Here is a 121896-nt window from a genome sequence, read left to right on the forward strand (position 1 = left end):
GGCAGTTCGTTCTCCACCAGAGTTTTCAGTTCTGCTTTGCTGAGAGTCTTCTTGGAGCCTTCTGTCCCCGCATACTTGCCAAAGACGCTAATGATCGTAGCCATTGCAATTTCAAGTTGAGACATCTTTGCAGCTAGATCACTTCTTTCCTCTCTGAGTACAAAACAGCTGCCAGTTCTTGATAAAGTGTAGAAACCAAACAGAACCTGTTGTGCTTTTATACCTCTACCATATCTCAGTTCTGTGCAAAGATCAGGTTGTATTATCAGTAAACACATAGCCAAGCCTCATGTTTTACCAAGCTGGGTGCAGCTGAGAAACAAATACTTTCATGCCAGAATATTATGCCTTATTCAAGAGTTATAGGTAGGATCCCATTGTCCATTTAGTCCAGGCTCCTTAAAGTAACAGAATGGCTCACTGTCAATAAACTGGTATTAAACACCAATAAATCTGAAACTCTCTTTTTGCCAATCGCCTGGGCTTACAGTAGTGGCACCTATTCAACTCTGGTCCACCCCTGTCCTTTCAGTCCAATCTGTGAAAATATTAGGGGTCCTTCTTGATTCTTCACTCACGTTCATTCCACAAATCTCAGCCTTGGTTCAGCATTCATTCTACAAGCTCTGTCTAATTCGCCCCATCAAAACTCTACTGCATTCGTCAGCCCTTAATATCCTCATACACTCCCTGGTTATTAGTCAGCTTGACCACTGTCACACCCTCTATACTGGCCTTCAAGTTAAGGATCTACATCATTTGCAATTAGTCCAAAATACTGCAATCAAACTCATCACAGGTCACTGTAAATTTGATCACGTTACCCCTCTTCTAAAAGCAGCACACTGGCTCCCGATCATCCACCGTATTACTTATAAGATCCTACTCCTTGTCTATAACATTCACTTGACTACTTACCCAACTTTCTTACTCCATATTGTCCATCCAGAACACTCAGGTCTTCTCAGCAGACTGCTGGTCACACCTCTCTCTATACAGCACTTAGGGAGTAGAAATCCATGGGAGACGTATATGTTAGGCGGTGAGAGTCTAATATGTACAGATGGGGAGAGGGATCTTGGGGTGATAGTATCTGAGGATCTGAAGGCGACGAAACAGTGTGACAAGGTGGTGGCCGTAGCTAGAAGGTTGTTAGGCTGTATAGAGAGAGGTGTGACCAGCAGAAGATAAGGGGTGTTGATGCCCCTGTATAAGTCATTGGTGAGGCCCCACTTGGAGTACTGTGTTCAGTTTTGGAGGCCGTATCTTGCTAAGGATGTAAAAAGAATTGAAGCGGTGCAAAGAAAAGCTACAAAAATGGTATGGGATTTGCGTTACAAGACATATGAGGAGAGACTTGCTGACCTGAACATGTATACCCTGGAGGAAAGGAGAAACAGGGGTGATATGATACAGATGTTCAAATATTTGAAAAGTATTAATCCGCAAACAAACCTTTTCCGTAGATGGGAAGGCAGTAGAACTAAAGGACTTGAAATGAGATTGAAGGGGGGCAGACTCAAGAAAAATGTCAGGAAGTATTTTTTCATGGAGAGAGTGGTGGATACTTGGAATGCCCTCCCACGGGAGGTGGTGGAGATGAAAATGGTAACAGAATTCAAAAATGCGTGGGATAAAGGAATCCTGTTCAGAAGGAATGGATCCTCAGAAGCTTAGCAGAGATTGGGTGGCAGAGCCGGTGGTGGGAGGCGGGCTAGTGCTGGGCAGACTTCTACGGTCATTTCAGCAGCTACAACAGCCATACTGGGTTTCTTCTGCAGATGGATTCTCTTACATTTAGCTGTGCAATTATCTTCAGACATTGCCAGAAGAGTCCTTGGCAGAAAACGCGCTTGAGATGTTGGAGGAGACCTTTTTGTTAACTAGTGATACACCTCATCGCGTTTCCTTCTATTATAAACTGTTGCGGGTGGACTTACCCCAGTTGAACTTTCAAAAGGGGGGTGCAGCCTGAATAGCAGATCTGGGTATCACAATAGAGGAGGGTGTCTTGAGGAAACTGATTTGTAAACCTTTAGTTAAGCTCACCTCTGTGGTACATTGTGAACAACAATATAAATTTTTGTATCAGGCATATATTTCACCAAAACAAGCTTTTCGGATGGGTATTACTCTCCACAGTTCTTGCCCTAAGTGCTCTGCCTCCGATGCCACTCTTGGCCATATGTTTTGGTCCTGTCGGCCTGTTGTGTATTTTTGGACCCAAGTTCAGTTGCAGTGCATTTTTTGGTTTTGTCTTCCTTTGTGACCTCAGGTCTACTTGTTTGATCACCCAACGCTGGCCTTGCCATTAAGCCTAACAAAACGAAACTGATATTGTTACATTTTTTATTTCTGCTAGCTTGTCTTGTGATTCTTCTGCAATGGTTGACACTAACTCCACCTAATATGACTCAATAGCTGGAATTGATCTATGCTTTTATGATTTTGGAACATCATAAAGCAGGCTGAGCCCACTCTGGTCGCTGGAGGCAGTTCTAATCCATCTGGGAACTGTTTTGGTCTATTATGCCTTGTAGAATGCATAGTTGGGTCTTGAATTGTTGACTGTTTTCTTTCATCTCATTGTTCTTTCCATTTGTTGACCAGGCCTAGATAAGAGTACACCAGGTCTGGTTTGTATTGATTGTGGGTGGGGTGGTAGGTTGGTTGGGGGCAGGGGAAGGGGAACAAGGGTGAGGGTGTTGGGCTTGTTATTTTTTTAAAATGTTTGTTCTGTTTCTTCTCCTGTGTGGTTTCTCAATAAAAATGATGTTAAAAAAAGTATGCCAATAAACAACAGAAAACAATTTTTTTAAATTAAAGAAATCTATTTTGCATTTTATAGCCCTAACTGGATCCAGTTTACAAAACTAACAGATCAAGGGATATTTTAGATAAGGATAAATTTCAGTTTCATTACTGAACAACTCTATAAACATTACATTTTCCCTTCCTCTATTGAGAAAGTCATTTTTTTGTGTGAACCTTTATTTTGCAGGTGCCACAACAACTAAGGAATCCAGGTATGTGTTTCTTTTATTTTTTTTCCTGTTTCTCTACTGTCTTTTTTTTCCAATTCTCATCCTCATTTATCTGTCTCTTCTATTTTTAAATTAGGTCACTTAGGGGGCCTTTTACAAAGCCATACGTTTACCGTCAGCAGATTTTTACCGTGAGTTAAAAACGCTTGTATGACTTTGTTAGAAGACCCCCTTAGCTTGTAGTCTCTTCTCCTTTCTTGTAAACATTTGCTCTTCTGTGTTGTGTGGGAACCAGAGATCTTCTTACTCGCTGTTCTCCATTTCTTCTTGACACCTACTCCCTAACTTTAACAAGTCAACAAGAGAGCCTGTTTCCCTATATTTATGCATTAGTCAAATATCACTTTCAAGGAAAATTGAATTTATTTTTCCCTATCTATCCAACCCCAGCATTTTAGTTGACCCCACATTCAATGCACTTCCTGTCATACTTTAGACCAAAATACTTGTTAATATTTTAAATTTAGACAACTGACAAAGAATAGGGTAACTTGCTTTATCATTCTTTTTCAGCACCACTACTTGTCATGTTGTATTGTGGCAGCTGGAATGAACAAGTATCAGTTGCTAACTAATCACCTCTAACTATCTTTTCTTTTCTGGTAAACATCTCATAAATATGAGTTTGGCACTATTAAAATGAAGCAACAGTTTTCACTGTATATATTCAATTAATTACTCTTAGCTTCCATCTAAGAGGTATGTCTATATCCAGATAGGTTCTGCATCACATTAATTAATAAATCAGACTCAGTGATAACTGCTTTTGGTGTCCATTAAAATGCTATACAGTTTGACTATTAGGTCACTGAGTTTAAATCTCTTCTCCACCCCTGCCAGTTTTATTCAGCACTGATGGCTTTGTCAGAAAGTTGCCACAAATTGAAATATATTTCTGGTCTGACTCACTGAGCTAAATAAAACTGACAGTTATTAGCCAGCCTTAAGCAGCTGTCAGAATAAGTAGCTTTAAAATTGTGGAACACATTACCAAAAGCCTTGAAACTGACGCACGACCACCTAAACTTCCGGAAATCACTAAAAACAAACCTATTCAAAAAGGCATACCCTGCCGATCCAACCGATCCAGCCTGATCTCTGTGACACAACAAAACTAAAGTACGTAATGGACATAACTCAACTCTTCCGTTGTACGATTCCCTAAACTTTATCCTACCACAACATCACTGTGTATTTGTTCTCACCGGAGCCGGCAAACGCCTCTCCGGTACTATGTAAGCCACATTGAGCCTACAAATATGTGGGATACAAATGTAACAAATAAAATAAATAAAAAGTAAAATTCCACCACATACAATACCTACTCAAACTATGAGCCAACTATCTTCTGCAGGGCTCAACATTTTACCTACTCATTTACTCACACATCCCAGTAAATTTTGTCAAGCCTTTGATTTCAATTTCACTCACAGACCAAATTGACAGACACCACACCATGAATGTTTGTCTTCTTCAAGAAAACCATCCCAAGGGCTAACTACAGCAGTTTAGAATGTTTCCTCAAGAACAAAAGTGTGACAGCATGACATGAGCTGTCCTTGACAGCCAGCAACACCCACACACTCCACTCTGCCCTGCCTACAGCTTTTCAACAAATACAATCTAAATCTTAAATAAACTCCCCTTTTTTCCCACCTGTTCCATATCTTGCTAGGGCTCCAGATTCATTTCTTCCTCTTTAATCCACTTTTTGTCTTTTCTAAGTTGGCATGCTTCCCTGCATTGCTCTGCAATCATGAGCCAGCCCCCCCACCCCACCCCACCCCCACCCCCACCCCCACACACATTCACATACATAAGGCCAGCAGTACCCCTGTGCCCAGGCACACCTAAACCAGACTTCCAAGTCATAGGTGTTTTCATTAGAAGAAAATAAAAACTCCACCCAAACCTCCCAGGCTTCCCCATTGTCCCCTTTCACCTCCCATGGCCTAGTTCCACTCTTTCCAGACCCAACCCGACACTCAAATTTAGGCTCTGGCTGTATTGATCTCTGAAGTCCTCCTGTGCATATGCAAAACCTGGCGCATGCCCAAAAGCGCTCCGGTTAGGCCCAACACAGTCTGACTTTCCTTACTCTGGTTGAACCAGCACTGCTCCTGTAGTACACCCATGCATGCTCACTCACGCTGACCCACTGCCCTGGCACCTGTTTGCCCTAACTCCCAGCATGGCCCTGATGCTAGCACCAATGCGCGTCTATACACACACACCAGGGGCGTAGCCAGACTTCGGCGGGAGGGGGGTCCAAAGCCCAAGGTGAGGGGGCACATTTTAACCCCCCCTGGTGCTGCCGACCCCCCCGCGCCATTGCCGACACCCCCCACCGCTGCCACCAACAACTTTGACCCTCCCTGCCGACGACCCTCTCGACCCCCCTCCCACTGCCAACCCTCCCCCGCCGTCGCTGTCACCTACCTTTGCTGGCGGGGGACCCCAACCCCCGCCAGCCGAGGTCCTCTTCTTCCTTCATTCTGTTTCTGAGTCTGACGTCTTGCACGTTGTACGTGCAGGACGTCAGATTCAGAAACAGAACGAAGGAAGAAGAGGACCTCGGCTTGAGGGGGTTGGGGTCCCCCGCCAGCAAAGGTAGGCAACGACGGGTTGGCGGCGGGAGGGGGGGTCGAGAGGGTCGTTGGCAGGGGGGTCCAGGGCCAAATCTACGAGGGCTCAGGCCCCCGTGGCCCCACATAGCTACGCCCCTGACACACACACATACACACCAGTGACCCTAGCCTGAAGCCACTTCAAACCCAGAGCTAACCTGGCCAACAACAGCCCACCAATCTCCTAAGCCCTCCCTCCCCCCCCCCCCAAAATGGCAGCCTCCAACCCCCAGGTAAATAAAATATTTTAACCCTCAGGGTTAAATCTAAATACAGGAAACCAGCTGACAGATGCAGCTATCTTCACAATTCCAGCTTCCACCCTTCACAAACAAAAAAAGTCCATTGTACACAGCCAACCCATGTGATAATTTAAGTGTGACTGGCAGTTGGCTGCAGGAATTCACAGACACACGCAGCTTGCAGTGCAAAATCAAAGGAAACTTTATTGGTAGAAAATAATTGAAGCAATACAGTCTGTTCCCCTGTCACAGACTCTTTCCAATAAAGTTCACAAAAAATGAAGGCACTCCAGTGGCGTACCAAGGGGGGGGGGGCGGTGGGTGCGGTCCGCCCCGGGTGCACGCCGCTGGGGGGGGGTGCCGCGCGCCTGTCCGCTACGTTCGTTCTGTGCTCCCTCTGCCCCGGAACGGTTATTTCCTGTTCGGGACAGAGGGAGCATGGAAACAAACGAAGCGGACAGGCACGCGGCACCCCCCCCCCCCAGCGGCATGCACCTGGGGGGGTGTCCTTTTGCCGGGGGGGGGGGGTGTTGCGCTGCACCCGGGGGGGGGGCGCATCAGCGATCCGGCCCGGGTGTCAGCCCCTAGGAACGCCACTGAGGCACTCCTTTATCTTTGCAGTCTTCTGTTTCATCTCATGTAAACCTCTGAGCTAGGACCACTCCTTGTTTCCCTGGGACCCCACCCCCAGGTATCGCAGCCCAGCTAACACTTTAGGGAGAATTCCTTCACTTGGAGCCTCCCTCCAGGAAATCTCTGAACTCAGGATCCCTCTCCTGGAGACCTCATACCTCAGGGCCTCTCTGAACTGTTCTGGTTCAGAGAATTTAACCACCTCCTTGCCTGAGCCCCGCCCCTCTGACTTAGCCTCTGACATGACAAGTTTAGTGCCACCTGCCGTAAGGCGGCTAAACTGCAACCTCAGTGAGGGAGTGTTCCTAGGGACACCTGCCGCCATACCATTCATTCCCGCACAGATACCATCTTATTTTATTTATTTATTTATTTATCTTATTTATAGCCCACTTTTATCCAAAGCGGGTAACAGAACTGACATAAACAGTCAAAAAAAAAATCAGACCCTTAACAATCTACTTCATTCTTCAAAAAAGGCCTTTACAAAATGTTCCAGAGATCATTCCAGTCCTGTTCTGATGTTCCAGCATTCCAGCCATGCTTTGGTGTTCCTGTGGCCAAGCCTTGCTTTGGTGTTCTTGCAGCCAAGCCTTGCTCTGGTGTTCCTGCTGCCAAGCCTCATTCTCACTCGTGACTGTCAGCATTCATTGTCTAGGTATGGTCCCGGGTCCAGTCCATAGAGGCAGTGGGTTCTCAATAATGCACAATCCACACGTATTTGGATAGAAAGTGTATTATATTTGCATACATAGGGTCACAGCACTTAGTACAGATAAATATTACAATGCTGTATCTGTGTGTGGGTTTAGATGGGAATCAATGAGAGAGAGGTAAAGATGTGGGTGTGCAGATAAAGATAAAGAGAGCCTTGGGGTAGGGCTGAAGGAGAAGGAGCAGAATAAAGTGCTCTGGGGCTGAAGATGTGGGTGTGCAGAGAAAGAAAAAAAGAGAAAGCTAAGAAAGCAGAGCCATGTGCTCTGAGAGAGAAAGCCCAGCAGGCAGAGCCATGTACTCTGATTTTTATACCTAACAGGAACAGAGAGGGATCAAATAACGTCTTTCCTTCCTAGCCTTCTGCTATCAGCTCTTTCCTTTGCAAACTCCAGTTTAATTTCCTGATGTAAGAAAGGTGAGCATTTTCACAGGTTTTAGTCTTTGACGTCCCTAGTTTTGGAGCCTCTCTGTCTGGCTTTCATTATTCTCAGAGAGCCCTGCTCTCAGATGCCCAGAGAGGACAAAGGTATGTTAATTAGGGGTACTTGCGAAAACAAAGGGCTAGCAGGCAGCTGGGCAACATTTGGTCCACCTGCCATCCTCAGGGCTTCCTGAGGGAGGGGAGAGTTATCAGAAGCTGGTTTCATATTAATCTAAGTATATCCAGCCATCCTGACAGTGACATCATCAGTAAAAGCCTTTATAAAGCACCTAGAAACCTTCCTGCTTTGCCTTTACAACAGAGGTCTTCAGATGAGTTTTCTTCTGTGTGTATCTGTTTCAGTTCCAGCCCTGCTTGCTCCAGTCCTGTAAGTCTTCAGCTTCAGTTCTAGCCCTGCTTGTTCCAACCCTGTCTGTCTTCAGCTTCAGTTCCACCACTGCTTGTTCCAGCCCTGTCTGCTTTCAGCTTCAGTTCCGGTCCTGCTTGTTCCAGTCCTGCTTGTTCCAACCCTGCCTGCCTTCAGCTTCAGTTCCGGTCCTGCTTGTTCCAGTCCTGTAAGTCTTCAGCTTCAGTTCCAGCCCTGCTTGTTTCAGTCCTGTTGGTCCCAGCCCTGCCTGTCTTCCGCTTCAGTTCCGGTCCTGCTTGTTCCAGTCTTGTTGGTCCCAGCTCTGCCTGCCTTCAGCTTCAGTTCCAATCCTAGTCCTGCTTGTTTGAGTCCTGCTGTTCCAGCCCTGCCTGCCTTCAGCTTCAGTTCCAGTCCTGCTTGTTCCATTCCTGCTGTTCCAGCTCTGTCTGCCTTCAGTTTCAGCTCCAGTCCCTGCTTGTTCCTGCCTGCCAGCCTTCAGCTTCAGTTCCAGTCCTGCTTCTTCCAGTCCTGCCTGGCTTCCACTTCAATTCCAGTACTGCTTGTACCAGTCCTGTCTGTTTTCAGCCTTAATCCTTGTTTTCAACCTCAATCCTTGTTTGGGTGGTTCGCCTGCTGTTGCCGGTCATCGGCAGTGGCCCAAGGGCTCACTATTCCTGACTTTTGTGACAATTACAGGAAGTTTATGCCTCACTATAGCACCATAGCCAAGCCCTTAACTGACCTGACTAAAAAGAGACTATTCCAAATAGTTACCTGGTTGCCAGTGTGAAGCGGCCTTCCAAAAATTAAAGACAGCAATAGCTACCGATCCAGTACTGGTTGCACCTGATTACCAACAAAGATTTGTGGTACAGACTAATGCCTTGGCATATGGCATTGAGGCTGTACACAGTCAAGTGAATAGCTGAGGGGAGGAGTACCCCATTGTGTATCTGAGTCACAGGCTCTTTGACAGAGAGGTAGCCTATGCCACTTTCAAAAAATAGTGTCTGGCCTTAGTGTGAGCCCTCAAGAAGTTACAACCATATGTGTATGGGCAAGACTATACTGTCATCAGAGATCACAATCCGTTGGTCTGACTTAAGAGAGTCTCAGGAGAGAATGGGAAACTACTCCGGTGGATCCTGTCCCTACAAATGTACAACTTCACCATACTGAACCGGAAAGGCAGTGGATATGGTAACACTGATGGCCTCTCCAGAAAGGAAGAGCCAGAACCACCCTGAAACTGGACTATCGAGACCCGATCAGCAGTCTGTAGAGGCCGCAGTCCGGCGTCTCTCTCTTGAGGAGGGAGGTGTGGCAGAACAGTGTTTTTTAAGACTGTAAAACTGCCTTAAATAATTCTGAAGTGTATTTCTCTAGTTTGGCCAGCAGGTGGTGCATGTTTATATTTGCAGAACCAAGGCTGTTCTTTTTGTTTAAGCCTTTTGGAAAGGCAGTCTGTAGTATACTTTTAAACTTGTTGCCTGAGCTCTAATTAGCCCAGGAGCTCATTTTCATTTTGACTGTACTGGGTTTTTTCCCCCAGTCTTAGCCAGGAAGAAAAGAGAGAGGGATTTGTTTGCTAAGGCCCTGTAAAACAGTTATATTTGATAACTTGTGAGCAGCTATATGTCCTGATCTTCCCAGGTACTGTTTAGACAGTATACAGAAAATGTTTAGTTAGTTTTCTAATTGATCCATTTTTCAGTTACTTGTTACTGTTTCTGATTGTACATTTTCTGTCCACTGTTCAAGTTCTGAGTATAAATATATTTGTTTGTTCACCCTGCTTGTCTGGACTGATAATTTTGGTGGTTTGTGTATTGGGTCTGTGAGTGCTTTCTGGGAACTGTGGGACCACTAGGAGTGTGGCTCCAGTAACCTAGAAATCACTGGGGATAATTTAAGAGCAGAAGACTTGCCCAGAGGCAGTTGGGACCCAGTTGGTGGGAGGAGGGTGCTAGTGTAGAGCACAAGCGGCAGGTGCCAGTGGACCTGAGCTGTGCTGGGGATAGACCCTCTAAGTGGTAATTAAATTTGCTGATGACACAAAGTTATTCAAAGTCGTTAAATTGCGGGAGGATTGTGAAAATTACAAGAGGACCTTATGAGACTGGGAGACTGGGCGTCTAAATGGCTGATGACATTTAATGTGAGCAAGTGCAAAGTGATGCATGTGGGAAAGAGGAACCCAAATTATAGCTATGTCATGCAAGGTTCCACGTTAGGAGTCACGGACCAAGAAAGGGATCTAGGTGTCGTCGTTGATGATATGTTGAAACCTTCTGCTCAGTGTGCTGCTGCTGCGGCTAAGAAAGCAAATAGAATGTTAGGTATTATTAGGAAAGGACTGGAAAACAAAAATGAGGATGTTATAATGCCTTTGTATCGCACTATGGTGCTTCCACACCTCGAATATTGTGTTCAATTCTGGTCGCTGTATCTCAAAAAAGATATAGTGGAATTACAAAAGGTGCAGAGAAGGGCGACGAAAATGATAAAGGGGATGGGATGACTTCCCTATGAGGAAAGGCTAAAGCGGCTAGGGCTCTTCAGCTTGGAGAAAAGGTGGCTGAAGGGAGATGTGATAGAGGTCTATAAAATAATGAGTGGAGTTGAACGGGTAGATGTGAAGCGTCTGTTCACACTTTCCAAAATACTAGAACTAGGGGGCATGCGATGAAGCTACAATGTAGTAAATTTAAAATGAATCGGAGAAAATTTTTCTTCACTCAATGTGTAATTAAACTCTGGAATTCGTTGCCAGAGAATGTGGTAAAGGTGGTTAGCTTAGCGGAGTTTTAAAAAGGTTTGGACGGCTTCCTAAAGGAAAAGTCCATAGACCATTATTAAATGGACTTGGGGAAAATCCACTATTTCTGGGATAAGCAGTATAAAATGTTTTGTACTTTTTTGGGATCTTGCCAGGTATTTGTGATCTGGATTGGCCACTGTTGGAAACAGGATGCTGGGCTTGATGGACCTTTGGTCTTTCCCAGTATGGCAATACTTATGTAAGTGGCTGCAGGGTAACCCCAGGTGGGTGGCTAAGCATTTCGTGACACTGATCCATACTGATTCTTAGCTCATCCACCACAGAGAGAAGTAAAAACTCCATACTATGATGTGACCTAAAGCCAAACTGATAGTCATCCAATAAATTTCTGTCTTCAACAAATTCCATTAATTGACGTAAAACAGCTTTCTTAATAACCTTTGCAAGAAAAGGCAGAACAGAACATAGTAACATAGTAGATGACGGCAGAAAAAGACTTACACGGTCCATCCAGTCTGCCCAACAAGATAAATTCATATGTGCTATTTTTTATTTGTACCTGTCCTCTTAAGGGCACAGACCGTATAAGTCTGGCCAGCACTATCCCCGCCTCCCAACCACCAGCCCCACCTCCCACCACCAGCTCTGGCACAGACCGTATAAGTCTGCCCAGCACTATCCTCGCCTCCCACCACCAGCTCTGGCACAGACCATATAAGTCTGCCCAGCACTATCTCTGCCTCCCAACCACTAGCCCCGCCTCCCACCACCGGCTCTGCCACCTAAACTCGGCCTAAAATTATTTAGAACTTCCACATTCAATGATGATTTCTTTAAAAGTGGTTTTACTGTAGCCTTTTTAATGGTCCTGTTTACTAAGGTGCGCTAGCGTTTTTAGCACATGCTAAAAATTAGCGTGCACTAACGCTAGAGATACCCATATATTCCTATGGGTATCTGTAATGTTAGCACGCGCTAATTTTTAGCGTGCACTAAAAACATTAGTGCGCCTACACTAGATATCCTTCCTGTAAGGATTTATTCACCAAATTTTTCAAAAAATGCAGAATTATGTCACAAATCAATCGAGGAGCATGGATCTAACAAAGCTTTGGTAGGAGACAAGCCTTTCACAATATGTTCTATGACTCTTTCATCTACTTCAGCAAAATTACTCCAAAAAGCAGCAATTGACACATCGGTTGATGTTAATAACATCAAACTTTCGACTTCAGCATCTTCAACAAACTATCATGCCCTACCTCCAATTTTTATACCCACTTAGCATATATCTGCGAGTCTAACTTATACGCATGATCTTCCTTTCCCCCATTCACCAGAAAATTAACAGTGTGAAATAACTCTTTTGGCTTATTCATAGATGTTTTAATCTTCTCTTTAAAATAATTATTTCTTACTTCCTCACAAAGACCTCTATATTCCATTAATTTAATCCTATACAATTCTATGTCGTTGGGATCTTTTGACTTTTTCACATACGCTCTGATAATCTCAATGCAATTCTAACCTGTCTGAAAGCTGGTGTATACCAGCAACAAGAATCTCTAGAATTTTTTACTTTCATCATCTGCATTGGGGCAACAGATTCCAATGACTCTGATAATTACCCCAATATTCAACCATACATTCTTGATCCATATCACCAGCAATGGCCAATTTTTCTGAAAAAGAACTTTTCAAATCAGCCATTTCAAATTTTGGTCTAATAGATAACATTCCTCCTTCCTTTTTCTTACTAGGCTGATCATTCAGTAGCAAATCAAATGTTTAGTGATCTGACCAAGCAACTTGTTCCACAAAAGGTGATGCCAATAATGACTGAAATAAATTTGGTGAAACAAAGACTAAATCTAACATTGCATAGGTCTTTGAATTACCTGTTTGAATTGAAATTGTTCTAAAATCAGACATTAAAGGCACCTAAAATACAAACTTTTTGGAAGTCAATAGCCAGTCTTAAGTGCTTTGACCCAAGTGACACAGATAAATACCTCAAAATCCTGACTGAATCCTTCAAATAAAACATTTACAACTCCAAAATCATTTCCAGGAAGATTGTCTTTTCACTTAAGTACAAACCTTATAAGAAGCCCTGTAGTATCAATCCAAAGCTGAAAAACTGAGAAACCTCATAAAAGACTACAGCCATTATTGAAAGAGACATTCCCAGCTCTGTCAGTGCTGGCATTCTGACAACTACCTAATCTGAAGAAAAATTTTATGAAAAGCAAATTCCCAATAGCAGCTAAAACACAAGTCCTTGCAAACAGTGCCAGCAAAATATCACAAGACCCCACAGTTACTCACATTGGAAAATCACTCAACGTAAAGAGATCCTATTCTTAATCTTCATCATATATAACAGAAAATGTGAAGGTGGGTGTTACATTAGGAAGAGAGTCCAGATGCTTTAGAAGCCATATTATTCCAAGAAAGTTAACTACATTTCAAGAAGTTAGATTTCCCCCAAAGCATTGACATGTTAAAAGCATATACAGTTACTCCTGAGGCATCAATTGAAAGGTCCACAAGACCCCCACGCCCACCCCCTGTGTTTATAAATCCCTAGTGATCCTAATGGAACCCCAGGACTTCTGCCCTGGAAATAACTCCTGTTAAAAAAAAAAAAAAGGATCAGAACTTCTTTAAGCCATGCTCCCAAATCAGAAGCCCCATTGATAATAAGTTTTACAAAATTGACTCCTTTTTCAAGTTTCTCCCACCTCTTGGATCTCCCCCAAGGCTTACCTTCCAATTCCTGAAATCTATTGTTTGCAGGAGTGATTCCCACTTGTTCCTCACCAACCAATGTCATTTATTAAAATGGTGCCAGGTATTGAAGTCTACAGTAAACTCCTGATGGTAAATTGTCACGGTAATGGGCTGTTTTACCATATTTTAGTACATAGGCCCCAAAGAGATTAATTCACTCAGAAACAAAAACCAGCTTGGGAGAGATTCACTGAGCATCAGAAGTGGTATCCAAACAACCAGAAGTTCAAACAGTCTATGAAGCTGTCATAGGAGAAATAAAATCTTGAAGCTGCACTGGATAATTTAAATCTTATGAATGGGGTGTCCTGCCAAAGACAACCTATGAGTTCTCATCTAAGTTCATTTGTGAGCCTGTCAATGTGACACTTGACCAGTCTTTGACCCATATGTGAGGCTTCCAGGGATGCAGATGAATGAACTTGCAGAACTGGCCATTTTTCTCTTCTTCTTCCCTTTCATTCTTGAGTTTGTTTGGTTTCCAAACTTTGAGCAGTGACATGTCAGTGACTGACACCTGCTAAATGTGCTTTATGGGAAAGGGTCACAATAAAAGAAAGTCATGTTCTGTAGCCTGTCATTGGCATAACAGCTTCTGTGTGGCATATCATGTATTTGAGTGTTCAGCTCCTGTTAATCAAATACCAACAAGTGTATCTCACCCCACTATTAGACCCCACCAACACCCTTATTTTCAGTGACAACAGTAGAAGGGTGCTATACAAAAATAACAATAAAAATGGCACCTATGGAATATTATCTCAAAGCAGCCTTTTTACTAATTTGGAATTGGTGCCCTGCAATAATCTTATTTGAAATACTATGGTGTACATATAAAAAGAGAGAGAGATTTGGAATTTAACTGGCTGTAAAGAACCGCATAAAGATAGGACTGCATTTTATGTGGTCCTATTTATGCAGTTATCGTAACTGGTTAAGTGCAGACTCCACTCCGAAATGCCCCAAAATAGTCGGTTTCAGCTTGGGCACTAACCAGGCATTTTCAGTGGCACTATCCGGTTAAGAGCTGCTGAAAATGCCTGGTTAGTCCCGGTGGTTGGAATTGCTTCAGGGGGGTGGGAGTTGCTTCAGGGGGGAGGGAAGGAGAGCGGCTATCCTTCAGGAGGGTAAGAGGGGGAGTGATGAGTTACGACCTGACTGACAGCTATGCAGGTGCCGGCAGATGTTCAGTGCCAGCACCTGCATAGCTAAGCTACCAAAGTTTGGACTACTATTCACTTGGTCCTATTTGGTTGCTTAGCTATGTGGGCACTGGCACTGAATATTACTGCCAGCTGCTCCCCGACTCCACCCTTGGAATTCTCCTCTCTGGCCCACTTCAAAAATAGCCAGTCAGAACTACTACTACTACTTAACATTTCTAGAGCACTACTAGGGTTACGCAGCGCTGTACAGTTTAACAAAGAAGGACAGTCCCTGCTCGAAGGAGCTTACAATCTAAAGGACGAAATGTCAAGTTGGGGCAGTCAAGATTTCCTGAATAGAGGTGTAGTGGTTAGGTGCCGAAGGCAACATTGAAGAGGTGGGCTTTGAGCAAGGATTTGAAGATGGGCAGGGAGGGGGCTTGGCGTATGGGCTCAGGGAGTTTATTCCAAGCATGGGGTGAGGCGAGGCAGAAAGGGCGGAGCCTGGAGTTGGCGGTGGTGGAGAAGGGTACTGAGAGGAGGGATTTGTCTTGAAAGCGGAGGTTACGGGTAGGAACATAAGGGGAGATGAGGGTAGAGAGGTAAGGAGGGGCTGCAGATCGAGTGCATTTGTAGGTTAGTAGGAGAAGCTTGAACTGTATGCGGTACCTGATCGGAAGCCAGTGAAGTGACTTAAGGAGAGGGGTGATATGAGTATATCGGTCCAGGCGGACCAATATTTAGTGGCACTGCCCACTTAAGTATTGCTGAATATCGGCAATTGGCCTGCTGAGCTCAATTTAAGCAGACAGGAGCCTCTCCTGCCTGCTTAAATTGTTTTGAATATCAACCGGTTTATTTTCATCAGCATGTTTTAATGCCAGGTGCACAGCCTTTTTATTTGGAACTATTTGTATTTGTGTAGACTCCTGAAGCAGGCATGTCTGTGTCAAAACATGGTAACATGTCAAGTCATCATTAAGACGACTCATGAAGACCATGATCCAGTTTCCACTCTTCTTTTTCAGGTGTGTAGCCTTTATCACAACAGTCCCAGTTGTTTTCAAGTGAATAACAACACCTCCTCCCTTGTCTGCAGGCTTAATGACAATTTCACTGTTGGATCTTAGAGATTGTAACGCCTCTTTCTCATTCTTTGTTAAGTTGTAAAAAAGTCTTATATATGTATGCTTGATGAGTCTAAATATTATTTTTAATTCTTGGTTTTATTCATTATATGTTAACAATTTTTAAAAAATATTATTTCTATGTTTTGTATTTTATGTAGACCCCTGACGCAGGTGCTAGTCACCGAAACACGGCCCGTGTCGGGTCAAGGCTCATTCATTAAAGAACTTTGTTCCATTTTAAAGGCCCGTGGTGCTGTTTTTTTGTTTGGACCTTAGTTTGTACTTTGTTCCCTCTCTTTTGTTATACCGTATATACTGCAATAAACATTTCAATTTCATTACATAATATCATAATCCCAGAGACATCAATGAATGAGACCGAAGGCTAGATAGTAAGATATTTCCAGTGATGTGTATGAGGTATAATTTTCCATTCCCTCCCTCCCCCCCCCCCCCCCCCCCCCCCAGCAACAACCCCCTTTGGTTGCAATCAATCTTCCCAAGAAAATCCTTCTCTTTGGTCTCAATTACCCTCGTTGCCAACACTCCATATCCTCCCTCTGGTCTCTATAACTCCTCAACCCTCCAGTAGAGGCAACTCTAGATAAAAGTATTGGGGCACAGGGATGGCTTAAGGGGTGAGTCAATAAGGCAGTGGCTCGGGGTGCCTAAGCTTAGGGGCACTCAAGCCCGCCTCATTGGATCACCCCTTCACAGCAAAGGAAGCATATTCTTCTCTCCTGAAGCTTTACTGATCCTCTTCCTTTGGCTGCCCTACAGATTTAAAATACAAGACAAGGCACTTTCAGTTTCTCACACTAAAAAGGAAAAAGAAGCATGAGGCCTTAGAGCCTGTGTGCATACTGACTGTCTGATGCCTTTCTGTCTTTCTAACTCAAACTTCCTGTTGTGAAGGAATGGAGGTGTGCTGGACCTTTATTGCATGCAATGGCTCAAAGGCCCTGTGCTTCTTTTTACTTTTTAGTGTGAGAAACTGAAAGTGCCTCGTCTTGTATTTCAAATCTGTGGGGCAGCCAAAGGAAGAGGATCAGTAAAGCTTCAGGAGAGAAGAACATGCTTCCTTTGCTGTGAAAGGGTGATCCAATGAGGTGGGCTTGAGTGCCCCTAAGCTTGGACACCCCGAGCCAGTGACTCATTGGCTCGGGGTGCCAGTTAAAGGTCCATAAGGAACGTGCCGGTATCTGATATCAACCCATAATCAAGTTTAGAAGAGTGAAATAAGATGTTATAATTTGTTCTTGTCATTTTGTAGCACTGCATCCCTGAAGAAGCCTGAGGGTGAAACGGGTCCTGTTGGGAACAGATAAGTGTGCTGCGTGCTACACACAAAATTTATGTTGATGATTTTGAATACGTTTTGAATATGTTTATATGACTATGAATTAAAACTACTAATAAAAGTTTTTGAAAGGGTTTTTGGCCGATGATCGGCTGAGGTCTAGTGGATACAGCCTACGCTGAGCTCTAATTGAGCAATATGTGAGCATTCCACGGTCCAGTCCGTAGGGTGCTGTATTGCCATGGACTTCTGAGGCCTTTTCACTTTCTTTTCTTTTTGTAAGGTAATGTAATAGGTGGTTTGGTATTAGCTTTAATATCCATTCCTGTATATGGGTGACATCAGGAGAAGACGTACATTCTCCAGTAATGCTCATCTCACAAAAAACCCCAATAAGTTTTTTCATTTGTGGAATAATCCAAAACCTGCGTGTGGGAGTTTGTTTTACTGAACAAAACAAAGCAAATTCAGAAGCCTTCTCCCCTTTTGGAAGAAAGCAGAAGCCCCCAAAATGATACAAGATGGCCACTCAGCAAATGGCCAAGGAGAGAGTGAAACAGAGATTACATTTACCTTTTTCACATTCTTGGGGCATTGTGCTCATTCTTGGGCCATAGTATGCCCAGGAGCACTGACTGTCATAACATCACATAAACACCTTTGTAGCAGGGGCATAGCCATGGGCGGGCCCAGGCCCAGCCACTTTTGCTCCAGGCCCGCCCACCCTAACTAGCCCCAACCCAACAAGTAGCGTAGCTCCCCCAAGCGAGGCTCCAATCTTTTCCTGCCTCTTCTGCCCGCTCTCCCCGTCCGCGTGGTCTGCTCACTTTTACTGCCCTGAAGCACCATTCTCCCTCCAGCACCAGCGATTCCCATAGCCAGCCTTCTGCCAGCATGCGTCGTCAGGGCCTCTCCTTAGGCGCGTCCCGCCTACTCTGCAACTTCTTGTTTTCCGCAAAGGTGGGACACGCGCCTGAGGAGAGGCCCCGATGACGCACACTGGCAGAAGGCTGGCTATGGGAATCACCGGTGCTGGAGGGAGAATGGCGCTTCAGGGCAGTAAAAATGACCAGACCATGTGGACGAGGAGAGCGGGCAGAAGAGAGGGAGAAATGCAAAACTTGGGAGGGGATGGAGAAGAGAGAAAGCGCTGCCCAAGACCAGAGTGGAAGTGAACCTATCTAGTCTACTGTAAGCAAGGTAAGGAAGCCAATTTGTAATCTGTTTCCACTTTCCACTCCCCCTCCTCCCTCACGCAGCCGTCATTTCAGTTCACTCAAAACAAAGCAGAGAAAATTTTGTGCCCACCTACTTTGGGCTCAGGCCCATCCAAAACTGGTTGTCTGGCTACGCAACTGCTTTGTAGTAACCAATCATTCATCTGCTGCCAAAACCCTTCAACATATATGGATTAATCAGGCCTGTTATTGCTGATACAGTATCTCTATCTGTGAAATTATGACCTTTGCAGGCTCATTACCCAGTGGTAGGCTGAGGGCATTATGTGTACACTCTCCGATATTCTCCTTTGTCCTGATTTTAGGCTAACTTTATTTAAATAACAATGTTTGTTTTAGCAAGTCGCAGCAGTGAATGGGAGTGATTCATGATAAAGAGGGGTAGTGCTAGCTAATAAATGATTTTATCACCGAGAAAAGAAAGCTAAAGGTTAGACTTATGGTGGCATTCCTAGGCGTGGGTAGACCCAGGCTGCTCTGTGTGTGTGAGTCACGGCTTCCTTATTCTGCTCGGGAGGTGGGGGGGGGGGAGGGGAGGTATTTCTTTTCTTTGTTCTTTTCTCCAGGACCTAAGCTTTTTCTGTCTTTCACCTCTTCCACTCAGTATGAAGCACTAGTACCAGGAAAACATTAGTTTAAATAGTTATTCATTATTACCCCTCCCAGATTGTTTTCAAATCTGCTTCTATCATTAGGGGTCTATGTGAGCAAGTGTTTCACTGTACTGATCCTTATCTGAGCCCCATGCAGATGTCACCATAAAGTATGAATAAAAGGTGCATAAAGTTTTATTCCAAAGTATAAAAACATAAAAAAATAAGACTATATCTATATAATCTATATAAATAAAATTCCCCCTCAAACGTTCTGAAGCTAACTCCGTGGCAGTGAAGTACTGAACTCCTGTACTCTGTGTAGGCTAGGCTCACCACTCACCCTCACTCATAGACCCGCCCTCAGCCACGCCCCATCTGCACATAAAAAGCAACCTCAAAGTTCGAAGCTCTGTAACCACTTTTACAAACCATCTAACTCTGCCCCGCCCTCACGTCAAAACATTATGACGTCGGGGGCGGGTCATAATGAACACAACTACACTAACCTAGGAAGCCCATTGCTTGATCTGTCTTTTCACTCCCCAACGCAGCCGTCATTCCCACACACTGTAAATGAAGCACGCATCGCCCCCCCCCAAAATCCAACCCCCCGTCTCTCACAGATGCAAAAACGCCATACCACTCCCATGCCTCCACCCGCCCAACGCCCCTCCGCTCCCCGACATACGCTCCGCCCATCCCCAGTACGTGCACGTCGGCCCCCCCTCCAAAATCGGCAACCTCCCTCTACTACCCTCCCCTCCTCTTACTGGAGTCCCAGCCGCAGAACTGAAGGGCAACGTACTTCGGAGATTCTGCTGCCTTCCGTTCTGATTGGTTGGTCCCGCCCTCATTTCCTGTTTCTGCAAGGGTGGGACCAGCCAATCAGGGCACAGAGCTCATAGCGAACAGAACGGATTAAGGCACCAGAATCTCCGAACTACCTTGCCCTTCACTTCTGCGGCTGGGACTCCGGTAAGAGGAGGGGAGGGTAGTAGAGGGGGTTGCCGATTTTGCAGGGGGGGGCCAACGTGCACGTACCGGGGATGGGCGGGGCCTATGTCGGGGGGGGGGGGGGAGCGGAGTACCTTGCTAGCGCCCGTTTCATTTGTCCCAGAAACGGGCCTTCATTACTAGTTATGACATAAAAGAAAGGAAATCCTAGCTCTAAGACCTCCAACAATGTGTGGTAGTTCATTGGGGGCATAGGTTTGCACATTGTCGCTAAGCATTATGTGGCTTCTTTGGCAGGGGGCGCCCTTAGTAATAGAATGGGGGTCAACCTGAAGGATTTTTTTTCATAGTATATCCATGCAGGTTATCTCCATTTCAGGACTATATAAAGCACTGCAGCAGGTGAAACCAGGGCCAGATTTTGGGGAGTTGAAAGTTAAATGGTCTAGAGATTTGGGCCTCTCTTTAGCTGGGTGGGATGTCTGGGCTGTTATTAGTGGTATTCCTCGATTGATTTCTGGTGCCTGGCTTCAGGAATGTTACTTTAGTGTCATCCATATGGCTTATCTTACACAGCTCCAACTTTCTAAAGTGGGAGATGAGCATTCACCAACCAGTGGCGTAGCCACAGGTGGGCTTGGGTGGGCAAGGCCCACCCATTTATGGCTCAGGCCCACCCAACAGTAGCACATGTTTAGTGGTAACTGGTGGGAATCCCAAGCTCCGCCAGCTGAAGATTTTCCCCTGATGGTAACGAAAACGCTACTCTCCACAACACTGGCACCTGCGCATGCTCAGTTTTCAATGCATTCCTGCTGCCAAGGTGGAAAGAAGCGTTTCCCCAACTGAGATTTTTTTTTTTGGGGGGGGGGTAGAACACTTGGTGCCCACCCAATTCTTGCCTGGGCCCACCCAAAATCTGTTGTGTGGCTACGCCCCTGTCACCAACATGTATTAAATGTGAGGATGGAACTTTTGTGCACTCCTTTTGGGGATGTGTGAAGATTCAGGCTTTTTGGTCCTCTGTTTTGTGCTTTGTGAAGTCCATTTTTGGATGTTCCATTCGTGGCTCGGGGAGCTTCTAAGAAACATGCTTTATTGTTCCGTAAGCTTACATTGGTTGCCCGGAAGTATACAGTGGTGGAAATAAGTATTTGATCCCTTGCTGATTTTGTAAGTTTGCCCACTGACAAAGACATGAGCAGCCCATAATTGAAGGGTAGGTTATTGGTAACAGTGAGAGATAGCACATCACAAATTAAATCCAGAAAATCACATTGTGGAAAGTATATGAATTTATTTGCATTCTGCAGAGGGAAATAAGTATTTAATCCCTCTGGCAAACAAGACCTAATACTTGGTGGCAAAACCCTTGTTGGCAAGCACAGCGGTCAGACGTCTTCTGTAGTTGATGATGAGGTTTGCACACATGTCAGGAGGAATTTTGGTCCACTCCTCTTTGCAGATCATCTCTAAATCATTAAGAGTTCTGGGCTGTCGCTTGGCAACTCGCAGCTTCAGCTCCCTCCATAAGTTTTCAATGGGATTAAGGTCTAGTGACTGGCTAGGCCACTCCATGACCCTAATGTGCTTCTTCCTGAGCCACTCCTTTGTTGCCTTGGCTGTATGTTTTGGGTCATTGTCGTGCTGGAAGACCCAGCCACGACCCATTTTTAAGGCCCTGGCGGAGGGAAGGAGGTTGTCACTCAGAATTGTACGGTACATGGCCCCATCCATTCTCCCATTGATGCGGTGAAGTAGTCCTGTGCCCTTAGCAGAGAAACACCCCCAAAACATAACATTTCCACCTCCATGCTTGACAGTGGGGACGGTGTTCTTTGGGTCATAGGCAGCATTTCTCTTCCTCCAAACACGGCGAGTTGAGTTCATGCCAAAGAGCTCAATTTTTGTCTCATCTGACCACAGCACCTTCTCCCAATCACTCTCGGCATCATCCAGGTGTTCACTGGCAAACTTCAGACGGGCCGTCACATGTGCCTTCCGGAGCAGGGGGACCTTGCGGGCACTGCAGGATTGCAATCCGTTATGTCGTAATGTGTTACCAATGGTTTTCGTGGTGACAGTGGTCCCAGCTGCCTTGAGATCATTGACAAGTTCCCCCCTTGTAGTTGTAGGCTGATTTCTAACCTTCCTCATGATCAAGGATACCCCACGAGGTGAGATTTTGCGTGGAGCCCCAGATCTTTGTCGATTGACAGTCATTTTGTACTTCTTCCATTTTCTTACTATGGCACCAACAGTTGTCTCCTTCTCGCCCAGCGTCTTACTGATGATTTTGTAGCCCATTCCAGCCTTGTGCAGGTGTATGATCTTGTCCCTGACATCCTTAGACAGCTCCTTGCTCTTGGCCATTTTGTAGAGGTTAGAGTCTGACTGATTCACTGAGTCTGTGGACAGGTGTCTTTCATACAGGTGACCATTGCCGACAGCTGTCTGTCATGCAGGTAACGAGTTGATTTGGAGCATCTACCTGGTCTGTAGGGGCCAGATCTCTTACTGGTTGGTGGGGGATCAAATACTTATTTCCCTCTGCAGAATGCAAATAAATTCATATACTTTCCACAATGTGATTTTCCGGATTTAATTTGTGATGTGCTATCTCTCACTGTTACCAATAACCTACCCTTCAATTATGGGCTGCTCATGTCTTTGTCAGTGGGCAAACTTACAAAATCAGCAAGGGATCAAATACTTATTTCCACCACTGTATATTGCAATATTGGGTTTCAGCACTTTCCCTTTCCTTTTGGCATTGGCGGAACCAAGTTCATTTGCTTGTCGCTTGGGAGGCAAGGGAGGTGAGGGGTTCCTTTAAGCAGAAAGTTCACTTTCTAAAAGTGTGGGAGGCTTATTTTGCTATATTGTCGCCTAGGGGCCATGGTCTTTTATTTAATCATTTGTAACGTTTTTTATCCAGCATCACGGATTAAGTACTATAGTGGGGTAGGGATGTAGGGGATGGGTGGACTCATTAGGGTAATGGTGGCATCTGAGAGTCATCAGAGTCCAGACTATCGGATTCTCTTATTCGCTTGTATTGTTTGTACTGGAAATGAGTGTTTTGGGTGAGCAATTGGGATCATCTCTGTTACACCCCCTCCTCCTTTTTTTATGGGTATTAGGAGTTGGTTGTTTTTTTCTTTGTTTTGTTTTGGGGGTTTTTTGGTCTTAGGGAATTGGAAGCATTTATTTCATCTTGGTGTTGATGGTTGGCGTGTATTCCTGGGGCACTTTTTGTTGGTTGTTGGTGCCTGTTTACAGGTAACCTTGCCCTGTAATTGCGGGTGGGGGATGCAGAAGGTGGGGGGATTGGGGGGTGGGATAGACTGACTGTTCGACTGGTTACCTGTTCATATGGTTCTGTCATCAATAAAATTGATGAAACCTTAAAAGAATTTCCATGTAATTGCATTGTAATTTACTATGAGTGTCCCCTGGTCATTGTACTTTTTGAAAGAGTGAAAAATCGATTCACTTTTACCCATTCTACACCACTCAGGATTTGATAGACCTCAATCATATCCCCTCTCAGCCATCTCTTTTCCAAGCTGAAGAGTCCTAACCTCTTTAGCCTTTCCTCATACAATCACCAAGATAAGAACATGAACAGAAGTCAGATGGAATACCACACACCTTACTGGCAGAAGCAACCTAAGAAACTGAAACTCAGCTGGAATAGTGATCACAGAACTTAAATTGTTTATTATACAACTTCAGTCTGTTGGTATTGGGTCTTCTCCTCAGATAGGCAGCTGGTGGCAGGTGCAGACAGTGGTAATCTTCTGTTGTATCAGTGCATACCGTGGTCGTGTGACATTGAGATGTTGGTGTTCTGATGAGTTGATCTGTGCCTTTTGCAGGTGCATCTTATATATCATATCAGAAGTGGCCTTCAATTCATGATACCACCATGATAGCGATTGGTCTGTTTTTAGGTTTGTTGTTGTTGTTGTTGTTGTTTTTTGTAGTTATGGCAAATTACAAGAATGTCTTTGATGTCATCTTGGATATTCCCCCAATTTCTGGGGCTCCAAGTAGTCTGGGGCTGCATAAACAATTGTCCTTGACCAAAATTATCTGCATACCTCCAATCTGAGCCAGATATGTGTCACTGGATAGTGGATAGGCAGTGCCAGGGTCATGGCCAGGAGGCCTTCAAAGATGCAAGGCAAGCACAAGTCTTTCAGGCATAGGTACAGTGCAGTCAGATTGCATCATAAGCCAGCACAAGAGGTTGAAATAAGTTAAAGTCTGTGATACACTGGTTATATTGTGGCAGGGGCTATACTCCATATAGCCTAATGAAGTTGTATGTACTTGAAATACCGTTTTGTGCTTTTTGCATTTTTGTCTCTTAATTTGCTTCAGTTTAAGTCTTGAGTTATGTCTTCTGTCCACCAGGACCTTTTATTTTAAAGTTGCTGCACTGGTTTGCTGCTTGCCCCCCTCCCCTCCCATTTTCCCTTATTTAAAGTAAATTGCTCTTATAAATGTCTTTTTAAGGACTTTTGGGTCTATCCTCACTGCACCCCCCCCCCCCCCCCCACCAGTGAGAGATTAGCTACATATATATGTTTATTAATGGTCACATTGCAGTTCTGTAAACAAGTATCTAATGTCTGTGACAGCATTAGGAATGTAGCTGAGAATTTTCTAGTTAACACTTGTGTTCAGGATTTCCTTTTCAAATGACAGCCAGATAACCTTGAAAAGTGAAAAGGAGTCATATTTGGTTTTATGCTCAGCTCAGGAAGCCAACATCACCTAGCCTGCTCTGCAGGTTTTATGCAGCACATAGTCCTCATCAGGGTGATAGCACCTACACTGAAATGCAACAACAATCGGCAAATAAGAACAATTTTGGAGGTTCTGCATGCGATTGCATTGAGCATATTGTATATCCACAAGAGGGCAGTGTAACAACTGAAAGAATGAGTGATTTCACGATGAGTCTCCTGCTCTGCTTTTGGTTCTGTACATAAGTATTGCCATACTGGGAAAGAACAAAGGTCCATCATGCCCAGCATCCTGTTTCCAACAGTGGCCAATCCAGGTCACAAATACCTGGCAAGATCCCAAAAAAGTACAAAACATTCTATACTGCTTATCCCAGAAATAGTGGATTCTCCCCAAGACCATTTAATAATGGTCTATGGACTTTTTCTTTAGGAAGCCATCCAAACCTTTTTTAAACTCCGCTAAGCTAACCGCTTGTACCACATTCTTTGGCAACGAATTCCAGAGTTTAATTACACGTTGAGTGAAGAAATATTTTCTCCAATTTGTTTTAAATTTACTACATTGTAGCTTCATCGGATGCTCCCTAGTGCTAGTATTTTTGGAAAGCGTAAACAGACGCTTCACATCTATCCGTTCCACTCCACTCATTATTTTATAGACCTCAATCATATCTCCCCTCTGCCACATTTTCTCCAAGCTGAAGAGCCCTAGCCGCTTTAGCCTTACCTCATAGGGAAGTCGTCCCATCCCCTTTATAATTTTCGTCGCTCTTCTCTGCACCTTTTCTAATTCCACTATATCTTTTTTGAGATACGGTGACCAGAATTGAACACAATATTCGAGATGCAGTCGCACCATGGTGCGATACAGAGGCATTATAACATCCTAATTTTTGTTTTCCATTCCTTTTCTAATAATACACGTAACACAAATAGAGTGGGCAATACAGCATACACAGAAAGTATACAAACAGAAAAAGCAACACTGGGCCTTCAAGACTGGGACAAGCACAGGAGAAGGCTCTTCATAGAGCTGCATCTTTGCTATTGTGGCGAACGGCGATTTTTACATTACACGCTGGGGCATTGAACTGACTTCAAGCACACCTAACTGTGACCCTTCTAGACCCTAGAGGCAGGTGTTGTTTAGCGCCGAAACACGGCCCGTGTCGGGTCATTATAAAGAACTTTGGGTCATCAATAAAGAACTTTATTTGTCCCAGTCTTGAAGGCCCAATGTTGCTTTTTCTGTTTGTTTCCTAATAATACCTAATATTCTATTTGCTTTCTTAGCCGCAGCAGCACACTTAGCAGAAGGTTTCAACGTATCATCAACGACGACACCTAGATCCCTTTCTTGGTCTGTGACTCCTAACGTGGAGCCTTGCATGACGTAGCTGTAATTTGGGTTCCTCTTTCCCACATGCATCACTTTGCACTTGCTCACATTAAACGTCATCTGCCATTTAGACGCCCAGTCTCCCAGTCTTGTAAGGTCCGCTTGTAATTTTTCACAATCCTCCCGCGATTTAACGACTTTGAATAACTTTGTGTCATCACCAAATTTAATTACCTCACTAGTTACTCCCATCTCTATGTCATTTATAAATAGGTTAAAAAGCAGTGGTCCCAGCACAAACCCCTGGGGAACCCCACTAACTACCTTTCTCCATTGAGAATACTGACCATTTAATCCTAGTCTCTGTTTTCTATCTTTTAACCAGTTTTTAATCCACAATAGAACACTGCCTCCTATCCCATGACTCTTCAATTTCCTCTGGAGTCTTTCATGAGGTACTTTGTCAAACGCCTTCTGAAAATCCAGATACACAATATCAACCAGCTCACCTTTATCCACGTTTGTTCACCCCTTCAAAGAAATGTAGTAGATTGGTGAGGCAAGATTTCCCTTCACTAAATCCATGTTGACTTTGTCTCATTAATCTATGCTTTTGAATATGCACTGTAATTTTGTTCTTTATAATAATCTCTACCATTTTGCCCAGCACCGATGTCAGACTCACCGGTCTATAATTTCCCGGATCTCCTCTGGAACCTTTTTCAAAAATTGCCGTTACATTGGCCACCCTCCAATCTTCCGATACCACGCTCGATTTTAAGGATAAATTACATATTTCTAACAATAGCTCTGCAAGCTCATTTTTCAGTTCTATCAGTACTCTGGGATGAAAACCATCCGGTCCAGGAGATTTGCTACTCTTCAGTTTGTAGAACTGCCCCATTACATCCTGACTCATCAGCTTTGAATACCATTTCTGGCACCGGTATCCCACCCAAATCTTCCTCGGTGAAGACCGAAGCAAAAAATTCATGTAATCTCTCCGCTACCGCTTTGTCTTCCCTGATTGTCCCTTTTACTCCTCGGTCATCTAGCGGTCCAACCGATTCTTTTGCCTGCTTCCTGCTTTTTATATACCTAAAAATATTTTTACTATGTGTTTTGGCCTCCAACGCAATCTTTTTTTTCAAAGTCCTTCTTTGCCTTCCTTATCAGCGCTTTGCATTTGACTTGATATCCCTTATGCTGTTTCTTATTATTTTTAGTCGGTTCCTTCTTCCATTTTCTGAAGGATTTTCTTTTAGCTCTAATAGCTTCCTTCACCTCACTTTTTAACCATGCCGGTTGTCATTTGGTCTTCTGTCCTCCTTTTTTAATACGCGGAATATATTTGGCCTGGGCTTCCAGGATAGTGTTTTTTAACAATATCCATGCCTGATGTAAATTTTTGACCCTAGAAAGAATCCACGTACATGGAGAACTCAGTAGATCCCACGGAATAGCAAACAAAAAATAGGAGTGGGAATGTGAACCAGGCTTATCCAAAGATTGAAACCAGACAAAATGTTATATAATCAAATAAACAAACTTTATTAGTGTTTCCTTAAGAATGACTCGACACAACGTTGTGTTTTGGCCTGGTGGCCTGCATCAGGAGTGTTGCGCTTCAATTAGAAAATATGTAGAGATCTTGAGTCAATAACATGAAATTGGTCTTGAAAAAGACCGTTGTGTTCATCTGTGAAACACTAAGGTCTGCGCGAGTGCAGTGGTTATGCGAAAAGTTTTGACCCTCGCAGCCGCTCCTCTAAGTTTTTTTTCACCGTTCTTCCCATTTTATCATAGCCTCCTTTTTTAAAGTTAAACGTTAACGTATTTGATTTCCTATGTATACTTACTTCAAAGCTAATATCAAATCTGATCATATTATGATCACTGTTATCAAGCGGTCCCAGAGCCATTACCTCACGCACCAGATCATGCGCTCCACTAAGGACTAGGTCTAGAATTTCAGTGTTGTGTTGACTTAGCTGCATGCCACTGAAGCAAATAAAAAGTGATATTAATGTCTGTTTCTTGACCCAACTGAGTAGAACAAAGCACAGATCCTTCCTGGTATTGTCTGGAAAGGCGCAGAAGGTTTTGTGTTTTCTTGCATTCCTTTCCATTTATCAGGCTTTTGTAACGCAAATAACCACCTCATTAAACTCCTAGAGAACTGCTGCCATCCGATTTTTATTATTTGTTTTTATGATTATTTATGATTTTTTTTACCCATCCTACAAATAAACAAGAAACCATAAAGCACTCAAAGGAGATCTAAGAAACAGAAGAAAGGAAGAGGTAAAGTTCAGCTACTCGATGAACATATAATTTGAAACATCTAGCTTAATATATTTTGAAATCTTATATATTTAATGCGGCTATCTGTTTTAAATTCCCACATTACTACTGTGTTTTATGTCATCATTTGTGTAATTGCTGTTATATTAGCAAAAGGCTTTCAAAGATCAATTCATATTTTTGAGCATCTTAGTTGTTTTCTGAATAATCATGTTTAAATACCCTTGGTAGCACATTGGGTGAAATACCAACACTCCATCAATGATCTGCTCTTCCCTGTATTGAAACATTCTAACCATGTGATTTTAGCTTTGCTGTGATTGGTTCCAGATACTTTGGGTGCTGTGTTTTGAAAATATTTATATGTTTTCTTTTTCACCTTGCAAGTGCCAAGTCTGCCTGAGTGGCCTAAGCCCATGGCTTTCTTACACATGTACTGCCCTGATTTCAAGTGGATTTCTTTTCTCCTTTACATGTTAGACAATTTGAATAGAAGCCCTAATCTAAAGAGATAGTGCTGGCATGGTGGCTGCACTATTCGTATACATGAAGAGCGGTAATGAATTAGGTTAAATGTCAGCTGAAAATTGGCTCCTTTGAGGATAGTTTTATAACAAGGCAGGAAGGCTAATAGGGCAGGAAAGTGCCTATTGTTTTCTCATTTATAAAGACACATACGAGCTCATTTTCAATAGACACCTATGTTTCTTTAAAAAATACTAGAGCAAATTCTGAAGAGATAACTCTTAGATTGTGGGTGTTGACATTTATACCTACTCTTCAGCAGGCCTAAATGTTAGTGATTAAAGTACATGCATAGGCATGTATTTTATAAAATGCACATGTAAATACCACATCCAAAGTCCCTTCTGATCATGCTGACTGTACAAGTACATGCAAGCTTGCATCACGTGTACTTTTAGGCATGACCTAATTTTATAGTAGGTCTTTTGGGGAGTGATTCTATAACAGTGCACCTATACAGAGATGTATACTTTCCTTTATGGAATACTATTATAACTGTGTATATATGAGCATATGCGCTTAGATTCAAGCACATAGGACTAGATTCTATATATCACGCCTACAAAATCAGTGCCAAAATGAAATTCACCTAAGCGTAATCTATAAAGTATGCCTTAATTTAGATGTACTTTATAGAATAAGCCTAAATTTCTACACACATTGTATAACTTAGATCAGTTCCTTATCTCTTGCTTAACTATACATAGAACTTGCCTTGAGTTTAGCTAACCATCTAATTATCCCAACTGACTCTGTACTTGGTGTAAATCCTGACACCTAAATTATGTGTGGCCTGGGTGTATTCTATAACATCGAGCATAGATTTGAGAAATACCCATGATCAGCCCATTCCATGTCCACGGCCAATCCTACTTTTCAGGTATGCAGCTTAGAATTTACGAGCACCACATTACAGTATACACTTAGATAGTTCTGAATGTAAATTCTAATTAATGCCATTTAGTGCTGATAATTGGTTGTTAACATCCAATTATCAATGCTGATTAGCTTGTTTACCAACTAGCTTATGTGCATTGTTATGGACTATGCTTTGATTTCCACACGATATATAGAATCCCGAGGTTAATGCCTGCCATAGAGCTCTGTCACACTCCATTCTCACTCACCACCACTGCCAAGACACAGGAACAGTCAAACACCTCACCTACACTCACACATTCTCACAGCATCAAAGTCATTTACACAGTCACATAACACAGGGACAGGGGCGAGACACACAGGAGTGTTTAGGAATGGGAGGGATTGAGTGGGGGGTTGGATGCAGTGGTGTGCTGGAGCGGGCTCTCATGGGCTCGCGAGAGCCGTTTGTTAAGTTTTTAAGAATTTTGGGAGCCGGTTGTTAAAGTAGGCCTCCCCATGGCTACTTTAGCAACTAGCTCCCAAAATGTGGGCTTCGGCCCCCTCCTGAATTCTCTTTTACTTTGCTGGCAGTGATGCTGGCCCCACCAGCCAAGTAAATAGGCTGCTGCTGCTCTCTGCTCCTTGTTTCTGACTCTGATCATCAGGCTGGGACTTTTCATGTAAGTGCAAGAAGGTTCCATCATGTTGCTCAGAACCAGAAACAAGCAGCAGAGAATAGTGGCAGTCCATTTATTGGCTGGTGGGGCTCGGCAAAGGTATGCCTAGCGTGCCCGCACAAGGGAGAAGAGAGAGAGGCATGTATTCCCATACCCCACCCCACCCCCAAAATTTCAGGGTCGGCTATGCCCAGAGAGAGAGCCCGTTGTTAAAAATTTACCAGCACACCCCTGGTTGGATGCCTAGAGATGGGAGTGAAGTGTGGATTCTGACTTAGAAAGGGTATTGGCACAAATGGAAAACAAATGAAGGTTTATAGGGTACACAACCACTATAAGTGTCATGTCCCAGGAATGCCTCTTTCGGGGCTGTCTATTCATGGATGGCCATGGTACTTGGACAGCCGATTCTATACCATTCTATTATGGGAGTTTGGACGGATTCGTGTTTTGGATGTCCATCAGGCAAAATGAGACCGTTTATCTTATGAATAGTGCTTTTAAAATAACTACCACAATCTACTAAATGACTCACTTCCCATTATAGATTTTGGACTGTTGCAGATTATGCATAATGGTTGGTTTGTAAGTTCTGTACACAGCATACATTATTTACACAAAGCATACAGATGTGGTATGGGAGACGAAATGAGCTTCTGTGCTGCAAGGAGCTTACAGTCAAAGCAGAAGGAATAACAAGACTAACAGATGAATGCAAACTTGGTGAGCAATTTTGCCCTTTTTGGGAACACGGTGCCAATCTTAAGACTGATCAAACTTTGCCTGGTCCTCAAACAACTGCAGGGGTTACAGCACAAAAATTTTTTTCAAAACCCAGTGCTAGGATATTTAATAAGTTATGCAGTCACATGACCTATCAATGATTTTTGGGACTTTTTGGACGTGCATTTGTTTCAATTTGGGTCTACCACTCATACTACTCTGTTTTGCAAGGAAGTGGCCTGTAACACAATTTTGTACTTTCAGAGTTTTCATCCATACAACCTCAGGATGAGCTTACCTATAAGCCAGTTTTTGTGGGCTTGCTGAGTATGTTCGAGGGAATCTGATTTTATGTTTCAAGCTCAGCAGTTGCAAACTAGATTCCTAGCCCAGGGTTATCCTACAGGTGCAATTAAGAGGGCCTATTTACGGTCTAAATTTGCTCAACAAAATCTTTTGCTACAATACAGTCCTAAGAAGGAACAGGATCGGATGGTAGCTGTGCTTCCATATACTTTACATGTCCCTTTGATTACAGCTTCGATGTTTAAATACTGAGACATTTTATCCAAGCATCAGATCTTTCAAGAACCTCCTATTGTGGCATACCGCTGTGGCAAGAATATAGGAGAGATCCTTTCATATAAACGTTTGGAATTTTAACACTCAAGTTGAACAACTGATTGGCCATTCTCAGTGTAACCAGTGGTGCAGTGACCAATGGTGCAGCTCTGCGATCATGGAGCTACAGTGGATGGTGAGGTCACATTCACACCCTCTAATGTCTCAGGTGAATACCTCTTGTACCTCTATTAATGTCATCTATGCTATTCAATGTCCTTGTTAACTCATTTATACAGGGAGATCACCTCGTCCTATCAAATTTAGATTAAATGAACATAAGTCAAGGGTATTTAATGGGGTAATGTTGGCCCTATTGGTTTCACACTGGATTGAATTGAATTGAATCATACAGTGGATGACATCTGCTGGCAGGTTATTGATCAAATACAACTGGACAGAGAAGGTGGTGTCTTGATCTTATCTTCTCCTCCAACTGTTCACCCTCTAGTTTCCTTGCCTCTGATCTTCCCCTCTCTGATCACCATCTTATAACTTTCACACTTAAATCTCCTCCCTCTCAGTCCCGTCCTATCTTATCTAATTTATCTAGGAATCTTCATGGTATTGACCCTTCATCTCTATCCTCCCATGTTTCAAACCTCCTCTCTACTGTGGCACCATCCACGTCTGTCAACGAGGCTGTTTCTTACAATATTCTATCATCTGCCTTAGACACCTTGCACCTTTGATGACCCGCCCTATAGGGCGTACAAAACCCCAACCTTGGCTGACTTCTAATATCCGCTACCTACGTTCCTGTACCTGCTCCGCCGAACGCCTCTGGCGGAAATCTCGGGCCCTTGCTGATTTCTTACACTTTAAGTTCATGCTGACCTCCTTCCAATCTGCTCTTTTACGCGCCAAACAGGATTATTGTATCCAACTGACTAACTCTCTTGGCTCTAACCCTCGACTTATCTTCACCACATTGAACTCTCTCCTCAAGGTGCCCCCTCCCCCAACTCCCCCTTCATTATCTCCTCAGACCCTTGCTGAATTCTTTCACGACAAGGTTCAAAGATAAACCTTGCATTCTCTACTTCACCACCTCTCCCTCCACTAGTCCATTCCCCTCTCTCTCCTTCCCCTCATTCCCTTTCCTCCTTTCCTGAAGTTACTATTGAGGAAACTACACTTCTCCTTTCTTCCTTAAAATGTACCACCTGTTCCTCTGATCCCATTCCCACCCACCTTCTTAATGCCATCTATCCTGCTCTTATTCCTTTTATCTGTCACATTCTCAACCTCTCACTTTCCACTGCGACTGTCCCTGCTGCCTTTAAACATGCTGTGGTCACACCTCTCTTAAGAAGCTTTCACTCGACCCTACTTGTCCCTCTAATTACCGACCCATCTCCCTCCTTCCCTTTCTCTCCAAATTACTTGAGCATGCTGTTCACCGCCGCTGCCTTAATTTTCTCTCCTCACATGCTATTCTTGATCCACTACAATCTGGTTTTCGCCCTCTCCACTCAACCGAAACTACGCTTACTAAAGTCTCCAATGACCTATTACTGGCTAAATCCAGAGGTCAATATTCTATCCTCATTCTTCTTGATCTTTCTGCTGCTTTTGACACTGTCGATCACAGCATACTTCTCGATACCCTGTCTTCACTTGGATTCCAGGGCTCTGTCCTTTCCTGGTTCTCTTCCTACCTCTCCCTCCGTACCTTTAGTGTTCACTCTGGTGGATCCTCTTCTACTTCTATCCCTCTGCCTGTTGGCGTACCTCAGGGTTCTGTTCTTGGTCCCCTCCTCTTTTCTATCTACACTTCTTCCCTTGGTTCATTAATCTCATCCCATGGCTTTTCCTACCATCTCTATGCTGATGACTCCCAAATCTACCTTTCTACCCCTGATATCTCACCTTGCATCCAAACCAAAGTTTCAGCGTGCTTGTCTGACATTGCTGTCTGGATGTCTCAACGCCACCTGAAATTAAACATGACCAAAACCGAGCTTCTCATTTCCCCCCCCCAAACCCACCTCCCCACTCCCCCTGTTTTCTATTTCTGTTGATGGCTCTCTCATTCTCCCTGTCTCCTCAGCTCGAAACCTTGGGGTCATCTTTGACTCTTCTCTCTCCTTCTCTGCTCATATCCAGCAGATCGCCAAGACCTGTCGTTTCTTTCTTTACAACATCCGTAAAATCCACCCCTTTCTTTCTGAGCACTCTACCAAAACCCTCATCCACACCCTTGTCACCTCTTGTTAGACTACTGCAATCTGCTTCTTGCTGGCCTCCCAATTAGTCACCTCTCCCTTCTCCAATTGGTTCAAAACTCTGCTGCCCGTCTCATCTTCCGCCAGGGTCACTTTACTCATACTATCCCTCTCCTCAAGTCGCTTCATTGGCTCCCTATCCGTTTTCGCATCCTAATCAAACTTCTTCTACTAACCTATAAATGTACTCACTCTGCTGCTCCCCAGTATCTCTCCACACTTGTCCTTCCCTACACCCCTTCCCGTGCACTCCGCTCCATGGATAAATCCTTCTTATCTGTTCCCTTCTCCACTACTGCCAACTCCAGACTTCGCGCCTTCTGTCTCGCTGCACCCTACACCTGGAATAAACTTCCTGAGCCCCTACGTCTTGCTCCATCCTTGGCCACCTTTAAATCTAGACTGAAAGCCCACCTCTTTAACATTGCTTTTGACTCGTAACCACTTGTAACCACTCGCCTGCACCTACCCTCCTCTCCTCCTTCCTGTACACATTAATTGATTTGATTTGCTTACTTTGTTTTTTGTCTATTAGATTGTAAGCTCTTTGAGCAGGGACTGTCTTTCTTCTATGTTTGTGCAGCGCTGCGTACGCCTTGTAGCGCTATAGAAATGCAAAATAGTAGTAGTAGTAGTAGTGCAAAGTTTACTCAATTATAAGGAACAACGTTGGATTTTTGTTTTGAAAACTATGCAGCCAGGGGGATTAAACTTGGAACTTGATTGGCCCTCCCTTATGTGAACACCTCTTGTTGTCATGTGCTTTAGCTATTTAAACCTCTGTTTGGGTGAGATGCCATAATTAAGATAGCTACTGAGCAAAGACGCTTTCCCCATGCAGGCTGGTGGAATATGTTATGCAGTATTGTTATGTTCTTTTATGTAAAATGCTTTTCCAAACAATAATATCTTTTTTTGAAGGACCTGCCTTGACACAGTTCGTTATTGCGAAACATGGTGCATGCCAGCTATAGGGTCCTGTTGTTCTAAACTGATTGCTGCAACTTTAAAGATAAGTACTAGTTTGTGGCTATATAGAAGATGTTTGCATTGTTGAGTTGAATATTATTGAAAAATTAATCGTTGGAAAATAAATAAGCCATAAGAATTTTTATTGCAATTTAGAAAATGTTAAAATTGATGTCACCAAACCGATGAGGATTGCGGTGAATCATGAGCCTATGTAGTTCATGTGAAATGAATCACCACTGAGATTTGGTTGGGAGTGACTGCATAACTTACTAAATATTCCAGTGCTGGGTTTTGAAAGAGTCTTAAGACTGATGTCACATCACCACCGTAGAGTGTGGGCAGTAGCTCAAATATAGTATATCTGTCATGGAGATGGCCCGTTATAAAGACAAAAACAACAATAAAAACAAGTTTCCAATCTTTTCAATAAACAAGATAACTGGAACAATGAAATAGAAATTATGCCATCTGAGAAAAATATCTTGAGAACTGTTCATTCTTGTTTCTGCTCCCTGACCTATAGCTAAAGGTCATAGGTGTCTAGGTATGCTAAGAAACCGCAGTACATACATCACACTACAAGTCATATTATTTCCTATCTCGCATGCCAGCAAGACCAACCACTATTTGTTTCCATTAGCTCTTCAGTTTCGACATTTGAAGATTAAGCGTCAATACATATAAGCTAAAAGCCTCCAGTATATCAAGTGGTAAAGTAATGGTTTCCGTGTCAGATAATAAAAGGATAGTTTCTACACGTGATTCGCCCTGCTAAGATATAGGTCAACTGCAAGGCACACCTGACACCTTACACTAGGGAAGTTAGATATGCCAAGTGAAGATATATCCTGCATCTTATGGATTCTTCCTCCACTGAACCTAAAAATGTTTTCATTTTCTGAATTCTCTGGCTTCCTCCAATAACATTGCCTCTATCCTCTCTTATATCTACCTTGTACTGATCTTTTTTTTGTTAAGTCTGATAACTAAAATCTCTCTTTGTGACTCTTGCCTGCCTCTTCCATCTCATCCCCTTTGTCCGTGCCCTCTTCTTTCCCTTGTCTCTCTGCCCCCTCCAGACCCACATGCTCTTCCACCTCACCTGACCCCCATACAACCATTTCTCCCTCCCCACACTTGTTTTTTTGGGCTTACGTTCTGTATGTCCTTTCTTGTCACCTTTTGATCCACGGCCAGCTTTCCTGATTGCTAAGACAGAAGACATTCTTCTTCCTAGTATCCTTCTTTGCTCCATCTAGTCTCTCTTCTGGGTATGTAATAGACTGGATGGACCGTACAGGTCTTTATCTGCCCCATCATCTACTATGTTATTATTACACGTATGTTACCAGCTGCATGGAAGCATCCTGTTGTAATACTTTGACTAAAAAAGCCAACCGCTTTTTACCTTGCCTTTTCTTTCTAAAGTTCTTGAAAATGTAGTAGTTTTCTTGCAGGTTTCTTACAGATACACACACATACATAAACACTCGCAGGACGGTTGGAAAGAATTCCATGAGCCATGTTCCGCATGCTTTCCCTACCTGCTTGTCTGTAGTTTAACTATGTTTATAGCTACTCTGAATTTTACTCAGCTACTGGATATTTAGGGTAGCTTAGAGAGAACGCTGCTCCTCTTGTACACGCACGACTCTAAAAAAAAAAGGTGGGGGAGTAGGGGCACTTTTGAACACAGCAGGAAAGGACCCCTTCATTGTCTACCAGCTGCCTTCCCCAGTACCTCTGTTACTGATGGCATTATGCTCACTGAATAGTTTATAGTTTATTAAAATTTGCTATACCGCCTAACTTACCAAGATCTCTGAGCTATACAACAAAATCCAGGGAATAATGTACCAAAAAATCAAAAGAATGCATATTAAAGTATATATACTAGGGGGGCATAATCGAACGGGGACGACCATCTCTAAGGGTGCGCATCTCTAAGGACGTCCCAGTGAAGGGGCGGGGAAACCCGTATTATCAAAACAAGATGGGCATCCATCTTTCGTTTCGATAATACGGTCGGGGATGCCCAAATCTCAACATTTAGGGCGACCTTAGAGATGGTCATCCCCAGTTTTCGGCGATATTGGAAACCGAGGATGCCTATCTCAAAACGACCAAATCCAAGTCATTTGGCCGTGGGAGGAGCCAGCATTCGTAGTGCACTGGTCCCCCTGACATGCCAGCACACCAACTGGGCACCCTAGGGGGCACTGCAGTGGACTAACTGATGCACTAATTGAATAGAAAAAGGCATGCAGTGGTCAGTAACCATCTCCCGCCCCGAAAAAAAACAACTTTAAAAACTTTTGTCTTTTTTTTTAGAGTATGGGTGAAGGATGTCCTTCGCTATGCCTCCGTGATGGCAGTTGATGACGTCCTTCGCTATTTATTTATTTATTTAGATTTTGCTCACACATTTTTCAGTAGTAGCTCGAGGTGAGTTACATTCAGGTACACTGGATATTTCTAACACCAGAGGTGTTACGATCAAACATGGGGTGAAGGGCTCCCCCTTGACAAAGCAAGTATTGCGAAACAGGCTACCTGTTGGGGTTTGTGAGCACACCTGTTTGAAAATAAGATAAGTAACATATCGCCTCAATTTTTATATAATGTTATGAATAAAGAGTGAAAAATTCAAGTATTGGTAGGTTGGGGGTAAAAGTCAATGATTATAATATGTACACGGCAAGAGGTTCACCGAGGGAGTGAAGTGACACCAGCCGTTGAGCACATATGAGACTTACCCGTTACAACCTGCTGTAACATATTGTACTTTTTGATATCCTCTACTGTATATATTGTTTTGAATTTATATTTTAGTAGAGAAGTGCCCTTAAATTTTGACAGTATCCTAGAAATAAGCAGTGGATTTTCCCATTCCATCTGAATAATGGCTTATGAAATTTTCTTTTAGGAAATTATCCAAACCTTTTTTAAACCCTGCTAAATAAACTGCTTTTACCACATTCTCTGTCAATGAATCCTAGAGTTTAATTACATGCTGAGTGAAGAAATATTTTCTCCTATTTATTTTAATTTGACTACTTTGTAGCTTCATTGCATGCCCCCTAGTCCTTGTATTTTTGGAAAGTGTAAACAAGTGATTCACATCTACCTGTTCCCTCCACATTATTTTATAGACCTCTCCCCTGGCCCCGTCCCCTCCTACCCCTTCCACCGTGTTCCTTTGCAGTTGGTGCTGCAGGGGAACTCTGTTGAGAGTCCTCCTCTGTGTCCACAAAGCAGCCTGCACAGGACCCATAAGGGGAGCTGGTGTGGTGGCTGCTGGACCAGTGGCTAGGGGGGGCTGAGGATCTCAAGCTTCTCTTCTTTGTGGGTGGTTGCTGTGCAGTAGTGGAAGTAGATGCCACTTGTTGTTGCATCAGGGCTGTACTAGGTGCTTTCAGGTCATGGCGTAGGCCCTCGATGCTGTGCTCCAGCCGTTGAAGCTGCTGTACCACTTCACGTTGGGCCTGTAGCACTTCCTGTTGCACTTCCAATTTCTGGCACCGGTAATCTTCCAGGTGCACATTCAGGCTTATTTTCGAAAGAGAAGGGCACCCATTTTTTGACACAAATCGGGAGATGGGCGTCTTTCTCCCAGGGTCGCCCAAATTGGCATAATCGAAAGCCAATTTTGGGCATCCTCAACTGCTTTCCGTCGCGGGATGACCAAAGTTCACAGGGGCGTGTCGGAAGCATAGCGAAGGCGGGACTGGGGCATGCCTAATACATGGGTGTCTTCGATCGATAATGGAAAAAAGAAGGGTGTCCCTGATGAGCACTTGGGCGACTTTACTTAGTCCATTTTTTTACGACCAAGCCTCACAAAGGTGCCCACCGGAGGGAATCAGGGATGACCTCCCCTTACTCCCCCAGTGGTCACCAACCCCCTCCCACCCTAAAAAAAAAAAATTTTAAATATTTTTTGCCAGCCTCTATGCCAGCTCCATCACAGCAGTATGCAGGTCCCTGGAGCAGTTTTAGTGGGTGCAGTGCACTTCAGGCAGGCAGACCCAGGCCCACCCCCCCCACCTGTTACACTTCTGGTGGTAAATGTGAGCCCTTCAAAACCCACCAGAAACCCACTGTACCCACATGTAGGTGCCCATCTTCACCCATGCAGAGTTTGGTGAAGGGAAAAGAGGAGGGAGTGGGGAAGACCCCCAAAGCTGTGAAACAGTGGTAACCTACATACACATAGCTGGAAACCCTCCCCCCTCCATCTGGCTACTCCCTGTGTCATGGTCTGTAATGTATAGTGATTTCTATTGCATGTGGTGTTCTCACCCCTTCCCCTACTTAGGAGCACCACACTGTCCCCCACTTGTGTAAAACAGAGTGTAGTGCAGCACAACAGATACCCCAGCTTCCTAATGGTCAACCTACCTGAGCCCTCAGGCTGTGCTGATGTGTCAAGGGACCCAATGCCATGGATCCCCTCCTGGGGCAAGAGCCCATGAATGATGCGCTCTAGGGGGGTCATGTTACTAGTGTCATCTGCTGGGGGGTTGGCACCAGCCTTCTACCTCACATCATGCCTCAGCCAGCGCCACTTCCGCTTGCAGTCTTCCACATCCCTGCCACAGTGGAAGACCTTGTTGACCCGGTCCCTTACTGCCTCCCATTCTCTCTGCTTTGTTGTAGCGGCCAGCCTCTGGCCCGTGGGAGCAAAGAGATGTGTATGCCTTCTCTGGATTTCCTGCACCAGCAGGGTGGTTGCCTGCTTTGGTGCCATTGTAACAAAGTGATGCAAAGATTCGAAAATACTGAGAAGGACGCTTAAATACTATCCCAGGGACGCCCATTTAAGAACGAGATGGGCGTCCCCAAGATGGACGTCTTAATTTTGATTATTGACAAAATCCCTAAATGTCCCCAGCTGCTCTGCCGATTTGGGTGTCCTCATTTCGATTATGGGTGGGGAACTATGGATGTCCCCAGCTGCTCTGTGTTTTGGACACCCTAATTTTGATAATGGGTGAAAATGATAAACGTCCCCAGCTGCTCTTCCAATTTAGAAGTTTGCATTCCCTTTATTGGTGCCTCTTTAAAACGGCTTTCTCTGTGCTTGCACTTTAGAGGATTTTCTTTAGATTATGGGGTGATATTTCAAAGCGTTTTAGCTTCAGTTATAGTAAACCTTGTTTTTGCCACTGTATGCTACCTGTTTGTTTGGTTTTTTTTTTTTTTGGAGGGGAGAGGAAACTTTTTGCCAATTCTTGAAAGATAACTGGTGTGTGAGCTTTGTACCTTTCCTTTCCAAAAGTTTCAGACTGGGTGTTAGCTGGTAGCTTAGCATATACTCTACATTTTCTACATCTGATCAACTCTCCATTCTCTACCCTCCTCCAGGACCTCCTTGCTGTGTGTGATGTGCTCCCTCACTGCCCCCCATTCTCTCTCTTCTTTGTTGAAGCAGGCAGCCTCTGGTCCCTTGGAGCCAACAGATTCTTACACCACAAGTTCAAGGTAAGCTCATACCTCTCAGCCACCTCTTCCCTTTCTGCTATGTAGGTGCTAAACAAACACTTCTTGCATCTTGCAGGACAGCTGGTCAAGAGGATTGCAAGAGACAGCAGTGGACTGTAATACACTGGACTCAGAGCCATGATTGCTTCTACCCAATTCACTGTACAGATGTCTTGTTCTCTATTGGACACACTGAGTTGTGGCTGCCTGTGGGGTGGGGGAGGGGAAGAGGCCCTGAGAATGGATGTGTGCATCCCTCATGGTCAAGGGCTCCCCATTCTCTGTATGTTCTCTACATTCAAATCTTACCTCTATTTTCACCAGGTTAACGGGTATCTACAGCTGGTAGTTTTTCTGCCGCTTTGCACCTCATGTGTCTCCCTGCTAGGTTCCATCCTTCTTTATGTGGTGAACCCCAGTCCCCTTTTATGAATTGCCCATTCATTCTCAAGGTTGCTGGGGGTGGGGAGGGGGGGAAGCATATTTGCAATGAATGTCTTTTCCACATTATTCAATACAGTCCTACAATCCTCCATAGTTATGGAACAACAACATTTCTAAATTCTATCATGCAAACCATTTTCAAGGTGGCCACAGGTGCGTGCCTACCACGGCCTTGAGCCCTTAAGTCATGGTGAGGGAGAGGGGTTCTGGTTACAGTTTCTAGTCTAAATTACCTGCTTGGATTAGGGCATGGATCTCTAGGCGTGCTATATAGAATCCAGGGGATAATGACTTACCTGGAAGTGTTCATAAAGCATACCTCCAAAAGGAAAACAAATATTGAGAAAAGACTCTCATTTTAAAATTTATTTATTGCAGAAAAGTAAAAAGGTTAGCTATCTGATTTTCTTCTTGGGAAAATTTGATAGTAGTTTCAGATGCAAGATTGATGACTTAAGGAAAATAAATCATAGTTATTATATCTCATGTAAGCTGGGTCGAGTTAGGACTGTTAAGGAGTTTGAAATATTTTAAACACTTTAATATTGGAAAAGTATTTTTAGAACTAATTTAGAGCCTCTTTTACCAAGTGCCGGTAAAAGGGGCCCTGTGGTGGCTTTGGCACATGAGTATACCACACGCTAAGGCCCCCTTTTTAACGCTGGCGGGAAGAAGGAAATTCTGGGCAGGGGACATAAATCACTATGCTATAAGTGAACACTTGCACACGGCCATTTCCTGGGAGAGCCCTTACAGCCACCTATTTAGGAGGCAGTAAGGGCTCCCGTGCTACCCCAATTACCACCAGGTATGCTGCGGCGCAAAAATGTTTTTAAAAAAATCCAACAGGCCAGAAATGGCATGCATTGGGGGGCTTCTGCAGGAGCCCAGTGGTAGTGCTGGATTAGTGCAAGGCAAAGCGTTGGAACGGGTACCACCACTTTGTAAACGGGGTCCTTAATATTTATTCTGCAATTTATTAAAAGGGCAATAAATTCCAACATGTGCACCAAACTGTATTTGGGCTGCACTATTTACATCTTGTGCAATCTAAATCTAGAGAACTTTGTAAGATCAAAAGTTGGTTCTCTTAAAATTATATTCCACTTATTACACCATAGCATACATTTCCTCCAGCTTGGATACAGACCAACTGGATGCAGTCAGTTTCCTATCTGAGTTTTACCCTCATTCTGACCAGGGGATCAGGTCAGAGGTAAGCTTTGACTTCATAGACTACACAGTCTGGTAAATGTATGGCTGGTCCACCTGGTGAAGTGGAATGGCTACACAAAGGTGGTTTAGAAAATTAAGGGGTCCTTTTACAAAGGCGCACTAGCGTTTTAGCGTGCGCTAAAAATAAGCATGCGCTAAACATTAGAGATGCCCATATATTTCTATGGGCTTCTTTAGCATTTAGAGCACACTAAAACCACTAGCATGCCTTTGTAAAAGACCCCTTAAATAAATTAAACTGAACTAACTGGTGAGCTAAGATAGCAAATGAATAAATTATCAGCGAAGCTAAATGTTTCTTTCACACCTCAGAAGATCAATTCCTCTTATTGTCTGCAGGAAAAGGAAACAGGAAACCTGTTAGCCTACAGCATGACACAGGTTTCTCTCTGATCATAAAACAAAAAACATGTTAAAATCCCTGAACTGGTATCTCTAAACTTGAGTAAGTTGAATCAACACCAACAGAAAGTAACACCTTTCAGAACTGACAAGTTCACCTTCTTGCATTATAAAATCAGTAAATTAGTGTGAAAACTAGAGGAAACTAGTACATTTATGCAAAGGAGCAACAAATTAAGTGATTGTTAATCAAACAAAGAATTTTGAGAAACTGCATAAAATCTTGAAACTAGGAGACTGATCATCTAAATGACAGATGACATTTATGTCCAGATTCTGTAAATGGCATCTAAAATCTAGACGTGTCCAATTAAAGCACCTAGCGCTATTCTATATAACATGCCTAAAGTTAGGAGTGGTTTATAGAATAGCACATAAGACTGCCATTTATACCACTGAAACCTTGCGTATATACCCATGCCTACATGTAGATGCATTCCACTGAATTCTATAACATGTATAAATTCAGGTTACACCCCTGACACGCCCACACTCTTCCCATGGTCACATCCCCTTTACAGCAATGCGAGGGAGAAATGTTGAATGTAGGGGTAGTGGGGAGGAAGAGATGGTAAATGTTGGACATAGGGTGGTAAGAAGGGAGAAATGGTGAAATGTTGGACATGGGGTGTGGGGCGGGAGAGATGGTGAAATGTTGACATGATAGTGGAGGGGAGGAAGAGAGAGATACTGTAGCTCTGGTACTGTTTGCTTCTAACTAGTTGGGGTCTGATAATGCTCTCTCTCTCTCCTTCTCTCCAGGATGCCAGCAGGGATAGGGAATCCATTCTGCATGGCTGTCATAGCTCTTCTTGCTCTGCTTTATCTGTGGCTCCAATCGGCCGCTTTCAGTCACCCCCACATCTCTTTAATGCCCTGCCTGCCTCCTCCTCCCTTCCTGTGGCAGCCAGTACACATTTTCAGGTTTGCACAGCAGAATGTTGCTCTAGGCTTCATCGTCTCTCTGCAAGGTCCCCAGGGAAGGGACTAAAGACATTGAGGCATATTTTCAAAGCACTTTGGGAGGCTAAGTTCCATAGGTTTCTATGGAACTTTGGGAGGCTAAGTGCTTTGAAAATGAGCTTGATTGGGTAGCTTCAGGGTTTGTTGGGGCTGCCCCCTCTCACCAGTTAAAAAGTGAATATTCAAAGAGATCTATCCAACATGTATGATTATTTCCCAGTTGGTGAGATGTCATATGTGTGTGCCCGATGCAAAGAGCTCCTAGCTCTCAGAAAACGTGTCCGTTCTCTTGAGGCTAGAGTAGCAGACTTGATGGAGCTGAGGGAGACAGAGAGATACATAGAGGAGACCTACAGGGATGTTGTAGAGAAGTCCCACCTCCAGTCTGGTAGCCCCTGTGCTACCTTGGAGGAGGGAGGTCTCCTAGAAGGAGAGCATCACCCTGGTGAAGTAGGAAGTACTCCTGTAGCCAGGACCTGCCCACCAGGGGATGTACTATCCTCTCGCACTGAGGATATGTCTCCAAGTGCTGCCCGGGAGGGAAAGGTTAGGACAGCTGTTGTAGTTGGTGATTTGATCATTAGGCATATAGATAGCTGGGTGGCTGGTGGACGTGAGGATTGCCTGGTGACTTGCCTGCCTGGTGCGAAGGTGGCGGACCTCACATGTCACCTAGATAGGATTTTAGATAGTGCTGGGGAGGAGCCGGCTGTCTTGGTACATGTGGGTACCAATGACATAGGAAAATGTGGGAGAGAGGTTCTGGAAGCCAAATTTAGGCTCTTAGGTAGAAAGCTCAAATCCAGATCCTCTAGGGTACCATTTTCTGAAATGCTACCCGTTCCACGCGCAGGGCCCAAGAGACAGGCAGAGCTCCGGAGTCTGAATGCGTGGATGAGACGTTGGTGCAGGGAGGAGGGTTTTAGATTTTTTAGGAACTGGGCAACATTCTGGGGAAGGGGGAACCTATTCCGAAAGGATGGGCTCCACCTTAACCAGGGCGGGACCAAGCTGCTGGCATCAGCATTTAAAAAGGAGATAGAGCAGCTTTTAAACTAGAAATGGGGGGAAGTCCGACAGTCGCTCTAAAGCGCATGGTTCGGGATAAGGTATCTTTTAAAGATATCACCAAAACAGGGAAGATAAAGTATCCTGATAGTGAGGTTCCAAAAGAGACCATAGTATCCTTAAATAAAAATAAAAATCAGACAAAAGTTTGCAAATTAATACTGTCAAGTACTAAGCATTATGTACATAGTTTGAAATGTCTATATGCGAATGCCAGGAGCCTAAGAAATAAAATGGGAGAGTTAGAATATATTGCACTAAGTAAAAAATTAGATATAATAGGCATCTCTGAGACCTGGTGGAAGGAGGATAACCAGCGGGACACTGTCATACCGGAGTACAAATTATATTGTAGTGATAGGGTGGATCGAATTGGTGGAGGGGTAGCATTGTATATTAACGAGAACCTTGAATCAAATAGATTGAAAATTCTGCAGGAAACAAAACACTTCTTGGAATCACTGTGGATTGAAATTTCATGTGTAAAGGAGAAAAGGATAGTGATAGGAGTGTACTACTATCCGCCTGGCCAGGATGAACAGACAGATGCAGAAATGTTAAAGGAAATTAGGGACGCTAACAAACTGGGCAACACAATAATAATGGGTGATTTCAATTACCCCGATACTGACTGGGTAAATGTAACATCGGAGCACGCTAGGGAGGTAAAATTCCTTGATGAAATCAAGGACAGCTTTATGGAGCAGCTGGTACAGGAGACGACAAGAGAAGGAAAAACTCTAGACCTAGTCCTTAGTGGAGCGCATGATCTGGTGCGGGAGGTAATGGTGCTGGGGCCGCTTGATAACAGTGATCATAATATTATCGGATTTGATATTAGCTTTGAAGTATACATAGGAATTCAAGTATGTTAGTGCTTAACTTTAAAAAAGGAGACTATGATAAAATGAGAAGAACGGTGAAAAAAAAACTTAGAGGAGCAGCTGCGAGGGTCAAAAATTTACATCAGGCATGGATGCTGTTCAAAAACACCATCCTGAAAGCCCAGGCCAAATATATTCCACATATTAAAAACTGAGGAGAAGGAAGCTATTAGAGCTAAAAGAAAATCCTTCAGAAAATGGAAGAAGGAACCGACTGAAAATAATAAGAAACAGCATAAGGAATGTCAAGTCAAATGCAAAGCGCCGATATGGAAGAGGGGCTTTGAAAAAAAGATTGCGTTGGAGGCCAAAACACATAGTAAAAAATTTTTTAGGTATATTAAAAACAGGAAGCAGGCCAGAGAATCAGTTAGACCACTAGATGACCGAGTAAAAGGGGCGATCAGGGAAGACAAAGCTGTAGCGGAGAGAATAAATTAATTCTTTGCTTCAGTCTTCACCGAGGAAGAGTTGGGTGGAATACTGGTGCCGGAAATGGTATTCAAAGCTGACGAGTCAGAGAAACGTACTGAATTCTCTGTAAACCTGGAGGATGTAATGGGGCAGTTCTACAAACTAAAGAGTAGCAAATCTCCTGGACCGGATGGTTTTCATCCCAGAGTACTGATAGAACTGAAAAATGAGCTTGCAGAGCTATTGTTAGAAATATGTAATTTATCCTTAAAATCGAGCGTGGTACCGAAAGATTGGAGGGTGGCCAATGTAACGCCAATTTTTTAAAAAGTTCCAGAGGAGATCCGGGAAATTATAGACCGGTGAGTCTGACATCGGTGCCGGGCAAAATGGTAGAGATTATTATAAAGAAAAAAATTACAGAGCATATTCAAAAGCATGGATTAATGAGACAAAGTCAACATGGATTTAGTGAAGGGAAATCTTGCCTCACCAATCTACTACATTTCTTTGAAGGGGTGAACAAACATGTGGTTAAAAGTGAACCAGTTGATATTGTGTACCTGGATTTTCAGAAGGCATTTGACAAAGTACCTCATGAAAGACTCCAGAGGAAATTGGAGAGTCATGGGATAGGAGGTAGTGTTCTATTGTGGATTAAAAACTGGTTAAAAGATAGAAAACAGAGACTAGGGTTCAATGGTTAGAATTCTCAATGAAGAAGGGTAGTTAGTGGGGTTCCCCAGGGTCTGTGCTGGGTCCGCTGCTTTTTAACATACAGTGGGGGAAATAAGTATTTGATCCCTTGCTGATTTTGTAAGTTTGCCCACTGACAAAGACATGAGCAGCCCATAATTGAAGGGTAGGTTATTGGTAACAGTGAGAGATAGCACATCACAAATTAAATCCGGAAAATCACATTGTGGAAAGTATATGAATTTATTTGCATTCTGCAGAGGGAAATAAGTATTTGATCCCCCACCAACCAGTAAGAGATCTGGCCCCTACAGACCAGGTAGATGCTCCAAATCAACTCGTTACCTGCATGATAGACAGCTGTCGGCAATGGTCACCTGTATGAAAGACACCTGTCCACAGACTCAGTGAATCAGTCAGACTCTAACCTCTACAAAATGGCCAAGAGCAAGGAGCTGTCTAAGGATGTCAGGGACAAGATCATACACCTGCACAAGGCTGGAATGGGCTACAAAACCATCAGTAAGACGCTGGGCGAGAAGGAGACAACTGTTGGTGCCATAGTAAGAAAATGGAAGAAGTACAAAATGACTGTCAATCGACAAAGATCTGGGGCTCCACGCAAAATCTCACCTCGTGGGGTATCCTTGATCATGAGGAAGGTTAGAAATCAGCCTACAACTACAAGGGGGGAACTTGTCAATGATCTCAAGGCAGCTGGGACCACTGTCACCACGAAAACCATTGGTAACACATTACGACATAACGGATTGCAATCCTGCAGTGCCCGCAAGGTCCCCCTGCTCCGGAAGGCACATGTGACGGCCCGTCTGAAGTTTGCCAGTGAACACCTGGATGATGCCGAGAGTGATTGGGAGAAGGTGCTGTGGTCAGATGAGACAAAAATTGAGCTCTTTGGCATGAACTCAACTCGCCGTGTTTGGAGGAAGAGAAATGCTGCCTATGACCCAAAGAACACCGTCCCCACTGTCAAGCATGGAGGTGGAAATGTTATGTTTTGGGGGTGTTTCTCTGCTAAGGGCACAGGACTACTTCACCGCATCAATGGGAGAATGGATGGGGCCATGTACCGTACAATTCTGAGTGACAACCTCCTTCCCTCCGCCAGGGCCTTAAAAATGGGTCGTGGCTGGGTCTTCCAGCACGACAATGACCCAAAACATACAGCCAAGGCAACAAAGGAGTGGCTCAGGAAGAAGCACATTAGGGTCATGGAGTGGCCTAGCCAGTCACCAGACCTTAATCCCATTGAAAACTTATGGAGGGAGCTGAAGCTGCGAGTTGCCAAGCGACAGCCCAGAACTCTTAATGATTTAGAGATGATCTGCAAAGAGGAGTGGACCAAAATTCCTCCTGACATGTGTGCAAACCTCATCATCAACTACAGAAGACGTCTGACCGCTGTGCTTGCCAACAAGGGTTTTGCCACCAAGTATTAGGTCTTGTTTGCCAGAGGGATTAAATACTTATTTCCCTCTGCAGAATGCAAATAAATTCATATACTTTCCACAATGTGATTTTCCGGATTTAATTTGTGATGTGCTATCTCTCACTGTTACCAATAACCTACCCTTCAATTATGGGCTGCTCATGTCTTTGTCAGTGGGCAAACTTACAAAATCAGCAAGGGATCAAATACTTATTTCCCCCACTGTATTTACAAATGACCTAGAGATGGGATTAACTAGTGAGGTAATTAAATTTGCTGATGATACAAAATTATTCAAAGTTGTTAAATCACTGGAGGATTGTGAAAAATTACAAGAGGACCTTACAAGACTGGGAGACTGGGCGTCTAAATGGCAGATGACGTTTAATGTGAGCAAGTGCAAAGTGATGCATCTGGGAAAGAGGAATCCGAATTATAGCTATGTCATGCAAGGTTCCACGTTAGAAGTCACAGACCAAGAAAGGGATCTAGGTGTCGTCGTTGATGATACGTTGAAACCTTCTGCTCAGTGTGCTGCTGCGGCTAAGAAAGCAAATAGAATGTTAGGTATTATTAGGAAAGTAATGGAAAACAAAAATGAGGATATTATAATGCCTTTGTATCGCTCCATGGTGCGACTGCACCTCGAATATTTTGTTCAATTCTGGTCGCTGCATCTCAAATAAGATATAGTGGAATTAGAAAAGGTGCAGAGAAGGGCGACGAAAATGATAAAGGGCATGGGACGACTTCCCTATGAGGAAAGGCTAAAGCGGCTAGGGCTCTTCAGCTTGGAGAAAAGGCAGCAGAGGGGAGATATGATAGAGGTCTATAAAATAATGAGTGGAGTTGAACGGGTAGATGTGAAGCGTCTGTTTACGCTTTCCAAAAATACTAGGACTAGGGGCATGCGATGAAGCTACAATGTAGTAAATTTAAAACGAATCAGAGAAAATTTTTCTTCACTCAACGTGTAATTAAACTCTGGAATTTGTTGCCAGAGAATGTGGTAAAGGCGGTTAGCTTAGCGGAGTTTTAAAAAGGTTTGGACGGCTTCCTAAAGGAAAAGTCCATAAACCGTTATTAAATGGACTTGGGGAAAATCCACTATTTCTGGGATAAGCAGTATAAAATGTTTTGTACTTTTTTGGGGATCTTGCCAGGTATTTGTGACCTGGATTGGCCACTGTTGGAAACAGGATGCTGGACTTGATGGACCTTTGGTCTTTCCCAGTATGGCAATACTTATGTACTTAGGTAACAAAGAAGCTAGATAAAAGCCTTTCAAAATGTATAAGGCTCACCAACTAACTTTAGTTGCATAGTGAAATTGAGATTGCTAATGTTAGCCTGTCAAATTCTGAGTTCATCTGGGGATGGGGTGAGATCAAGGGGGGAATGTTAGGAAGTTATCACTAATTTTCACCACTAGCCACAAAATTTAGTCAGGCAAATCTAAACTTAGGCCTGCTATTGCAATATCTAAACAACCACATCCTTCCTCCCACCTTCCTTGAAGAAAATGTTCTTTCTGAGAGTTGCCCCTTCTATCTTGCCTGAAACTAAATTTGTATTGGCATCTAACAGCCCCTTCCCAAATCTCCCTTCCAAAATAAAATTGAAGCGAGCCAGAGGGTGGGTCTGACTGCACCTTTCTACATTTGCTCCTCTCCGGACCTACCTACCTCTCACAGACCAACCATTGATGCCACTCCAGGAGGAAATAAAGGTATATCCTAGCTCAGCTTGGGAAGAGTTTAAAAAGCTTTGTACTCCTTAACCTCTATCCTAGGGGCTGTCAGATCCTTCTTCATCCTACTACAATTTTCTTCCAGGAGAAAGGCTGGCCCAACATCTAGATGGACTAAGTATCCACTTAGTTTAGCAGACTTTGGGGGTTTGGGGAGTTGTGGCAGCTTGGCACCAGCACAGCCGGCAGGACAGCAGCAGAACAGCACTATAAAGCTACTGTCAATGACAGCACAGCAGCAGTTCTTTCATGCATGCTCAAGGCCTACCGTGTCGTACCCCCTTCCACACATGACGTTAGCATCAGAGGGGCGGGGGGCCTGGCAGACCATGAGCATGCACAATGCTCAATGGCCTGCCAATAGTTTGCTTTTGGTCAGGCTCAACTCAACTCAAGCAGAAGATGGAGGTAATATGGTAGCAGTTGCAACAGGGGAAGGGAAAGGAAGAGAGGGGAGATGCTGGACATCTTGAAGAAGGTAAGGAAGGAGAGAGATGTTGGACAACTTGGGGGAGGGGAAAGGGAAGGAAAGGAATACTAGACATCATGGGGGTTTTAGAGAAGAAGAGTCTTGCTGGACACTTGCAGGAGGGGGGAAGGTTAGGGAAAGGAAGGGAAGGAGAGATGCTGGATACTTGGAGGGAAGGTAACACATGGCTGAAAATTCACATAAGGCATCAAATCTCCATGAGCCAGACCTATCCAATAGGGAGAATCCCATAGGAGGCTGTTGGAATCTCCTCCTCCAAACACAACTTTTATTTTCAAGAAGGAGGGAGGGGGGGACCCAGGAGGGGGCTAGAGCCCTGTTGCACAATATTTTCTTAAAGAATAGAAGGGATTCTATATTGAGGATTTTTTCTGACAGATTTTACATTTTGCAGAGGGGAGGGGTCTAGTAAGAAACTAGTAGCTCTCTGCTGTGCATTTAGGTTTCTCTGAAGTTTGGCAGGCATTCTGACATCTCAGAAGACTTTCCCACTAAATTTCAGCCAAATCTGTTGCATGGAATAGAACTTTGATACATGTGTACACATGGTGAGAAAGACAGCCATAGGTGCAACCCACTGCTTTAATGGACCTGAAAAGGAAAGAAAACAAACCAGAGTGTGTTTTTACAGTTCCATTCAGTTACTTAATTTCCTTTATTGAGGTCAGTCCATTCACAACAACTCCTCCAAATTTCAAGCTGCAATAGAAAAGTCTCCATAGTTGTTTTGCAACTGACCATGTCCTGAAGGTAAGATACAGTCTATTTTTCTTTACAGTCCTGGCATTTGGCAAGAAGACATATTTCCGTTGTCACTGTTTTCATGATTCTTCACTGTGAAATAGTCGATAGATTCATAAAATGTGGAAACCACCTGGAAAACCAAACAAAAAATGCCATTAAAATTAAGATGATTTTTGTCATTTAGCTGGAGTCCATTCCTGTAATACATAATGGTACTCTTATGAGTTGCAGGAAGATCATTCTAAAGAACAACATGGTGTATCTAAATTGGCCTTGATTTTACCTCTGACACAAAGATCATAATCCATCTACAGATGGGAGATCCATTCTTCTTTCACTCCCAGTCAGTTATAATATTCATCATTACACAACATTTATCAAAGGTGTGATTTCTTTTTTTTTATTATTTCTGTAGGACATTGAGCTTGTATCATTATTGAACTCCTCCTCCCCCCCCCCCCCCAAAAAAAAAAAAAAGAAATGTTTGTTGAGAAATAGGAGAGACGGGATCTTTGGTTATAGTGACTTTCAAAAGCAGATTTGCTCTTTCTGTATTATACTGAGAAAATAAGAGAGGTTTCTGTCATTTTCCCTTGGCAGCTCCCTGTAGGAGAAATGTATCAATTTGATGAAATGTTACAGGGCTGAGCTAAGCAGAGAGACAGAGGTGGGCAGCACCTTATGTTAATTATTCACTGAAGGAAAGAAAGACAGGCAGGCAGGCTGATGGAGTCACATTTACACACTTTGGGGAATATTATCCATTAAAGGGGATAAAAGTAAATTGGGTAAAATGATAAAGAGGACGAACTCCTCCCATTTGAGGAAAGGCTAAAGAGGTTAGGATCTTCAGCATGGAAGAGAGACAACTGAGGGGAAATATGACTGAGGTCTACAAAATCCCAAGTGGAGTAAACAGGTAAAAGTGAATCGATGTTTCACTCTTTTAAAAATTACAAAGACCAGGGAACACTCAATGGTAGATGGGAAAAGCTGAGATGAGAGGTGAAAAGGAGCAGACTAAGAAAAGGGTGAGAGAAAGGGAGCATTAGGGTAAAATCAAATGGGTGGATATAAAAACAGAGAAAAATGGAAAAAAAAACATGAAAAATATCAGTGGCAGACAGATGTAGAGATGAAAAAGAAGAAGACAAGAGGCGAGAGAAAAAATGGAAAGGCAAACCTTGCAAAGAATTTGGGAGAAGACTGACACAAGGAAAGAGGAAAAGAGACTGGCAGAGTCAGTGCAAGGATTTCTGGCACCCCCCTGCAAACCTATAAATTGGCACCCTCAGAAGATCATAGAGAATGGCACGGGAACAAAGTTTGTCCTTGTCCCTGCAAACTCTGTCCCCATCAGCTCTGACCCCATTTGCACAAGCCTCAAACAGTTATGTAGTACAACACCAGAGATATAGAGATGCATTTATTCCTGTATTGTGAAAAATATAAAGATGGCATACGCTAGGAATGGTGTTAGGGGTGTAAGACTAGGGCAACTGCCCTTGGCCCCAGACCAGAGAGAGCCCCAAGCCCTTTTCCTGATCAGTGTGACTCCTAACACGGAACCTTGCATCACTTAGTTATAGTTTGGGTTCCTCTTTCCCACATGCATCGCTTTGCACTTGCTCACATTAAACATCATCTTCCATTTGGATGCCCAGTCTCATAAGGTCGTCTTGCAATTTTTCACAATCTTCTTGCGATTTGACAACTTTAAATAACTTTGTGATGTTGGCAAATTTAATTACCTCATTAGTTATTCCCATATATAGATCATTTATAAATATGTTAAAAAGCAGCAGTCCCAACACAGACCCCTGCGGAACCCCAATATCTACCCGTCTCCATTGAGAATACTGACCATTCAACCCTACTCTCTGTTTTCTATCCTTTAACCAGTTTTTAATCCACAATAGAACATTACCTCCTATTCCATGATTTTCCAATTTCCTCTGGTGTCTTTCATGAGATACTTTGTCAAATGCCTTTTGAAAATCCAGATACACAGTATCGACCAGCTCACCTTTATCCACATGTTTATTCACTCCTTCACAGAAATGTAGTAGATTGGTGAGGCAATATTTCTGTCTGGAGATGCCACTGCCTCCGTTTGGAAAACCCTGGTACCACTGATCACAGAGCTCTGTTAAGAGCTAGTATTCTGGTCCACAGCAGGGAAAAGTGCCCTATGGGCTCCTCATGAAGACTGGTGGAGAAGAGGTTGCCCTCTATGGGGGAACCCTTAGACTATTGCCTGTAGAGCTCTTCTAAGAGTTCATATTCTGGGCCACAGCAAGACCCCTAGAGGCAGCTCAGGAAGCTGTGAAGACTAGTGACCCTTGGGAGGTACTCAAGGCAGTTGGCCCTTGGGAACTGAATGAGTTATTGTTTGTTTTGGATTCTTTACACCAAGCCACACCTAGTTTGTAGTTAAAATACTGTTTCTGCTGTAGATACAAAGATATTAGTTGAAAACTAATACAATTCACTGTATCTGCAAGAAGCTGCTCTATATTAAGGAAAAACAGTGTATGTGATTTATTGTAGATATGGAGGGCATTTTCGATATGATGTCTAAGTCCGACAAAACGTCCAAAATCTGAATAGGAAAGAATGTCATTTTCACATAAGAAAAATGTCTATCTTTTGTTTTCGAAAATACTGTCTTGAACAAGGTTTTGTGATTTGGACGTTTTGTTTTTTGGTCCATTTTCAAACACAAAACGTCCAAGTGCAAAACACACAAAATCAAGACATTGGGATGTAGGAGGAGCCAGCATTTTTAGTAGACTAGTCACCCTAACATCCCAGGAAAGCAATAGAGCACCCTAGAGGGCACTGCAGTGGACTTCATAAAGTGCACCCAGGTACACATCTCACCATTGCTCCCTTATCTTGTCTGCTGAGCCCCCCAAAGCGCACCCAAAATCCACTACCCCCAACTTTACACCACTACCATAGCCCCATACAAGTGAAGGGGGGCACCTATACGTGGGTACAGTGGGTTTCTGGTGAGTTTTGGAGGATCACAGTTTCCTCCACAAGTGTAACAGGTAGGGAGAGGTGGGTACACCTGTCTGCAGTGCACTGCACCCACCACTAGACCAGTGGCGTAGCCAGAAGTCAATTTTTGGGTGGGCCAACAGGTTGGATGGGTGGGCACTAGACAATGGTGTGCTGGTAAATGTTTAACAACAGGCTCTCTCCCCGGTCCACCTCTGCACCCCCCCCCCCCCCATCCACCTGTGCACCTCCCCTCAAAATTGCAGAGCTGGCTATAGCCGGGGAGAGAGCCTGGGGGGGGGGGGGGGGGGGGGCAATGCATTACTGTCTCCAGGAAAAAAAAATTAAATGATCCCAGGTTCCAATTTAATTCATGTTTAATGTGGGATAAAATGCCATAAATAAGTAAATAAATATAAACTTTTAATGTTGAGCACCTGATTCTCAAAGTGGACATATTCCAAACACTATAATGAAAATAAAATGATTTTTTTCTACCTTTGTTGTCTGGTGACTGTTTTTCTGATCATGCTGGCCCAGTATCCGATTCTGCTGCTATCTGTCCTCTTAACTCCGTTTCCAGGGCTTCCTTTCCATTTCTTTCCTTTCCTCCTTTCTTCTTCATTTCTGGTCCTCAGCTTCTGCCTATTTTCTTCATCCATGTGCAGTTTTTGTCCTCTCTTCCTTTTCCCTCATCTCATCTCCTTCCTCATTCTTCCATTCCCTCCCTCCATCCATGTCCAGCATTTCTTCTCTCTCCCTTCCCTCTCTTCCATCCATGTCCAGCAACCCTCCTCTCCCCTTCCCTCCATCCAGCAACCCTCCTCTCCCCTTCTTCCACCATGTCCAGCAACCCTCCTCTCCCCTTCCCTCCATCCAGCAACCCTCCTCTCCCCTTCTTCCACCATATCCAGCAACCCTCCTCTCCCCTTCTTCCACCATATCCAGCAACCCTCCTCTCCCCTTCTTCCACCATGTCCAGCAACCCTCCTCTCTCCTTCCCTTCATCCAGCAACCCTCCTCTCCCCTGCCCTCTCCTCTCCCCTTCTTCCACCATGTCCAGCAACCCTCCTCTCCCCTTCCCTCCATCCAGCAACCCTCCTCTCCCCTGCCCTCTCCTCTCCCCTTCTTCCACCATGTCCAGCAACCCTCCTCTCCCCTTCTTCCACCATGTCCAGCAACCCTCCTCTCCCCTTCCCTCCATCCAGCAACCCTCCTCTCCCCTGCCCTCTCCTCTCCCCTTCTTCCACCATGTCCAGCAACCCTCCTCTCCCCTGCCCTCTCCTCTCCCCTTCTTCCACCATGTCCAGCAACCCTCCTCTCCCCTTCCCTCCATCCAGCAACCCTCCTCTCCCCTTCTTCCACCATGTGCAGCAACCCTCCTCTCCTCTCCCGTCTGCCCTGTTTCCTTCCTGCCCCCCCGTACCTTTAAATATTATAGTTTTGCTGGAGTCGCGGGCAGCCGGCATTGAAGACATCGGCAGGCTTACGCCGGTTCCAGCAGCCTTCCCTTCCCTCGTTGCAAGTCGGATGATGGCTCCGCCCTCGTAGATACAGGAAATACGTCAGAAGAGGGCGGAGCCATCATCCGACTTGCAACGAGGGAAGGGAAGGCTGCTGGAACCGGCGTAAGCCTGCCGATGTCTTCAATGCCGGCTGCCCGCGACTCCAGATAAACTGTAATATTTAAAGGTACGGCGGGGGGCGGGGCAGTGGCGGGCTGGGGAGGCAGATGCGGGATCGGAGCTCAGCCTGCTCCCTCCACTCCGCTGCCTCCACTGCTGGGTGGGCCTGAACCAAAACTGGGTGGGCCTGGGCCCACCCAGGCCCACCCATGGCTACGCCCCTGCACTAGACTATTCCAGGGACCTGCATGCTGTTCTAATGGACCTGAGTATAACATTTGAGGTTGGCATAGAGGCTAGCAAGTAATGTTTTAATCTCATTTTTAGGGGGTGGGAGGGAGTTAATGACCAATGGGGGAGTAAGGGGAAGTCACCCCCTGGTCCTTTAGGGCACCTATTTGTTATAAAAACAGGTCTAGCTCAAAACATCTTAGTGTTAGTCTTGAACGGTTTTGTTCTGTTCCATTATGGCTGAAAAAACATCTGAGTGTTAGGAATGCCCAAATCCCACCCTTAACACACCCCTGACATGCCCCCTTGTGATTTGAATGCACTTCTGACGGACTTCGTAGAAAAACGTCTAAAATTGGTTTCCAAAATACTAATTTGGACGTTTTTGTGAGCATTATTTTTAAACACTTACCATCGTCGGCTAAATTAGCTCCCAGTATTCAGTACCAGGCCAAGTCTGGGCACCAGCACTGAATATTGGGAGCTCAATGTAATGGAGATGGCCACTAGAGCTGTGGCCTGCATAAGACAATTATGTGGCCCCAGCTGAATATTGTCTGGAACCACATATCTCTTTTTTACCTTTAAAGCTCCCCCATCCCCTCCCAGGCCTCCAAAATAGCCCCCTCCTTTCTATTCTCTCCCTCCAGCCCACAGGCATCAAAGGCCCTCCCCACACCAACCCCCTGAGGCCTAGGTAGGCCCCCCGAGCCTACCTGATATCCCTGGTGGTCTGTTGGGGACAGTAGTGAAGCCCCATTGCTCCTGCCCCTTGTGGCTGGCCTTTGCACTTGTGGTGCTTTGTGTAGAATTGTGAGCTGCTGCGAGAGATCATGGCAGTCATTATCTAAGGGAAGCCACAAGGGGCAGAAGTAAGGGGGCTTTACTGCTGCCCTTAACAACCCCCACGGACACCAGGGACATCAGGTAGGCCCAGGGGGCCTACCTAGACTTTGAGGGGTTGGAGGTGGGGGACTCATCATGGGGGAAGGGGAGGGTCTTTGATCCCTTTGAGCTGTCCTAAATTAACATGCTTTAGCTATGTGGGTCCCGGCACTGAATTTTGCTGGCACTCGTATAACCCCGGCTTCTCCCTGACGCTGCCCCCTGTACTGCTCCTGACCTGCCCAATATTTCTGGGGCCAGCCAGTGGCAATATTCAGCAGCGTTGCCTACTTTAGCGCTGCTGACTATCGGGGTTAGGTGGTGGTAAGCGATTTAAGCGGGCAAGAGAGGCTCCTACCCACTTAAATTGCTTTGAATATCGGCCAGATTGTTTTTGCTTAGCAGGGCAGACTGAAAATCACTGAGTAAATCCTTGCTCTGCCCAGAAGTCAAAACACATTCAGCAGCACTGCTGTAGGGGCACTCAGTGGGGCTTCAGTGGGATTTAACTGGGTAGGAGCCTTCCTACCCAGTTAAATCCCTTTTAAATATTGGGCACACTATTTTTAATGGTGTGAGAACAGTACTTAAACATGGGTGAATTTAGACAGCTGATGAATGCTGCATGCTAGCAGACTAAAACAAGTAGCATTCCCCTCTAATTAAGACCCTGCAGAATGGATAAAAGTCATTTGTTAAAAAATAAGGGGGTTGGGGATAATATCAGTTTTCATGATGTTACCACATCTGTAATCATGAATTAAAAACAGTCCATCATGAGAGCCCCAGCAGCTGATACAGCACTTTAAATACTATCCAGCCAATATTCAGCTGGCAGTGGTCAGTGTTTTTATGTCTGCTGCCTGCTGTATTCCTGAATATTCAAGGCTGGGCCATGTCTAGGCATTGGCATTGAATATCTGGTTATATGTTGGCTACTAAAACCATGGCCGCCGAGGGGGGTGGGGCAGGGGGGACAAATTTCCCCCGGGCCTGGGCCTCCAAGGGGGGCCCGATGCCGCAGTCCCACCCGTCCTCTGTCATTGACCATCTGCCACCGGGGCCGGGCCCCCTGCATTGAAATCACAGTGCCTCTCACCTCCGTGTGAAAGCGCTGCAGGCAGCAGGGCAGCAGATCACCTCCCTTCGGGCCTCCTTCCCTCCCTGTGTCCCGCCCTCGTTTGACATAACGTCCGCGAGGGCGGCACACAAGAAGGGAAGGAGGGCCGAAGGGAGGTGATCTGCTGCCCTGCTGCCTGCAGCGCTTTCACATGGAGGTGAGAGGTGCTGTGATTTCATTGCAGGGGGCCCGGCCCAGCCCGGTGGCGGACGGAGGGGGGCGGGTGGAGGGAGGGAGGAGCAGCGGCAGCAGGGACTTTGGGGGGCCCGGGGGCGACCTTGCCCCGGGCCCGGCCCAGTCTCTCGGCGGCCCTGACTAAAACCTATGTGGTTAAGTGCAGTATTCAGCCTTTAACCACATAGGGTAGGACTGCTTTTTATGCAGAACCCTCACAAGTTAGCCAGTTTCAGCTCAGGTGGTAACTGCAAATATTCTGCAGTGTCACTGAATATTCACAGTTAGCCACGGAGAAGTGATTTAGGGGTCCTTTTACTAAGCCATGGTAAAATGTGGCCTGCGGTAGTGTAGGTGCAAGCGCCAGGCCAGTTTTTACTGCATCTACAAAAAATGTCTTTTTTTAAATGGGACAGGAAAAGAGCCTGCAGTAAAAATGAAACCAGCACGCACCCAAAACCAGCCTGAGAACACCACCCATTGATCTAGCGGTAAAGGCTCACATGCTACACACGCGGTGATTGATTGGTGCCCGCCAAAGCGTGTAGGAGGCAATAAATAATTCATCCACATGTTATGGAAGCAAATCAGAAATTATTACTAGGAGGGTGTGCTGGCCTGACGGTAGTCTCATTTGGGCATACACTGCATGCACATAGAGTCTACCCTGGCTTAGCAAAAGGGCTCCTTAAATGGTTAGGAGCCTCTCCAGGCCTTTTAAATTGCTTTGAATATCGGGCAGTATGCTTTCTCCTGTAACACAAATATTCTGCACCATCCAAATACTCTTTCTAGACAATAATTCAGTAGTCACTTACCCATTTTTCAGAGTCTGAGGAAGAAGAATTTTCTCTGTCTGCATCATTTTTCTCCTCATAAAGTTCATTAACCTCCACACACTGAAGCCTACCCTGCTCATCAGGATTTCCCTTCGGAGCTTAAAAACATATTTATTGGTGATTAATCCAAAGAACCATGACAATCATGCATTATACCATATTTTGCATTGCTGCCTTCACAAATATGAGATATAAGGGCTCTAATTTTAAAATAATTAATCAGTCTCTTAGATATTTTGTTAGAGATTTGAGCATCTTTTTAGGTCTTCAATATCTAACTGGTTTTATAACCAGTTCCTTTCTGTCTTCATCTCTGCCCCTCCTTTGGTCACCATTATACTGTACAGTAGGCAGGGCATGACACTTGGAACAGTTGTTGAATTTTTGTTGATTAGAAGAGGTAGCATAGCAGAAAAAAAAGTGAAAAATGAGCTGAGTATGAGAGTGCTGTCTCTCGCATATTGTACATTTTATGTTCTTTAGAGGGTTCCTCCCACTGAGCACAAAATCAACTAGTCACACAGTCTAAATCAACCGTTAACCCAACACAGGAATGTAACTAGAAAGACAAATATAAAAAAGGAACTCGGCAAACCCACAAGCTTCGCGTGTTTACCAGAAACGTCACCTCTAGCTAAAACACCCACATATTAGAGTCACTACCTGCCCAGTGGTGTTAACTTTAACGGCCAGGGTATTCTGACCACACGAAGGTAGCACAATACTCTTTTAAATAAATAGTATGAACGGCAAGATAAAAACTTATCAGTTTTATTGACCAGATAAAGGAGATAGCTAAGCTTTCATCTTGCCGTTCATACTATTTATTTAAAAGACAAGTGATTATGGTCATTTTACCGTGAATGTTAAAGTTAATTGGGTGTTTTAACTAGGGGTGATGTTTTGGTTTTGACAAGTTTGTCAATTACTGTGGTGCTAAGCCATGTAGGCTTTGAACAATATCAATAGCATTTTATCCATGTATAAGATGGGAAACTGATTGTTTTAACCAATTCAACAGGTAAAATGATGCTTTTCTCATTGAAATTATTTCATTAGTGTCCCACTCTAATCATAGTTTATTAACTCATTTGCCTACTGTGCTCATGACCCAAGTTTGAATCTGTGCACTAGCATGGGATTTCTGTCATGTAGCTGGCCTCTTGCCAACTCAGACATCCATCCACTTCCAGTTGGTAAATGTGTAGCAATCTAAGTCGAGGGAGGGGGGAACAGATGACTGGGGAAGGCAATGGCAAACCCCCACTAATAGTCTGCCAAGAAACTGTCATGCAAGTGTTATTTCTAAACAAGGGACTGCCTTTACCTTTTAAATGATCTAGGGCTCTTGACAAGCTAAATCCTGACATGAATCAAAAACACAGAACACTGGAACAGAAGAAAATGAAAAGAAGCAGAAATAAAAACAGAAATCAACTGAGAGGGCCTCACTAAAAGGAGGTTCCAGTCCTCTTGCAATTACAAAGAATAGAGTATTAATTTTATCAAGCTCTGTAGTTTTCTTTCTCTGATTGGAGTAAAACCAGAAAGAGAGGCAGCACAGCCTCCTGTGAGATTCTGTGCTTAAGGATAAAACCTGGAGTAGATTCCCTTAAACCATGCAGTGACAGGATTAACTTTCATGGGAAGGTGGGGAAGCTGGGCTGCAGCAATCTATGTACTGAGCCTCTGGTTCCCAGGAACTTCTGCAAGCAAGAGCATGGGATAGGAGAGCTGGGCTACAACAGAGCTACAGACTGAAAGGAGAAAAAAAGATATTAGAGGCCAACCGAATTTCAGTTTCTGTTACTGTGCCAAAACTGGTCCAAAATCCTTTTTCTACCTGGTTTCGGTTGTGACCAAAAGGCTACACCCGTGGTTTCAATTTTAGCCGAAACTGACAGTGTGTTTTCGGCGGAAGCTGCAATTTGTCCTTTGTCCTGTTTGTCTCCCTCCCTCCCTCCTCCTCCTTTCTGAACAGAAGTTGCCTTTCCCCTCTGCCCATCTGTAGATGCCACCCTCAGACCTATCTAATAATCCCTAGTGGTCTAGGAGTAAAGTCAGGGCAGGAGTGATCCCCACTCGCTCCTGCCCATGCTGGTTCTGCTCTCAAAATGGCTGCCATGACCCCTAGCCCTAGTGGCAATCTTGCAAGACTGTTGCAAGATATCACGGTAGCCATTTTGAGAGTACAGCTGACATGATCAAGAGCGACTGGGGATCACTCTTGCTACTAGACCACAGAGGACTATAAGGTAGTCTGGTGGGGAGGGGGGAGCTACTCTTTACATCCTTTTTTTTTTGTGTGTGTAATGTAATTTAAAATAATGCAGTTATGATCTTCCATAGTAATTTATATGGTAAATACAGTGCTCCAAATAAATGCTTTTGATACAAAAGTTTAGCAGGAGTTTAAGTCTATAAATTTGGGATGATAAACTCCTTAGGAATTAGCTGTCAATCCAAATCACGGCAACCTTCAGCCCCCTCCTACGTTAACAACCTGCTCATTCCCTATGCTCCCCTTTGTTATCTTAGATCAGGAAACAATAACCTTATGTCACTTCCTCCATTGTCAGTATTACATCGTACCTCCTCCCATGACACCTCTTTCCGCTACCAAGGCCCAAAACTATGGAATGAGCTTCCACTTCATATCGGTCGATACTGTGTATCTGGATTTTCAAAAGGCATTTGACAACATACCTCATGAAAGGCTCCAGAGGAAATTGGAAAGTCATGGAATAGAAGGTAGTGTTCTATTGTGGATTAAAAACTGGTTAAAAGATAGAAAACAGAGAGTAGGGTTAACTGGTTAGCATTCTCAATGGAGAAGAGTAGATAGTGGGGTTCTGCAGGGGTTTGTACTGGGACCGTTGCATTGTAACATATTTATAAATGATCTAGATATGTGAATAACTAGTGAGGCAATTAAATTTGCCGATGACACAAAGTTATTCAAAGTTGTTAAATTGCAAGAGGATTGTGAAAAATTACAAGAAGACCTTACAAGACTGGGAGACTGGGCATCCAAATGGCAGATGACATTTAATGTGAGCAAGTGCAAAGTGATGCATGTGGGAAAGAGGAACCCAAATTATAGCTATGTGCTACAAGGTTCCACGTGGTGCCTTTAAATCTGTTTGTATATTTCAGGTATTGTATGGTAATACCTCGGAAATGATAAAGAGGATGGGACGACTTCCCTATGAGGAAAGTCTAAAGTGGCTAGGGCTCTTCAGCTTGGAGAAAAGACAACTGAGGGGAAGTATGAACGAGGTATATAAAATTATGAGTGGAGTGGAATGGGTAGATGTGAATCACTTGTTTACTCTTTCCAAAAGAACTAGAACTAGGGGGCACGCAATGAAGCACAAAGTAATAAATTTAAAACAAATTGGAGAAAATATTTCTTCATTCAATGTGTAATTAAGCTCTGGGATTTGTTGCCAAAGAATGTGGTAAAAGCAGTTAGCTTAGCGGGGTTTAAAAAAAGGCTTAGCTAACTTCCTAAAAGAAAAGTCTATAAGCCATTAAGTTGGACTTGGGAAAATCCACTGCCAATCCAGGTCACAAATACCTGGCAAGATCCCAAAAAAGTACAAAACATTTTATGCTGCTTATCCCAGAACTAGTAGATTTTCCCCAAGTGCAATTTAATGATGGTCTATGGACTTTTCCTTTAGGAAGCCATCCAAACCTTTTTTGAACTCTGCTAAGCTACCCGCCTTTACCACATTCTCTGGCAACAAATTCCAGAGTTTAATTACATGTTGAGTGAAGAAATATTTTCTCTGATTCATTTTAAATGTACTACTTTGTAGCTTCATCGCATGCCCCCTAGTCCTAGTATTTTTGGAAAGCATAGACGCTTCATGTCTACCCATTCCACTCCACTCATTATTTTATAGACCTCTATCATATCTCCCCTCAGCTGTCTTTTTTCCAAGCTGAACAGCCCCAGCCACTTTAGTCTTTCCTCATAGGGAAGTCATCCCATCCCCTTTATCATTTTCGTCGTCCTTCTCTGCACCTTTTCTAATTCCACTATATCTTTTTTGAGATGCAGTGACCAGAATTGAACACAAAATTCAAGGTGTGATTGCACCTTGGAGCGATACCAAGGCATTATAACGTCCCCATTTTTGTTTTCCATTCCTTTCCTAATAATACCTAACATTCTATTTGCTTTCTTAGCTGCCACAGCACACTGAGCAGAGGGTTTCAACATATCATTAATAACGACACCTATATCCCTTTCTTGGTTGGTGATTCCTAACGTGGAACTTTGCATGGCATAGCTATAATTCGAGTTCCTCTTTTCCACATGCATCACTTTGCACTTGCTCACATTAAACATCATCTGCCATTTAGATGCCCAGTCTCCCAATCTTATAAGGTCCTCTTGTAATTTTTCACAATCCTCCCACGATTTAACGACTTTGAATAACTTTTGTGTCATCAGCAAATTTAATTACCTTACTAGTTAATCCCATCTCTAGGTCATTTATAAATATGTTAAAAAGCAGTGATACCAACACAGACCCCTAGGGAACCCCACTAACTACCCTTCTCCATTGAGAATACTGACCATTTAACCCTACTTTCTGTTTTTTTTAAATCTTTTAACCAGTTTTTAATCCCGTACCTCCTATCCCATGACTCTCCAATTTCTTCTGGAGTCTTTCATGAGGTACTTTGTCAGATGCCTTTTGAAAATCCAGATACACAATATCAACTGGCTCACCTTTATCAACGTTTGTTTACCCCTTCAAAGAAATGTAATAGATTGGTGAGGCAAGATTTCCCTTCACTAAATCCATGTTGGCTTTGTCTCATTAATCCATTCTTATGAATATGCTCTGCAATTTTGTTCCTTATAATAGTCTTTACCATTTTGCCCAGCACCGATGTCAGACTCACCGGTCTATAATTTCCCTACTTGTGCAGCTCTGGCTTCAAAATTGCACCTGTGACCCCTAACACTAGTCTCATAATACTACTGCTAAAAGGTCAGGTAGTCAAATAGGAGAGCGGAGCCAGCAAGCATTATTTGGCTGCTTGACTCCTAGTGCTAGTACTTTGAAACTAGTGATAAGGCTTGATGATGCCATTTTGAACCCAGAGCCACAAGATCAGGAGCATTTAGGAATTACTTCTGCTCCCACTACACCACTAGGGACCCCTGGTATCAGCTGGAGCTGGGATTGGGAGGCAAGGGAGACTCTCAGGTGGGGGTGTTGCTGTCTGCTGGCACTCCAGGAAGGTTAATGTTCAGGGGCACCACTGAGAAGGACTTCATGTTCTGGGGGAGATGGATGGAATCAGGTGTGAGGGGAATGGATGCTGTCAAGACAAAGCTGCTGCCATGCACATGAGGAGATGGGGGGCTAAAAAAGTGCAGCCTACATGCAGTTTTGTAAAATCAGTGCTTCCACAGGATATGGAAAGGCACATGGACATGCTGTAATTTCAATGTAGTAGGAACATGAGATGGGAGGTAAGGTTTCTTTAGGTACTTGCAGAATCTTTCTTTACTATATCTACTGAAGAAGTTAATGCACCATATACTCTCTTTATCTTTAATAAAGGAAGCATTACAGGCCTTTAGTTCTGCCACATGTCGTTCTGGAGACAGTCACTTGTCCTGCCATCCCAAAGTCTCAGCTTGCACATTGTTTTGGAGTTGAAGCAAACTCACAGCATTAATCAGTATAGGGCCCTTTTACTAAGCCTCGTAAGCGTCTACGAGGGCCCAGTGTGTGCCAAAATGGAGTTACCACCTGGCTGCCGCATGGCTCTCGCGGTAATTTCATTTCTGGCACATGTCCAATACGCGCGTCAGATAAATAATTATTATTTTCAGACGCGCGTATCGGACACACGCCAAGTGGCATTGGACACACCAAGGTCACTGCCGCCCAGTTAACACATGAGACTTTACCACTAGGTTAATGGCTGGCGATAAGGTCTCAGACCCAAAATGGACACGCGCAATTTTGATTTAGCCACACATCCATTTTCGGCAAAAACTTTAAAAAGGCATTTTTTTCAGGCGCGCTGAAAAATGGATCTCCGCATGCCCAAAGCATGCGCCTACACTACCGCAGGCCATTTTCCGCGCACCTTGGTAAACGGACCCCTTTATCTAGTTTTTGAATCAAAGACAGTTCCAGCTGTGTGATGATAGCCTTCACAACTTCCACCACAGTTAATGCTAAAGAATCTTTAATTATATCCGAAGCTACATTTAACCCTAGGTTAGCACTAAAGATCATCCCTCTCCAGTACTTGATGAAATCATCAAATCAGTTCCAGTCTCCACTCCTCCCAGCGCTGCCCTGTTTGCTAGGATGTGTGGGGTCAATGCTGGTGAAACCCCAGCAACCAGGACTGTTTCCATGACACCTTCCATCTGATACTCTGTCCCAAGATTGTCAGCATTGTCCTCACATCTACATTTCTATTTAGGAGGTATTAAGTGTCCCTGTGTTAACTTTGCATTAGCCAGTTAGCCTGCAGTGGTATAGCATGTTAGCTGGCTAATGCTTTCATGCTCACTGTCCACCCATACCATGCCCCTTGAATGAAAAATGTTGAAAAATTCAGTAAGGCACAGTTTAACACACAGAAACAAACAACCGCAAAGCCCCTTAACATGAGACTACTGCTAGGGGCACAATTTTGGATGCAGCGTTGACTGGGCAGGAGCGAAGGGGGATCGCTCCTACCCGGCAACCAATGGATCACCAGTTAAGGGCTTTGAGGCCCTCTCTGGGGGGCACTGTATATAGAAAGAAGCTGCCGGGGGGGGGGGGGGGGGTCGGGAGGGAAGGATGCTGCATTGGGGGAGGGGGGAGTGGCTGAATAGGGGGCCTTTACAAGGAGCCCTGCAGCCCTGTGCACCTCAGGCCATGACTTTGTGGCCTGATGCTCACGAGAGGTAAATAGCCCCAGCTTTTTTATTATGATTTCCGGGCCATAATGCAACTTGTGGTGTATTGCAACTCACAATATGGAATTTACACTGTAAAGAGATTCACATGCACATGTTTTGCATCTCACTACTGTGTAACCCGTAGTGACTTAAAATATCACTGTTATATTTTTAGTCAAGCAGTGTTAGGGCCATTTAAGTTGTATTAAGGGCCAAATAACACGACTTAAGTCCCTAATGCAGCTTGATGAATTCCCCCCTAAATGTTTTTTTTCCCATAGACAGGTCCATAACGTGCAGTAAGTGATATATATAACATAAAATAGCTGAAGGTGTTACATGAACAAATAATCTTACCTTCATTTTTAATTCTTTGTTTCTTTTTGTAATAAAAATAACCTGGTAATATCAAGACTGGAAGAATGAGAAGAAGACCCATAAATTTATAATTCTTCTCTTCTGCATCATTTTTATCTGTAATAAAATGTTCAAAATCAAATATTCAAAATCCTATAGAGCTGACATATGGACCTTCAGATTTCTTTAAAGTTTAATTCAGATATATTGAAATCATTTATTCTCTAATTTATTAGCAAATGGGGCAATATTTGGCAGCATTATACATTGATAAAATTAATCAGATGTTCAGTGACTAATGCGTTTAAGTCCACGCCATAGAAAATAAATTGTTAAAGATATCCAGATATTTTAAGCTTGCTATGACTGCATAAGTTTATCTACATAGCACTGAAAATCAGAGTGATGAAGATAAACATTTTTCCAGACCTCTTCATCCTCCCACATGTACAGGGAAAGATATCAACTTTGTAAAATAATGCATGCTAATTAACAAAACATACATTAATTGCACTTAATGCACTCGTTTCACTGCAGTGCATGTTAATGAGATGCAAATGTATGCAGAGCACCTTATTATTATGCAAATGAATAATCTAGCTTGCATTTAGTTTTACTAGCTCCATTATTCATGGAAAAATGTCACCTTTGAGCTGGCATTATCTTTCCTCTCCATGAGCATTGGGCTGCTAATGGATGGCCCAGGGGCGTAGCCAGACAACAGATTTTGGGTGGGCCTAGGCAAGAAGTGGGTGAGCACCAAGTGTTCCCCCTCCCCCCCAACCACCAAAAAATATCTCAGCTGGCGGGAAAACGCTTCTTTCCACCTTGGCAGTCTGCAGCAGGCATGCCCTGAAAACTGAGCATGCGCAGGTGCCAGTATCATGGAGAGTAGCGTTTTTGTTACCATCAGGGGGAAGTCTTCAGCTGATGGAGCTTGGGATCCCCACTAGATACCACTAAACATGTGCTACTGTTGGGTGGGCCTGAACCCTACGTGGGTGGGTCCTGGCCCACCCAGGCCCACCCGTGGCTACGCCACTGGGATGGCCTAATGTTTCCAGAGAGCCTTTTAAAAGGGTTGGGGGCCCTTTTACCAAACTGCGGTAAAAATTGGCCTTAGCACATGCTTACACAGGTCATTCACGTAGGCTAATGTCATTTTTACCGCATGGGTAAAATTACCAAATTTCAGCTTTTTTCTACTAATGTCCATGCGTTAATTTTCCCACTAATGATTTGAACAATCCACTTTACAAGATAAGTACAACCTACAAAAATGAAAGTGGAAAACAGTGCTCAAAGGGAACAATTAATGTAGAAACTATTCTTTATCTTTTTAAAATTTTATTTTTGTTACATTTGTACTCCGCGCTTTCCCACTCATGGCAGGCTCAATGCAGCTTACATGGGGCAATGGAGGGTTAAGTGACTTGCCCAGAGTCACAAGGAGCTGCCTGTGCCGGGAATCGAACTCAGTTCCTCAGGACCAAAGTCCACCACCCTAACCACTAGGCCACTCCTCCAAAAATCTTTTTGTACTTTTTTCTTTTCTTATTTAAAAATAAAAAATGGAGGGAAAAGACCTAAAAAAATCCACAGTGCTTTAATTTCTTCACCAAAGCACTGTGCAGATCAATCTTTCATCATGGGTTGAAAAACCTCCAAAGCCTACCGTCTACACACTTTCCCCCAGATTCTATATATGGCGCCTATGCAGAGATATATGTGTGTAACTTAATTGGCGTAACAAGGTAATCAGTGTTTTGAACAGCACTTAACAAGCAATAATGAGTACTAATTGGCAATAATTATAATTTATGTGCAGAAACGTTAAGCATCTACTATAATAAAAAGCACCTCCTACATTCTGAAGCTAACTCCTTGGCAGTGAAGGGTTTGTAGGGTTCGTGCTGCCTGTAACGCTGTATCCATCTCCTGTCCTGACGTTTGCGTGCTTCCTGGTTCCTCACAAGCAGCAGTGACCAACCACACAATAGCAGCACGAGGCACACCAACATACGCTCAGTCAACGCCGAACGTCGCCGGCATCAATACTGCTGGTACTGCCTCAGCTACCACCCCTCTGCCAACCACTCGCTGCCTCCCTGACAATCCCCTCCCAGACACACAACGCCCTCTCCCCTGGGTCCACAGCCAACGTCGCCGGCAACAACTGTGCCAGTAGCACCGCCGCCACCACAAACACTCTCTGAGACACGCCCCCCCATAGGAAAGGAGGGAGGCTGGAAGGGAAAAGTCCCCAGCTTCTCCTCTCTCCCATGCCCCCCTCCAACCACCCATGTCCACCGACTCTCCTCTCTCCCCTGCCCCCCCTCCAGCCACCCAGATAGTCCAGCGAATTCTTCGGGGCAGGCAGGAAAGATCCCCAGTCTTGCCTGCCCGCTGCCGGTGCTGACCCTCCCCTGCTGCTGGATCGCTCTTCAAAATGGCCACCGAGACTTACAAGGGCGCCCTCCAAGACTTCAGTAGAAGTCTCATGAGACCGCTACTGGAAGTCTCGGCAGCCATTTTGAAGAGCGATCCGGCAGCGGGGGAGGGTCAGCACCGGCAGCGGGCAGGCAAGACTGGGGATCTTTCCTGCCTGCCCCGAAGAATTGGCTGGACAACCTGGGTGGCTGGAGGGAGGGGGCAGGGGAGAGAGGAGAGTCGCTGGACATGGGTGGCTGGAGGGGGGCAGGGGGGCAGGGGAGACAGGAGAGTTGCTGGGCATGGGTGGATGGAGCAGGGGCAGGGGAGAGGAGAGTCGCTGGCCATGGGTGGGTGGATGGAGGAGGGGGGGAAGGGGAGAGAAGAGAGTTGCTGGGCATGGGTGGATGGAGGGGGGCAGGGGAGAGAAGAGAGTCGCTGGACATGGGTGGATGGAGGGGGGTCAGGGGAGAGAAGAGAGTCGCTGGACATGGTTGGATGGAGGGGGGGTCAGGGGAGAGAAGAGTCGCTGGACATGGGTGACTGGAGGGGGGCAGGGGAGAGAGGAGAGTCGCTGGACATGGGTGGCTGGAGGGGGGCAGGGGGAGAGAAGGGTCACTAGACATGGGTGGCTGGAGGAGGGGCAGGGGAGAGAGGACGGTTGCTGGACATGGGTGGCTGGAGGGGGGGGGCAAGGAGAGAGGAGGGTCGCTCAATGGGGGAGGATCAAAGACTGGGGATCTTTCCTGCCTGCCCCGAATAATTTGCTGGACAACCAGGGACCGGGTGGTTGCCTTCTTCACGTGCTTGGGGAAGGGGGGAGGACAGCCGGCTTGCCCTCAAGAACAACCGGCTTGCACCCTGGCATCCAGATCCACAACTTGAGTGCCTCCTTCCGCGAGGGGCTGGCCTTCTGCGCCCTGCTGCATCGCCACCGCCCCGACCTCATGTGAGTACCGACCAAGAAAGGGAAGAGGAATCACTGTAAGAGTGAACCCCACACTGGGAAGTGGTTGAGGCTCTGCTGGTTCAGGGTAGGGCTGTGCGCCTCTGCTCTGACCGACTCCAAGCATCTTCCCCCCAAATGCTGACCAAGTTCTGAGACGTGAGGAGGGGAGGGGATCCTGAGATGAGAGGGGGGGGCCTGAGATGAGAGGGGAGAGGGGGTCCTGAGACAAGAAAGAGGTGGGGGAGGGGGGCCTGAGATGAGAGAGATGTGGGGAGGGGGGCCTGAGACAAGAGAGGTGGGGACCTGAGACAAGAGAAAGTGGGGAGGGGGTCCTGAGACGAGGGGGAGAGAGGGGAGTGAGGGGGAGGGAGGTGAGGAGGAGGGGAGGGGGAGGAGGAGGGAGGAAGAGGCCAGGTGAGAATGCAGAGTTGATGCACATGTAGTGGGGGGAGGGCAACGGACAGAGGAGATTTGCTGCACCAGGATGGATGGAGGGGGCAGGGGAGAGATGCTGCACATGGATGCAGCACAGAGGACGTTTGCTGCATATGGATTAATGCAGGGGAGAGAGCATAATTGGTGCAAACGGGACACACACTACACTCTCACTCACACAGACAGACACACATTCTGTCTCTCTCTCGATCACACACTGTCTGTCAAGCACACACACACACACTCTCTCTCTCTCTGACACACACTCTTTCTCTCTCACACATACTCATTCACTCTCTCACACATACTCTCTCCAAACATTTCCCTTAAAAACATAATTGCCATTAGGGGACAACCTTGCTAGCGCCCGTTTCATTTCTTTCAGAAACGGGCCTTTTTTACTACTTTTAAATAATTAAATAAAAATGGGGGTGGGGGTTTAGGTTTGTTATTAGATTTGACTATTTCAGTTGTATAGTATCTCCTTTTTTCCTGCTTAAGTTTAGTATGATGAGGCGTAGGTAAGTTTATAGTGCGAAAGAGACTCTGGGGTCTTACGCTTCTTCTATAAGAATTCAAAATGTCTAGTCTGTTGCCTAAGGAGGCACAACTCAGAATGATACCAGGGTTTGTGATCTTTGTACCTAGAACTAGATAGATGTTCTGAGGCCAGTTGATCTAGATACTGGTGCAAGATATTCCAAATAGTGGCTTGATCTAAGAACGAATAGGACTCAAAGTCTGATGGAGACAAAGAGCATAACAGTTTAATCTTAGAGGAATCTATACTAGCAAGATTTCTAGTGCAAAATGAGTAGGTTTCTCTGTCCAACTGCGCATCCATTTCCAGCTCACTTTCTAGGCCATCTCTCCTCCCCCAAATTCCTCTTCATACTCTCTCAATTCTTGTATAAATTGAATTATTGAAGATTGAGCTGAAGTGATTCTGTTTATGAATACATCTTTTTCTTTCTATCTACACAGCGATGGGTAACCTGTATGAAATGGGTGAAGCAACCCCATTGTCCATGGGTAGACATAATTTAACAGGCTTTTTGAGAAAGATCAATAGGAGAAAAGGAAAGGGCTATATTCTTATACTCATTTTTCTTGGAACAAGATATGAATATACTTATTTTTTGAAGCCTTATTTATGATCCAGAAGGATCTGTATTTTTTTTTCACATCATGCTAAAGTAATGCAGAATAGGAAGAAGTGTTTCTTGGTGCTTGTTTAATAAAGATTGTGTTGACATTGAACCGTACACTGGAAATAATTGTGTCATTCCCTACTTCTTGCTCTACGTTTCGGACACACCATAGGGATCCTTTTCCTGTTTTTGGTGCTACAGAAGTGTTTCTTGGTCATGAGGCAATGATTTGAGTGCATTATTCGTATTTTGATGTCTCTGTTAATGTTTATTTAAACTTCACAGTGTGGACTATGCACTTCTTGCACCCTTGGATTTTAGATTTATGTAACCCAGTGATTATTTTTTTTTATCCTAGGGTCTGGGGGGGGGTCTTCAGGCTTCCAGAGCTGTTTTCTTCTTTTGGGGCTCCGGTACTCAATCGGAGGCTCCAGAACGGAGCTGCACTTTTTGCGGCTTACCACAATGCTGCCCAGCTGGCTTGTTATGTTTCCCAGCCAGATGCAAGCTGAAAAATGGTTGATTTCAACCTGCAGGAGAAGGCTGTCAGGCTGCCACTAGGTCCAAAGTGAAGCCGGAAGCCCAGATTTTTGAGGCGCCCTGGCGAAGTTCTGAGGTAATCGTAGTAAATTGCGGTGTTTTACCACAGCCGCGGAGGGACTTCCAGGACCCAGATTGGAGATGGAGGTCGAGTGAGGACCCTTCTGGGGACCAGGAAAGGAGCATGGTGACCCGGAATAAGGGTTTGTTTTTTTAAATGTGGTTTTTGTGTCGGGTGTGCTGGCATATAAGGGGTTAATTTATTTTGAGTTTTATTTGTAGTTATGGGTTCCTGAGAACCTCTTTAGGTGAACTAGTGGGGTGTTTAAAAAAATGTTTTAAATGAAGAAAACCTGAGGTTGGAATTTGGGGTGATTTAGGGTCTAAAATGGGTATTTTTGGAAAATCCTCAACAGAGAACATGTAGGGGAATTATTGTTAATTTTCTTGAGTGGTTTCAGTGGAATTTGTGAAATTTAAATTAATTTTATTAAGAAAATTTGGGAGATGTCCTTAAAAAAGGGTTCTTCTAAAAACTAAAAGCATAGGTTGGTGAGGAAGGAAAGATGTGCATGGGTGGCACAGTAAATTTGAACTTGTTTGACTTTGGTTTACCCGTAAAAGTTTTTAAAAATGTCATTTTCTCATTATTTCCTATGGGAAAAACCAAAATGGAGATTGGAATGTTTAAGCAGAAAAATACCCTTCTAGCTCAAAAAGCGATCTGATTGGTTAATGTTGGTCAGGAGGTGCAGCCAAACCAGGGTTTCCATAGCAACGTTATCTGTGAGTGACTCAGAAGAGTTCTTCAGTGTGTGTAAGGCCTTGAATTGGTGACTGTGGGGAAAGAAATTGGTCTTAAATGGAATGGTGTGACATGACATTAATGGTAGGAGGGTGCTTTTGCATGGTATTTGATAGAAGTGGATGAGAATATCAGCTCTGTGTGGGAAAACAGATACAGCCTATATAAGAGTAATTGGGTTTTTTTTCATAGTGTGTATGTTATTATGTGCTGAGAGAAGTGATTGGTACAAGGTGTATGGATTCCAAGTATAGGTATGCCACTGATGTTGGTCTGATGAAAGTAAGTGGAGTTTGAAATTTGTGTGGGTTTCCAGAGAAAGTCAGGGAAAGAATACACATGGCTCTTCATTAGTGATAGGGAAAAGTGTCAACAGGATAGGATCTGGAAGCTTAGTGCTATAAAAATTATTATTTTGCATGCCTATAGCTAAATAGACCACAGTTATTTTAATTGTTAAGTCCCTGTGAGGTATCCTGATTAAGTGAGACAGGGATTTGTTCCCTTTGAGTTGTTTAAATCAGGTGAGCTCTGATTTAAACAACTCAGCTGGGCGAAGGAATCGTCGATGCTGTGCAAAGATTGTCACTGCTGATTCTGAACTCCAACGTACAAGAAAGACTAAAGTGCACCAGCCAAGAAAGACTACAGCTAAGTGAATCATGCACCAACACAAGAACAAGGAACAAGTTTATAACAAGAGAAGGACAATAGAGTGATATACATACTTGCTGCAGAGTGGGAAGTACAGGAACCTAAAAGAAGATAGAATTACACAAAAATAAATTCTTATGACCAAGGGAAGGTTTGAATTCTAATATAAATGTGGTTAAAATTGAAAGTTATAGAGAACAACATAGCAATATTTATCTGATATCCTGCTGAGTTCAAGGGGGTTCAGAGGGTGTAAATTTCTGTAAATGAGAAAAAAGCACACTTGAAAGTTCAGCTGAACTAGCACTGCACTTTTACCTTTGACAAAGTTTTGGGTGTTTAAATTTTGAGAAACATTTGTCCAACTACAGCTACGAATAAAAACATTATTTATTTACAACTTACCCTTTTTGTGGCTATGTTTCCAACCAAAAAGCAAATCCTAACTTTAGTTTTTTTCCCTCCTTGCAGCTTTGAGCGGTGAGGACCTGATTAGTTTATATTGCTTACCCTTTTCCTGAAACTCAGCTTGAGGTATCAGCCACAACTACTAACATCAGGTACAGTAGAGCTGAGCACCCTCAGGAACAGGGCAACGGCAATATTTAGATTTAGAAGGCCTATTACTAGTATGTGTTAATTGCACTTAACATTACTTATTGATGTGGAATTAAATGTTTTGTGTTATCTGTTGTGTTAAGTTTATCTATGGTAAGTTACCAAGCGTTAACTGAAAGACATAGTCCCTGCCCATTCCCCGCATCTTTCCCACCCCAATCCATACTGTGTAGTTAACGTGAAAATTAACTTGTGCTAAGTGTCATGCCACCGCATTAACTGTTAGTACAGCCATACACTAACAGTGCTCGTTAATTCCCATGTTAACTGCTTAACACACTTTGTTGCTTATTTTGAAGTACACACATCTCAGAATGGTCAAAAACACGTCCATCTTCTGGACGCAGTTTTTGAAAAGTCAGAATTTGGATGTTTTCCACTGAGTTCATCCAGATAGCAGTAGAGCATGTTATAGGCGTGTTTTGAGCAGGACTATTATTGGCCCAAAATCAGGACGTCTTTCAGTGATAACGGAATAGGAAGCCACGTCCAAGTCTAAAAAAAAGTCCGTTTTTATCTAGTCCTGTTTCTACCACATCTAAGTTAAAAAAATAAAAAATAAAAAGATGTTCTGAATGACCAACTGCCCACTGGAGGGATTAAGGCTTAACCCCTCCTTAATCCCCCAGTTGATGCTGTCCATAGGCGCCCGGTATAAGAGGCTTGGGTAGGCTAAGCCTCCCCAGCCAGAAGTGCAGCAAGGGCGGGGCGGGTGCAGCTCGTGAACATCTCCCTCCCGGCTCCCCCCCCCCCCCCGACTGGTGCGCGACGGTCCCGATCTTTACCCCCCCCCCCGTCCCCCCCGACTAGTACGGTGCCGCTCTCTCCCTCCGCTCCTGTCACGTCGTCTTTCAACAAAGCTTCCTGTTCCCATAGCAGCAGCAGCATCAGCTATGATTTAAGCGCTGCTGCTTTGAGCCTGCCCCGGAAGCACTCTCTGAACAGCATCCCTCCTACGTGGGAAGCTGTTCAGAGAGTGCTTCCGGGGCAGGCTGAAAGCAATGGCACTTACATCATTGCTGCTGCTGCTACGGGAACAGGAAGCCTTGTTGAAAGACGACGTGACAGGAGCGAAGGGGGAGAGCAATACGGTACCACACTAGTCCGGGGGGGGGGGGGAAGCGATGCCAGACAGACCGACCAAAGGGAAAGGGGGGTGGAGAGAGGAGGATGTGAGATCCCACATCTAAGGAGAAGAGGGAGGAAGGAATGCAATGGCAGGGCATGGGAATGGGCAAAGGGGGGTGGAGAAAGGAGTAAGAGTGATGGAAGCAAGAAGGGGAGGGAAGAGAAAGGTGGGATGCATGAGGGAGAGGAGAGATGCATGAGGACGCTGGAGGAGAGAGAGAGAAAGTGGAAAAGTGCAGGGGAGAGCCAGAGAGAGATGGGGAGAGAAAGAGGGGACATGGAAGAGAGCAGGGGAGAGCCAGAGAGAGATGGGGAGAGAAAAAGGGGACATGGAAGAGAGCAGGGGAAAGCCAGGGACATGGAAAAGAGCAGGGGAAAGCCAGAGAGAGATGGGGAGAGAAAAAGGGGACATGGAAGAGAGCAGGGGAAAGCCAGGGACATGGAAAAGAGCCGGGGAAAGCCAGAGAGAGATGGGGAGAGAAAGAGGGGCCATGGAAAAGAGCAGGGGAGAGCCAGAGAGAAGATGCTGGATGGAAGAGGGGTACAGAGAGAGAGAGATTAGTGGAAAGATGGGGGGAGAAAGAGGGGACATGGGCAGGAGAGAGAAGCTGCTGGGGAGAAACTGGGGGAGACTCTAGCTGTCAGACGGAGAAATGCTGAATGAAAGGAGGGAGAAAGAGGGAAAAGCTAAAAGGAGGGGGCAGAAAGAGGGAAGACAATGGATGTAAGGGTAGGGAGGGAAAGAGGAAAGACACTAGAAGGATGGGGATAGAGAGGACATGCTGAATGGAAAAGGGTCAAGAGAGAGAACTGTTTAGAAGGAAGGAGATATAGAGGGAGACAATGGATGGAAGGAGAGGGAGACAATAGATGGAAGGATTGGGAGATGGTAATGGGTAGAAGGATGGAGAGAGAAAGAGGGATGACACTGGATAGAAGGGTAGGAGAGAAAAAGGGAAGGTGCTGGACATGGATGGATGGATGGAGGGGAGGGAAGAGAGGAGAAATCTGAACATGGATGGAGTGGAGGGCAGGGAACAGAGGAGAAATGTTGGACAAGGATGGAGGGTAGGAAAGCCAAAGGAAGTACATGCACATGGATGGAGGGGAGGGGAGAAATGCTGGATATGGATGGAGGAAAAATTGCTGAATTTAAGGGCTGGATCAGAACACTTTGAAGGCAGATGCTGAAACTGGAGATAGGGACAGGGCTACAGATGGTAGACAGCACGCATAAAGACACACAAGGACGCATAAGGACACAGGAGGATGGTGGACATGGTGAGAGAAAAAATATCAAATGGAAAGAAGACACTGGGACCAAAGTGAATAGAAAAACTAAATGATCAGACAACAAAGGTAAAAAAAAGTATTTTATTCAGAATTTATTAACTGGAATATGTCAGCTTTTGGAAATGTGCATCTGTGATATTTTGCATGTAAGTTTCAATTTTTCTAGTATTGCTGCATGCTGAGTCTGACTTCTTGAGGTAACTTTCCAGTTTTGCCTTCATATCTGTTGTGTCGTGTTTTTCATGTGTAATCAAGGTGCAGTATTCTACTAGTGTGTAGTATTTACAGCCCTTTTTGGGTTTTTTTTGTTTCACTAGGTTTTAGAGCCCGGTGTAATTACAGTGCTGCCTTTCCACACATAAGGTTGTAGCTCGTCCTGTCCTTGGAATTAGTGCTGTTATGGTTTGCTAAGGTTATGAGTGTGTTTTTGCACAAGTTTGTGTATAGTGTTTTGCAGTGGAGAGATTGTGTATTGGCCTTACTGAGGTGGCACCAAAACATCAGAAAGGGTTTTAGAGTCTAAATCACGACACACTACCTCTTGAAGGATCTACATATAGTAGTTAATAAAAGGAGCTCATTGTGAACACTATCCACCCTAAAAGGGTGTTTTGTGGCTCTACATGAGAATTGTGATTTTATGATCCCTTGTTTCATATTGTTGACGGTCTGCATTTTCCATATGGGTGGTATATTGGTGTATTAGGGTCTGCCTAGTGTTATGGTACAGTAAGGGTCTGAGTGTGTTTTTGCACAAATTTGTGCATAGTGTTTTACAGTTGAGCGATTGTGGTTAGTATATGCTTTAAGCAACCACTTTATTCTTTGACATATGATACATATCTAATATCTAAATTTAATAAAAGGTATTAATTGTGACTTTTATTTTTATTTATTTATTTTTTCTGTGTGTTATCAGACAATTATGGATTTAAGCTCCACCCCTGGCTCCACCCCTAACCCAGCCCCCTTTAGCCTCCCCAAACAGTTGGGCCACCGACCGCCTATGATGCTGTCCACCTACCACCCCCCACCCCAAAGAACTGAAACTGAAAGGGAATACTGTAATGGAAGATGTAAAGGATTGCTTTTCAACCCTGCTATGTCCGATAATACACTCTAAAATCTTCTGTCTTTGACCGAAAGTAACTTTCCTTGTAAATACAAAAACAGGTTGGAATGACTCTGACGCCAGCCTGTGCAGCAGTGGCGTAGCCAAGGGTGGGCTTGGGTGGGCCCAGGCCCATCCATTTTGGGCTCAGGCCCACCCAGTAGCAGCACATCTATGATGTGGCTTGCAGGGATTCCCAAGTCCCACCAGTTGAAAACTCCCAACAACTATCCCTCCTGCATACCTTGTACATAGCAGATCTTCGCCTGCAGTGACCAGCAGCTGATACATACTACTCACACCAGCCCCACAGCCTTCCCTCTGACGTATTCCTGCCTATGTGCAAATAGGAAGTTGTGTCAGTGGAAGGCTGTGGGGCCAACAGGAGTGTATTAGTTGCTGCTCACTGCCAGTGAAAATCTGCTATTTAAAAGATATGCGGGAGAGGGGGGATGTTTTGAGAGACATATAGCATGCAGGTGAGAGAAGGAGAGACCAAATCACCTGAGGGACGGGGCGGGATTCTTCTGCCCACCCATCTTGGGCCCAGGCCCACCCAAAATTGGGTGTCTGGCTACGCCCTTGCTGTGCAGGAGGGAGGCAGGGTATGCTTGAAGTTCAGGAGATAAGCCACCTGGCCAGTGGTTTGTTTATCTGAACCGAGAGTGTGTGACAGCATCCTCATGTACATTCTTGTAATTTTCCTTAGCTCTGAACATGAGTTCTAAGCCTTACATAGTAACATAGTAGATGACGGCAGAAAAAGACCTGCATGGTCCATCCAGTCTGCCCAAGACAAACTCATATGTGTATACCTTACCTTGAATTTGTACCTGTCCTTTTCAGGGCACAGACCATATAAGTCTGCCCAGCAGTATTTCCCGCCTCCCAACCACCAGTCCCGCCTCCCATCACCGGCTCTGGTACAGACCGTATAAGTCTGCCCTCCCCTATCCTCACCTCCCAACCACCACCCCCTCTTCCCCCCAACTGCTCCGCCACCCAATTTCAGCTAAGCTTCTGAGGATGCATTCCTTCTGCACAGGATTCCTCTATGCATATCCCACGCATGTTTGAACTCCGTTACCGTTTTCATCTCCACCACCTCCCGCGGGAGGGCATTCCAAGCGTCCACCACCCTCTCCGTGAAAAAATACTTCCTGATATCTTTCCTGAGTCTGCCCCCCTTCAATCTCATTTCATGTCCTCTCGTTCTACCGCCTTCCCATCTCCGGAAAAGATTCGTTTGCGGATTAATACCTTTCAAATATTTGAACGTCTGTATCATATCACCCCTGTTCCTCCTTTCCTCCAAGGTGTACATGTTCAGGTCAGCAAGCCTCTCTTCATACATCTTGGAACGTAAATCCCATACCATCCTCGTAGCTTTTCTTTGCACCGCTTCCATTTTTTTAACATCCTTCGCAAGATACGGCCTCCAAAACTGAACACAATACTCCAGGTGGGGCCTCACCAACGTCTTATACAGGGGCATTAAAACCTCCTTTCTTCTGCTGGTCACTCCTCTCTCTATACAGCCTAGCAATCTTCTAGCTACTGCCACCGCCTTGTCGCACTGTTTCGTCGCCTTCAGGTCCTCAGATACTATCACCCCAAGATCCCTCTCCCCGTCCGTGCCTATCAGACTCTCCCCGCCTAACACATACGTCTCCCTTGGATTTCTACTCCCTAAGTGCATCACTTTGCATTTCTTCGCATTGAATTTTATTTGCCAAACGTTAGACCATTCTTCTAGCTTCTTCAGATCTTTTTTCATGTTTTCCACACCCTCCGGGGTGTCCACTCTGTTGGAAATCTTGGTGTCATTCGCAAAAAGGCAAACTTTACCTTGTAACCCTTCGGCAATGTCACTCACAAATATATTGAACAGAATCGGCCCCAGCACCGATCCCTGAGGCACTCCACTACTCACCTTTCCCTCCTCCGAGCGAACTCCATTCACCACCACCCTCTGGCGTCTGTCCGTCAACCAGTTCCTAATCCAGTTCACCACTTCGGGTCCTATCTTCAGGCCGTCTAGTTTATTTAAGAGCCTCCTGTGGGGAACCGTGTCGAAAGCCTTGCTGAAATCTAAGTAGATGACATCCATAGCACGTCCTTGATTTAATTCTCCTGTCACCCAGTCAAAGAATTCAATGAGATTCGTTTGGCACGATTTCCCTTTGGTGAAACCATGTTGTCTCGGATCTTGCAACTTATTGGCTTCCAGGAAATTCACTATCCTTTCCTTCAGCATGGCTTCCATTACTTTTCCAATAACCGAAGTGAGGCTTACCGGCCTGTAGTTTCCAGCTTCTTCCCTATCATCACTTTTGTGAAGAGGGACCGCCTCCGCCGTTCTCCAATCCCTCGGAACCTCTCCCGTCTCCAAGGATTTATTAAACAAGTCTTTAAGAGGACCCGCCAGAACCTCTCTGAGCTCCCTCAGTATTCTGGGGTGGATCCCGTCCGGCCCCATGGCTTTGTCCACCTTTAGCTTTCCAAATTGTTGATACACACTCTCTTCTGTGAACGGCGCTCTATCCACCTCATTTTCAGGTGTACTTTTGCCAGTCCCTCTCGGTCCTTCCCCAGGGTTTTCTTCCGTGAAAACAGAACAAAAGTATCTATTTAGCAAATTGGCTTTTTCTTCATCATTTTCTACATAGCGTTTTGTTGTATCTTTTAGTCTCTCAATTCCCTTTATAGTCTTTCTCCTTTCACTAATATACCTGAAGAAGTTTTTGTCTCCGCTCCTTACATTTCTAGCCATTTGTTCTTCCGCTTGCGCCTTCGCCAGACGTACCTCTCTCTTGGCTTCTTTCAGTTTCATCCGGTATTCCTCCCCGTGTTCCTCCTCTTGAGATTTTCTATATTTCTGGAACGCTAACTCTTTAATCTTTATTTTCTCAGCCACTTGCTTTGAGAACCATATCGGTTTCCTTTTTCTCTTGCTTTTATTTACTCTCCTTACATAAAGGTCTGTGGCCCTGTTTATTACTTCTTTTAGCCTGGACCACTGTCCTTCCACTTCTCGTATGTCCTCCCAGCCCATCAGCTCCTTCCTCAGGTATTCTCCCATTTTGTTAAAGTCAGCTCGCTTGAAATCCAGGACTTTGAGTTTAGAGTGGCCGTCATCCACATGAGCCGTTACATCAAAACAAACCGTTTGATGGTCACTGTTTCCCAGGTGTGCAGCCACTCGGACATTTGACACACTATCCCCATTCGTGAGCACCAGATCCAACATGGCTCCCTCCCTCGTGGGTTCGTTCACCATTTGTCTGAGCAGAGCACTTTGGAAAGCATCCACAATCTCTCTACTTCTTTCCGATTTTGCAGACGGAACCTGCCAATCTACATCCGGCAGATTAAAATCTCCCAACAACAGCACCTCTCTTTTCTTCCCCAACTTTTGAATATCAGCGATCAGATCTTTATCTAGTTCTTCCAATTGTGTCGGGGGTCTATAGACAACACCCACGTGGACCAAGGTTCTATCCTCTCTTTTTAAGGTGATCCATATCGCTTCTTCCTTTCCCCAGTTCCCTGTCATTTCAGTCGCTGCGATATCATTATAAGTTCCAAAGTGTCAGCTAAGTGCTGTTATCAAGGGAATGCTCTAGTTGAATGGACCCAAATGGTCCAGTCTGAGCAAGATTTTCAATTGATTTAACTTTTAAAAACTGCCCTAGATATTGCTAACTTTCCTTTTAACTAAGTCTAAATATTCCCAATAATTATAGCAGTTCCTCTCTATCAGAGTTTGGCAGGAACAGAAAGAAAGCCAGAAAGAGAGAGAGGTTTCACAGTGCTAATTAAAATTATTAAGCAATAAGCATTAAAATTTAAAGAGATTATCAGGTAGCTCACCTAAAAAACCAGCTAGTTGAGAAGATTTGGGATTTAGAGGTCAGAATTAAACCTTTCCTTTGCAGGAGGGGAGTTTCTTTCAGTGACATTGGGAGCTCATCTCAGCTCTGGTCCCGCCCTCATTTCCTGTTTCCGCAAGGGCGGGAGGGTGGGACCAGAGCTGAGAGAGGGAAGGGAAGGCTCCTGAAGCGCCGAGCAGCTTGCACGCTTTTCACTGCTGCCGCCTGCCGCAATAACCCCGACGAGGTAACTTAGATGACTTTTAAAATTCAGAGGGAGGGGGACTGGAACTCGGGTGGTCGGGGCGGAGTTCAGGCACGCCACGCGGGACCCCTTGAGCACAAGGCCCTATACAGTCGCCTCGCCCTAAGACCGGCCCTTCGCACATCCATTTTCGACCACAAAAAATGCTTTTTCTCCAAGCGCGCTGAAAAATTGACCTGCGCACATCTAAAATACATGCCTACGTCAGCACAGGCCACTTTTAGGCGTGCCTTAGTTAAAGGACCCCATACAGCATTCAAGGATCATTTTGTGCTGATCTCACAGGAAAACACCCCAGAAAGTAGGAATATTAATCAGTAAACCATCTTGTAAGGATAAGATAGTACAAGTCTTACTGATAATAAAAGAGAGAATGCTCATATTTCTTATGGAAACATGCCAGAACAGACATAAAGTTTTTTTGGACCAATGGTACAGACTTTTCACCAAGGGGTCCTTTTACCAAGCTGCAGTAAACACTAGTGCGTGCTTACCACAGCTTAAAAGGGCTTGCCACAGGGAGTGCTCAAACAGTGGCATAGCTACATGGGGCCACAGGGGCCTGGGCCCCCCAAATTTCTTCTAGTCCCCTGGTTTTGCTGGCGGGGTACCCAACCCCGCCAGCTGAAACCTTCATCCAGCGCCAGTCTCTGGTGGCACCAGAGACCGGCGCTGAATGAAGGCTTCAGCTAGCAGGGGTTGGGGACCCCCACCAGCCAAGGTATTTGTGGCAGCAAGGCAGCGACGGAGGGAGGGGGGCGGCGGCAGACCAAAATGCCCCCTCACCTTGGGCTTTGGCCTCCTCCCACCACGAGGTCTGGCTATGCCCCTGCGCTCAGGTGTCCTGCGGTAAGTTCCAGATTAGCGTGTACACATCACACACTAAAAAAATTATTTTTATTATGGAGGGGGCGTGTTTGCAGGAATCAGGTCAGATACTTTGCCAAGTGCTGATTAGTACATGACTAGTGCATGAGCCCTTATTACCTACACATTTTAAAAAGTGAAAGTACCAACAGCATAAAAACAAGAGTTATTTCTTACCTTCAAAAAACACTTTAAAAAAAGCTCATTTTGCAAAAATCTCAACAGGCAAAGCTTCTGTACTTATAAACAGGCAAAACTGCCTAAAAATGCTTTTCAATCATCAAAAATACTTTATTTTAAAAGCATTTTGAGGTCATTTAAAATTTTTTGGTGTGATTTAGCCTGTTAAGTGCAGAAGCTTTGCTTGTTAAGATCTTTGAAAAGCAAGCATGGCTTTTGAAGGTAAAAACAAAAAAAAAAAGTATTGTTTTTTTTTGCTGCTTTTGCTTTCATTATCACAGAGGCTATTATATTCCTATTTGCTCCAGAGCAGATAACACATGATAACAGGGTTAGCACACACATGCTGTTAGTAAATTACTCCTTCTAAGACCTAAAGGTTAAAAAATAGGATTTTGTGATTGTGGGTTTTTTAAAAATAATTATACAGAATGGAGACATAGAGGGGTATAATCGAAAGGGACGCCCAAGTTTTCCTGAGGGCGTCCCCGCAGGATGGCCCCGTGAAGGGGCGGGAAAACCGCTACTATGGAAACAAGATGGGCATCCATCTTTTGTTTCGATAATACGGTTGGGGACGCCCAAATCTCAGAGATGGTCGACCTAAGGGATGGTCGTCCCTGGTTTTCGGCGATAATGGAAACCAAGGATGCCCATCTCAAAAATGATCAAATCCAAGTCCTTTGGTCATGGGAGGAGCCAGCATTCATAGTGTAATGGTCCCTCTGACATGCCAGGACACCAACCGGGCACCCTAGGGGGCACTGTAGTGGACTTCACAAATTGCTCCCAGGTGCATAACTCCCTTACCTTCAGTGCTGAGCCCCCCCCCCCCCAAAAAAAAAAAAAACCACTCCCCACAACTGTACAGTGGGTTTCGGGTGGGTTTTGAAAGACTCACATTTACCACCACAAGTGTAATAGGTAGGGGGGGATAGACCTGGGTCCGCCTGCCTGAAGTGCACTGCACCCACTAAAACTGCTCCAGGGACCTGCATACTGCTGTCATGGAGCTGGGTATGACATTTGAGGCTGGCATAGAGGCTGGCAAAAAAAATTAATTTTTTTTTTTTTAGGATGGGAGGGGGTTGGTGACCACTGAGGAAGTAAGGGGAGGTCATCCCCGATTCCCTCCAGTGGTCATCTGGTCAGTTCGGGCACCTTTTTGAGGCTTGGTCGTGAAAAAAAATGGACCAAGTAAAGTCGACCAAGTGCTCGTCAGGGACATCCTTCATTTTCCCATTATCAGCCGAGGATGCCCATCTCTTAAGCACGCCCAAATCCTGACTTCGCTACGCCTCCGACACGCACCCGTGAACTTTGGTCATCCCCGCGATGGATTGCAGTTGAGGGCACCAAAAATCGGCTTTCGATTATGCCGATTTGGGCGACCCTGAAAGAAGGACACCCATCTCCCGATTTGTGTCGGAAGATGGGCGCTTTTCTCTTTCGAAAATGTCCCTGATAGTGCAATAAGTTGGTATTGTACTATTGGCACCTTGTTTATCTACCATTAAAAAGTTGGTTCCTATCAAGAGAAGGTGGGAAAGGTAAGGGGGGGGGGGGGTTGTTATTTCGTACCTGTTACTGTTTACATAGTGCAATCTGCTGAAGAGATAATACCAGATTGTGACTGGAGTTTTGTATTGCATTTTCTGTCTTTAAATAAACAATTTTAAAACTGACCCCCCCCCCCCCCCCCGTTTACTAAGCCATGCTAGCAGTTGCCGTGCGCTAATGCCGACACAACCCATTCACTTTGAATGGGCTGTGTCGGCATTGCTGCGTGGCTTAGTTGGTGGCGGCGGCGGGGGCGGGTATCGTGCAAGGGGCGGGGCTGTGGGTGGCTGTATGAGTGTTGCTGAGTGAGGTTACGAACAATAAAGGGCTTCAGGGCTTTATGGCTTCAGTGGAACGGAGTGAGCTTCAGAACGTTGGAGTTGCGAATTATGTGGGGGGGTGGGCAGGGCTATGAGTGATGTTGAGAGCCTACGAACACTACAGGGGGGGGGGCTTCAGGGCTTTAGTGGCACGGAGTGAGCTTCAGAACGTTGGAGGTGGAAATTATTTATATAGATGATCTTCCGGTATGTAATTTGACTTGTTGCACTGTAAAACTCTGTCATTGTAAATTATGCAGCTTAAATGTAATGCAGCAAATGCTGACCATAAAACAGTAAAAATAAAAAAATTCAGGATCAGCAGCAAGATCTGATTTCTAAGCCAATGAATAGCCCCAAATCACTCTCAGCAGGGAACAAACAATAAAAGCAATAATCAGCCAAAATAACATACAGTCATAAAACATCTGTTCAGGGTAATTCTATAACAAGTTGCCTAGGCGTAGCAGCCTGCTTTGAGGCTAAAGAGACATAGAGGTAATTTTACTAAAGTGAGTTAAATTTTTGGCTTAACACAGATTAACACAGGATTTTAATGCATGGCAAGCCCAAATCTAATGCTGCAGCAAGAAGAAGCATTCTCAGTATTATTTATGGCAGGTCATGTGTTAATGCTTCCATTGGCACACAGTACTGCTGAGAGTTAATGAGGGACCACTTACTATTTCCTATTTAGGAGACACTAAGTGCTAACACAGTAAGCAAGGTAAACAGCGCAGGGGGGCGAAGACTATATTGAAGACTATATATATATCAGATCTGAGTACACTAATTAGCGCTGTGTACATGTGTGGGATGTTTTGGGTTACTGCAGATGTGGAGTTGGGGTCTTGATAGCTGTGATCCTTGATAACTGTGATTCTTGGTGACTGTGATTGTAGTTTTAAAATTGTTATTGCCTTTATTTCCTTTGTAACTTATTTCAAAGCATTTAACATCTTGCACTAATTTTATTTAATACCATCAACCTGTAAAAATTGGTACCAACATTTAAGAAACATAACCAACAAGTGTTTCTATTTACTTTACCCTCTATCCCTTTTACCCTTTAATAAAACCTTTAATATTTTTTTTTCTTGCTAAATCCCTTGGTTGTGTGGAGTTTATTTGGGAACCCTATTTAAAACTGTGACACTCATATATTTATTTCTTCCATTATTCAAATTTACCTGCTCCACGACTAGGGGGTTTACAAGAATGGCAGTTGAGGGCACCAAAAATCAGCTTTCGATTATGCCGATTTGGGCGACCCTGAAAGAAGGACACCCATCTCCCGAACAGCGCAGGGGGGCGAGGACCTCTGGAGGGCGCCTACCCTTTCCTGAGGTCAGCTCACTTGCAAAACATTTTACCTGAAGCTGTGATTCTCCTCTCTCCCTTGCACTCCCCTGTTTGGCCACAGTGCTCACTGAGGCAGGCAGGCTGGCTCTGCTGCTGAAGTTGTTTGAAAGAATATAACAAGTGCTATTTATGTGGTTGGTGTAGGATGAACTCCTCATTCAGGGTGAGCTTGAACAACATTCAAATTAAAGAGAACAGCCAGGTTTGGAGGGAGGTGTGCAAGTGAGACTGGGGAGAAATAAAAACTAAATAGTGTAATTGTTAAAATCTGTAAGTGGCTCAAAGTTTTTTTTTTCTCTGAGCTTATACACCTAGAGGAGAGCATGACTGCAATGATGTTTGCATAATTGTCAGGTAACCCGAAGCTACAGCTAAAAGCCATTTCATTGGCTGATGGTTCCAACAGTAGTTTCAGAGGAAGTTTAGCTGACCTGTAGTGTAGAAGAGCTGGTAAGTGAAAATCTGATTGGTTTTTTTTTGGTGTTTGCTTTTATATAAAAGAATTCTCCTTGGATAGGAAGAGTCTGTGATATGTGAAAATATATTTTGCTTTAATGAAATTGCTAAACTTTAGAGTCAGAGACTTATCAATGATCAGAAAAAGAAAGTCACCAGACAACAAAGGTAGAGAAAAATCATTTTATTTTCAATTTGTGGTTGGAATATGTCCACTTTGAGAATTTACATCTGCTATCTTATTTTGCAATGTATAGCAATTTGTTTCTAAGAATATTGCTGACAATTCCTGTCAGTGTAGCTGAGGCAGTGGACAAAGAAATTGTTAATTCTGTTTTAATTCTTCAGTTCTGTAAAGTGATGGAGGAATGCCATATGGTTTAGATTATTTAGAAGTTTAACGTTTGGGTTAAAAAGGTCAGAGAGAGAAACTTTCTTTGACCCTTGTGAGTGATGGAGGGTTAAGGCTAGTTCATAGGTATTAGTTACCACATCTGTATACCATTATAAACAAGGCATGAGCCAGACATACTGTAGTTTAAAAGTAGGCTGAATGCTGTTTAAATAATTCTAGATATTCTTGATATTTAGAATATGTCTTATAAGGAATACTGATTCTGCTTATTTTAGAATATGTTTTATTCTGTGTAATTAATATGTAGAATATCTTTAAATCCAGTGTTACTTTTCAAGTAAGACTGTAGTTGAAAAGGTCAGCATCTGGTTTGAGTTATCTGCAGTCCTGGCTGGTTCAATGTATGAAGCTAATAGGTGAAAAAGGTCAGGAAAAGCCTTCTCCTTGATTGATTAGCTAAGTGTAGGACTGTAGCATTAAGTAAGAATATCCCTTAGCCCCTAAATGAACCCAGTTTAAGCTATAGCTGAGAAATTAATCATAATGAAATGCCAAGAGTTCTGGTGCCCAATTGTCTGGTGTGAGAGGCCCCAGGTCATAGGTCAGTTTGAGAAATATCAAACCTATGTAACTGATATTTTTTAAGTAATGTATAGAGATGATTGGTTGAGGCAAGGTAACCAATCTATTCTTTACCATCTGGAGAGTAAGGGGGGCTAGAGAGGGGGATAAAACTGTATATAAGTGGGAGCAGAAGCAGCTTACGTCAGAAGGAACAGACAGAAGAAGGAGAGAGAGGACAGACAAGAGATGCAGGATCCAGAGAGAGCTGAAGAAGAGACTTAGTGCTGATGTTCTACTTTGTTTGCTGGCAAATAAAGAAGATTTCTCCTTCATTCTGGTGTGTGCTGTTTGACTCCTGAAGTACCACAGATTCTGCTAACAATAGGGGTAATTCCTGCATCAATTCCTGCAACAATTCTTGGTGGCAGCGGTGGGATCCCGGACCCTGCATCAATTTCTGGCACCCAACTGACTGAGGAACATTAGCCGGGTATGTATTCTGTATTCTGTATTGTAATCCTAGCTAGGAAACTGTAAACCAGCCCCTCAAAAATTGAGGGAAGGGGAGTCTGATCAACTCTCAGCGAAGGCCTTAGTAGCTTCTAGTCTAGTGGAGATTAGTAGCGAAACCGCCAGAGCTTATCTGTATCTTAGAAATCTGAAATTGTTGGGTGGGATTTTCTGTACTGAATGAGTGGGATGCTTGAATGTTAATGAGTGCGGACTTCTTATAGCTGCGTTTCCAGTTAACGCGAGTTCAACTGGCCAGCGACGGAAGGAAGCGATTGTTGTTTGTCTACCATATTGTCTCGAAAGTGTGGACCCCTTACCACACTTTCAAAAATTCCCTCCCTTTTGTGTGTTGTAACTGTAAGCATTATGGGAGGGACATCATCTAGACAAATTGCTACTCCCCTAGATTGTATGCTTAAGAATTTTCAGAAAGGATTTTTAATCAATGATTATGGACAGACTTTAAGCTCAAGTACTCTAAGAACCTTGTGTGAAGTTGAGTGGCCATCTATGGGAGTGGGGTGGCCCCCTAGTGGTAGCTTAGATATTGAAGTAATCCGGAAGGTCTACAGCATAGTTGTAGGAGAACCAGAATATCTTGAACAACTCCCCTATATAGATTCCTGGGACAGCCTTGTGACTGACCCTCCCTCTTGGTTGAAAACTTATATGGGATCCCCAGTAAAATTCATGTTGGGCCGCGTTCAAAGAAAGATTAGAAAATCTAAACTGGAAGGTATGAGGAAAGGCATAAAGAGGCCCATTAATCTGGCAAAGGTCTCTGAAATTCTCCAAGGGGCAACTGAATCCCCTGGGGCCTTTTTAGAGCGACTAATTGAAGCCTACAGAACATACACCCCCTTTGACCCTGAAGCACTAGAAAACCAGAGAATGGTGAATAGCGCATTGGTGGCCCAGAGTATGCCAGATATCCGGAAGAAGTTGCAGCGTCAGGAGGGATTCGCAGGGATGAATACCACCCAGCTAATTGAGATCGCAACCAAGGTTTTCATTAATAGGGATCAGGAGGTGCGCCGAGAGGCTGACCGGAAGATGCAGAAGAAGGCCGACCTTTTAGCGGCAGCCATTACTAACTCCACCCTTAACCGAGGTCGACCTCTAGCTAATGGGAAGCCAAAGTGGGACCCCGGACCGTCAGCCAGGCCTCGAGATTTCTTCAATCAATCCCGGCCACGAGGGGAGAATCCCAGACCAAGATTGGAGAGGGATCAGTGCGCCTACTGTAAGGAAAGAGGGCACTGGAAAGATGAATGCCCCCAGAGGCGCCAGGGACTGAGAAGGGGACCAGGAGATCGAGGAAGCCGAGGCCGAGTTCGAGAGGGAAGGTATGAGCCTCCTGAATCTGACATCATCGGGATAGCCGAGATGGCAGAATGGGATGAATAGGACAGACCGGGTTCCTACAAACTGGGCTCCCAGGAACCTATGGTCAAGTTAACTATAGGGAGCCGCTCAATTCCATTCATGATTGATACAGGAGCTGAACATTCTGTTGTGACGCAGCGATTAGCGCCTGTGTCTGGAAAAACTGTCCAAGTGGTGGGAGCCACGGGGGTGCAGAACCGGAGGCCCTTTCTGACGACCCGTAGATGCCAATTAGGCTCACACACAGTCACTCATGAATTCCTGTATATGCCAGACTGTCCAATCCCTTTGTTAGGCCGGGACCTGCTGTCCAAGCTTAGGGCCCAAATTTCCTTTGACTCAGATGGCCAGACTTCAGTCTCCTTTCGGCCCCGACATCCGGCCCTAAGGGTATATTGAGTTTCTGCTGCCCTCTTGAAGAAGAATGGCGGCTGCATCAGTCGCATGGTCAAGTTGACCTACCCCTGGCAGACAGCTTTCAGGTCAGTGGGGTATGGGCAGAAGATAATCCTCCAGGGTTGGCCCGAAATATTCCTCCTGTTCATGTAGACTTACTTCCAAGTGCCCGGCCAATCCATCTTCGTCAATACCCAATTCCCCGAAAGGCTCTGGAAGGGATTCAAGCACATTTGAATCGTTTGTTATCCCATGGAATTATTCGTCCTTGCCAGTCTCCATGGAATACGCCACTGTTGCCAGTCCAGAAGCCAGGGACTGAGGACTACCGGCCAGTCCAAGACTTACGAGTGGTCAACAAATCCACTATTTCATTACACCCTGTAGTGCCTAATCCATATGTCCTGCTGGGATTGATACCTTCTGGAGCTACCCATTTCACGACACTAGACCTAAAAGATGCCTTCTTTTGTATTCGGGTGGCCCCCGCCAGTCAACTGCTTTTCGCCTTTCAATGGGAAAACCCAGTAACAGGAAGGAAGCTTCAGTATACATGGACCCGCCTGCCACAGGGGTTCAAGAACTCCCCCACCATTTTTGGGACAGCCCTAGGACAAGACCTTAAGACTTTTAAATCTGAGCCTTCCAGGCGAGTTTTACTCCAGTATGTAGATGACCTCCTGATTGCAGCAGTGACCCAGGAAGAGTGTTCTGAGGCTACCAGAGAATTGCTGGAGCTACTCTTGGATGCAGGCTATAAGGTCTCACGCTCAAAGGCCCAACTCTGTCAGTCAGAAGTGAAGTATCTGGGCTTCTGCATCTCCCAGGGAAGTCGGAGACTGGATGTCAGTAGGAAGCAAGCGGTTGCTGCAATTCCACAACCCAAGTCCAGAAGGGAAGTTAGGGAATTTCTGGGAGCAGCCGGATTCTGCAGAATTTGGATTCCAAATTTTGTACTGATGGCGAAACCCCTTTACCAGGCCACAAAGGGGGGTGAAAAGGAACCATTTGAATGGGGACCTACTGCTCAACAATCCTTCATTGCCATAAAGAAAGCCCTACTCCAAGCCCCTGCGTTAGGCCTTCCTGATGTGGAGAAACCTTTCTCACTATATGTCCACGAGCGACAGGGGGTTGCTCTGGGTGTGCTGACCCAGATGATGGGATCCTGGCAGAGGCCTGTTGCATACCTGTCTAAACAGCTGGATGGAGTGGCTAAAGGATAGCCAGCCTGCATGAGGGCCATTGCAGCAACAGCCTTACTGGTCCAGGAAGCTGATAAGTTGACCTTGGGGCAAGAACTGGTTGTTAAAGTCCCCCATGCAGTTCTCACCCTCATGGAGTATAAGGGCAACCATTGGTTTACAAATAACCGTATGGTTAAGTACCAAGCCAGTTTATGTGAGAATCCACGGATACACCTGGAAACAGTGGCTACATTCAATCCCGCCACTCTTTTGCCAGCATCTGAGGGACCACCGGATCATGACTGTATCCAAACCATGGATGAAGTGTACTCCAGTCGACCAGATCTTAAAGATGTTCCGTGGAGGGACCCAGATGTAATTTATTTCACAGATGGAAGCAGTTATGTGGAGAACTCCAAGAGATTGGCAGGCTATGCTGTGGTGACAGAGGACAAGGTGATAGAAGCAAGGGCCCTGCCCCAAGGAACTTCAGCCCAGAAAGCAGAACTTGTGGCCCTCATACGAGCTCTGGAGCTAGCAGCAGGACTGGTGACCAACATTTATACTGATTCCAAGTATGCCTTCACAACTCTACACGCTCATGGAGCTTTGTATAAGGAAAAGGGACTCATAAATGCCGCAGGCCAACCTGTTAAGTATGGACCTGAAATACTGCAGTTGCTAGAGGCTGTTTGGGCCCCTAAGAAGGTAGCTGTCATTCACTGCAGGGGACATCAAAGGATAGATACTCCAGTGGCCCGAGGGAACCGCCATGCTGATCGGGTGGCCAAGGAAGCTGCTCGAGGACCCCCAGCAAGTACTGTGACTCCCCTGTTCCAAATTCGACTGCAAGAATGGACGCCTATGTATACCCAAACGGAAGAGAAATGGGCTCAAGAGGAAGGTGCAGTAAGGAGACCTGATGGCTGGTTACATCTCCCTGATACCAGAGTTCTGGTGCCACGCCACCTAGCTTGGCCTGTAGTGTCTCAAGCTCATGACCTATCACACTTAGGGAAAACAGCACTAGCCCGCCTACTCAGTCGAGTAGTGGTGCTGGAAGGATTGGATAGTCTGGTTGCCACTGCCTCTGCCCGATGTACTCTCTGTGCCCAGAATAATGCTCGTTAGGGACCCCGTATTCCACCAGGAGTTCAGTCTAGAGGACTAACACCCTTTGAGTCCTTAGTTATAGACTTCACAGAAATGCCCAGGAGCGGTAGGCTCCGATACCTCTTGGTCATGGTTTGCACTTTTTCTGGGTGGGTGGAAGCATATCCTACAGTCACTGAGAAAGCCACAGAAGTAGCTCGAGCCCTCCTTAGGGATGTCATCCCCAGGTATGGACTGCCCCTTGCTATAGGCTCAGATAATGGTCCCGCCTTTGTTGAAGCCACACTTCAGGCCCTGTCACGCGCATTGCGCATTACCTGGAAATTGCATTGTGCCTATCGTCCCCAGAGTTCAGGGCAGGTTGAGCGGGCAAACAGAACCTTGAAAAATAGCCTAGCAAAGATTTGTCAGGAAACCCAACTGAAATGGCCACAGGCACTGCCACTAGCCCTCTTCCGCCTCCGATGCACCCCAACTAAAGGAACAGCCCTCTCTCCCTTTGAAATTGTGTATGGGAAGCCCCCAGCCATTTTGCAGGGAATTAAGGGAGACATAGGGACTTTAGGGTCTGCCCAGGTGCAGGAGCAGGTAGCCCTCTTGGGCAGGATAATTTCTGAGCTTCAGTCCTATGTGAGAGAAATAAACCCTGTCCCCTTCCAGGCTCAGGTACATTCCTTCCTGCCAGGGGATAGAGTTTGGGTGAAAGACTGGAGGCTCCAGCCTTTGGGGCCCCGATGGAAAGGACCTTTTACTGTTTTGCTTTCTACCCCTACAGCTGTGAAGGTCGCAGGGATAACTCCATGGGTCCATTGGTCTCGAATCAAGTCTGCTGACCAGACTGAGCCCAGCACGGATCAGACGGAGCCTAAACAGTGGAGAGCAGAAAGTGATCCAGCGGAGCCATTGAAGTTGCGCTTGACCCGAACCAAAGAATCCACTAGCTGAAAAGAAGGGTCAACTGCATACTGCAGGAGCTGCTGAACTTCGGCTTCACACTGAGACTCTTTCTTGCCCAGATTCTGGCTTTCTTGGAATTTGAGAGCTTGCTCCTTGTCAGTTGAGGGTCTATCCCAACTGGTATAAGAACTCAAAGACTGAGAATATTATATGAGAGTAATCTGTGACTAGCACAGACTGTTGGAATATTATTGCTTAATTAGTTTGCTGTATTTGTTTTAGATTAGGAAGAAAGAAAATGTTAGTAGTTTGGATGCTTTTGTTGTTTTCTACTCCTTGCCTCCTTGTTCCTAATACCCCAACTCGCTCCAACCTTTGGTTACATTCTGTCCAGGAACTAATTAGCCAGGCAAAGATTACTTCCCCTTGTATTGTGTGTTCCCGATTTTCTCCTTATACCACAGATGTCCCAGCTGTTCCTGTGCCGCTTACAGCTCTTATACCTCCCTACTTTTCGAGTTCAGGCCCTTGGAGCCAGGATTATACTTGGTGGTCCTTTTATAATGCTACCTCCCCCTCTGAATCTTCTCTAAGGCCAGTCTTTACGTCTCCCTATCCAGCTTCTGGAGTGTTTTGTTTAACAAGAAACATCTCAACTGTTCTTCCCATTCCCTGTAACTATACTAATGTTCTCCCAGAAAAAGGGGAATCTGTGTGGGTAGTTTCTCCAGGTACTCCTATGTGCCCTACTACCGTACCTGCAGATTATGACCCAGGTGATTATCTGGCTCCTAACCGTACTACTAAGAGGACTATAGTGTCCAAGCTTATTTTCTACTTTCATAAGTCCCCGGGGTATGAAGAGTTTATAACAAATGAGCAGCCTGTCACAATTGGGGATTGGGGAAAGTCTCCATTTCGTCTTCGTTCCCCCTGGGATAGGGGCTCGCATTATGGGCATCCTAAGTACCTTGTCCAGCCTGAGCCAACATTTATTGGGAACTTTCCTCACCCTCTCCTTGGTCATTACTGGCTCTGTGATAATGTCCTCCACATGATTCTTCCCCCCACGTATGAGTTTTGTGTATTGGTAACCTTGAATTATTTTCCTAAAGTTATTCCTCTCCTCAAGCCACCATCCCCGCACCGCTCTAAGCGAGAGGCCTTGTCCTTACCTTCCTCCGTTGCCACAGAGGATGAGGCGATTGAATTAGCCCTCCAGTATATCAACTCTACTTATCCTCTGACTAAAAAGAGACTTGTAGCCCTTTCTGCTACGGCCTGGATTCCAATTGGGGGCCCGGTAGCGGGTATTACTGAACTAGGCATGGCTACCTGGAGACTTCAGTCCCTACTCCATGTCTTAGTTCATGAGCTGAACGTGGTAGTCAATGCATTGCAGGATCAAATTAATGAATTAAGTATAGTTTCTCGGTATAACCGTATGGGCCTTGACTACCTCTTTGCAGCCCAGGGTGGCCTCTGCACAGTGCTAAATTCTTCAGAGTGCTGTACCATTGTCATAAATAGGACGCATGTAGTTAGGCATGCCATGGATAAAGTCCTACAGTTGGCTAGCCTTAATGTGGAGGATTACAGAGGAGGATTAGACCTTACCTCCTGGTGGTGGTCATTGACCTCATGGATACGTCCCTTGTTCATTTCCCTAATAGTTTTAGTTTTAGCAGGGTTGTTGTTTTGTTTCCTGGCCTCATGTGCTTCGGCAGTATGCCGTCGGACCTTAACAAGTAGGGTAATGGTGATTCACAAGCCTATTCCTAGACGTTATGCCCCAGGAGGAGGTATGGAGTTGGGACCACTATAATCTCCAGAGTTTGAGTTGTGAGACTTATCTCTGCATAAGCTGATTTTAGTCTCAAAGGGGGGAATGAGGCAGTGGACAAAGAAATTGTTAATTCTGTTTTAATTCTTCAGTTCTGTAAAGTAAAGTGATGGAGGAATGCCATATGGTTTAGATTATTTAGAAGTTTAACGTTTGGGTTAAAAAGGTCAGAGAGAGAAACTTTCTTTGACCCTTGTGAGTGATGGAGGGTTAAGGCTAGTTCATAGGTATTAGTTACCACATCTGTATACCATTATAAACAAGGCATGAGCCAGACATACTGTAGTTTAAAAGTAGGCTGAATGCTGTTTAAATAATTCTAGATATTCTTGATATTTAGAATATGTCTTATAAGGAATACTGATTCTGCTTATTTTAGAATATGTTTTATTCTGTGTAATTAATATGTAGAATATCTTTAAATCCAGTGTTACTTTTCAAGTAAGACTGTAGTTGAAAAGGTCAGCATCTGGTTTGAGTTATCTGCAGTCCTGGCTGGTTCAATGTATGAAGCTAATAGGTGAAAAAGGTCAGGAAAAGCCTTCTCCTTGATTGATTAGCTAAGTGTAGGACTGTAGCATTAAGTAAGAATATCCCTTAGCCCCTAAATGAACCCAGTTTAAGCTATAGCTGAGAAATTAATCATAATGAAATGCCAAGAGTTCTGGTGCCCAATTGTCTGGTGTGAGAGGCCCCAGGTCATAGGTCAGTTTGAGAAATATCAAACCTATGTAACTGATATTTTTTAAGTAATGTATAGAGATGATTGGTTGAGGCAAGGTAACCAATCTATTCTTTACCATCTGGAGAGTAAGGGGGGCTAGAGAGGGGGATAAAACTGTATATAAGTGGGAGCAGAAGCAGCTTACGTCAGAAGGAACAGACAGAAGAAGGAGAGAGAGGACAGACAAGAGATGCAGGATCCAGAGAGAGCTGAAGAAGAGACTTAGTGCTGATGTTCTACTTTGTTTGCTGGCAAATAAAGAAGATTTCTCCTTCATTCTGGTGTGTGCTGTTTGACTCCTGAAGTACCACAGATTCTGCTAACAATAGGGGTAATTCCTGCATCAATTCCTGCAACATAGCAAGTGGGGAGCGATCATTTTCACGGTTAAAAATCATAAAAAACTAGTAAAAAATGCCTGTTTCAAAAGGGAAGGAAACGGGCGCTAGCAAGGCCATCCCCCACCCTCCCTCCCTCACTGTTCCAGACTCTGCCATCCCTCCGTTTTCACCCCCCCTTTCCGTGACCCAGTCGACCCCCCTTCTCAGCGAAAACCGTCCCCCACCGCCGTCCAGTACCTGTGCTGATGGGGGACCCCAACCCCTGTCATCCGAAGTCCTGTGCTGGTCTTCGAGGCGTTGCTTCTTCAATGATTTTGTGTCCAAGTTGCTCTGCGTGCATCTGACATCAGACGCACGCAGAGGAACTTGAACCGAAGATCATTGAAGAAGCAACGGCACAAAGGCCAGCACAGGACTTCAGCTGATGGGGGTTGGGGTCCCCCGTCAGCACAGGTACTGGACGGCGGCGGGGGACAGTTTTCACCAAGAAGGGGGGGTCGACTGGGTTGCGGAAGGGGAGTGCAGTGGGCTGTAACACAGGGGAAGGAGTACCCTACTCCTCCCCTTGCTTTGGTATCAGCTGTCACTGACATCACTGACGTCAATGCGTGCCTGTCTAGCAGACCACCTCCGAGGGAGGCACGGTCCCAGGCACATCCTGTTGGAGGTGAGAATTATTATATAGGATTATTTGCGATCAAGTATTTCGCAAGAAAGTCTTGTAAGCCTTGGCATGATTGCTATTGAGAATGATATATGTGCCCAGTTAGATATCAAAGATTTAATTACTAATTTCGTGAACATGAAAGCACGATAAGCTAAGTGGTTGTAAACCCTCTATTTGTTCAGCAATCCCACAAAGATGCACTCCATCTTTCAGCTCCTATTTCCTTTGCATCTTGTGCAACATGGGGGGGGGGGGGGCGCCAACTGATGGTCTGCAGGAGGGCACCAGAGACCCTAGGCACGGCCCTGGCTCCCGTGTTACCTCTGCGTTATCCAATTAGCGGTACATGATAGCTAAATAATGCAGGAATACCCAATCTACACCCGTGACACACCCTCTCTGAAAAATATTTTTAAAAATCATTTAAGGCACGGATTACTGCATGCAACAAGGAAAACACCACAAAATGCTTTAATGTGCTCTATGGTAGCCTGTTGGCTTGTGCTACCCACGCATTAAGGGGAGATTCTATATATGGCACCTACAAAATCGGCGACTAAGCATATTCTATAATCGGTGTCTAAATTTAGGCGCCGATTATAGAATACACTTAGTTAATATTTCAGCAGCAAAATCTACGTTCATCCATTTTCACCAACGAAAATGTGGCATAAATCCCAGCATGTAGATTTAGGCGAACTGGCCCATATTCTATAACTAGGTGTGTAAATTTCGGAATGCCCACAAAACGCCCATTTCCCCACCCATAACCATGCCCCTTTTTGCCTGCGCATGTTAGAAGTTCGGTGCACATGTTACAGAATATGCTTAGTGAGTTGTGTGCCTCTCAGTGCCAATTAGTGCTCATTAGCTTGTTAAATTATGCGCATTGTTATAGAATCTGCACCGATTTCAGCATGGATCTCTAGTCATGTTATATGGAATCTGGGGGTCTCATGCTAACCTCGCATTAAAGGCCCCATAGGCATCTATCCAGCTTATTTTCGAAGGAGATCGCCGGCCATCTTCCGACACAAATCGGGAGATGGCCGGCAATCTCCTGAAGTCGGCCAAATCGGTATAATTGAAAGCCAATTTTGGCCGACTTCAACTGCTTTCCATCGCGGAGCCGGCCAAACTTCAGGGGGCGTGTCAGTAGGGTAGTGAAGGTGGGACGGGGGTGGGATGGGGGCGTGCTCACGAGATGGACAGCTTCGCCCGATAATGGAAAAAGAAAGCTGGCCTTGACGAGCATTTCTCCGGCTTTACTTGGTCCATTTTCTTTCACGACCAAGTTTCAAAAAGGAGCCCCAACTGACCAAATGACCACCAGAGGGAAACGGGGATGACCTTTCCTTACTCCCTCAGTGGTCACCAACCCCCTCTCACCCCAAAAAAATAAAAAAAAAATATTTTTTTGCCAGCCTCTAATTTCATACCCAGCTCCCTGACAGCAGTATGCAGGTCCCTGGAGCAGTTTTAGTGACTGCAGTGCACTTCAGACAGGTGGACCCATGCCCATCCCCCCTACCTGTTACACTTGTGGTGGTAAATGCTGAGCTCTCCAAACCCCCCCAAAACCCACTGTACCCACATCTAGGTGCCCCCCTTCATCCCTAAGGGCTATGGTAGTGGTGTACAGTTGTGGGGAGTGGGTTTTGGGGGGATTTGGGGGGGGGCTCAGCACATAAGATAAGGGAGTTATGTACCTGGGAGCTATTTTTGAAGTCCACTGCAGTGCCCCCTAGGGTGCCTGGTTTGGTGTCCTGGCATATCAGGGGGACCAGTGCACTATAAATGCTGGCCCCTCCCACAACCAAGTGGCTTGGATTTGGCCAGGTCTGAGATGGCCGGCTTCGGTTTCCATTATGGGCAAAAACTGAAGCCGGCCATCTCAAACCCGGCAGGGAGGTCCCTAAAGTACTGAAGCAGGCTGAGATTCCTTGGGTGAGAGGAAGTCCCAAAAGTATTGAACTCACTGTGAAGCTGATGCAGGGGAAAACCCTTGGGTAGAAGGAGTCCCTAAAATATTGAACTCTCCTGAAGGTAAAGAGGATAGAAGGTAGAAAATGCTGCTTGGTGACTGAACTGGGATGATGAACTGAAAGAACTGTTTGTCTTGGGAATTGAATTACTGTTTATTGTGCATTGGATAAAGAGCCCAGACTGGAGCCTGTAAGCCTGTATTGAATCCTGGTATGTGCTATGCTGCTAGTGGAACTGTGTACTAGAAACCTGCATGGAATAAAAGTTCTTAAGATTGAAGTTACTGGTGGACATCTGTTTCTTCACTGTACCGGGAGCCTGTGGCTGGAGGAGATTGTTCTATCCTTGGCTGCACAAGAGAGGTACCTGGTTACACCGCCCATTTATGGAGCCAGCCCCGGAGGTGACCGCCCATAGAGATGGCCGGCCCCGTTCAATTATGCCCCTCTATGTGACTATATAAATTGCACCTAAAATACACCTGTTAGAGAGAACATTTAGATGTACACAGGTGAAGTACATACATATGTGCATATTTTATAAACTACCCATGTACATGCACTCGACCCATATTATGCCCCCGAACATGCCTACACATGGATTGCATAAAAGTCTGAACCTAGTTGTCACTGCATGTAAACTCCATAGGTTATGCATGTATATTTATAAAAGGCTGTTTACACTCAAAAACTCCTTTATAAAATTATCTCCAAAATACCCATAACTAACACAAGGCCAACATGAAAATGATAAAGGTGATGGGACAACTTCCCTATGAGGAAAGGCTAATGTGGCTAGAGTACTGCATCTTGAAGAAGAGATGGCTGATGGGGAGAAATGTAGAGGTCTATAAAATAATCAGCATAGTGGAAACAGGTAGACGTGAATCCCTTGTTTACTCTTTCCAAAAATACTAGTACTAGGGGCCACTCAATGAAGGTACTAAGTAGTAAATTTAAAACAAATCAGAGAAAATATTTCTTCATTTAACCTGTAATTAGACTCTGAAATTCTTTGCCAGAGAAGGTAGTAAAAGCAGTAGTTTAGCAAGATTTAAAAAAAGTTTGGATAATTTCCTAAAAGAAAAGTTCACAAGTCATTATTAAGATTGACTTGGGAAAATCTACTGCTTATTTCTAGGATAAGCAACATAAAATCTGTTTTTAATCTTTTGGGATCTTGCCAGGTACTTGTGACCTGAATTGGCCACTGTTGGAAACAGAATACTGGGCTTGATGGACTTTCAGTCTGTCCTAATATGCAAACACTTATGTTCTTATGTTTTAACGTTAGCAACGTTAATGCCCATTGTCCATTTATACAGAGTCACAACTTAACTTGTGACTAGAACAGCAAAGAGACAGAACACCTTCGAATCAAGGGATAAAAAAAATTCCAAATCTGAGCTAATTCAAGAGAAAGACTTAATTTGGGTGGAAATGGGAAAGGCACAGGCTGATGTTAAAGATGGCACTAGGGCCAACTGAAAGGAATTAAAGGCACAGGGTGGAAGACAGAAAAATAAGATATCAAATAATCAGGACCTAACCCAACACACATTTGAATACTACACAAGCCACCTTAAAAATCAGCTGCTGAGCCCACAGGCAACTTATGCAGGGGAGATACACTACCCCTGAATTTCAGAACAGTAATGGTCCTAGCTATTGCATCCTGGATTAGCTGAAAGCCCTGCTGATGTTTCCTAGAGGGTTCAGCAAATAAGCTGTTATAATAACACAAGCAAGACAATCATTATGTGCATGACACTAGGTAAATGGTCCCTAGAGATCCAGGTGGTAGCCTGTCTAACCAACCACAGGGGCCCTTTTACCAAGCTGCGGTAAAAAGGGCCCTGCATTAGTGGCAGCAGCCATTTTTGCCATGCGCTGAGGCCCTTTTTACTGCAGCACATAAAAAGGCTGCAAAAATACATGGGGAAGAAATCCGCCAGAGGGTGGAGAACTCTAGACACCCCACGGACAACAACAAGAAATGAAAAAAATGAAAAAAGTGGGAGGACGACCAACGATTCCAAACACTGAAAGGATGTATAATAATAAAGATGTTTATTGAGGTATAAAGACTCGACACAATGTCGTGTTTCGGCTGTTAGGCCTGCATCAGGAGTCTTAATGCCAAATGCCTTTGAGAACTATTTGATGAAGGCAAATCCTCAACAAAAGGAGGTCTTTAGAAAGACTGTTGTGAAGGTGAGCGTGCTTCGTTGTCTCCTCGGACACAGAGCTTGTAATGGAATATTGCAACACTCCATTACAAGTGCTGTGTCCGAGGAGACAACGAAGCACGCTCACCTTCACAACGGTCTTTCTAAAGACCTCCTTTTGTTGAGGATTTGCCTTCATCAAATAGTTCTCAAAGGCATTTTGCAAAAATACATGGCCATGTGGTAAGATTGCTCTTACAGTGTGGCCATGTGGGGGGAAGGGGGAGGAAGCACTTACCGCCACCCATTGAGGTGGCAGTAAGGGCTCCTGTGGTAACTGGGTAGCATGCGGTGCTGCCTGATTACTGCCATGCAAAAAAAAATTGAGCCCTATTTTCCCAAGCACAGGAAATAGCACACGCTGGGGCTCGAACTACCTCCAGCGCCCGAATTGGGCCAGTGGTAGCTCTACATTGGCGTGTGGTGAGCCTGCGTTGGGCTTACTGCCACTTTGTAAAAGGCCCCATAGGTTAAGCAAACTTAATTTTCATGTTCTCAGATCTAAAGTTAATCAGACTAGAAAAGATAGATAACTTTTCTTAGATTGCAGTCTTACCTTTGTCTTTCATTTCTACAAACACAGTGGTTCCGTCTTTCATTTCTACAAACACAGTGGTTCCATTTCCTTGCATTTTTACATATGGCGGAGGTATTTCAATAGTAACTTCACAGTAATACATTCCAGTATCATTTTTATTTACAGATTTGATTTTGAATGCTGTCTTGTTTTCAATTGTACCACTGAAATGTATCCTATTGTCACTTCTGAGTTCATAAGTTGAATTTAAATCTGTGATAGTACCATTTTTGTAATATAAGCAGTAAGAACTTAAAAGGAAGATTCCATTATCTTCACTGACATTCACACTTTTTTTATACCATTCCACTTTGATTCTTTCAGCTTCTTTGATGTCCCAAGAACAGGATATTTCTGTGGAATTTTCCTCATGGACTCTTATTTCTGTTGGTGTCTGTGTGACATTCAGTCTGTCAGTTGTTAATTCTATAAAATAAACACAAACAATATTAGAACCAAAGTTTATTTCTCTTTATTTATTTTATTTCTACATTCTACTTAGATAACAGAAGTTAAATTAGAATGCAGTAAAAGTGTTCAAAACATATAGCTTTACTAATCATTTTCATCTCAGGAGTCCATTCAGTAAAACAGAACATGGGTTCAATGTTAAAGCAGAGGAGATGTCTAATAGAGGGACAGGCTAACAACCAGGAAAGCCAAATCCTGCTTCTCCCACTTACATTCCTTAGGGGTCCTTTTACTAAGGCGTAACAGGGCTCTATGTGCGTCCAGCACGTGCCTAAATGAGACTACCACCAGGCCAGCATGACCTCCTGGCACTAATTTCAGATTGGCACATGCCCATAACGTGTGGATGATTTATTTATTTGCTCCTATGCAGTAATTGGCACGCCAACCGGTCACCGCGCAGGTAGCGTGTGAGCCTTTACCACTAGGTCAATGGGTGGTGTTAAGGGCTTAGGCCAGTTTTGGGTGCGCGCTGGTTTCATTTTTACCGCAGGCCCTTTTCCCGTCCCAATAAAAAAAAGCCATTTTTTGTAGATGCGGTAAAAACTGGCCCGGCATGCACCCAATACATGCGCCTATACTACCCCAAGCCACTTTTTACCGAAGCTTAGTAAAAGGGACCCTTAGATTATAAGCCTTCTTAGATGTGGAAATACATATGCTACTTGAACACAACACATTTTCAATTCAGATTTGGAAAAGCAAATAATTAAAACTAAAATCCAAGTTTACAAGTGTGGAGACCGCATAGACCAGTAGAGAGACTTCAAATTGATAGCGTCTGAAACAATGTGACAAGGTGGTGACCAGAGCTAGAGGACTGCATAGAGAAAGGCATGAGTAGCAGAAGAAAGGAAGTGATAATATCCCTGTACAGGTTACAGTAAGGCCACATTTGGAATTCTCAGGGCAATTCTAGGACTGCCTGTCTGCAGTTACCTGTGTCTTGCACACATAACTGCAGCAAATAATGCGTAAAGGGTAATGGGAATTGATATACTGCCTTTAAGTAGTACAATCAAAGAGGTTATATGCAGGTACTTTCTCTGTCTCTAGTGAGCTTACACTCTAAGTTTTTGTGCCTGGGGCAATGGAGGGTTAAGTAACTTGTGAAAGTCACAAGAAGTTGAGTGGGAATTGCAGTTTCCCAGGTTCTCACTAACCATAAGTACAAAAGTACATAAGTATTGCCACACTGGGACAGACTAAAGGTCCATCAAGCCCAGCATCCTGTTTTCAACAGTGGCGAATCCATTATTTTTAGGGCCTTTTTCTTTTATGAGAGCACTGTGTTTCCTTTTACTGTGTGTATTCACAAATAGGATACTGATTGAGCTCTGGCTTTATGCTATACTGGGCAGAAGGAGGTTTGGCTAGGAGGCATTTCATTGTCTTTAATAATAACCACCAATATTTTATGATTCTTACAGGGTGAACAAAAGCTCAAAATTATTTTCAGAGAATAAATAAATAAGGCAGTAGAAAATCCATAGAACAGAGGCAAACTACCTCAGCTTTGTACCTGAGGAATCACTTTTAAGAGTAAAAGAGCGATTCAGTCTCTATGCCCATTCTACTCTTGGTCTGTCTGGGTAGACCTCCAAAGGCTGCACCAAGGGTTAAACCCAATAGGGTCCTAGTTTTAAAATTCAGCTTTGTTTAAACACAGTGGTTAGAATATCCATCAAGTAGAAACTTTAATTCTTAACTGTTAAAGTTAAGGCTAATGTGTCCTCTAAAGACTGAGTTGACGTGAGCAAAAATGTTGCATTATATTACCGTCAGCACTTCTTACAGACACAACACAGATTGCATTGGATTGGATTGATTATTTTGATATACCGCAATATACTTTTGTGTCTAAGCAGTTTACACACACACATACAAAGGGCCGGTCCTAGGGTCTCTGGCGCCCCCCTGCAGACTATGAGTTGGCGCGCGGCAGCTTCCCCTGCATCTCCTTTCTCTCTTCTCCCACCCTGCCCCTGTCCAGCGATTCTCCTTCGCCCCCATCTCCATCTCATTTATGGCCACCTGCCCGCCCTCTTCTCCCCCCCCAACATCCCTCTTTTTCTTCCCTGCGTGGTTTAAGTCTTTTTAATTTACCTCCGTCCCAGCAGCCGCGTCATTTGAAAGCCCTGCCCCGTCTCTAGCTTTCCCTCCCTTCGTGAGTTCGTTCCCTCAGAGTCCCACCCTCGAGGAAATGACGTCAGAAGGCGGGACTCTGCGGAACGAACTCACGAAGGGAGGGAAGGCTAGAGACGGGGCAGGGCTTTCAAATGACACGGCTGCTGGGACGAAGGTAAATTAAAGATTTAAAGCCCCAAGGGCGGCGCGGTATGGTGGTGCCCTTGAAGGCAGGTGCCCCCCTGCGGTGCTTACCCCGCTTACCGGGTTTGACTGGCCCTGCACATACATAAACACTCGCAGGGAGGTTGGAAAGAATTTCACGAGCCATGCTCTACATGTTTTCCCTATCTGTTCGCCTGTGCTTAACATCCTGCCCATGCAGAAATAGGAAGTGATGTCAGAGGAGGCAGGACGGGCCAGAGGGAAACCTTTGGCACAGGCTGCAGGTAACATATCTGCAATGCTGCCAACCCCAGGAACCAACAGAAGACCCCCTTTAAGGCAGATCAATGGGAGGGGGTGGCAGATACCGAACTCCAGGTGTGGGAAGGGGAATGAACTGCAGACCCTCAAGCAGAACTAGAGGGGCCACTAGTGGAAGCTATGGCCAAGGCAGTGAGCTCCAGCAGCCATGAGAATAGCTTGGTGCTGCTCACCACCAAGTTTGTGTCCTGCTCAGAGGAGGTGGTGGGGAGGAGAGACAGATAATGGACCCTAGGAATTAAAGAAAAATAAAGACCCTGGGGGAAGAGCAGAGGGAGGAAAGGGAGAAATGTTGGATCTGGAGGTGGGAGGGAAGGAGATTCAGTCTTTTAGGGAAGGGAAGGGGGATGTGATTTGATACTGCCTTTCTGTGGTTACAATCAAAGCGGTTTACATATTATATACAGGTACTTATAGGCAGATGATCAAAAGCCCCACGCTGTTCCAAGCAGTGCTCTAAAAATTGCACTGGAACAGCGTAGGGCTTTACCAGACCTATGATCAGAGATAATTGCATGCAAATTTAAGCACGGTAGAAGTGCGGGAGGATTGTGCCTCCCGCACTTGTTTGACAGGTCTGGGCTGTCAAAAGCTCAGACCTGTCAAACAGGGGGGCTGGAGGTCCATGGGACCACCAGACCCCAACTACCCCCGTCCGAGCAAAGCGAAATGGGGCTGGAGGTCTGGCGGAACTCTGGTCCCCCCAACCCCCCCCCCCCCCCCACAGGTTTGGGGGGGCTGGAGATCTGGTGGGTCTCCAGTCCCCCTAACCCTCCCCAGTATCCCTCTGATGTCCCTGGTAGCCCAGTGGGCTGCAGATAAGGAACCCCGACCCAAACCCCCTCCCCCTAGCCACAGGGGTCTGGAGGTCCAGCAGACCTCTAGTCCCCCTAACTCCCCAACACAGGTTCAGGGGGGCTGGAGATCCAGGGGGTCTCTGGCCCCCTAATCCCCCCAGCATCCCACCAATATCCCTGGTGGCCCAGTGGGCCATGGGTAAATCCCCCCTACTTTGTGGTCTAGCGGCCCTTCCCCACCCCCCTACCTGCAATTGGAGGAGGGAGGTGGCCTCCCCCCTCTTCCATCAGCGCCGCCTGCAAAATTGCGGCAAAGGTGTGAAGCCCCACCCAGTGCATAGGAGTGAAAGTTGTGGAAGGGGGCATGAGAGAATCTGGGTGAAGACTGGTGAAGGCAGCATGAGAGAAACTGGGTGGAGGGTGGGGAGGAGGGCATGAGAGAAAGAAACTAAGAGGGTGAGAGAGATAGAGAGAATTGATTATGTTCATTAGGAGAGAGCCAGTAGGAAAGGGCGATAGAAATATCCAAAATGCATGCCGTGACTAAGTGCGATTAATCGCGTGACTAAAATTTTTAAGCAACCGATAATCACAATTATTTTTACATGTTACCCACCTCTTCTTTCAGACTAATTGTTCATTCTTTAGTACTTTCACAAATGGACTACTGTAATGTGGCCTATCTTAGATGCTCCAAGTCTGTTAAGAAATTGCAGACAATTCAAAATATAGTGGACAGATTAATTTTTTCAGCTCATTGATTTACATTAGTTTCCAGTAGGAGCATGGGTGCAATGTAAAGCTAAACGAAACAAACCATTGAGATAAGTCCAAGGAGCATAAAAAAATCTTTATTGAGAAAACATAAAACGTAAAAACGACCCGACACAGCCGTGTTTCGGCCCGAAGGCCTGCCTCAGGGGTCTTGATTAATCTCTGATGTTGTAAAATAAGGCTTGACAACAGGATAAATTGTTGTGAGGTTCTAGCCGTAAAATCCTTCGGTAACCTTCTGTCTTGCGAATGCGCTGCAAAAATTGGCCATGTAGTTGGCTAATGTGAATAATGCATCTTTATGGCTAGATCCTCACAACAATTTCTCCTGTTGTCAAGCCATATTTTACAACATCAGAGATTAATCAAGACCCCTGAGGCAGGCCTTCGGGCCGAAACACGGCCGGTCGTGTTTACGTTTTATGTTTTCTCAATAAAGAATTTTTTATCCTCCTTGGACTTACCTCACTGGTTTGTTTTGTTTCTCACAGTTTCGTGAGGTCCTTTTTCCTCCTTTTTGTTTGTTTTTCGCAATGTAAAGCTTGCATATTTATATTTAAGATTTTATATGGCTGTGCTCATCCTTATTTAATTTTGTCAGTTCAGTTATTATCAGGAGGTGCAAGGCATTGTCTCTGAAACCAGATGTTGCTAAGTTTTCCATTATTGTCTACGGTTAAGGTTAAAAGATTCCATCTTCCTTTGCATATCAGGCAGCTGTGGTATTGCCATATCTTAGTATATGATTTACAAAGATTTTGCTGTACTTCCTTGGTAATGTCCAAGTTCTCTCAATTGTAACCCGCATAGAACCTGGAAAAGGTAGTTGCAGGATATAATAAGATAACATAAGATAAGAATTCCCATTATATTGCCTTACGCTGTTATGATTGGGGTCTGAACCCTTCTCAAACTTACCTCTTTCCTGAGGGTCAGCTTCTTAGCTGGCTTCTGTTTCTTTTCTCTTTCCTTTCTGAGCTGGCTCTGTCTCTCTGTGCTGGCAGCTTCCAGCAGCATGGGGCTAATTGTCTCTTCACTGCAGCTGTGGGTGTAGTCTGAGTTGCTCTAACTCTCTTTGGGTGTACTGGCTTCAAGTGTTTCTCGGTTTTGCATTGGTGTGGGTTGGGCCTCTCTGGGTCAGTGTGCTTTTGCCTAGGTCTAGGGAGTGTGACATCATCAGGGAGGGCCTTGATAAGGAAGTGGTCTTGTTTCCTTCAGGGCCTTTGCAACAGTGGTGTTTGCTGTAGGTAGGGTGGTGCAGTGTGCACTTCTGACGTTGTGTCTAGTTTCCCTGCTTGCTTTTGCTAAGGTCCAGGTTAGTGTTAGTGCAGTGTGCACTGGTGACTGTGTGTTTAGCTTTCCTGTTTTTCCCTTATGGTTCCCCTGCTTTTCCCTCTTGGTTTTGGAAGCATTGCTATGTGTAGGGCTTTGGAAGCTCTGTTGCTGATAGAAGTACTTCAGGGTTTGGTGTTGTTAGGAACACTGCAGAGTTTGCTGTTAGAAGTACTTCTGGTGTTTGTGCTATTGGGAGCATTGCAGTCTTTGCTGTTGGTGTTTGGTGATTGGTGATTTAGAAGCACTTTTGGCTTATGTGTTAGCTTCCCTGCTTTTTCCTTGTGGCTCCCCTGTCTTCCCTTTTAGTGCTAGGAGCTCTTCTGGTTACTTGCCAGAGTAGTGCTTGGGAAGCACCTTGTTAGTTGTATCTAGCTTGCTAGAGCAGTGCTTAGGTAGCTTGTTAGTTTTGTGTTTAGCTTATTAGTGTAAAGCTCTGCTTGTAGCTTGGTGCTTAGTAGCACCTGTGTTAGCTTTGTATTTAGTACCCTGCTCTGTTAGTTTAGGGCTTAGGAAGTCCCTTTCTTGAGCAGGGCTTAGGAGCTCCTGTTTAGTATAGGGCTTAGGAAGTCCTTTTGTCAGTTTACGGTTAGGAACACTCCTGCTGGTTTAGGGCTTGGGAGCACGTAGATCAGTTTAGGGTTAGGAGCACTTCTGTTTCCAGTCCTGGTCCCTATGTCATCCAGTATCCAGTAAGTCCTGTCGGCTACTCGAACCCAGGAGCTCAACTCTTGGGGGGCTTAGTAGCTAAGTACAGGTGAAGCTGTTGGACCAGTCCAGTGTGCTCCAGTCCCGTGTTCCGGTCCTGTGTCCTCCAGTCCGGGGGACCAGTCCAGGGTGTTCCAGTCTGGTGTGCTCCAGTCCAGTGTGTCCGGTCCGGTGTGTGTTCCAGTCCTGTGTCCTCCAGTCCGGGGGATTCCAGTCCATGTGTTCCGGTTCGCTGGGCAGTGCCTGCAGTCCCTGCCGGTGTGCTTACCCAGTGTTAGTTGGTGGGTTTTGCCTGCTGCTGTCGCTCCTCGTCAGCAGCCCAAGGGCTCACGTTTGCTCCAGAGCCCGGCCCCGCGGGCTCTGAACCTGAGAACCTGACAGATTGCAAAGGCCATGAGCCCGGCAAGAACCCCCGCCCAGCTGACCCAGCTGGGGTCCAGCTCCATCGTTGTTCTTGATCCTTCTATGACTCTTCGTCAGTATCGTGGGAAACTTTTGTCTAATCCTGTTTTGAAGAAGACCCCTGAAGCGGCAGCTGAGAGAAAACGTGTCCGGTGGCTTGGAATCGCTGAAAACCCAGTTTCAGATATGGACCCTTTTATCACGCTCTCAGAGTATCGCCGCAGCCTTGTCTTGAATCCAGCTTTGTTGGATACTCCTGAAGCTGTCGCGGAAAGGAGACGTCTTGGGAATTCCATGCTCTGGGCCCAGCAGGGGTCCAGTCCCGTTCAAGCAGCGCGCCTAGACAAGCCTCTGAATCCAGTCCGAGCAGCACGTCCAGCTAAGCTTCAGAGTCCAGTCCGAGGGACGCTTCTGACCGAGCCTCCGATGCCAGTTCAAGTGGCGCTTCCACTCAAGCTTCAGAGTGCAGTCCGTGGGACGCTGCTGGCCGAGCCTCCGATTCCAGTCCGAGAGGGGCTTCTCACCGAGCCTCCGGTGCCAGTCCAGATGGCGCCTCCACGCAAGCCTCGGAGTCCAGTTCAAGTGGCGCTTCAAACCAAGCCTCCTAGTACAAGTTTGGATCCCAGTTCCAACCCCATTTTTGATCTGGATCCGTTTCTGACACTCCAGGATTACCGGGTTGCACTTTTGTCTGATCCAGCCCTGAAGAATACTCCTGAAGCTGCAGCAGAAAGAAGGCGTGTCTCCTGGCTTGGGTTCGAAGAAAACCCAGTTTCTGCTATTGATCCCTCTACCAAGCTGTTCTTTTACCGCTTCCAACTCCTCTCGGAGCCAACCCTGCGGGATACTCCTGAAGCCCAAGCTGAAAGAAGGTGGCTTCCTGATTTTTCCCGACAAACTTCTGAGTCCAGCCTGAAGGGCTTTGTCTGCCAAGCTTCTGAGTCCACACTGAGTTCCAGCCCAGTGCCTGAGTCTGTTTTGAGTTCCAGCCCAGATGCTGAGTCCGGAGCGAGATGCAGCAGTGACAGCCAAGATGCTGAGTCTGGAGCGAGTTGCAGCAGTGGCAGCCAAGATGCTGAGTCTGGATCGAGTTGCAGTTCCAGTCAAGATGCTGAGTCTGGATCGAGTTGCAGTTCCAGTCAAGAGGCTGAGTCTGGATCGAGTTGCAGTTCCAGTCAAGAGGCTGAGTCTGGATCGAGTTGCAGTCCCAGGCAAGATGCTGAGTCCGGGTCAAGTTGGAGTTCCAGTCCCAGGCAAGATGCTGAGTCTGGATTGAGTTGTAGTTCCAGTCAAGATGCTGAGTCTGGGTCAAGTTACAGTCCTGGCCAAGATGCTGAGTCCGGTGAGAGTTGCCGTCCCGGTCAAGATGCTGAGTCCAGGTCAAGTTGGAGTTCCAGTCCCAGGCAAAAGGCTGAGTCCGGGTCAAGTTACAGTCCCGGCCAAGATGCTGAGTCCGGTGAGAGTTGCCGTCCCGGCCAAGATGCTGAGTCCGGGCCAAGTTGGCGTTCCAGTCCCGGCCAAGATGCTGAGTCCGGTGAGAGTTGCCGTCCCGGCCAAGATGCTGAGTCCGGGTCAAGTTGGAGTTCCAGTCCCAGGCAAGATGCTGAGTCCGGGTCAAGTTGCAGTTCCAGCCAAGATGCTGAGTCTGGGTCAAGTTGGAGTTCCAGTTCCAGGCAAGATGCTGAGTCCGAGTCAAGTTGCAGTCCCGGCCAAGATGCTGAGTCTGGGTCAAGTTGGAGTTCCAGTTCCAGGCAAGATGCTGAGTCCGGGTCAAGTTGCAGTCCCGGTCAAGATGCTGAGTCCGGAGCAAGTCCCAGTGCCAGCCGAGATGCTGAGTCTGGATCGAGTTGCAGCATTGGCAGTCAAGATGCTGAGTCTGGATCGAGTTGTAGTTCCAGTCAAGATGCTGAGTCTGGATCGAGTTGTAGTTCCAGTCAAGATGCTGAGGCTGGATTGAGTTGTAGTTCCAGTCAAGATGCTGGGTCTGCACTAAAGTGCAGAGTTCAGCCGAGATGCCGAATCAGAATGAGTTACAGTCCCGGGCAAGATGCTGAGTCCGGGTCAAGTTACAGTCCTGGCCAAGATGCTGAGTCCGGTGAGAGTTACCGTCCCGGTCAAGATGCTGAGTCCAGGTCAAGTTGGAGTTCCAGTCCCAGGCAAGAGGCTGAGTCCGGGTCAAGTTGCAGTTCCGGCCAAGATGCTGAGTCCGGAGCGAGTTCCAGTGCCAGCCGAGATGCTGAGTCTATGCTGAGTACCAAGTCCAGCCAAGATACTGAGTCCGAGTTGAGTGGCAGTTCCGGCCAAGATGCTGAGGCCGGACCAGGTTGCAGTCTCAGGCAAGATGCTGAGTCTACTCCGAGTTCCCATTTCAGCCAAGATGTTGAACTCCTTCTGAGTTCCAGCTCCAGCCAAGGGGCAAGGTCTAGTCTGAAGTCCAGTTCGAGTTCCTGTCTGGCTTCAGATTCCAGGATGGGTGTGGGCTCTAGCCCAGTTCTGGCTGCTACAGTGGAGTGCCAGGAAGTCAAGGAAGTTGTGGACTCCTTCAGGAGATGGTTCCTGTTGAATAGAACTCCACTTGTTGCATCCAAGACTCTGATCCTGCCTAGCAGCCGTTCTAAAGAGCCTCATGGCGGCCAAATCCATTCTGGTTTCCTAGTTCCAGATGTACTTGTCACATCCTGCCCAGCCGCCCAGATTTATGTTGTGAAACCCATTGGGAGATTTCATCACAGCTACCCATGGAGACCTAAATTGTCTTTTGAGACCTGGAGCTCCCGTGGGGACATGGGAGCCTTGAGGGGGAGGTGCTGTTATGATTGGGGTCTGAACCCTTCTCAAACTTACCTCTTTCCTGAGGGTCAGCTTCTTAGCTGGCTTCTGTTTCTTTTCTCTTTCCTTTCTGAGCTGGCTCTGTCTCTCTGTGCTGGCAGCTTCCAGCAGCATGGGGCTAATTGTCTCTTCACTGCAGCTGTGGGTGTAGTCTGAGTTGCTCTAACTCTCTTTGGGTGTACTGGCTTCAAGTGTTTCTCGGTTTTGCATTGGTGTGGGTTGGGCCTCTCTGGGTCAGTGTGCTTTTGCCTAGGTCTAGGGAGTGTGACATCATCAGGGAGGGCCTTGATGAGGAAGTGGTCTTGTTTCCTTCAGGGCCTTTGCAACAGTGGTGTTTGCTGTAGGTAGGGTGGTGCAGTGTGCACTTCTGACGTTGTGTCTAGTTTCCCTGCTTGCTTTTGCTAAGGTCCAGGTTAGTGTTAGTGCAGTGTGCACTGGTGACTGTGTGTTTAGCTTTCCTGTTTTTCCCTTATGGTTCCCCTGCTTTTCCCTCTTGGTTTTGGAAGCATTGCTATGTGTAGGGCTTTGGAAGCTCTGTTGCTGATAGAAGTACTTCAGGGTTTGGTGTTGTTAGGAACACTGCAGAGTTTGCTGTTAGAAGTACTTCTGGTGTTTGTGCTATTGGGAGCATTGCAGTCTTTGCTGTTGGTGTTTGGTGATTGGTGATTTAGAAGCACTTTTGGCTTATGTGTTAGCTTCCCTGCTTTTTCCTTGTGGCTCCCCTGTCTTCCCTTTTAGTGCTAGGAGCTCTTCTGGTTACTTGCCAGAGTAGTGCTTGGGAAGCACCTTGTTAGTTGTATCTAGCTTGCTAGAGCAGTGCTTAGGTAGCTTGTTAGTTTTGTGTTTAGCTTATTAGTGTAAAGCTCTGCTTGTAGCTTGGTGCTTAGTAGCACCTGTGTTAGCTTTGTATTTAGTACCCTGCTCTGTTAGTTTAGGGCTTAGGAAGTCCCTTTCTTGAGCAGGGCTTAGGAGCTCCTGTTTAGTATAGGGCTTAGGAAGTCCTTTTGTCAGTTTACGGTTAGGAACACTCCTGCTGGTTTAGGGCTTGGGAGCACGTAGATCAGTTTAGGGTTAGGAGCACTTCTGTTTCCAGTCCTGGTCCCTATGTCATCCAGTATCCAGTAAGTCCTGTCGGCTACTCGAACCCAGGAGCTCAACTCTTGGGGGGCTTAGTAGCTAAGTACAGGTGAAGCTGTTGGACCAGTCCAGTGTGCTCCAGTCCCGTGTTCCGGTCCTGTGTCCTCCAGTCCGGGGGACCAGTCCAGGGTGTTCCAGTCTGGTGTGCTCCAGTCCAGTGTGTCCGGTCCGGTGTGTGTTCCAGTCCTGTGTCCTCCAGTCCGGGGGATTCCAGTCCATGTGTTCCGGTTCGCTGGGCAGTGCCTGCAGTCCCTGCCGGTGTGCTTACCCAGTGTTAGTTGGTGGGTTTTGCCTGCTGCTGTCGCTCCTCGTCAGCAGCCCAAGGGCTCACGTTTGCTCCAGAGCCCGGCCCCGCGGGCTCTGAACCTGAGAACCTGACATACGCCAATTTATCATCATCAAATTCTATGTCAAAATATAATGGTCTTAGGAAACTCTACCAGGTGTATTAAAACAACATATTTTCCCTCTATCTTCTACACTAACCCCCTGTTTACTAAGCCATTTGGCAATGCCGACACAGCCCATTCAAAGTGAATGGGCTGTGTTGGTATTAGCACATGGCAGCCATTAGAGTGGCTTAGTAAATAGGGGGGTAACAATTGAGGAAGGAAGTTCTCAATGTAACCTACTGTTAAGATGGGTCATTTTATCAATAACGAGCTATTTTAGCCAGAGAATGTGGTAAAAAAAAACCAATTAGCTTAGCAGGGTTTAAAAAAGGTTTGGATAATTTTCTAAAAGAAAAATCCATAAGCCATGATTAAGATGGACTTGGAAAAATCTACTGCTTAGTTCTAAGATATTCGAAAAATAGAAAATGGCTATGCTCTACCTTAATGATATTGTAAAATACACAACTCTATGTAGGAAGAGCAGAGTTACTACAACAGCAATCTATTATTTATAAGTGGATGTCTCATAGTGTCACGCAGGCACCGGTTGTTGATAAAGTACAAGCTAATCTCCCTTGACAAAGCAGTAGATTGCGAAACAGGCTCCTGTCAGGAGGGCATGGACACCGGAGATACAAATAAACTTTGGCAAGTGAAACCTAAGTAGCACGAGAGACATGCAATCATATGGATTTGAAGGATTATAAAGTGGCTCGTAGCTTCAAGCAATATTAAGATAAGTTATTCATTTGCATTCCAATCAAGTTTAATTCAACATAGTTACTGCTCTTTTGAGTTTGTGAACTTTAATGGTAGTGCACTAAAAAATCAACAAAAAATGATGTGAGCACAATGCTGCATAAAGACATTTATATTTAAAATTTAAAATTAGTAGATTCACTATAAGCAAATATTGTGCACTGCTGGGTGCAATGATTATACTGAGTCACAATTGCAGAAGCTTAATATAAGCATGTTACAGTGTGCCTGCGTGACAGTATGAGACGTCCCCTTATAAATAATTGCTGTTGTAGTAACTCTGCTCTTCCTACATAGAGTTGTGTATTTCTAAGATAAGCAGCATAAAATCAGTTTCACTCTTTTTGGATCTTGCCAGGTATTTCTGACCTGGATTGGCACTATTGGAAACAGGACACTGGGCTTGATGGACTTTTGGTCTGTGCCAGTTTGGCAATGCTTATGTTCTTATGAGACCTAGGGCCCTGCTTACTAAGCTGCACTAGAGGCGCGCTATCGATTTTAGTGTGCACTAAGCATTAGCGTGCGCTAACCATGTAGATGCCTATAATATTCCTATGGGCGTCTACACAGTTAGTGCGTGCTCATTTTTAGAGCGCGCTAAAAATGATTGTGCACCTTAGTAAACAGGGCCCCTAGTTTCTAATTACCTGTGTTAACAGCAAATAACCCATTTTAACAGTAGTATAATTTCCCCATCCCCCTAAGGCTAATATTCTAAGCCTTTCAAAACAGGAAACCCGTCACTATCAGGCTGCAGGACATAAAACAACAAACTCCCCCCCACTAAAAAATCCCCACAATGCTTCTTTATATACTGTGTTTTGTAAGCTTTTAAAGTTTTAGATGTTTTGTCAATATTTTGTCTGATTTACTGCAGATATTCTTTGCCTTATATTGTTGATTTTCTTTTACATTTTGCACTGTAATTGTTCCTTTATGCAGTTGTACTTGTAAACCGTTTTGACACTATCAAATAAGGTGGTATATAAAATGAGTAAATCTAATTCAATCCAATTCAAAACAAAGAAAGAAAGAAACCAAGAGAGCTCTAATAAACAGACATTTTAAAGGAAAGATAATTAACTAAGAAAAGGAACAGAAACTTGCTGGTTTAGTGGAGTAGGTGAGCATCAGACATGTGGCTTTTGCAGAGGTAACACCCTCAACCCCCTCTCCCTTGCTTCTAAAATGAGAAAGGGGCAGTATATTTATGACTGCTTTCTTGGCAATGGGTAATTGTACTCTTTTCAAGTTACGAACAGTAACAATCCATTATCTGGATGGTGGGAGTTTCTAATGCCTCAATTGACATTCCTGGTAAGATTTAATTTAATTTATGTCTTGTATACTGTACATCCAGCAAAATTGCTGCTTAACACGATTTACAATAAAACCAATTACAGTAAATAAAAACACACCAACCAACATAACCCCCAAATCCCACTCCTCATAATACCTCTATTCCTACTAATAGTCTCCGACCTCTCACCCAACCATTGAGACCTCCTACCCATCTACAAACTGTTAGGTTTTCAGTTTCTTCCAAAGAACATGTATGTGTCTTTCTATCTCGGATCTGATAATGCACACATGTGGTATCTACACTGCAGTGCTGTTGATCAGCAGTTATAAAATAAGTTTTTGATAGTGAATTATGAAAAGGAGGCACCTCATAGAAGTGTAAAGCCATATGAAATATTCACAATGGGCTGGGTTCTGCATATAGTGCCTGAAGAATCAGCACTGAAAAAAATAATACTCAGTGCTATTCTATAAACCATACGAGATTGAAGGGGGGCAGACTCAAGAAAAATGTCAGGAAGTATTTTTTCACGGAGAGAGTGGTGGATACTTGGAATGCCCTCCCGCGGGAGGTGATGGAGATGAAAACGGTAACGGAATTCAAACATGCGTAGGATAAACATAAAGGAATCCTGCTCAGAAGGAATGGATTCTCAGAAGCGTAGCCAAGATTGGATGGCAGAGCCGGTGGTGGGAGGCAGGGCTGATGGTTGGGAGGCGGGACTAGTGCTGGGCAGACTTCTACAGTCTGTGCCCTGAACATGGCAGATACAAATCAAGGTAAGGTATACACAAAAAGTAGCACATATGAGTTTATCTTGTTGGGCAGACTGGATGGACCGGGAAGGTCTTTTTCTGCCATCATCTACTATGTTACCATGTTACTATGTTAAAGTTAGGCGCAGTTTACAGAATAGCGCTTATGCCTGGGAATCGCACCTAACTTTAGGCGTGGCCATTTGCACCAACTGAAATGTGGTGCAAATCCTCATGCCTAAATTAGGCACATATCCCCCCTTATTCTATAAATATGCACATAAACTCTAAGAACGACCCCAATACGCCCATGATCCTCCTATTTCTGTGCCCCCTTTTTTGGACTTGTGCATAAAATGTAGGCACATAACTGCTAATTAAATCCAATTAGCACTAATAATTGCTTGTTAGGATGTGAATTATCGGCGCTAATTGGCTCATTATTCAATTAAGTTGTGCATGCAAATTGGGTGCATGTCCAAAATTTACACCTGCAACTCAAAGCGCCATATATAGAATCTGAGGGAATATGACTACTAGGCATATTGTTTTGTTTACTTACTTATATATTTATTTGCTTAATCAATTTATAACACTAACTACAATACAGCCTGCTAAATGAGGAACAAGAATGTTGGGGATTGGCATTCCATTGAATTTACTATACACCTATCGCTTTATTTAACATGCACAGTGCCTTCTGTACATAAAGGAAAATATGTCACGTTATATAAAAACTTGTCATGCTTTTTGTTTCACATTTCAGGGCTGTTTTCAGTTAATATCCTTTATATAAAGGCAAAGCACCTGTGTGTCTTTTCTGTAAGCTGGACTGAGAGAAATCTCGGTGAACCTGGAAGACGTACTGAGCCAAACCGACAAGTTAAAGAGTGATAAATCTCCTGGACTGGATGGTATACACTCCAGGGAACTGAAAGAACTCAAATATGAAATGGCTGATCTGCTATTACTGATCTGTAACCTGTAGTTAAAATTGTCCAAAGTACCTGAAGATTGGAGGGTGGCCAACGTAACGCTGATTTTTAAAAAGGGTTTCAGGGGTGATCTGGGAAATTACAGACCAGTAAGCTTGACTTCAGTCCTGGGCAAAATAGTGGAAACTATTATAAAGAATAAAATTACAGAACATGTAGACAAACATGGTTTAATGGGACAAAGTCAGCACGGGTTCAGCCAAGGGAAGTCTTGCCTCACCAATCTGCTTTTTTTCTTTGAAGGCGTGAATAAACATGTAGCTATAACTAGTCTAAAGCAAACGTTCCCAGCACGGTAAGCTTTGAGCATCGAGCCCTCAGTGCTATTCTATAATGGTGCATGTAAGTGGCACAGTGAGTAAATGGAAGGGGGCAGTCACATGGGTGGAGCATAGAAGGGGCATGGGCAAGGCGGTCACACGAGCAACACAAACAATATTGTCAGTTATGCGCATCCCTGCCATATTTATGTGACTGTAGTTACCCCAGGTCTATAGCTGGTGTAACTGCAATCATGTACATTTTGGCTCACTAATGCCAGGTTACAGCAGTATATTACAGTGGAATCAAAGCGCCTACATTCCTCTACAGAAGAGACCCTTACCACACAGCATCGAGGTGCCTAAAAGGAGGCACTCATTTATAGAATTAAACCTATAGTGGCAGATAGGGAACGACTGGCCCATCCAGTTAGTCCTAGTATCCCTGCTCACAGTGATCCTGCTTAGGATTTCTTAATCATTTATTTTGTTTGTACCACAATCAAGGTGAATTAAACAGAATACACAATACCTCACAAAATTGCAGCTGTCAGCAATGCCAGTTGACTATGGGCATTCCTTATCTATATTAGTTTTATCATCCCACCTTCCGGGTCATTGATCTTTCAGAGTAGATGAGCATTTACAAAGTTTAATACAAAAATGTTAGAAACCCCCTCTCCCCCAGACTTCATTCATCCTGCCTCTTACCCTATCTTACCACTCTTCTCTATATGTTTATCAAGTATATTTAAGTTCTATCAGAGTTTTGGTTCTTCAGAGATGGGGATCTCACCTTCTCTTTACTCCCCCCCCCCCAACCTCCGTTGACCTCCTTTAGCCCTCTTTCATTCAATAAATAGTCAGTACAACTGTGTGGAGTAAACAAAGGCTTTAGCTTATTTTTTTGTCAACAATTTAAATGTAAACCAGATAACAAACAACTAACCCGAGCTACATTAAAAGTACCCAAAGTGACATTTAGCACCTCCTGACCACTCGACCCTTCAGCAAAGTGGTGTAAAGTGACCATAGCCCCGCCTCAGCTAAACAAGGGCCTGTGCTGCCAGCGTGGCCCTCCATGCTTAATTTTAAAAAGATCGCCTGACTCTTTGATTACTTTCCAGTTCAATCCTCTGAGCATGAAATCCTGTAGCTCAGGTTCCTACCACAGGGACCAGCCAACCCACTCAGCTGCCCCTCCTCCCCAACCAAAGGAAGCTGCAGCCTGTTACATACTCATGCCAGTAAGCAATGTTCAATGGCCTCCTGGAAGTCATCCAACAATAAGTCATGCCTGATATCGGACAGATGAACCTTATCCCTTCTATACAAACCCGCACATCCAAGATCAACCCAATTGTGTAACAGCTGATATCTCCCCTAGCTGTCAATCAAACCCCAATTTGGCAATTAACCTTAGCCAGCTTATGAGTCCATTTTTTAAAATCTCTGTTCGTCGCAGTCTGGCAATAATATCTGACCAGATGATCTAGGTGTCCAACCAGTTGTTGGCCAGTTACAGATCCTCTTGGATCATGTCCACCAACCACCTGGTGGACCAGCCTTCCACATCATTTCCCCCAAGATGTATGATAAGGATATCTGGATGGTGTGGCTTGGACTTCAAGCTGTAGAGGAGCGGGATCAGCTGGCACCACTGCATACTATCACCAAAAGGCATGCTCAAAACTGAAACCAGAACAGCCTCCCTGCTGACCTCAACCGCTGAGATCCTACCATCCTGGCCGACCCTAAGAATACTTCATCAGCATCCAACACCACCCCTCCCCAAATTAACATCAATGCACATAATCGCATATGTACCTTCGTTTGGCACTGGTTATTGTTTGTTTGTTTGTTTTTTTTATTGTGCTGCAGATTCCTTCCTAATCTAACCTTTAAAAGCCCCAGATGACCATCTGTCAATGTGCTTGATTGCTTCCGCACTTAAACCAGCAGCATCCACACTAGTAGCTGCACTAACTGCTACTAAAGTCTTGCGTAACACAGCTGCAAACTGATATCTAGTAAGGGCCTGTCCATCTGCATGCACCAAAAACTCAATCCCCCTGGAAGGTCTAATCTCTGCATAATGGGCTGTCAATAATACTGAGCAGGAGAACAAGCTTAGTACACACATTAAAACCACTGTTTGACCCCACACAACTTGGTCAGTCTTGGATCGCGCAACAAAAATCCTCAGTGTCCTGCTCAATGACAAATGCTCCAACCGGAGCCCTTCAGAGCCTCCTGAAGCTTTGGTCATGGGCACTAACTCTCCCACCCACAAGGCCCCCAAAAAAGGCTAATGAAAAGGAAACATGAAAAACAGAAGCCTCATAATCAGAGTAAACAACCTCCAGCAACTTACTTAGCAAGGAGAGCAATAACTTGTGAGCGGGAATCCTGCACTGTCAGATGTACCCTATCCCAACCCAAAAACATCCTTCTAAGCCAACCACATGATTCCTGCAACCTCTCGCTTTACAGAAAAACGAGAAACCCACCACCTATTTGGACAATGCCCCTTCAGAATACCCTTTTGACTTGCACCAAACCACATAATCAGCCAGGTTCCCATCATCAACCCTCCCCCCAGACCAGCCTCTATCCTTCAAGAAAGCCGCTACCTTAGCATAACTGGAGACATAAGCAGCCCAAGTCACAGGGCCACAGAACTCTTCAACAGGACTCTGACCCTGTCCGACTAAGGTCCCAAAGATGAGCAGGCATCGCAACACTCACCACTTCAGCATGTGGAGCCAACATCTGGAATCTGTCCAACTGAAAACAAGACAGTGCTTCTGCTACAGAATTAACCACCTCTGGCATATGTCTCACTTTAATGAACAGATTTGATTGTGAGGCAATGGAGGGTTGGGTAACTTGCCCTAGATGACAAGGAGCAGCAAGGGGATTTGAACCAGGCTTCCCAGGTTGTTAGCTCAGTGCTTTAAGCACTGCTATTTCTCCTTCCCTCTCTTTTCCCTCCTTTTTGCATTTTGAGTTTCTTTAGTCACTCTCTATAGAGTTCTTGATGCAAACACTGCAGGAAGTATATGTAGTTATTTAATCTCATTTTGTATTTTCATGTTATCTATGAATCTTGTGGCTATCTAAAGAGGCAACTATCACACCACTCCCAATCTTGTGAAAGCACTATTGCTTCTTTAAATATAATGGAACAAAAAAAAAAGAAAGAAAAAAAAGAAAAGAAACAGCACAGAAAATAATTTTTTTCCATAATATTTTTAGATGCTTTCTATTGCATCCTGACTTTATCCACTCATCTACCGGCACGATGCCAGTTATTGCATTTTTTTAATTCTAGGTTTCTAATGTCTTCTATAGCAAGGTGCACATAATTACTTTCAGAAAATCTGGGTTTTCTAGCACATTATAAACCATAAAATTCTACTGCTTTGTTATCCCTTTATCTACAATCCATCTCTCCCTGTCTCTCACCCACCAAGCTCCCCCTGTTTCTCACCTAACCCACCTCGCCCCACCTTCGTCCTGTGAGACTGTCATTGGAATGCATTAGTGTTTCACTTATATATACTAATATTTATCAACATTTACTTATTTCTGATCTGAAGAAGAAGGGTCACCTTTGAAAGCTAATCAAAAAATGTATTGTCAGTCCAATAAAAAAGGTAGCATCTTATTTTCTTTTCTATGTTTTTGTTTTATTTCTATGTATTACTTTTAAAAGAAAATTAGAAAGAAACAGGAGACAAGTGAAGAAATAAAAACAACCTACCTAAACAATCCATGCAAAATGTCAAAAGAACCAGTTGGAATGGGAAAGTCATGATGATAACGAAGAAATAGTTCTAATGAAGCATTTTCGGTCATGTCAGGGAAGGAGTGCAGGAAACTGAATCAAAGACCAAGAGAGACAAAGGGACTCAGATCTAACACCTCAGCTTCCTCTTCCACAAAGTGCTGTGTGTACTGATGACCACAAGATGGAAAACAGTTATTCAATGGCTGTATTTCAAAGAGGCAGAGACATAAGTAACTTTGTAAGTCTAAGTGCTTTAAAAATACGCCTCCACGCAACTTTGTAAGTCTAAGTGCTTTGAAAATGCAAGTGTGTCACTTATAGAACGTCACAGATTTATATGTTTGACTCTACATAAAAGGAACATGCTAGTATTATTTATTGGTATCATGAGGGTGAAAGACTTACATTTACCCTGTGTAACATTTTGAAACATATAGAAGGTAATTTTAAAACAGGGCACTTAGGCAAGGAGAGAACATGGGTGTTTATGTCGTGTCTACTTTTATTCTTTCCAATGCAATGGAAGGGGTCAAGAGTATCTGTCTGTCTATGATGCAAAATAGCTGTCTAAAAATTTAACAGAATGGGATAAAAATTGGCATGAGGGGAAATCTGGTAAAAAACACAAGAAGCCCAATATTCAGCCAGCGGGGAGGGGGGGGGGGGGGAGTGCTTTTGCTTTCTGCTGCTGGTATTGAACCTGGATATTCAATGGCAGACCATATCCAGCCACTGGCATTGAATATCCGGGGGGGGGGGGGGGGGAAGGGGGTTGGCTGCTAAAAGGTTAACAGGTTAGGCCAATATTCACTACTGACCGGTTAAGTTGTTATCAGCTATTTGTGTGGTCATACTTAAGTACTAAACTTATCTGGTTAGATGCTGAATATCAACACCTAACCAGATAAATCATGCGACATAGCCCATTAGTGTGTCTAGTGAAAAAAGGACTACCATGGATGGTTCTTGCTGGCCTTCAGCCAGAGAGCTATGTGCTTCATGGGTTAGGAGAACTTGAGGCCCGCGGCTGCAAGGGTGAGGGCCTTGGGCCAGGGCTCCATATTATCTTTGGTCCCTCCGGGCACTGCTCCTGTCCCATTCTCTCTCTGCACACTGCTCCTTAGAAGAAAAGAGTCAAAAGGGTCCACTGTCTGTCTGCTCAGAGGTCTAACAGGGGCTGTCCTCCCTTCCGATTCCCAAATCCCAATTGTGAGAGGAAATATACCAGCTGAAACAGAAGTCTCTGCAGACCTACAAAATGTTAAAACAACAAAACAATACTTATAAATTAACCTTTCTTGCTCTCTCTTCTGCAAAGGCTCTCAATATTTTGTTGAACTTTAATTTTTTAGCTTCTTCACTTTCTATGGATAATATTGCAAGGCTGTTCAGACTATCTTGGAGCATGTTTGACCTTAGATATGATTTGATCAATTTTAATTTGGAAAAGCTCCTTTCCCCTGGAATAGTCAAAAATATGCATAGAGCAATAAAAAAGTGTGGAAATCCAGTTGCTCTCTCATTCAGTGCAAGGAATTCCAATATTTTCAATGGCTTTCCAAAAGATGAAGAAGGAAGAATTGGCTTTAGTGCTTCCATT

At 44.8% G+C, this 121896-nt stretch overlaps 2 protein-coding genes across 3 annotated transcripts in view; both read right to left on the minus strand.

The window, feature by feature from the left end:
- S100P (S100 calcium binding protein P) overlaps positions 1 to 185 on the minus strand; it is an 8959-nt gene extending 8774 nt beyond the window's left edge. Inside the window, exon 1 of the mRNA XM_030192589.1 lies at positions 1 to 185. This exon is cut by the window's left edge and continues 13 nt beyond it. Within this exon, the coding sequence (XP_030048449.1) occupies positions 1 to 125 (125 nt within the window). The 5' untranslated portion in view covers positions 126 to 185.
- Positions 186 to 50947: 50762 nt separating this feature from the next.
- LOC115462595 lies at positions 50948 to 120370 on the minus strand. Of its 2 annotated transcripts, XM_030192590.1 has the most exons (6): positions 120270 to 120370; positions 100950 to 101396; positions 73237 to 73263; positions 66199 to 66315; positions 58884 to 59002; positions 50948 to 51154 (listed from the first exon to the last, which is right to left on the minus strand). In XM_030192590.1, the coding sequence occupies exons 1-6, from the start codon at positions 120319 to 120321 to the stop codon at positions 51053 to 51055; spliced, it is 864 nt and encodes a 287-aa protein (XP_030048450.1). In that variant the 5' UTR covers positions 120322 to 120370; the 3' UTR covers positions 50948 to 51052. The 2 variants fall into 2 exon arrangements, with proteins under 2 accessions (XP_030048450.1, XP_030048452.1); XM_030192592.1 differs by lacking the exon at positions 73237 to 73263.
- Between the last annotated feature and the right edge of the window lie 1526 nt (positions 120371 to 121896).

Source organism: Microcaecilia unicolor, chromosome 2 (genome assembly GCF_901765095.1).
Source record: "Microcaecilia unicolor chromosome 2, aMicUni1.1, whole genome shotgun sequence".
Taxonomy (NCBI): domain Eukaryota; kingdom Metazoa; phylum Chordata; class Amphibia; order Gymnophiona; family Siphonopidae; genus Microcaecilia; species Microcaecilia unicolor.

Coding starts and splice junctions, on each gene's coding strand:
- LOC115462595 (XM_030192590.1), bottom strand. CDS start 120,321: ATGACTTTCCCATTCCAACTGGTTCTTTTGACATTTTGCATGGATTGT. Junction 101,397..120,269: donor ATTTTGCATGGATTGTTTAG/GTAGGTTGTTTT, acceptor TTTATTTTATAG/AATTAACAACTGACAGACTG. Junction 51,155..58,883: donor CCTCAGACTCTGAAAAATGG/GTAAGTGACTAC, acceptor TTGGTTTTCCAG/GTGGTTTCCACATTTTATGA.